A 119,734-nucleotide genomic window follows, 5' to 3' on the forward strand; every position below is an offset into this window, starting at 1 on the left:
ACACCACGGTGGCCAATTAACATCTGAAATACAGAGGGCGTTCGAAACAGAGGAAACAGTGATTTGCGCTTTCCTTGACATCGAGGGTGCCTTTGACAACACGTCTCACGAAAGCGTAAACATAGCACTGCAGAGAAGAGTAATTCAGATGCCTATCCAGAGATGGATTGACAATCTACTCCGCACAAGAATCGCTGAAGTCCATGTAGGTAACAGGCGCAGTTAAGGTTAATACCACGAGGGGGTGCCCTCAAGGAGGTGTTCTATCACCCCTTCTGTGGAGCCTAGTAGTGGATGAACTCCTGCAAAAGCTATCTGACAGTGGCATAAGATGCCAGGGATATGCTGGCGACATCGTCATAATTGCAAGGGGTAAATTCGAGAGTACGCTCTGTGACATAATACAGAGAACATTGAATATTACAAAGGGATGGTGTGCCAGTGTGGGGCTTAACATCAACCCATCTAAAACGACCATCATCCCTTTCACCAGAAGAAGGGCCCTACCAGCCCTGAGAGCAATTACAATAGATGGCGTGGCACTAGAACATGGAACCGCAGTGAAATACTTGGGGGTCATTTTTGACACCAAGCTCCTATGGAAACAGCACTTTGACTCTATGAGAGCTAGGGCCACGAAGTCCATCATGGTATGCAAACTTAGCAGGCAAATCATGGGGCTGTAGCCCGCATGTGCTAAGATGGATGTATACCATGATAGTAAAACCTATGATAACATACGGTTCGATAGCCTGGGCATCGAGAACAACTCGGGCGACGACGAGGCAAGCACTGTCAAAACTTCAGCGACTGGCATGTGTATGCATCACGGGAGCTATGCGCACATGCCCTACAGCAGCGCTGGAGGCTATCCTCGATCTGACCCCGCTGCATATATCAATAGAGCAGTCAGCCAAGCAAACCCTCCTGAATCTCGCTAAGGAGGGCTGGGGCATAGGTAAAGTCATATCGTCCCGAAACATGGAGGAATTGAGAGAGAAGATCCCAATCTCTCAACTCCCGAGGGATGATATCCTCAGGCAGATAGTCTATGAGAGAAGGTATAAAGTAGAACTGGGAGACAAGGGTACGTTGGAGGAAGGCAGAATTGAGTACATTCATCAGCTAAAAAGAATAGTATTGTATACCGATGGCTCGAAGACGCCAGAGGGGATTGGATCCGGAGTCATTGGACCCAGAGCCAAGATATCAACGCCTCTGGGAGCACACCCGAGCATTTTTCAAGCGAAAGTATTCGCTATAAACCAGTGTGCTGACCTGAACCTTCAGCGCGAATACTCCAATGAAACAGTTGCCATACTCAGTGACAGTCAGGCCGCCCTCAAGGCGATCTCGGCGTCTGAAATAAAATCAGCACTAGTCCTTGAGTGCTCTTAGAAGCTAAATAAACTAAGAGCACACAACAAACTGTTGTTGGCCTGGGTTCCTGCCCACATGGGAGTGGAAGGCTATGAGCAAGCGGACAGCCTGGCAAGAGAGGCAGCAACGACACGACCTATTGGTCCTGAGCCGTTCCTGCCAGTAGGCCCGCAGGAAATCAGAGGGCATCTACTAGTAGAAGGAAGGAAAAAGAGGGAAGAACACTGGCGCAATATGCCAGGCCTGAGGCAATCTAAGTTACTGTTAGGGGGCTACAATACAACTCGATATAGGGCATTAATAGGCCTCTCGAAAGATAACCTAAGGATCCTAACAGCTATTATTTCAGGACATTGTAGACTGAACAGCCACATGCAGAAGCTGGGCATACTATCGAACAACACATGCCGATTTTGTGATCGATCAGCGGAGACAGCGGAACATGTACTCCTGGAATGTGACGCAATCTCAAGACGTATGGCTAAGTTTTTGGGCTCTCCATGGCCAGAGCATTCTCGTATCAAATCCCTCAAGCCAGGTGAACTGCTAGGGTTCATCAGAGAAGTCGGCTTGGAAGGTGCTGTGAAGCAGTTGAGGGCACAATAGACCAATAGTCGCAGTGCGATCCTCAATTAATTATCTATCTATCTACTTAAATCATTTGCTCAATAGTGTTTTTCACACATTTTTGTAGACGATTGGTACATTGCATTACGTACATATTTAAAAAAGGTTTGCTTAACTGGATGCTCATATTTCCTCTATTAACCATTTCGACCCTCCAGGGACACTATTGTCCCGCGAAAAGTTTGTAAGCTCCTAAATCTCTTATAAGTTATTTAAAATGACGCAAAAAACTCCCAAACAGTTTATGGGGTAACTTATATTTTTACCCTTATAAACATGCAAGTTATTAGGCGTTTTTTTTTATTTTTCTCATTGATTTGTCGACAGTTCTCAAAGAAACTCTTGCTAATTGTGTTCTTGTGCTTAAAATAATTGTTCCAAATCGTTAATTCGTTACTGTTTTTTAAATCGGAACCTGCATTTAATTACGGTAAATTACAAAATATATATTTATGTTGTTTCTTTTCAAATATTTTGAATATTTATTTACTTTGGCACGCTTATGTCCCTTCAGTACTTTTTGATGGGACATTAATATATATGTTTAATGTTAATTTCTTTTAGGAACTTTAAATGGCAACAAAACTAAGTGAAAATGAAATCGCAGATATCCTGAAAGACGAACAGAACGAGCATCTTTCAGGTACTGATTTTAGTAGTGGAAGCGATAACCTTTACGATCCCTCAGAAGGTAACACTGACATTGAAGTTTACTCAAGTTGCTCAGAACAAGATGAGGATGCTAACCGGAATGACCAACATGAGACAGCAGTTGTACCTAATGTCACTGTCCCGAAGTTAGTCTCTCTCTAGTGACTCTTTCCTACCAAGAAAATTGGTCACCAATAGCCGTAATTGCAAAATCGCGGAGAGCATGTCATGCCTTGCAACCCCATAGGGTATATTTCGTAAAATATTTCCAAAAATTTTGTCACAATATATTGCACAGTGCACAAACGGAGATAGATATAATGCGTAAATTAAAGGCTAAGCGGCAAAGAATAACTTGTACAGATGCTGGTGAAGTTGATATAGTGATTGGATGCGTTTTTGAAATGGTATTTATATTGATCTAGTCAACCAATGGTGGAAGAAAGTTTTTTATCGCGTTGTAATGATCGGTGTTGAGAAAGCGTGGGTTATTCACTCGGAGGTGCATCGAAAAAAACTTCCTTTTCTAGACTTTATAGTACAACTTGCTGAGTCCTTTGTTGCAAAAGGTAGAGACCACCGCCTACAAAAGATCGCGTTGGCAGGGAAGGCGATCAAACAGCTTGAGGAATATGAAAAACGTTGGCGAACATTTGCCGATCTAAGGAACTACGAGACGCCGATTTGCCTCATGTGGCCACAGGAAATTTGAGAAAGGAACAAAAACTATTTGCAAAACTTGTAATTTGGCTTTTTGTAAAAACTGTTTCGCTTCTGCTCATTCATAAATTATTTTGTGCTCTTTGCATATAATTTTGAAATGCTATGTATGAACTTATGTACAAAATGAAATATTTTACTTTTTTATACTAAATTCAATAAAAAACAACATAAATAGTACTTTTATTGTTTAAAAAAATGTTATGCATACATGCGTAATAAATAAGTATGGGACATATATGTCCCATTATAAAACCCTAATGGGACACGTAAGTCCCGCCCTTAATTATCATTGTAGACAAAAAATACGGTGATCATCATGCTACCACATAATTGCCGTCTTTCAGTGAGTTTTACAGCTCCGGCTCACGCTCAATTCTCACGGGAATGCTTTGGATCATTGAGAGAATTGAGAAGCGTTGCCAACCTGAAAAGAAGTAATCAACAAATTATCTGGCTCACAAATTGAACCAGACTTCTATCTGGATTTATCTGGCTCAAATCGTCGTTGTTGCATTTACATGCAAAATTATTTATGTGGCTCAGAATTCTGCCACCGGATGATAGCTATTTTCTGACCTATTTCAACTTTAAATATTCAAAAATTATGTTTCCATATACATTCTACAAAATTCGGATCGAAAGGGTTAACTGGCTCAAATTGTTGGTGTTGCATTTACATGCAAAATTATTTATCTGGCTCAGGATTTGGCCACCGGATGACGGCATTGGACAAATTCCCGGTTGTTGGCAACGCTAAGCAAACCGTATGTTTTCGTCGTTCTCCGTCCCCTATATTTATTTTCATGTTTATTTGTACACATTTTCCATTTAAAAATTTTCCGAAGTTCGTGTGTGGAACCGTATTGCGATTTTGTTGTCAAAAAACGGTTAAATCTATCCAAAAAATACCTAAATCCAAGATGCCGGTAAAGAGATTAGTGTCATTTGAGCGAATTATCAACACGTTATGAGACTGGCCCTACCTATCTCAAATCCTATTGGTTTATTGAGATCGTACAAATTTTTGAAGCCGTCGCTGCCACTGTATCTAGTGTTGCAATGGGGCGTATAAGGAATAAAAAAATTTGGCTATATTTTGATAAAGTATCAGATTATGCGGCCCGTTGTAAGAATTGCAAACTACATCTTTCTTGCAAACACACATCGGCAAATTTAGTGAGACATCTGTATTATAAGTAGGTCGCTGTCACATAATAGGCTTCTCAAATACTTCACCCATTTTTGGTGTTCACTTCTCTTTCAGACACCAAGTTGACGCAAGCTTTTATGGTGCAGAGCGCACTGGATTTCTAAAACAAAAGCGAGTCTACCAGCGATCAAGTGCAGGATTAGGCGTAACTAGAACATATCCGCCCATTGTCGCATTACCGGAATCATACGAACAAATCGATGTAATGAAAGAAGAAGTTATACCCATGAAACTGGAACCATGTAACAGATCGCATGAAGACTACGAAGATAGAGTAAGTTAAGGGACCGATTTAAACTTGAACCACGGTTTTGTTTTTTGCACATGACTGCATTTATCCGAACCAGTATATGCAAAGAAAATGTCTAAAAGATAACTTTTCGTGTCGCGCAGACTCCTAAACTAATTTTTAAATATGTAATTTATATTTCTCTACTTGTACTGGAATAACTATTTACAGCTCTGGGGCCGTATAATAGCAAACATTCTGTATTTGGAACCCAATTTTTAAACCATAAAAACCTTAGCATGTCGCACACATAAATGTGAAGAGAGCTAAGTTAAAAATCAGTAACTTTGATGTTAATCCTACCAGCGGTTTTTTAAGTTCTATGCCAACTGTCCTGTATACTTGGCAGTATATTATATCCACGTAACAGGAAGAAAAGGCTTTTTAAAAATAAATATTTTATTATTTATATTTTATTAACGCAGAGAGACAGTTGGTAATTCTATACCACAGCATGAGACTCGTCCAAAATACCATGAGGCGTATGAAAGGACGCATTTTAGACCCAGAATCGGAGAACAGAAATCAAAAATATTGCGTCTGAAGAAATAATTGCTAAAGAAATTGAAACTTCTCATGGAGTTGCTGTAATGTACAAAGGAAAATATTTTTTTTGTACAAAAGGAATTTGTACTGATTTAATTTTGACCCCGGCCCATTGGTGGACCGGCCAACGCAGAAAGGTGGTTTGCTCAAAATTACTATGGATCACACCCCCCCTTTAGGAGGGACCCGGCGTCAATTTCAGTTTGTCATTAATATCATGCTGTCGTATAGAATTACCAGACAGTTTTACGTGCTTTCTGAACATAATTATTTCTTTGGATAATCGCTATTAAGATGTGATATGTAAACAAATAAGGTGCATAATTAAGTAAACATTTGTAGCGGGTTAAGTTTCGTATTGATTGTGAACCAAAAAATTGTGCTTCTTACGGAACGAGTGCCACGTTAGGTTTGGTTAGGTTGAAGTGGTCGGTCCATGAAGACCTCACATAGACTGAATGAGTCTGTAGTGTTACCAGAAGTGTATTTAACGACCAAACTGAAAACCCCTATCAAAAACCGGGACCTATGTTATAAAATAATTCCGTCCTCTTGGCAAATACTAGAAGCCTTCTAGGTGATGTGCCACTTGCTGCTTCTAGATCTGACAGGGGTTTCACTCCTAATAGCTGGAGTGTTAGCCTGGCAAGGGCAGTGCACGAGCACAAAACATCCTCGATCGTTCCGCCAACCCTCACATCACTGACCAAGTCTAATTTAAAGGCATGTGACGTCAGAAGGCAGTGTCCAGTCAGAATACCCGTCATGAGTCTACAGTCCTCTCTTTTTAATGTTAGAAGCAACTTTGTTAGTCTAAGGTGGTAAGACCAACACATAATTTTCGTCAAGTTACAGCCCGCGCTTGGACCCGCTTTCTGATCATGTGCACCTCTCGCCCTCTTAATCTCGCTTAATCTGATTGGGATGTCTACGGAGCAAGCTTCAGCCTTTTAAGCTAACTTTTCATTCCTATCTATTCCCATATGCCCTGGGACCCAGTATAGATGTTTGGCTGTCAATATAAGAGTTAACACGACTGCAGTTTAAGTTAGTCTCTTCCAGTGTTTCTACTGCTTTGGTAACGGTTAATACTTCCGCTTGGAAACGCTACAGTGATCTGACAGCTTATAGGATATGTTTATTTCCGGATCAGCACAGGATAACGCAGATCTGTTGTTGTTGTTGTAGCGATAAGGTTGCTCCACGAAGGCTTTGGGGAGTGTTATCGATGTGATGGTCCTTTGCCGGATACAGATCCGGTACGCTCCGATACCACACCACCATTAAGGTGCTAGCCCGACCATCCCGGGAACGATTTATGTGGCCACATTAAACCTTCAGGTCATCCCCTTCCTCCCCAACCCCAAGTTCCATGAGGAGCTTAGGGTCCCCAGAGCCTCGTCTGTTAGTGAAACAGGATTCGCCGCGGATAGGTGAGGTTGACAATTGGGTTTAGAGAAGCTATATATTGCGCTGGCAACCTGATGGTTTGCGCTACACAGCCCCTTGAATCTGGTATTTTAGTCGCCTCTTACGACAGGCATACCTACTGCGGGTATATTCTGCCCTCTAACCCTCTGGGGTATACCGCAGACCTTACTCCTTCCACTAGTTTGGAATCATCTGTGTACACATGTAACCAATCCACCTCTATTGTGGCTTTAAGAGCGCCCTCAAAGCGCAGATAGGGAATCAGGTAGTCTGTTCGTTCTGTAACTGATGACGCTATACTATGGCCGTATGGTTTGCGCTCAACCTGCCCCGAGGCACTGAGCTAATGAATGGCATACAGTACAGCCGTCGGGGTTGTTTTCGGGGCTCCCGTAATGCTAAGTATTGATTGCCTGCATGCACCTTCTAATTTTTTGAGGTAGGTTCTTTTTTGCGTGGATTTCCACCAAACAAGAAATCGATCTTGTCGCTGTAAATACCCAATAAGAAAGGGAGGGCGATAAACCCCACGTACATCACATCATTCTTTTACATGCATAAAGTTCATCGAGGCATTCTGCACTCTCTCGTCTACATTGAGTGTGCAAGGCTTCTCCTGTAGGGCCACCCCTCCTAACTTAGGCTGGTTCAATTTGTACCTCTTAATAAACCCATATTCGTCTTCTCTGCGTTGGCTATCAACACGACATTATATGCCCAGGTATGAATATCCTGAAGCGCCCGATCCATCGAAGAGTTAATCGTTAGAAGCCACTTGCCACTTATGACAATTGCAACGTCATCTGCATAAGCCGTAAGTTTTACGGGTCGCTCATCGAACCGCCTGAGCAGTTGGACCAGCATCCACTGCAGGGGTTAAAAAACCAATTGTGAGGTAATCTTCCTGCAATTTAACATGCAGCCGATCCATCTGGTTATGGCTGGATGTACTTTAATGTAATTAAGACCGTGCATGATCGAGCATTTAGAAACATTGCTTAAAGCAATGTCTAAGAAAACTCGTTGTTGTTGTTGTTGTAGCAATGCTTCGCCCCACCTAATAGCTGCCACCGATCACAAATTGTCATCAATATGCTCTAACGGGAGTCCAAGGAAACTTGCTGTTTCAACAGGGCTGGACCATAATGAAAGGGGTGTTAGAGGCGTTGGTCCACATTACAATTCAAGAGATCGTTGGTGTCATGTGGGGACACATTTCAAGCGGGGCATACATTTTGTATGTCGGGGTTGATTCTGGATATGTAAAAGTTTAACCTGTTACAGTATCCAGAACGAAGTTGAGCCAGAGTTACTCGCGTTTCCCTGGGGAGTATGCGTTCCTCTTCCGCAAATTTTGGGTACTGTTCCCTGAGTACTGGATTCATCGGGCAATTCCTGGCATAACGGTCCGACGCCTGTTTTAGGAGTTCACCAAGGACCTGCTTGTGTTTTTTTGCTTCATACGGCTGAGTTCTCAGGTGCCGTACTTCCTTAAAATGCTTAGGGAGATGACTCTAGTCCCTAGGCGGTGTTGGCTCATCAATCAGATGTCTGTTGGGATGCCCAGGTTTCTGGGTATTCAACCGGAACTGTTTGGTTAGCATCTCATTTCTCTCCCTGATGGGGAGTATTCTCGCTTTTTATGTTCTGGGGACATAAGAAGACAGCCCGTGGCTGTTCTGAGCGCAGTATTTTGGCAGGCCTGTAGCTTATTCCAGTGAGCTATTTTTAGGCTTGGCGACCATATAGGGGACGCGTAGCATGCAATCGCCTGGCCAATTGCTTTTTAAGTGGTAATGAGCGTTTCTTTGTCTTTTCCCCAAGTACTGCCAGCAAGGGATATGAGGATTTTATTACGGCTCTGGATTTTCGGTACGATTGCGGCTGCATGCTCACCAAAATTTAGATCCTGATCAAACGTCACACCCATGATTTTGGGGACAGTCGGTAGCGTAGTGCCATCGACGTGGATGTTCAAAATGGTCGACATTTGGGACGTCCATGTTGTAAATAAGGTCGCGGAGGATTTAGTCGGTGATAATGCTAGGTTTCGCGAGGCAAAAAGCCGGAGAGATCAGGGAGGTAGCCGTTTATTCTGTTGCAAAGCTTATCGATCCCTGTGCCTGGGCCTGTGGCCATTATTGTGCAGTCATCGGCGTAGGAAACGATAGTAACTCCTTCTGGTGGCGAAGGTAGCTTAGATATGTAGAAATTAAATAAAAGTGGGGATAGGACACCACCCTGTGGCACCCCCTGTTTAATACTTCTTGGCTTTAATGTTTCATTTCTAAATTGCACCGGTGCCTGCCGACCACCCAGATAATTTGCGGTCCACCTTTTAAGACATGGGGGAAGGGTAGACCCTTCCAGGTCTTGCAGTAACGTGCTATGGTTCACCGTATCAAAAGCTTTTGATAGGTCTAGCGCTACGAGTACTGTTCTATGGTGGGGGTTTTGATTTAAACCGCAATTTATCTGGGTGCTGATGGAATTTAGCGCGGTGGTGGTGCCATGGAGTTTTCTAAAGCCATGCTGATGACAGGCTAGCTGCAAATTTGCTTTGAAGTAGGGGAGCAAAATGGCTTCAAGCTTCTTGGCTACTGGCGATAAGAGAGATATCGGGCGATATGACTCTCCTATGTTAGCTGGTTTCCCAGGCTTTAGTATCGGGACCACCTTGGCCATTTTCCATTTTTCGGGTATGACAAAGGTGGAAAGAGACAGGTTGAAGACATAGGCTAAATATTTGAAACACTCTTTCCCTAGGCTTTTGAGCATCGGCATGGCTATGCCGTCTGGGCCCACTGCTTTGGATGGTTTAGCCTGACCGATGGCATCCTCAACCTCTTTGGCGGTGATGGTAATTGATGACGCGCTGAATTTATGTTTATCTGCGTGTCTGTTGGCCCTCCGTCTTTCTTTGCGATCGTAGAATGCATTATATATTGTCCGCAGAAAGCGCTCGCGCATTTTTTCGCATCCGACAGCACTTTATCGCCAAAGGCGATGGAAACTTTATCATTGTGCCTGGACGGGTTCGATAGGGACTTTACGGTGGACCAAAGTTTACCTACACTGGCAGAGAGGTTACAGCCGCTTATGTTCTCCTCCCATTTCGCCCGCTTGTGTTCATCCACAAGCAATCTGATGCGTTGAATCCGATGAATTTGATCCGGTGAATTTGGGGAATTCTACCGGCGGGAATGAAACGAGCCGAGGCGGATTCAATGACCTTGCGGAAAGCACGCTCCCCTTGGCGGGCATCAGTTCGGATAGGGAGGGCAGCAAAGCGGTTGTCTGTAAAGGATTTGTATTCGTTCCACTTTCCTTTTTTAAAGTTAATGAAAGTGAAGTCGGCGGAACGCTCGAGCGAAATAAGTATAGGCAGGTGGCCGGATGCCAATGTTACCATCGGCTGCCAGTTGACACAGTTTACGAGTTCTGCGCTCACGATTGAAATATCCGGCGAACTGTGACCGCTTCCTACCATACGTGTGGGGGCGTCTCCGTTTATTGCGCAGAACGTCGTTTCTTCTATTTGATCCGCCAATATCTCACCCCTACTGTCCACCCGCAAGTTTGAATGCCATAGATCGTGATGGGCATTGAAATCGCTTAAGGTAATGCGATTGTTGCCAGTGAGTACGGCGCTGATATTAGAGCGATATCCACTGGGGCAACAGGTGGTAGGAGGGATGTAACCCCAGCGGGTTAGGGGGTCAGAATATACCCGCGGTAGGTATGCCTGTCGTAAGAGGCGACTAAAATACCAGATTCAAGGGGCTGTGTAGAGCAACCCTTCAGGTTGCCAGCGCAATATATAGCTTCTCCAAACCCAATTGTCAACCTCACCTATCCGCGGCGAATCCTGTCTCACTAGCAGACGAGGCTCTGGCGACCCCAAGCTCCTCAAGGAACTTGGGGATGGGGAGGGAGGGATGGCCTGAAGGTTTAACGTGGCCACATAAATCGTTCCCAAGATGGTCGGGCTAGCACTTTAATGATGCTGTGTTACCGGAGCGTACCGGATCTGTATCCGGCAAAGGACCATCACATCGATAACACTCCCCAAAGCCTTCGGGGAGCAACCTTATCGCTACAACAACAACAACAACAGGGATGTAGATTTTGATGATTTCTAGGTTTGCATCACCCGACCGGACAGATAATCCTTGACGTTCTAAGACACTGTCCCTGCGGTCGATGTCAGGATCAAATGTATGATATTGCACAGTGTGATGTATGATAAACGCGAGGCCGCCTCTATTTCCGCTCTCGCGATCTTTTCTGTGGACATTATACCCAGAACAGGTCTGCAATGTAGATCTTGCTGTGAGTTTAGTCTCTTGAATCGCAGCAATGCGGATGTTTTGCCGCTTTATGGAATCTACTATCTCCGTGATCTTCCCAGTTATTATTATTATTATTATATATTGGAAAAGGAGTGATGATTCACTGCTTTACACTGGATAGGAGCACTAGTGTTGCCACCTTCGACTCTCTGGTTATTACATTCGGAATACTAGTTTAGATAAATTGATATATACATATGTATATATTGTTTTGTACTGTGTGTGTTATTACTGTAAAATACAATAACTTATAAACTTAAATCTAGCTAACTCTAGATTAGCTTTTTAAGCTCAGATAATGAGAGGAATTCGTTGATATTCTTGATGGATTCTATGGCTTAGCTTTTCAATGTCTCCGACGGGATGTTTCTACCAAAGATGTTGGCCCGTATAGTCGAAAAATGTTGGCAGTTGTCAAGTAGGTGGGTGACGGAGACTGCGGCAGCGTTACAGAAGTTATATTGTGGAGTTCCTGAACCCGTGAGAATTTGGCTATGTGTAGATATCGTATGGCCAATTCTTAGTCTGCAAAAATATGTGATGGCCTTACATTTTGCACCCCTTGGGAGGATTGGTTTCAGACCTCTTACATTAATGGCTGAGTAGTGGTTATGGATGTTTTTCCATTCCTCGAGCTTGGCTTTAGAAATATGTGCTTTCGCAAGTCTATACACATCTTCTTTCAACATGAAAGGTATTGTTATGAGTGGTTGGTTCACTGCTAGCTTGGCTCTTTCGTCGGCAGCTTCGTTAACTGGTATTCCAACGTGGCTTGGAACCCACATGATTTTTATTGAGTTGTTTCCTAGTGCAAAATGCTGCGAATTGAGGAGATTAGATAGTTTTTGTTAGATGTGTTGAGTATTGATCGAATGGTGGATAAGCTGTCTGTGCATATAACGTGTTTCACCCCGGAATGCAGAGCATATTGTGCTGCTTGCAGAACAGCATAGGCTACAGCCGTGTAGATGGAATAGAAGGTTAGCATGTGTCCTACTGAAATGCTTTCATCATTCGGTCTATAACAGCAAAAGCTGTGGAGTTCGTAGTTTTTGTGCCGCCCGTATATACAAATGTCCAACCTTGATATTTTAGGGTTGTACAAATTTGTTGGAAGGTTTGCTGGTAGAATACTGGAGTAGTTGTGCTTTTTTGTATGATTGCATGTCGACAATTAAGAGTTTGTGTGGTTCAAACCACGGATCGGGTCGCTTGTAGTCGAACTTCTCCGGCTTGATGGGAATTCCTAGTTCTTTGGCTGCATTTATACATCTAGCGACTGCTGATGGGCGCTGTAAGGGGGTTTTTCTTGTGATAATTGCATGGACAGCGTTCCATAGCACAGCATTCTTGCATTGTATAAGTTTTATTGTCAGCTTACATAGAGTAAGCGTTGTTCTTTCTTTAATGGAAGGAAAGCCGGTTTCGGTTAAAGTGGCTGCCGTAGGCGAGGTCGGAAACGCTCGTATGCATCTTCTGGCTGCTGTGTGATATGCGGGCAGAATTACTTTCATGTTGATCTTCGCACAGTGTCCGTAGATCGGGAGTCCATAATAATTTTCCACAGTATAAGAGCTTTGCATTGACGAGGGTTGTTTGATGAACAAGGCTATATTTTGATGATAAATATTTGATTATGTCCAATCTTCTTACAAGGGCTTTTTTCAGATATAAACAATGATCTTTGTACGTAAATTTAGAATCAAATACAATGCCTAATATTTTCAAAGTATTACAATTTACTATGTTTACATTATTAAAAGATAGATTTATAGGTGGGCAAAGCTTTTTATTACATATATGGAAATGTTTGCATTTACTGAATGATATTTTGGCTCCTGAGTCTTGGCCCCACTTTGTTAAGTCTACTAAAATTTTCATGAAGTCGTCTTGGACCACCGATAAATCTTTACATTTGGTGAAAAGCAGTAAATCGTCGGCATAGATAACATGATTGATTCTTTTGTGACTTAATATTATTTTGTTCATTTCGTTAAACGCGATTATGAAGAGGACTACTGATAATGGCGATCCCTGAGGGATGCCATTGACTAGTTTATATGTATTTGAGAACTTATTATTGACTTTTACTGTGAAGAAACGGTTGGTTTAAAAATCTTTAACAAAGTTATATATTCTTTTTCCGATTTTCCATCTCGAAAGTTGTTGAAGAATTACATGCGGGCCGATTCTATCGTATGCTTTATAGAAATCAATGCTAAGGACGGATGTGTGGTTTTTTGGTTGAAACGGCCGAAGTGGCGAAATTTTCAAATATAAGTAGGGCGTCCAATGTTCCCTGGTTTTCTTTAAATGCTACTTGGTGTGAGTCGAATAGGTTATTAGACACTACGAACCACATGATGAGTTTAGCAACGATTTTTCCAATGTCTTACTTAAGCATGGCAAAAGAGATATTGGTCTGTAACCAGCTATGGATGTCGGGGATTGATTCGCTTTTGCAATGGGGAGAACTGATGCGTTCTTCCACGCCTGCGGTAGATTGCCTTGATTGAATATATGGTTGTATAACTCGATGACCCTGGTCTTGACTTTGGTTGGTAAATTTTGAAGTAGAGAGTATAAAATACGGTCCCGCCCTGGAGTTTTTCCTGTCATTGGGCTAAGGGTTACTTCCAGCTCGAAAAGGGTAATGGGGACTCTATTTTTTGGGCTCTCGGGGAAACCGACTTAATAGAGTATTCTTCGGATATAGTTTGATTTTTTTAAGAACAAAGTCTTGATGAAAGTTACAATCTTTAGCATAATTGGACCAAGTAAAACCAAAGTGATTTGCGATGTCTACCGAAGAGTATATGGGGCCATCAGTTGAGTCAATTACTTTTTCCGATGATGGGGTGTGTGTGCCCGAAAGCCTCTTAATGTTTGACCAGATTTTTCTGGAGTGGCAATCCGGGGTTATGGAGCTAGTTAGGGTTTCCAGACTCTCACGTTTTGCTTCCTTTAGCTTCTTTTGGAAATAGGCATTTGCTTTTTTATATTCCAACAGATTGGGGGTAGACCGGTGTTTTTTGAAATTATGCCACAACAATTGTTTTTTGTCCCTAAGTGTTGCAAGCTGTTTAGACCAGTATGGTACGATGCTTTTGTGGCGTTTGTGTTGAGTTTGGGGTATGTCACGATGTGCTGCCTCCCGAATAAGTTTTGTTAAATTGCTAGTTTCTTTACTAATGTTAGGGGATTGCGGAAATTTTGTTGAAAACTCATTTGTCAACTGTTGAAATAGAGGCCAGTCCGCTCTATCTACTATAAACTTCGGTTTAGGCGTACCTGGGTTAGATGAAGCAGTGGTCAATTTTGTATATAAACAAAAGTGGTCGCTTCCATGAAGTTGTGAGGATGTCGAGCATGAAAGCTTAGGAGCTAAACCCGCCGAGCACATACACACATCTAAATGAGTTAAAGTTTGATGAGTTGTAAAGTGAGTTGGGGACAGGTCGTTTAGGACGATATAGTTGTTTAAGAGGATCAAATCCTCGAAAATTCTTCCTCTTGGGTTAACTGAATCGGATCCCCAAAATGGGCTCCACGAATTAATGTCTCCTTCTAGCAGTATATCTGTCGAAATACTGGCAGTTATGTCCATCAGATTCTTGAGGTCGAAAGGTTATTGTGGTGGAATGTAAATAGATACAATTGTAAATTTAAAACCGATATTAACTTCAATGGCAATGACGGAAATCGGAGATTGTATATTCAGCAACTTGTGCGATACTCCTTTTTTGACCATGACACATATACCTTGTTTTGACGTAGTATTATGTGGAAGGTTGTGGAAGTAGCTATGGAAAGTTTTGAAATAGGTGTAGATTTTTTGAATGGGATGTGTGTTTCCTGTAAGGAAACAATGGAGCGAGATAAATCTTTTAATAGTAATTTTAATTCGTTGATGTTACTATATAGTCCGTGGATGTTCCACTGGAGTATATTAAAAGTCATCATGTGTTATGGTATCGCATTTACAAGGGAAGCAGTAAGGAAGGCGGTCGGCATGATGTGTTGGTGCACAGTGGCTAGTCATTGTCGGCTGGGGCGGGTCCTTGCCAACCTTACTGTTCCTGCGCCATAAACAGAAAAAAATGCTATCATGCCTATCAAAACTAGCAGCTGTCAAATTCAAAAAAAACCGACAGAAGCGCAGAGACCGACTCAAAACGCTTGTCAATACAAAATAAAACAACATCCGGCCGAACCGGATGTCACGGACAGACCGTTAACATTCAAAAAAAACTGACGCAAAAAAAAAACTACCGAACCGGACATGGCCGGTTACTAACGCTGAAAATCAAATTCAATAAAAAACTGCTGAAAAATAAAATTGCAAAAAAAAGCTGAAAATTTAAATGAAAAAGAAATGGGCCGAATATACAGAGGGGCGCCGCGGGTGTTGTTGCGACGCCCGGTGCTTAGCCCACCCTCAAAAACCATGGCCACCGACGCACCTAATTTTCGGTGGCCCCTTACCTGTATGCCCTAAGTGCCTTCTAAACAAATAAGGAAGTCAGCATTCCCATTTTAAATACAATTTATTTATAATTCATTTCAATGAAGACTTAGGCAATATACATATATACTAGGTCTAACTAACTTTGTAAAAAAAAATATTTTTTTATTTTCTTTTTTTTTTTTTTATTCTCGTCTTCTAAATAGTTAAACGGAATTTTATTTCAACAGCAGTAAAATAGGTTTTACTTATCTTTTGTCAATTAAATCGAGCGAGCTTTCATTCGCTTTGTGAGTGTGCTTACGTTTTCTTTAAATAAGCGTATATGCGGATATATTTGGACATACAATATTTCATACGAATACGTATATATTAACTCACTTATTTATCAAAACCAAATACAAGATTTATAAAACATTTTAGAACGAAATTTCCTAATAAACTTCCAATTGGCAGGGCCTTATAAACCTGTTTTAATTTTTTTTTTTTTTATATTAATAAGGTGGTTAGTATACATTTTCTTTTCCCACTTTCTTTTTTTTTTTTTGTCACAACTTCCGAGACACAAGTTATTAGTAAACAAATTGACATGAATATTAAGTACTGCCGACTTGCATCGTGAGCACGTTCAATTATTTCGAAATTTTACGAAATCAAAAAAAAAGAAATGTTATATTTAGTACATTTAGTGACGGAACGGAGTTGAATTCATTGGATCGTTACGTCATATGAAAATTAGGAATCAAATCTAGATCTGATTAAATTGTCATTAATTGATTAAACATTAATGTTCTGTAATAAAGAGCGCTGATACCTTAATACGCGTGTCATATATACGGGCACATATTTATTGCCTCATTAATTCTATGTTACTATATCCTAATTATGGTTGTTTCTCCATATAGTTCAACTGGGGGTTGTGTTGGTTCTCTTATTGTTTAAAATTCATTTTATAATCTTAACAGCAAAATTGCATAATTGTTATACATTCAAATTGAGTTAGCATTGCGCATTTGGATTAAAGTGCTACGTAATGCAACATACTATTCAAATATACGTACGTCGTTTCACTTAGGACCCTAAAGCTCGTTTTTCTGTTTTCTGTTCTCAGTTAGACATATCCCATTTGATTACAGGAAAAAAATAATTTTATCTATCACTACTAGGTAGGAAAACGCAAAAGAAATGCATCTAAATAATTGAATCAACTGGAGCTGAGCTCTAGTACAGCTAGACCGTAGTGCCCTAAATGAATCAACGCGCGCCTCTGTGCGTAAACTTCACAGGTAATTACCAATTTTATATACAGGTAAACATATTCCTACCAAAGAAAACCAACTATTTAATTACAAAAATTCTTCTTTAAAGTTTAGGTACAATAGGCGGCCACCGTGGTGTGATGGTAGCGTGCTCCGCCTATCACACCGTATGCCCTGGGTTCAACTCCCGGGCAAAGCAACGTCAAAATTTTAGAAATAAGATTTTTCAATTAGAAGAAATTTTTCTAAGCGGGGTCGCCCCTCGGCAGTGTCTGGCAAGCGCTCCGATTGTATTTCTGCCATGAAAAGCTCTCAGTGAAAACTCATCTGCCTTGCAGATGCCGTTCGGAGTCGGCATAAAACATGTAGGTCCCGTCCGGCCAATTTGTAGGGAAAAATCAAGAGGAGCACGACGCAAATTGGAAGAGAAGCTCGGCCTTAGATCTCTTCGGAGGTTATCGCGCCTTACATTTATTTATTTTTTATTTTAATCCTAACTTCCCTTTTCGGGTTATTTTAATTTAAAAGAAGTACATGTAGTTATGTCAAATTGAATTGGTTAAGCAACTAATTACTTTAGTACGACTCACCCGGTAGGCTGGTACTTACTTGGCCGCCAGAGTACGTACCATGGGCCTCTGCCGACGTGGTTACAGGTGACGGTGTTGTTGCTGGTTAAGTTGTCGCGGTTGGTTAACATTTATTTGATGAGTTCCCGTATTGGTTGCTCCTACGCCACTTGCTCCTATTGTTGGTGTATTGTGGTTACCCTTGTTACTGTGAATGAAATTGTTTCTTTTCCGGAACCCGTGGTTATCCTGTCTTTTCGCTGACGCACTAATTCCTTCTGTATTTTTCTTCAAGTGTTCGAACGCGATTTAGCTAGTTTGGGTTCTAAGGCTTCCTGTGTATATATAATTCAACGCCAAGCTCAGTGGCATGCCAAACCTTCGCCTCTTACAAAAAAAATAAGTTAGCAATAAGCAAGCAATGAAGCGGTCTATAAAAAGCCAATCTCCAAACGATTTATAAGTACGAGACAATTTCATTTCCTCTGGTAGCAGGCAGTTTCACAAAGAAAGGATTCTAAGACTTTATTTCTATTATCGACGTGTGCCACGCCATTTACAATTTCCAATGCCACAATTCTTCGTGAATTCGTGATTTCTGATTGAGCATGGCTAGCTTGGTGTAGATACATCCAAATCATTTATTATATATTCATATTCGGGAAATGCGTAATTTCGGCATATTAGCCAACTAAACTTTTCTTTTTTCTACCCCTTCTCGGCCGGAAACTCGTGCTAAAAAAAACCAGAATCTTTTTTTCTTCTTGCTGGTGTGTATCGGCCAGAAACTCAATCTAAAAGGGAAAGATTTTTTTTCGTAGTGATGGCCGGTCTGTCTTTTTTCTTGTCTTCGATATTTTTTTATCGCCACTTTCGCCACATCGCTAGGTGTGTTCGCGTGAACACGCTCCCAAGTGGGTCGTAGCCGTAGACCGTAGCAGCAGACCGTAACAAACCTGCTTCGCTTTGAAGACCTGACGATGAAGCGAACAGCAAACCGGATCATCTGTGTGAAGCTATTGCCAGGGATCTCCGACGACAGCAACGTGGGGCACGACTCACCCCTGAGATAAGAGTCTCAAAGTCCTACTACGAAGCTAGCCGGGCAACATAGGTCCATCAAAAAAAAATTTAAGTCAAGCTGGGAATAATTTCTGTTTCCTAGTTATAAGGGCTTTTTGCGGCAATTAGACATTTGTTATGGAGAACTCGTCAAAACTCCGAAAGATGATTTCTAGTGGCTATCGCCCCCACAGAAAGGCAAAACAAAAAAAAAGTGTAGACATTTTGATATGGAGAACTCGTCCAAACTCCGAAAGGCTAGTGGTTATCGCCCCCACAGAAGGCCAAAAAAAATATTTGGGTAGTCAATGGGAACGCTGACATCCCATTCCCCGAAGGCACTCGGGCTAAAAAAAAGAAGAAAAAAAACACAAACTCATTCATTCTTGTCCCTAGTGCTCCCAACAGCAACGCATAAGGGGGTCTTAAGGACCTGCCTCTGGGACTGGTTGGGGCCACTAGGGTCAATGTCCTACACACACACGTTAGTCCCAACACACCCAGCCGCAACGCAGAGGCGGTCTCTGGGGACGCGCTAGTGGGAATGGCTGGGGGTGCTGAGGCCTCCCGTCCATTCACCCGGAACACCCCTCCTGCCTCCGCCGCTATGGTTGGAGCGCTTCAAAGGCCGCTCCCCAGACTGGTGGGACAGGAAGAGGTGCCGCTTGGGATCCCAGCTCAACCCGTCACAATCCAGGTGGTATTCTGTGGTACCACCTGAGACGTTGCTGAGCTGGGGTCCTACTATTCACTCACACGCTCACTCATACTGGACATCAAAAATTCGGCAGGTAAAAGAAAGAAAAAAAATTTAACATTACAAAAAAAAACCCAATTAGCGGACAAAATTATTCCAAAGCCGACTAACGGACAACATTCCGGGAAAATAAAAACCCCAACTACAAAAAAAAATAAAGTGCGTGCAGCACTGCCTCATCGGGTGAATACAAAATCCCGATAACTGACGTTAAGTCACGTGGCTCCGTCAGCCACTGCCCCCGATGACCAGCCCGGACAACCTGATCCGTCCAACCATCCCACCGCAACGCAGGTGGCGGCTCCTGCGGCTGCACACCTCGGACTGATGGGATGGTCAACTTCACAAGTTGACCAAAACGACCAGCGCGACAGCGCCTCGGGCACCAGGCCCCACGTTGGGCGCCATCTGTTATGGTATCGCATTTACAAGGGAAGCAGTAAGGAAGGCGGTCGGCATGATGTGTTGGTGCACAGTGGCTAGTCATTGTCGGCTGGGGCGGGTCCTTGCCAACCTTACTGTTCCTGCGCCATAAACAGAAAAAAATCCTATCATGCCTATCAAAACTAGCAGCTGTCAAATTCAAAAAAAACCGACAGAAGCGCAGAGACCGACTCTAAACGCTTATCAATACAAAATAAAACAACATCCGGCCGAACCGGATGTCACGGACAGACCGTTAACATTCAAAAATTTAAATTCAAATTCAAAAAAAAACTGACGCGAAAAAAAACTACCGAAGCGGACATGGCCGGTTACTAACGCTGAAAATCAAATTCAAGAAAAAACTGCTGAAAAATAAAATTGCAAAAAAAAGCTGAAAATTAAAATGAAAAAGAAATGGGCCGAATATACAGAGGGGCGCCGCGGGTGTTGTTGCGACGCCCGGTGCTTAGCCCACCCTCAAAAACCATGGCCACCGACGCACCTAATTTTCGGTGGCCCCTTACCTGTATGCCCTAAGTGCCTTCTAAACAAATAAGGAAGTCAGCATTCCCATATTAAATACAATTTGTTTATAATTCATTTCAATGAAGACTTAGGCAATATACATATATACTAGGTCTAGCTAACTTTGTAAAAAAAATTATTTTTTTATTTTCTTTTTTTTTTTTCTTTATTCTCGTCTTCTAAATAGTTAAAAGGAATTTTATTTCAACAGCAGTAAAATAGGTTTTACTTATCTTTTGTCAATTAAATCGAGCGAGCTTTCATTCGCTTTGTGAGTGTGCTTACGTTTTCTTTAAATAAGCGTATATGCGGATATATTTGGACATACAATATTTCATACGAATACGTATATATTAACTCACTTATTTATCAAAACCAAATACAAGATTTATAAAACATTTTAGAACGAAATTTCCTAATAAACTTCCAATTGGCAGGGCCTTATAAACCTGTTTTAAAATTTTTTTTTTTTATATTAATAAGGTGGTTAGTATAGATTTTCTTTTCCCACTTTCTTTTTTTTTTGTCACAACTTCCGAGACACAAGTTATTAGTAAATAAATTGACATGAATATTAAGTACTGCCGACTTGCATCGTGAGCACGTTCAATTATTTCGAAATTTTACGAAATCAAAAAAAAGAAATGTTATATTTAGTACATTTAGTGACGGAACGGAGTTGAATTCATTGGATCGTTACGTCATATGAAAATTAGGAATCAAATTTAGATCTGATCAAATTGTCATTAATTGATTAAACATTAATGTTCTGTAATAAAGAGCGCTGATACCTTAATACGCGTGTCATATATACGGGCACATATTTATTGCCTCATTAATTCTATGTTACTATATCCTAATTATGGTTGTTTCTCCATATAGTTCAACTGGGGGTTGTGTTGGTTTTCTTATTGTTTAAAATTCATTTTATAATCTTAACAGCAAAATTGCATAATTGTTATACATTCAAATTGAGTTAGCATTGCGCATTTGTATTAAAGTGCTACGTAATGCAACATACTATTAAAATATACGTACGTCGTTTCACTTAGGACCCTAAAGCTCGTTTTTCTGTTTTCTGTTCTCAGTTAGACATATCCCATTTGATTACAGGAAAAAAATAATTTTATCTATCACTACTAGGTAGGAAAACGCAAAAGAAATGCATCTAAATAATTGAATCAACTGGAGCTGAGCTCCAGTAGAGCTAGACCGTAGTGCCCTAAATGAATCAACGCGCGCCTCTGTGCGTAAACTTCACAGGTAATTACCAATTTATATACAGGTAAACATATTCCTACCAAAGAAAACCAACTATTTAATTACAAAAATTCTTCTTTAAAGTTTAGGTACAATCCATACAATTTTTGGTTGTCTAATCCTAACTTCTCTTTTCGGGTTATTTTAATTTAAAAGAAGTACATGTAGTTATGTCAAATTGAATTGGTGAAGCAACTAACTACTTTAGTACGACTCACCCGGTAGGCTGGTACTTACTTGGCCGCCAGAGTACGTACCATGGGCCTCTGCCGACGTGGTTACAGGTGACGGTGTTGTTGCTGGTTAAGTTGTCGCGGCTGGTTAACATTTATTTGATGAGTTCCCGTATTGGTTGCTCCTACGCCACTTGCTGCTATTGTTGGTGTATTGTGGTTACCCTTGTTACTGTTAAAATGACGGTGGTTGCTATTACGCTGCTGTGCACGACGCATTAGTGGCAACTGTGTTTGGCTGCGAGTAATTCTATTGCTGTTGCCACCAAGGTGGTTGCATCCATTGCTCTGGTGATGCCGCACATCATTCGATGTACCCTATTCCAATTTTTTTTTTTACGTTTATTTGCAGCTAGATTTGCGTAACCTTGTGCTGCTGCGGTTTGTTGTATCTAATGAAATTGTTCCTTTTCCGGAACCTGGTTATCCTGTCTTTTCGCTGACGCACTAATTCCTTCTGTATTTTTCTTCAAGTGTTCGAACGCGATTTAGCTAGTTTGGGTTCTAAGGCTTCCTGTGTATATATAATTCAACGCCAAGCTCAGTGGCATGCCAAACCTTCGCCTCTTGAAAAAAAAAAAATAATTTAGCAATGAAGCGGTCTATAAAAAGCCAATCTCCAAACGATTTATAAGTACGAGACAATTTCATTTCCTCTGGTAGCAGGCAGTTTCACAAAGAAAGGATTCTAAGACTATTTCTATTATCGACATGTGCGACGCCATTTACAATTTCCAATGCCACAATTCCTGGTGAATTCGTGATTTCTGATTGAGCATGGCTAGCTTGGTGTAGATACATCCAAATCATTTATTATATATTCATATTCGGGAAATACGTAATTTCGGCATATTAGCCAACTAAACTTTTCTTTTTTCTACCCCTTCTCGGCCGGAAACTCGTGCTAAAAAAAACCAGAATCTTTTTTTCTTCTTGATGGTGTGTATCGGCCGGAAACTCAATCTAAAAGGGAAAGATTTTTTTCGTAGTGATGGCCGGTCTGTCTTTTTTCTTGTCTTCGATATTTTTTTATCGCCACTTTCGCCACATCGCTAGGTGTGTTCGCGTGAACACGCTCCCAAGTGGGTCGTAGCCGTAGACCGTAACACATGAGGTAACTGATTGCTCATCGTTACATCTTCAGATCGATCAACTGCGGGATCCGAATCCGAGTCCGCGCGAGTTGGCGAGGTGAAGTGCCGATTGCTGCTTAGCAGCTCATGGGTTAAGCGCGTAATTGGCGATAGCATCGCCGAGTTTGACGTATAGTCAACTGGTTTAGAGATATTTGAGGTTTTTGGAATTTGATTGCTTGGTTTAGTAACAATAGTGTTACTTAAAGTTGTTGGTGTTTTATTGGTAGATTTTAAGGTTTCCAGAAAGTTGGGTGAACTTAGTGATAGCGCCTAATCGCTCAGGTGCGGGGTATTATTGCTTGTAGGAACATGTTCTTTTTGATTGCTAGTTGAGTTGATGGTTGTATTTAAATTGGTTACTGAAGCGGTGTTGGTAGTTTTATTGTCGGATAAGATACCAGCTAAGGAAAATGGAGACGAAGTAGCGGGAAATTGAGCAGAGTAAAACTCCCTTGCCTGTTTAAACGTACATTTACGTTGTGTTTTTATTTTAAGGATCTCTTTCTGCTGCAAAAATTTGGGCATTTGTTGAAGTTAGATGGATGTTCTTGTTGTTGTTGTTTGGGGCATTTGTTGTTGGATGTTCTTCACTGCATTTGGCACACCTGATGCGTGTGCATTCAGATGGCGCATTTGAGTGAGGGGGTAGGCTGCATATTTGACATAATGTTGCGTGCAGTGCTTCATTGTGTGGCCTAAAAGCTGGCACGATTTGCAACGCATGGGGTTTGGGAAATACTCTCTTACCTTTACCTTATACCAAGAGATATTAATGGTTTCTGGTAGTTTGAAAGCATCGAATGTAAGTAGGATAACACCGCTTGGAGTTGTTTTATTTCCTATCACTCTAGTGAACTTGAAAACGTTCACTACCCCCTCAGATGCTAGCTCTTTAACTATTTCGTCCTCTGGTAGTGACTTTAGGAATGGCGCGAATATCGTTCCTTTTACGAAGTTGAGGTTGTCATGATATTTGCAATTAATTTCGCATATACCCGGAAGTTGTTTGGCGGCGATAAACTTTTCTGCTGTAACCTTGTCTTTGACCAGAAGGAGGAGGTTACCGTCTCTAAGCTCGGAAATTTGCTCAATATCCTTGCTGATTACGTTCAGAGATCTCTGACAGCGAAACATGGGTACTTCGATAGTGGTTTTTGTTCATTTGCTGAAGCAACAACAACGAATTTCGGAATCGATACTGGGATTCTGGGTGTACGTAGCTCAGCGAACTCGTCACGGATTATTGGTGGTTTTTTTTTTTGCGTTTCGGGCTAGAGGATAGGGCTGCGAACCTATTATCCCCTGCATTGTAGCCTCTAGTAGGAATGCTAAGATAATATTAAATTTTTTACTATTAGCAAGGCACGTGGTTTGTTTGCAAAAAAACAAAAAACTATAAAGAAAAATGTGTATATATCCAACTGTAGTTGTTGGTGTATAACTGCACTGCGAAAATGGATTAACAGAGAGATCTATTGAAAATACAACCGTTCTCTATGAAAGCTAGTCGATGACTGTCTTCCCAGTTAATCCATTACAGTTTAGCTGCAGAATTCTGAAGTGCATAGGGGGAGACGTCGTCACTCTGGGAGTAAGTGACGTGTGACTACGTCTGGGTTGTGGAAAGCCAGGACGCAACTGCTGTTATGGCCCTGGGACTAGACGTCCTTGGGTAACCATTGGGGTATCCGATGTATTTGGGTATGCGGCCTGGCAACATGGCGCAATGAAACCCGTCGGGGGGTTGCCGTCGCGGAGACCAGAACATCTAAATCGCAAACGTATATATTCTGTGCTGGCAAACGGTGCAAAGGGAGGTAGGGACTAAGAGTATGTTTCCCTGACCTACATAATTGCTGCCAGAAAAAGAGGGGGGGGGGGGGGGGGGGGGGGGGGAAGACGGGGGCAGGGGCTGATGCTCGGCATTGTTCCCGACTCTACTACGGAGATTGTAGGTTTGAGTGGGAGCAGCCGTGTGAGTTGATGACGCCGTGGGGCGCGAGCAGCAGCGGGTACTTGTTGTGGCTTGCTGAGCAGCGAGGCTGCTGGAAGGTAGAGGGGGGGGGGGGGGGCTTAGACGCAGACTACGGGACGTCCTAGGGCATGAACAGCACGGAGCCACAAAAGATTTATATAAGTTACGTGGACGTCTGGTTTTGGGGTCTAGTCCAGAACAACCTGTCCGATGCAACCATCCCTTACACGAGACACACTGACAAGAGTATGACCGTCCTGCAAGGAGCTGCTAGGAGGATGACAATTTGTGGGAGGGACGCAACAAATTAAATGGGGCTACTCGCAGAACATACTCCTTATGTTCCAGGGCTTTCTCTATCTTTATTACTACCCTCTGGCGCTTAGACGCAGACTACGGGACGTCCTAGGGCGTGAACAGCAAGGAGCCACAAAAGGTTTATATAAGTTACGTGGACGTCTGGTTTTGGGGTCTAGCCCAGAACAACCTGTCCGATGCAACCATCCCTTACACGAGACACACTGACAAGAGTATGACCGTCTTGCAAGGAGCTGCTGGGAGGATGACAATTTGTGGGAGGGACGCAACAAATTAAATGGGGTTACTCGTAGAACATACTCCTTATGTTCCAGGGCTTTCTCTATCTTTATTACTACCCTATGCAGTGCAGTGTCTACCGACTTTGTTTTGCTGCACGCATGTTGTGTTTTGGAGAGCAGCCTTTCATCCACGTTGGACTTTATGTCCTCATCTATCGACCTCTCAAAGGTGTTGACCAGAAATGATGTTAAGCTAATTGGTCTGCAAAATTTGGGATACATGTGACCGATCTTCTCCGCTTTTGGTAGAAAAGCTACACGAGCAGTTCTTCAAGAGTGCGGTAAATGATTCAGTCTTATGCACCTATCGAATATTATTTAAAGCCATTCCATGACCGCTCTACTTGAAACTTGTAGCACCGTCCATTCGATTTTGGTATCGGTCACCAAGCACGGCACCACCCGCTCCGTGTTCGAAGTGTGAGTGTTGTCTGCTGGCTATTCTGAATCATCTCCCGATTAGAAATGTGTATCGAAAAGCACCTTAAGAGACTCTTCACTATTACGTGACCATTCCCGGTTCTCGTTCTTTATTAGTCCCTGGACTATGTTACCCCTTGCTAGGACCTTTTTTAACCGTGCTGTTCGGCTGGAGCACTCTTATGTCCGCACAGAAATTTTTCCATGGGATTCTCTTCGCCCTGGAAATTTTACGCTTGCACAACCTCAATAGATCCCTATACTGCTTGTTGTTGTTGTAGCAGTGCTTCGCCCCACCTTATAGCTGCGACCGATCACAAATTGTCATCAATATCCTCTAACGGGAGTCCAAGGAAACTTGCTGTTTCAACAGGGGTGGACCATAATGAAAGGGGTGTTAAAGGCGTTGGTTCCACATTACAATTAAAGAGATGGTTGGTGTCATGTGGGGACACATTGCAAGCGGGGCATACATTTTGTATGTCGGGGTGGATTTTGGATATGTAAGAGTTTAACCTGTTACAGTATCCAGAACGAAGTTGAGCCAGAGTGACTCGCGTTTCCCTGGGGAGTATGCGTTCCTCTTCCGCAAGGTTTGGGTACTGTTCTTTCAGTACTGGATTCACCAGGCAATTCCTGGCATAAAGGTCCGACGCCTGTTTGTGGAGTTCACCAAGGACCTGCTTGTTTTTATACGCAGCTGAGCAGAGCTCACAGAGTATATTAACTTTGTTCGCATAACGGTAATCCGTAACGGCATAAACTAATCGAGATAGACATAGACTTCTATATATCAAAATGATCTGGGTGAAAAAAGAAATTCATTTAGCCATCTCCGTCCGTCCGTCCGTCTGTGAACACGATAACTTAAGTAAATTTTGAGGTATCTTGATGAAATTTGGTATGTAGGTCCTGGGCGCTCATCTCAGATCGCTATTTAAAATGAACGAAATCGGAATACAACCACGTCCACTTTTTCGATATCGAAAAATTCGAAAAACCGAAAAAGTGCGATAATTCATTACCAAAGACTGATAAAGCGATGAAACTTGGTAGGTGCATTGACCTTATGACGCAAAATAGAAAGTTAGAAAAATTTTGGACAATGGGCGTTGCACCGCCCACTTTTAAAAGAAGGTAATTTAAAAGTTTTGCAAGCTGTAATTTGGCAGTCGTTGAAGATATCATGATGAAATTTGGTAGGCGCGTTAACTATATGTGTGCTAAATAAAAATTAGCGAAATCGGATGACGAACACGCCCACTTTTAAAAAAAAATTTTTTTTTAAGTCAAACTTTAACAAATAATTTAATATCTTTACAGTATAAAAGTAAATTATGTCAACATTCGACTCCAGTAATGATATGGTGCAACAAAATACAAAGATAAAAGAAAATTTCAAAATGGGCATAATTTTTTTAAAGTCAAACTTTAACAAATAATTTAATATCTTTACAGTATAAAAGTAAATTATGTCAACATTCGACTCCAGTAATGATATGGTGCAACAAAATACAAAGATAAAAGAAAATTTCAAAATGGGCATAACTCCGCCCTTTTTCATTTAATTCGTCTAGAATACTTTTAATGCCATAAGTCGAACAAAAATTTACCAATTCTTGTGAAATTTGGTAGGGACATATATTCTATGACGATAACTGTTTTCTGTGAAATTGGGCGAAATCGGTTGAAGCCACGCTCAGTTTTTATACACAGTCGACCGTATGTCCTTCCGCTCGGCTGTTAACACGATAACTTGCACAAAAAACGATATATCTTAACTAAACTTAGTTCACGTACTTATCTGAAGTCACTTTATCTTGGTATAAAATATACATACATATGGCCGAAATACGACTATGACCACGCCCACTTTTCCGATATCGAAAATTACGAAAAATGAAAAAAATGCCATAATTCTGTACCAAATTGAATAAAGAGATGAAACATGGTAATTGGATTGGTTTATTGACACAAAATATAACTTTAGAAAAAACTTTGTAAAATGGGTGTGACACCTCCCATAATAAGTAGAAGAAAATTAAAAAGTTCTGCAGGGCGAAATCAAAAGCCCTTGGAATCTTAGCAGGAATACTGTTCGTGGTATGACATATATAAATAAATTAGCGGTACCCGACAGAAGATGTTCTGGGTCATCCTGGTCCACATTTTGGTCGATCTCTCGAAAACGCCTTCACATATACAACTAATAGCTACTCCCTTTTAAAACCCTCATTAATACTTTTAATTTGATACCCATATCGTACAAACACATTCTAAAGTCACCCCTGGTACACCCTTATTGCGATATCTTCTCGAAAAGGCGTCCACCAATAGAACTAAGGCCCACTACGTTTTAAATAATCATTAACACCTTTCATTTGATACACATGTCATACAAACACATTCCAGGGTTACCCTAGGTTAATTTTGCTACATGGTGATTTTTCCTTATTTTGTCTCCAAAGCTCTCAGCTGAGTATGTAATGTTCGGTTACACCCGAACATAGCCTTCCTTACTTGTTTTTTTTTTTTTTTTTGCTTCATACGGTTGAGTTCTCAGGTGCCGTATTTCCTCAAAATGCTTACGGAGGTTACTCCTTAAGTCCCTAGGCGGTGTTGGCTCATCAATCAGATGTCTGTTGGGATGCCCAAGCTTCTGGGTATTCAACGGGAACTGTTTGGTTAGCATCTCATTTCTCTCCCTGATGGGGTGGATTCTCGCCTCATTATGTAGATGGTGTTCTGGGGACATAAGAATACAGCCCGTGGCGGTTCTGAAAGCAGTATTTTGGCAGGCCTGTAGCTTCTTCCAGTGGGTAATTTTTAGGCTTGGCGACCTTATAGGGGACGCGTAGCATGCAATCGGCTGGCCAATTGCTTTGTATGTGGTAATAAGCGTTTCTTTGTCTTTTCCCCAAGTACTGCCAGCAAGGGATTTGAGGATTTTATTACCAATAGACACGCACATAAACACAAGCTCAGCGCGTCACCAATCACCATCACCGCTAAAGAGGTTGAGGACGCCATTGGTCGTGCTAAACTATCCAAAGCAGTGGGCCCAGACGGCATAGCCATGCCGATGCTTAAAAGCCTAGGCAAAGAGGGTTTCAAATATTTAGCGCATGTCTTCAATCTGTCTCTTTCCACCTTTGTCATACCTGAGAAATGGAAAATGGCCAAGGTGGTCCCGCTACTAAAGCCTGGGAAACCAGCTAACATAGGTGAGTCGTATCGTCCGATATCTCTCCTATCACCAGTGGCAAAGACGCTTGAAGCCATTTTGCTCCCTTATTTCCAAGCAAATTTGCAGCTAGCCCCTCATCAGCATGGCTTCAGAAAACTCCATAGCACTAACCGCGCTAAATGCCATTAGCACCCAGATAAATTGCGGTTTAAATCAATACCCGCACCATAGAACAGTACTCGTAGCGCTAGACCTATCAAAAGCTTTCGATACGGTCAACCATGGCTCGTTACTGCAGGACCTGGAAGGGTCTACCCTTCCCCCATGTCTTAAAAGGTGGACCGCAAATTATCTGGGTGGTCGGCAGGCATCGGTGCAATTTAGAAACGAAGCATCAAAACCAAGGAGAATTAAACAAGGGGTGCCACAGGGTGGTGTCCTATCCACACTTTTGTTTAATTTCTACATATCTAAGCTACCTTCACCACCGGAAGGAGTCACAATCGTTTCCTACGCCGATGACTGCACAATATTGGCCACAGGCCCAGCCCAAATATCGATGCGCTATGCAATAAAATAAACCGCTACCTCCCTGATCCCTCCAGTTTTTTCGCTTCGCGAAACCTGACATTATCACCGACTAAATCTTCCGCGACCTTATTTACAACATGGACGCCCCAAATGTCGACCATTTTGAACATCCACGTCGATGGCACTACGCTACCGACTGTCCTACACCCCAAAATCTTGGGTGTGACGTTTGATCAGGGTCTAAATTTTGGTGAGCACGCAGCCGCAATTGTTCCGAGAATTCAGAGCCGCGTCGGACCTTTATGCCAGCAATTGCCCGGTGAATCCAGTACTCAAAGAACAGTACCCAAACCTTGCGGAAGAGGAATGCATACTCCCCAGGGAAACGCGAGTAGCTCCTGCTCAACTTCGTTCTGGATACTGTAACAGGTTAAACTCTTACATATCCAGAATCAACCCCGACATACAAAATGTATGCCCCGCTTGCAATGTGTCCCCACATGACACCAACCATCTCTTTAATTGTAATGTGGAACCAACGCCTCTAACAACCCCTTTCATTATGGTCCACCCCTGTCGAAACAGCAAGTTTCCTTGGACTCCCGTTAGAGGATATTGATGACAATTTGTGATCGGTCGCAGCTATTAGGTGGGGCGAAACATTGCTACAACAACAACAACAACCCTAAAAGTCACGCATATAAACATTAACACATTTATTTTTACACTTTAGCTTTCTCTTCATGAATACCAAAAGTCGAGCCGATCTTTATCATCGCCTCCTCATCATACGAATTGTACTGAAGAGACGAACGAGCAACGGTGTGTTAATGAAGATATGCGTTCAGAAAATATTACTTTACATGATGTCGAACATGCAATAAGTGGACAGATAAGTGTTGATACGTCCCAACTTGAAGAGAAACTTAAAGCCGAAACTCGTTATTACAATGAAATGGCAGAACTGGCACGCGCTAAACGAATTATGGTTGAGTTGCAAAGCAAGAAGCTAATGATGGAGATGGAAACGATGCGCAGTAGTTGACCAAAGTTTTAAGCGGAAGCCTACTTTCAATATTATATACGTTTTTGGTGAGCATTGGTTATCAAAATTTTACCTATTGGAAAATATTCGTAAATAGCAGTTATTTATTTATTTCTTTAAAATTATAGGTATAACATTTACAGACTAGAAAACCACATTCAGCTTCCTACTATTAAACTGTAAAGAAAATATAATTCTTAACTCAATATCAATGTTTACCTATTTACTCTTTGTTATTCTCAAATAAGTTGGCTGTAGAAGTGTGTGCTTCTTAAAGATCAATATTGGCATTGTAAATTGTGCCATTTAAACCTGAACTTTCTAAACGCTGCAACTCTATTTTGGCCTTCTTCGCTTGTAGTGCAATATGATATTTTTGCATACGGTAGTATCCAGCTTTTTCTCGAAAGTACTGCGTTTCCATGCGCATACGTTCCTCATTTAGAGAGCGTAGCTTATTTGAATTTACTGAAATTTTGATTGTTGGTTCTGGCGAGCCATCACGACTGGAATTGACTGATATAAGCCTTGCCTCGGGATAATCTTGCAGCCTCTGTGGTATATAGTTATATTTTATTGAAAGAAAACATTTATAATAGTGAAAATAAAAATTACTGTGGGGTCGAAGGGGTCCTCGTCACAATAGTTTTCTTCTGCATTATCTTCCTCTATGATATCCTCAAAAGTTGGTACATCACTCTTAATATTTGCAGCGCCAGAAACCATGTTGTAATGCGTTTTCTCCACTTGGCAGCTTTCGTCTTCATTATTATAATCACATTCGTCGGTGTCATCACTAGTTTCCTAGTAGTATACAAATAATTATTGTAGCAACACATTCGAACTATCAAATGCCTTGTAAATATGTGGTTACGAAGTAGTTGAGAGTTTAAATCAGCTTTACCTTCACATCCCTATTCGGCCGCCTACGCCGCTTTGCTGGAGCTTTTGTCGTAATCGCATGTGTGACTGTCAGATGTTTTCGGATTTCATCACACTGTGTTTCATCAAACGTAATGCTGCACATATTGCATTTCATTTTGTTATCTTCGGTAGATTCACAGTATTCTCGTATTAAACTGTCCTTATCTATTGTCTCGCGCTTTAACCCACTGAACATACGTCCCGCTGCAGCAATGCCATGTATACGATGTAAATGGCGCTGACAATTACTTGTACCTTGAAAAGACAAACGTTTTTGGCAAAGATTGCAACGGACCCAATCCTGGCTAACACGAGTGTAATATTGCCAAACAACGCTTCTATTTGCAGGCGAACGTCGATTTCGATGCCAAAAAGCAGTTGAAAAAGGTTCATCTCTTAAATTAACTGATCCAATACTTTCATCGTCAAAAGAAGCCTGCAGAAAAATAATATAAGTGATTATTGGATTTTAGGCAAATTATATTTACGCACTGTACTATCATGTGCAGATCCTCCTATTATGTTGTGTATGCGCTGTAAATGTGTTATTACATTTGCTGTGCCATGAAAAGACATCACTTTCTGGCAAAGTTTGCAACGTATTTCGTTCCTCGACATCCTTATACAATAACTCCAAACATAACTGCTGCCCCTACGGTCTCGACGCGATTCTGCTGAGTCCGAAAGGTTCTCAGGTTTTTGGGGTATTTCGTGTTTTAGTTTGGTAACCTTGTGTAGTTGCACTTCATCCTGTCTAACTTCTTCCTCACCACAAGTATTTATTGGCGAGACTATTTGATTGGAAGGAATAACGGTTATGAATTCCTCTGATTCGTCCATATCTTTTGGACTTTCGAGCTTGTGAATTCTTATTTTTCAAGTTTTACGTTCAATATGTTTAGATATATATCCAGTATTTCTTTTTCCAAAGTAGAGTAATTCGTCGTACAAATAATTGAAATTTACTTTTGTGAAATATTGCCATATAAACCCTATACTTCCTAGTGTTGAAAATATCTACATTATAAGTATAGAAATATTTTTTTGTCGACTTACTTCCCCTTTTGTTTGATACACTTTAGTGTTCTTCCATTAGATACTAATCTCTAATGGTGGAATAATGTTCCCATACAAAGCTTCTTTTAAGGCTTTTCAAGACTTCACAATTAATATGATCTAATGTTTTTAGTTCCAGTGGTATTTGGCAAATAATCCTCGCGTTCCAATGACACGAGAACCAGATACGGATAGAGATTTAACCTGCAAATGCAACAACAATGTGACCCATATAGTTTGGGTATTGTTCAAAAAGAACACTTTCCATTTGCTGTGTGTTGAGCTCTTACGTTCACTTTCTTCAATGTAGTTTTGAGCCACATGAGACCTGCCTAAACAGTAGTTAGCTTCCCAAATTTACAATTTACGGTTCCTGAACCACTATTATTGTGCTAATTCAGAAAATCGTTTCCCTTTTATGTATGCGTATTTGGGTCTTAAGGTAAACAATTTTTCTAGTTCGTGGATTTGTAGATAGTTGCAATTGCAGTTCCGTCAACTTCTCCAAAATAAATCATTTTGCGATTTGACAACTAGGGATGCAAGCGATGCAGCGATGTTCCTCTGGTTCAAAAGCTTTGACTATTATAGGCCCGACATATAAAATTTGTATTGCAGCATCGTGCGCTGACAGTTGAGTAGATTGCATGCCATTGCGAATGATGAATAAGTGTGTTATCTTATTTGTCAACTGCCTGACAGGTTGTTCAATATGGCTAATTTTTAGCGTTTTGACAGGCTGTTCAATATGGCGGCACCTATCTCCAGCGGGTGATAGAAGAGATACAGAATGAGACAGCGATAGTCATTTACAAATCAGGTGATCAAATCACTTTGGAATTTTGACGTCTATGCAGAAGATATCACACTTATGGCGTTATTATGTATAACCAAAGAGGATGAATACAATAAGAGCCGTCACTCGGTATTTTGTGGCGAGTACCTCGCTGGAAACTGAAAAAATTAATACCGAATGTTTTCTGAGAGGGACATTTTTAATTGTCTCGCATTTATCCATGCCGTGTAGGCCCCTTGTGCAACTGTGATTTTTAGAAAGAGAATTAAATAAATTAATTAAATACAGTCGAAAAATAAACACAAATACCCCACGAAAATGTATAGAAGACATTTATAAGCATCTCGCCCAAAAAAATGTAGCGACTACCTCTCAGTATACATCGAGTAAATGCCAAAAAAATAACGAGTGACGCCTCTTATTGTATTCATCCTCTTTGGTATAACGCAAATCGACGCGAGGAGTCACTTTCACCCAAGTGAAACCAAATTCGTATCATATAACAGCATTAATTCATTTTGGTGACTATCGGTGACTACAGGTGATTGTCTTACGTTTTTTCCTATTATATAGCGACGCAAAGTGTCACGAACACTCATTTTTGCTGTCAAAATATTCACTTGCTTCTGGGTCGCGTTTGCTTCATTCACTTCGCTTTTTAATTGTCGTTTTTTATATGTAAAAATTGAGAATCTTAACATTTCGTGAAAAAAAGGTTGAAATTTTTCATAGACAGCCGATAAAGGTTATATTTAGAGCTTCGTTCAATGTGTATGCTTATTTCGTCAAATTTTACGGGAATAAAAAAAAAGCGAAACCTATAAAAATTATAGCCAGGGACCCAAACTGTTATTCCTTTTGTAATAAAAGTCCTTCAGAAAAAATTATTGGTGGTATGGCCTAGAAGGTTCAATGTGGTCATAATAAATCGTTCCCGAGATGGTCGAGCTTGTACCTTAAAGGTGTTTGTTACCGGAACATACCGGATATATATCCGGTAAAGGACCATCAACATCGATAACATTCCCCGAACCTTCGGGGAGTTTCTTTATCGCTGCAACAACACCAACAATTGGTTATGGTTTTTCAATAACAAGTTTCTAGTGTTAGTGGAAAAAATTGTAGTGCCTACAGGTTTCAAATCCAGATATTTACGAGAATGGATTGGTAAAAAATTCATTTCATTTCGACGAACCGTATCTTAGTTATGGGGTCGCACTTTTATTATATTCTTAAAAAATAGAAGTCTGGATTTAACTTTTATTTACGGCCTTATAAAATTAATGTCCGGATTTTAGTTTTTTTTTTGTGGTTTTTTTTTTAAATGGGATGCATGATTTGTCATGAAAATGCTATGGGTATCCCCGGAATCCCATACACTTTCACCAAGGAAAAGTTTTTAAAAGAACTTTTACGAGTAAAAAAAAAAATACCATTTAAAATGAGAATGATTATAACCAATAGTTATACCATAGTTTTGTCATTGTCTTTCGTCACGATCCTTATTTTCTTATTTTTATGTCAAAAACTAATTCAGAGTAATAGGAAAATAAAATTAATAATTTTATCGTAAATTTTTTAATAACTATAATAATTATTACTCCGTGCTACTTTTTTTTAAATTTACTTATAAACAGGGACCGAAACTGTTATTCCTTTTATAATATAATTCGTTGCAAAACTATTAATTTTGGACTTTTAATATATTTGGATCAAGATAAAAATTATTTTCGGATTTTTTAATTTTTGAGTCCGATAGAACTAGTTAAACTCGGACTTTTAAAAATAAAAGTCCGGAAATAAAAGTTAAATCCGGACTTTTATTTTTTAAGGCCAAAATTAAAGTCCCGATTGATAACAAAGAAACGGCTTATCCGAAACAAACAATTTTTTTAATTCGGATAAGCCGTTTCTTAAAAAATAAAAGTCCGGATTTAACTTTTATTTCGAGACTTTTATTTTTAAAAGTCCGAGTTTAACTAGTTCTATCGGACTAAAAAAATAAAAATACAGATTTTACTTTTTTATGTGTACTTTTATGGAAAAAGTTCGAAAAATAAAAAGGATGCATAATTCGACATGATATTGCTATAGGGATACCTGGGAACTCAAACATTTTCCCCTAGGAGAATTTTTTGACCAGGACTTTTTCAACTCCGAAAAAAATAATTATTATTTTCCGTCCCTGCTTATAAATCAGTGATTCTCCAACAACGTAGTAAATTAAAAGGTGTATCGCAAATTATATGTCGGCACACATTGGTACAATTCAGGAACGCAACATCTAAGCCCATTAAACAAGTGGTACCACAGGGTGGTGTCCTATCCTCGCTTCTATTTAACTTCTACATATCGAAGCTAGCTTCACCACCAGAAGGAGTCACTATCGTTTCCTACGCCGATGACTGCACAATAAGGGCCACAGGACCATGCCCACCCATCGATGAGCTAGCTAATAAAATAAACAACAATCTCCTTATTTATAACATGGATTTATAATATGTCGACCATATTGAACATCCACGTTGATGGAATCACGCTACCGACTGTCTTACACCCAAAAATCCTAGGTGAAACGTTCGATCAGGATCTACATTTTGGAGAGCATGCAACTGCAATTATCCCTACGATCCAGAGCCGTAATAAAATCCTCAATCCTCTTGCCGGGAGCATTTGGGGTAAAGACAAAAAAACACTCATTGCCACTTACAAAGCAATTGACCGGTCGATTGCATGCTACGCGTCACTGATATGATCGCCAAGCCTAAAGGATACTCATTGGAAGAAAACAGAGGCCCAAAATACTGCCCTCAGAACCGCTACAGGCTGTTTTCTTATGTCCCCAGAACACCATCTACATAATGAGGCGAGAGTACTCCCCATTAAGAGAAATGAGATGCTAACAAACAGTTTGTGTTGAAAACCCAGAAACCTGGCCATCCCAAGCCCAGGGGCTTAAGGGGTCATCTCCGTAAGCATTATGACGAAATACGTCATCTGACAACACACCCGTATGAAGCAAAAAAGCACAAACAGGTCCTCAGTGATATCCTCAAACAGGCGTCGGACCTCTATGCCAGGACTTGTCCGGCAAATCCGGTACTCAAAGAAAAATTCCCAGAACTAGCAGAGGAGGAAATCACTCTTCATAGGGAAATACGCGTCACTCTAGCTAAACTTCGATCTGGGTACTGTATCAGGTTAAACTCTACCTATCTAGAATCAACCCCGACATACCACTTGAAAGAACATTGAGGGAATTTAATAAAATTCGAACACAAAATATTGAAAAAATAAATGAGAAATTTGGTAATACTCTAGAACAGTCGACTGCTAATACGCGTCCAAAAATATCGTGACGAAACGAAAATAAAAATATCAACTCGTTCAAAATTTATAAACGAAAAGCCGAAAAATTACCCCGGATCCCTCCGAAACCGGGGGTGGCATCCATTTTATTTTTGCGCGAACACCTTTCCGCATTGGCAGTCTTCAGGCGCGCGTGGGATCAAAATTAAATGCGTGCAAAATCCCTTTGCCCACAAAATTTTTTTTAGTGCACGACATTACAACAACCACGTGAAAATTGCCGACTAACACATTTTTATTTTCCGCCTTCGCATATTAGCAGTAGACCCCTGTTCTGTTTGTCATAAAAAATTTCAAGTTTTATATTATGAGAAAGAACAGGTTAACGTTACAAGGAGTGTAGCGTTAAAAACTGCAATGAGGCTATGCCTATGGAAGCTTGGGCGTAGCCCAAGCGGCCATAGTGGTATGAGCTTCAAGGCGCATGGTACCAAAATTGCAGCTGTAGTGCAAAGCCGCAACAAAATCCTCAAATCGATTGCCGGCAGTACTTGGAAAAAAGATAAGGAAACATACAAAATTCAACCGCAACTCGTAGCCAGTTTGACTAAGTACACACACTCGAAAAGCCTGCAAGTCTGCACAACACTACCCTCGGAATTTCCACGGAATTTTCCATGTTAAACATATTTATATACTATATATTTATATACTACACAGCTCAATATAAAAGAGCATATTGGAAAATAAACAAGCAACTGATAAAATAACATTCAAACAATATTGTAATGTTATCTTTTGTTTACCATTGTCAGCAATGTTTACAATGATTGTCAGGTGTTTCGCTGCAATATTGCCAGCTCTTTGAAACGATGTTATTCCGAAAAAATTCCACGTAGTGACTACGTAAGAGAACGAACGCGAATACGTAAGAAGTTATAAAATACGAATTCTGGGTGAATGTGAATGTGAGTGAATGCGACGCAAACATTCACGGTGACATACATAATAAGGGCCTAAGTCATCATTCACAATGTTGCATGCATTTGCATGGAGAGTGAAAATAGCTAATCATCAGTGCTGTGTGACATGCAAAAGTAGCCAACTTTCATCTATTGTAGCAAGCAAAAAATAAGAAGAAGAGTTCCACTTTTGTTTTGGCTACCCTGCAAAAATTGTTGGATTACGTGTTCCAGTTTCTTCATGTTGGAGTACTCTAACAATACTCCTTTGCAATGCGTTTGCGGACCACCATCAGCCGAGCATTGCTCGTTTTTTAACGACCGTGATCACGACACGATGACGATCAAACAGAGTTGCCAAAAGTAAAATATTGCATACAAATAAAATTTTACTATGGCAACTCTGATAAAATGCAACTGCGCACTGGTTTCATGTATACATACTATAGTATAGAGAAATATTGGTTTCTTTATTCACGCAAATGCTAAATAACATAAGAATATTCTTAGTAAAAAATATAAAAGTTGTATTGCCCCTCTCCATTTACCTTCATTTTAAATTAAATTCACTCCGATAATTATTTCCGACACAATTCCTCTTTAGTACTGTGGCATATGATCCTCTTTGCGTGCTCCATGGAGTACTACAGTGAAAGTACTTTGGAAAGTACTTTCACGTATGTACTCTATGGAATACTCACAAACAAAGCGAGAGTGGGATCACCTACTCCTCTCCTAGGACATCGCAATGTTAATTGGAGCACATTTTTTGTATGAATACAGATTAGTTTTGGAATACTCCTATACTCCCAAAGGAGTATTCCTTACATTATTTATGGAGTACTCGCGTTTTTTGAAGGGTATGAATGCTTTTGGTCCATTGTGAATTCATACAAGTGAAAAATCTTTCTATTCCTCCATTACCATACCAACTGTCAAATAATAGCTGACAGGGAGAATGGCTGTCGCGAATGGCCAGGGAATGGAAGATAGGTTTGTTTTTTGCTCACGGTTATTAAATTGAGCTGCCATGAATTGCCCATTTGTGTCTCTAATCAGCTTTTCTTTTAAATGTGTATACTGAAAATCAGATTATATATTTCTATTCACTTCTAAAATCTAGTTAACAGATTAAGGCAAGGTGCACACGAGGCTACGCATCATAGACGCGTACAAGATATTACATATAGCTACAATTTCTCTACGCCTCAAGATCTGCACGCGAAGCTACTTTCGAGCGTCGCTACAAAAAGCGAACAATTATTGAAAAAAATAACAAATTTTATTTCTTCAGGTATATCCGTCCCCGAAACCAAAGGAAAATAGGTATTAAACGTTGTTTGCATCCCCGTGCCTTAGTAAATTATGAAAGGCAATTTTAAAAACGCGGACTAGAGAAAAGGGTGATTTCTAGTTTCCAACACTTTTAGCCTTATAAAGGCTTCAACAATTTCTAACCAAGCTCTTTTTCGCTTTGCTAATATACCTTTCACGCACTTTTATTAACTAAAGTAACATTTTTTAACTAATTACACAAATTTGCCTACAAAAAAATTTAAACAAACATCTTGTTCTTCATTTTTTTCAAGCGTACGTACGCTCAGCGACCAACATTGCTATACGCTTAGCTACACGAAAATTTCATGCTTTGTCGCTTTCATGCAGCTAACGCCTCGTATGCAGCTCTCCATTCAAATACATGTGTTCGGCATCAAAGCGTACAAATTGCGCCTGCCGCGTCTATGACTAAGGCTTGGTTTCGTCGGAAAGCGGTGCCGTATTATTACGACCGCTAAAGAACGCCCGGTATACTCACCGCTTTGTTGGAAACTATGAACACTAACGGCAGATGATCCACAAAATTTTATTTTACATTTTTCCTTTTCTTTTAGTTTTTCCTCTTATTTTTTTTAACTGCACGTACAAAAATAAAACATGTTCAAAAAATTTAAATTCAAAAATATTGGTTATTTTATAAATATTTGACAAAATGTCACCGCTTTGACAATAGCGGCCGTAATATTTTATGCCCTGTCGCTATATTACGTTACGGTGAACTTCACCCTCTTCTTAGTTTACACATAATTACTTTTACAGTGCAACAGTTTTGACAACATACTCCACCGCTATGTAACGGCCGCTAAATAGCTGCACCGCTTTCGAGGAAACCAGGCCTTTAAGCGAACATTTTAAAATATGTAAGCAATGCAATGTACCAGTCGTCTACAAAAATTTTTGAAAAAGACTATTGAGCAAATGATTTAGGTAAGCGAACAGCGATTAAACAGGTGATCGAGGCTGTTTACTATTGTGAACGTTTTTATCAAACATTCGCAATTGCATGAATTCACAATGTTTCACACCTTGCAAGAGTAATTATTTTTCCCACTTTTTGGTAATTTTCCAATATATTTTACATTTTTACACACTGAAGATAGGCGGCCCTACGCGCCGCCATATTGAACATGCTGTCAAAATACCAAAAAGTAGCCATCTTGAACATCCTGTCAGACAGTTGACTGATAATATATCGCACTTGTTTTATCCCAACTAATTGTAAAGATTGAAGATTTAACTTAAATCTTTTTCGTTCCGAGATTAAATATTTGGTGAAACTTGCAAAATTTTACTTTAAATCTCGAATAAAGCTCTAAGTGAAGATATGCAATAAGTTTCAATTGCTTAATCTGAAGTTCCTTTATATTTACAAACACAACATCTTTTGTGATTGTGGCGACGTTACTATCATGCAAAAGATTGCGTTGAACGCACCCATGACGAATCTATACCAGGTGGTGGCAAAGCGAATTCAACCAATTCGCAGAGCAGTAGAATATCAAGTCAAAAGAAAATTTGCATTGATTTCGATTAACTGACATATTGTTGTACCAAGCCGTTGTATGGAAAATAATCAAGAAAAAGCAATCAGCTAATGGGATAACAACACCTGGTACTCAATTCGCCTTCAAAGCACCTATATGAAAAAGTTGATTGTCTGTCGATTCTGCTTATATTGCTGCCTATAAGCCAAATTAAACTTCCTTAACCCTAACGCCATAGTCGTAACCATACCCATATCAATAACCATCTCTATTGTGATCGATTAATGGTGCCATAACCGCAAACAGGTGACCATTGCTGTCTTGAGCTGGGAATGTTCATTGTGAATGATGACTAAGTGTGTTATCTTATCTGTCAACTGCCTGACAGGCTGTTCAATATGGCTACTTTTTAGCGTTTTGACAGGCTGTTCAATATGGCGGCACCTATCTCCAGCGGGCGATAGAAAGAGATACAGAATGAGACAGCGATAGTCATTACAAATCAGGTGATCAAATCACTTTAGAGTTTTGACGTCTATGCAGAAGATATCACATTTAGTCATCATTCACAATGGGAATGTTTTGTTTATAAAAAGTGATTGAGTGTACATATAATTGCTATCGCGCAAAATCAAATTTAACATTAAAATGTTAATAAATATATTAAACATATAAACAAATTTAATTTAAAAGAAATAAAAACACATGTAAAACTTTCGTTTTACACATATACATACATAACTTTATGATACCATCATCAAGTGCAAAAAACGGAACATGTAACGGGGTAGTGATTACCTTATATCAGGCATGCTTAAGCAACGAACCGATATCATTTCGTTACGATAATTAACGTTAATAAACGAAACAAAGTCATTTCGTTTCGTTTATTAACGTTAAGAACGTCAAATTAACGAAATGATTTCGTTTCGTTTTCTGCCATATCAAAACGAAATCAAATCGTTTATGTTGATTATTAATTTCAAACTATGCTGGCAAAGCTGACTGATGGCGGAGTCATTAAAGGTAAAAGCATTAGCCAAGCTGATGGCAACTTTTCTCATGCATTTTGACAGTACGAACATTTCTCAGAGTATTTTTGACATTACCACCAACGAACTACACAAACAAATAACATGGAGTTTGTGTGTGTATGTCCGCTCGCTGTTACCACCTTACGGCTTCACCATGGCTATAGCATTGCCAGCACAATTCAAACATAAAGTATCACGTTTTTGTTAACGTTTTTAACGTTAACGAAAGCTTTTCGTTTCGGTTAAAAACGAGATATAATTTATCTTGATAATTTCTTTATCGATAATATTTCGAAGTGTTTCAACGGAAACGGTGAAAATTTTTTGATAAACGATTAGCTTAACGTTAAGGTGCATCCCTGCCTTATATATAAATGACAAAAATACATATAACTGCACCGAGGACAAATAACGGGATAGAAAATATCCTCATATTTTAATGTACAGTCATGCACACATAACTAGAGTGAATATAAATTCTATAAAATATACAATTAAGTACGAAGGAAATCCTTTTACAAAATAATAAAACTGAAAAATATTTACCATAAATTAATGGATAATTAACAACTAAAGACAAATTGAATATAACCTGGCGTGGTGCCATGAAAGAACCGAACCAAATTGGAAAAATATTGAAAATAACCTGGCGTGGTGCCATTTTAAATACCATTTTACAAATCACGGATAGTTAAATACAAATAGCAAGCTTCTAAAAATGGTTCTGGCCAGTTGGTATTACCATTGTGTACAAGTGGTGCCAAAATTACATACACACTTTGGAAAGTTAATCCAGAAATTAATCATTTAATGCATTGGACAATAACCCGGAACTGGGACTTTCAACGATAAGAAGGTCCTCCATGCCATCAAATCTCGAAAAAAAAAAATTGGTAATTTTTAATGAAAATAAAGTAAAAGAAAACATTTTAATAGTATTTTTATTAATATTGCAACAAATTGGGTGCATATCTACATAGTGAAACAATTAGGTTGTGAATAAAGCCCCATATCTACACGTATCTCAATCTAAGCTGTTCACATATTAAAAGTTTAACAAACTAATAAGGATTTCTGTATTATTACAGATTTAATTAAATATATCACTACATATAGGCGATGATTTATATATATTTGAGTGCAAGGACGTGAATTTAACAGTAAGTATCTTCAAATAAAACACGGAAACTTCCACACAAAACCTTTTGGTGCATAGAACCGGCTGCCGTGGGAAGTGCATTAATACTCTGTGGTTATATTTGGTAGGGTCTGTTAGGGATTGACGGTTGACCATATATACCAACACTAGCAAAGCGGTTGCATATACTGAGGTGCTCTTACCGTTTGGTCTGTTGGTCGACCAATTGCTTGATATCGGCATTGAGAGCAAATATTTTCTTATCTCCTGGGCTGGGATTTCGTCTGCCGGCAATTCCTTGCTATCGCATCTATGAACCGCACTATATATAATGGATAATTAAGAAAAGAAGTAAGTAAAACATATATATTTATTCCTGTTTAAGCTAACATGAGCAGTGACGAAGAAATTGACAACTTGTTCCTCAGTATAATGGCGTTATATGCTGAAAGAAGGAAATTAAGACAAAAAAGACGATGGCATGCCCTCCCATTAACGCTAATAGGACTCAAACCGGATATCACCAAAAGACTTTCTTAAGAATTAAGGATATGGACGAAAGCGAGTTTTTTGCGCATACAAGAATGTCCCTGCCGGTTTATGACACTTTTTTAAAACTAATGGCTCCATCACTGACCAGCTTCAAACAACAAATTGGTGTGGAAAAACGTTTATCCATTACACTTCAGTAAACAATTTCCAGATATTAACATCGTATATTGTATTAATTAGTATGATTTTTAGGTACTTGTCACATGGTATTCCTTTCAAAAAAATAGCTTGGAGCCACAAAATTGGAAAGAGCACTGTGAGGATGATTGTGTTGGAGACTTGCGGGGCTATCTGGCAAACGCATTGCCCAATATATTTAAGTGAACCCACAGAGCAGCAATACAAAAATATAACAACTGACTTTTTCCCAAATGTGGAACATGCCAAATTGTGTAGGTGCTATTGATGGAATGCACGTTGCTATAAAATGCCCTCCGAAGTCAGGATCACTGTTTTTTAATTATAAAAAGTTTTTCAGAATCGTCTTGTTGACAGCATGCGATGCTAAATACCAGTTTACCGCTGTAAGCGTAGGAGCTTATGGAAGTCAAAGCGATGGAGGCATTTTTCATGCAACAAGATTTGGGGAAGATCTGTTGGAAAATCGATTACCACTTCCACCAGATACTCCTCTTCCATTATCGTCACAACCCTTTCCGCATTTCTTCGTTGGAGATTGTGCATATCCCTTAATAACAATCTAATTAAACCATATCCGGGAATGAATACGACAAGGGAACAGCGAGTTTTTAATCACAGACTGTCACGGGCCCGCCGCGTTATAGAAAACGCATTTGGGATTTTGACTGCGCGATGGAGGGTATTGAAAACCAAAATGGAGTTTTATCCTGAAAATGCAGAAAAAATCGTTCTCGTATGTTTAGTGCTGCATAATTTCATTATGTTCCACGATACTAGTCTGTGGTATTGCCCAGAAAACTACATTCACGGAGAAGGGACGAGTGCAGAATGGAGGAACGAACTAAGAACTTGTGGAGGTCCGCTGCGGACGGTACACTCATTTCGAAGAAGGGGCCGAAATAGTACATACGAGTATCGGGAATACCTTACCAACTACTTTATGACCGATGGTGCAGTAGCATTTCAAAATCACATCGAGTAATATATTTCAGGAGGTAAGAACGCAACTTATATACACTTATCTACATTTTGACTACCTCCTTATAGATCATTTCGGCGGAAGGCGGATACACAACAAAACAAAGCAACAACCATTGCTGCTGCTACAAAATCATAAGCTTTTCAAATTATTTTAACATAGAATAATATAATTTATTTCATTTTTTTCTGTATACATACAGTAAAGAACGATACTGAAACAATACTTCATATATTTTTAAAACATATTATGGTTTTTTATATATAAAGTTAGTTCAAATAATTTCACTAAATCAAAAATTGGTAAAAATTGCAATTCTGCCTCGTGTATATTAAATAGAGCATAATAAAATACCACAAAGTTTGTATTTTGCATTCTTATTCTAGTTTTGCACTTTAGTGTTTACACATACTAATATTTAGTATAAAATGGAAAGTGCAAAATGCAAATTAAATATTTTGCCGGAAAACGAAATATTGAATTCAAAATATTGAGGGAAAACGAAAAAAATGTTTAAATACATATTTTTGCACTTTCATAAATACGCAAATTTAGTTCATATAAATAACTTTAAAAATCCGTCACGAACTTTGAAACTTTTTGAGCAGAACTTTTAAAAAAATTTCTTGTATGCAACTTTGTTTCTTATTCAATTTTGTTATAATAATGTGCAAGTTAGAAAGTGTTAAAATTTTTTCCCCTAATGCATGAACAAAAATTTACGTTTGAGCTATTACTAACCAATGGGCAACAAAGCTGCATACTCAAAGATTACCTAAAAATAAATTCTGGCAATGTGTAAACTTCGAAACTTTTATATACGTATAAGATTTTTGTTACAGGTAAAATGGGAGTTGCAGGGTGTGACTCGCAAACGGTGGGTGTATTTTTGCTAACTTCAACACCTCTGTTTATATTTTGAGAGCTCTGCCGCATTCTGTTGTAATAGAAAATTTGTTCATAATCAAACATGTTAAGTAATTCCATTATACTTACGGTCGGGGTATAATGTGGACTCTTAAGAACTGAAGACTCTCTAAGAAAACCCACTGCCTTCCATCAGACGCGCCACTTACTAAAGTGTTTTTACTGCTCCTTATCTCTTTACTAAAACGCTCTCGTAAATTCCCCCATCGCCTTACTGCTACTGCCACTATTGGGAATATTCTTACCTATGTACGCACATATTATGAGATTATTCATTATTACTTACCATCCACACCTAAATTCTCTGCTATATCCTTCCAAGCGGGACTTTTTTATTTGCGTCCTTAAAATCCCTGTTTGCCTTGTCATAAAGGCATGGGAAATCGCGTACAAATTCAATTAATTTGCAGTCATCCATTATGATCTGCATAAACAATAAACGATATTAATTTGTCTTTCAAATAAACGAAACAATAGAATTTTTAATTACCAAAACAAAAAATCGGCAAACAAAAAAATTATATACACATACACAAAATGGGGAAAAATAGGCGAATAAACAATCAGCTGTTTTTGGATATGGCAGAAAACCAAAATTCAATTGGTTGGCTATGGTATGGTTATGGCGTTATCGTTATGGCATGGCACCATTAATCGATTACATTGATTTCCATAAGGTAGGTTCGATCAGCTGTTTTAACTGGTTATGGTTTTATGGTTATAAGTCACCATTAATCGGGCCTTTAACCCTAACGCCAAAGGCTTAACCATACCCATATCCATAACCATCTCCAATGTGATCGATTAACGGTGCCTTAACCTAAAAATCTTGAAAATTTCATAAAAATGAAGAAAACGCAAAAAATTGCAAACATATTCCACAAAAAAAAAAAATAAGTCTCTTAGTCAAAACGTATCCAAAACAATAAATAAAATATACAAAAAGTTAATAAATTCAGCAACTCAAATATTTTTGGGTTATGGCTATGGCGAAAAACCAAAAACCAATTGGTTGGCTATGGTATGGGGGAATATTTTGAAAAATGTGCCACGATTTTCCAACTTTTGTTGACTTGTAGGAGTAGAGGGGGTCCTAAAAATCAGAAAATTATCACCCGCAGCTCTAGAAAACTCTTAGTTTATGAAATATAAGCTTTTTAATTTCCAAATTTAGTTCAATTTCAACTTAAGTCCCGCACTTAAAATTCGGGTCGCTCATGTCGAAAGTGGCATCAAAAGACGCGTATTTGCGTCAAGATTCAGAATCCGAAAGCAGAAACTATATTTCTTATCTCGTTTAAAAGTTATTCGCGAAAACACGTCGGTACTATTATCGCTTTTTTCGTTGTTGCAATTAAACAAACGAAAAAAATGAGGGTGGTGAATAGTGTTGCCAGCTCCGCAACAATATCTTTTCATCTTGGTAGAACATTATAAGGTGGTGGCACGTCGACATAAATGCAAACAAACATACACTATCAATGTATTTTGTTTTGTAATTCTCTGAATAATTTGAAATTAATGTATTTAATTGGAACAAGTGCAAAATACATACATTTGTTAAAAAAAAAAATAAAAAACCGGACTTTATAGAGATTTTTATGCTGATTCCAACGGTAATTCTGCGTAGAACACCTTTCTGCATAGGCGACCTTCGGCCGCGCTTATAAAAAATAACCCTGGGCTACGCCACGCCAAGTCCGGGTGTGTGGTATAACCGTGGCTACCGCCACGGTGGTGTCCTACGTAGTACACCCCTCTGCGCAGCACTCCAAATAATATTAGACTACAAATTATTAAGTGTTTTACAAAAACAAAATACATTGATGGTGCATGTTTGTTTGAATTTATGTCGACGTGCCACCACCTTATAATGTTCTACCAAGATAAAAAGATATTGTTGCGGAGCTGGCAACACTATTCACCACCTTCATTTGTTTTCGTTCGTTTAATTGCAACAACGAAAAAAGTGACAATAGTACCGACGTGTTTTCCCCGAATAACTTTTAAACGAGATAAAAAATATAATTTCTGCTTTCGGATTCTGAATCTTGACGCAAATACGCGTCTTTTGATACCGCTATCGACATGTGCGACCCGAATTTTAAGTGCAGGACTTAAGTTGAAATTTTACTAAATTTGGAAATTAAAAAGCTTATATTTCATAAACTAAGAGTTTCCTAGAGCTGCGGATGATAATTTTGTGATTTTTAAGACCCCCTCTACCCCTACAAATCAACAAAAGTTGGAAAATCGTGGCACCTTATATAAAATCCAACCCGTTCGATCAACTGTTTTATCTGGTTATGGTTTTATGGTTATAAGTCATCATTAATTAGCCCTTATGCAGTATTTATTTATTGGTGGCATAGTGATGTGTCGAAATTTGTTATATTCGCCACTGTAACATCGTCGATCGTTTCGAAGATTTATATGAAACCATTATTTAGCTTGCATCTCTAAGTAAAAAAAAACAATTGTTTTTACAAGTAGATAATTTTAACTCAAGTATATTTAGAGGAACATAAACCATAGTTCTGGTTTTTGTCTACTTAAATAATATGCGATCTTTCTAAAACTTAATTTCATATACACCATATTTCAATGAGTACTAATTACGAGGATATGCCCACCAACCAGCAGGCTGATTTTAGTCAAAGCGTTAGAAAAAAAGTGAGTATAGTGTGGCGCTACTTCGAGAAATTGGATAGGTGGCGAGTGCGTTGCAACATTTGTCGTCATGAACAAAATTATCAAGGAACTACAGGAAACATTTTGCGGCATTTGAAAAATAAACATGACATTGATGTAAGCTTAAAGGCTCAAAAATCTAATCCAGGCTTGATTCAAAAACTACAAAACTCAGTTGAAGAGAACTACCGGACTGGCGACGAGGTACATATTTATCTAACATATGACCATCTTTTTATTAAGACTAACTTAATTCATATTCTGTACATTTGTAAATATAAAGCTGGATTATGGTGACAATGTGGCAACGAAGAACGAACACGGACTCGTTAGGTCCCCCCGCAAACAACCAAAATACGATAGAAATAATAGTATCAGTGGCACTGATATTGGTGACCCTTATACGGATTCCACGTTTGTAAGTATCCCTAGCAATTGAGTCGATACATATCACAGTCGCCTAAGTCCAAACCTAGCAAATCTTAAGAAATTTCTACCCCCTTCCAAGCTGTCCATTTGATATAGAAAACTGTGAAGCACAATGCAAAAAAAGAAAATAAAAAGTTAAACAAGTATACAATTCACAAGATCTCCCCGTATGTGCCATTATATAAGAATTATATATGAAATCATGTGTGCACAAATTTCGAATATCTTACAAGCTAGGTAGACATATTTAATTTCAGGTGGGTATTCCTATCACTATATATTTACTAAAGAGCTAAGCGACAAGATTCTTGTCTTACAAAAGTATTTGGCTTTTGCTTTGAAAACCGGTCAAAGCTGCGATTTCCTAGTTTTTCTGTTTTGTTATATTGGCGGCTGCAAATGCGTATTATTATTAGTACTTCCATAAATAGATGCTCTTAATTTTTTTATTGCCTTAGGGAACATCAAAAATTCCAAAAGGTAAAGAACTAACTGTATCTGATAAAAATATATTAGCCGTGTTTTTTTTTTTACAGGCGTATACGTTTCGTTTGCGCGTGAAAAAAACGCCTATCCTCGCTTAGATAACGCTTAGGAGACCCATCTAGCGGCAGTGGTTAAACAACTAGCTACAGCTACAGGGTATACCGAAAAGCGGAGACACAACCCTTTGTGGTATTTCTGTGTAAAACATATAGCTGAATCAGTTGTGATAGATAGATATATATAATACTTCTATATCAATACTTTCCTATCTTCCTAATGTGCAAATTTTCTGTCAATCATTATTTGCTGAAACTGTGCAAAGGTATGTTCTGCGCATGCGCGGGCTTTGTTAGGATTAGTGATTTGTAGTAGCTTGTGTAAAAAAAGTATTAAAGGGGTGACAACGGGTCACTATCCCCTTTACCCAACTTCTGCATACTAATTGAGGGGATGTGTGGAATAACGGTATAACTCAAAAATCAACCTTTTGAGAAAAGTGAAAAAAATTTAACAATACATGTAAAAATAATTTTGTAATAATCCTACTTGGTAAGATTTTATATAGTATGGTTCTTTGATAAGAAAAAGTAATAAATTTTATATATACATAATTTATTAGAAAATGGATGATTTCTTTTTTATTGAGTTATACCGTTATTCCATAGATCGAATATCAAATATTTTGATTGAGATTCTTTATTAAACAAAATAGTAGATACATTAATAACCATTGTTAAATGCATTATATTCTATTATTTAGAAATGCTTATTACTATATGTTATTATTGTACCCCAGCGGGTAAGGGGGTCAGAATATACCCGCGGTAGGTATGCCTGTCGTAAGAGGCGACTAAAATACCAGATTCAAGGGGTGTGTAGCGCAACCCTTCAGGTTGCCAGCGCAATATATAGCTTCTCCAAATCCAATTGTCAACCTCACCTATCAGCGGCGAATCCTGTTTCACTAACAGACGAGGCTCTGGCGACCCCAAGCTCCTCATGGATCTTGGGGGTGGGGAGGGAGGGGATGGCCTGAAGGTTTAATGTGGCCACATAAATCGTTCCCGAGATGGTCGGGCTAGCACCTTATTGGTGCTGTGGTACCGGAGCGTACCGGATCTGCATCCGGCAAAGGACCATCACATCGATAACACTCCCCAAAGCCTTCGGGGAGCAACCTTATCGCTACAACAACAACAACAACAACTATATGTTATTTCTTTTTGTTATTTTTATCAATCCTTTTTTACTACTTTTATCATTTTTAACCTTTTTTCTATTTTTAACAATGGAGTTCTCTGTCTGCTTAGTCGTTTTTGAAACAACTTCAATTCTTTTATTTTTCAGTTCTTTCTGGACTACGACATTGAATATATTTTCATACCATTTCGTCGCTTCACCACTGCAAAATTTTATTAGAGGGTTATACCGTTTTTCCATAACTGAAGCTAATATCTTTGTTTTGTAATGTACTTATATTTAATCTGTCATGTCACCCATTTTATTATACCATGCATTTCTGACAGTATTACATATATGGATAGGTAGTGGGCGCGCATAGAATACTTGGAATTAGTGCAGAGGGTGAAACATGGACACATATTTGTATTTATGTATGTATGTATTTATTTGAAAATTTGTTCCTAGCACAACAATTTTCACAAACTATTTAACAGTGCTAATCATGAATAGCATGAGCTATAAAAATTGAACATTTATAATAATAAATTAGATTAATCAATTTGAATTAAATATAACAGATAATATTTAAATATTTATGTATGCAGATGTAAATCTTAAAACTAAAGAAAAGTAGTTTTTTTTTTTTTTTTTTGAGATTTGATTGCATGGAGGAGGACCTTCTTATCTTTGAAAGTCCCAGTTCCAGGTTATTGTCCAATGTATAAAATGATTAATTTCTGGATTAACTTTCCAAAGTATGTAAGTAATTTTGGCTCCACTAGTACACAATGGTAATACCAACTGGCCAGAACCATGTGTAGCAACTTGCTATTTGTATTTAACTATCCGTGCTTTGTAAACTGGTATTTAAAATGGCACCACGCCAGTTTATTTTCAATTTATTTTCAATTTGGTTCGGTTTTTTCATGGCACCACGCCAGGTTATATTCAATTTGTCTTTAGTTGTTAATTATCCATTAAATTATGGTAATTATTTTTCATATTCATTCTAGTCATGCGTACATGACTGTACTTTAAAATATGAGGATATTTTCTATCCCATTATTTGTCCTCGGTGCAGTTATATGTATTTTTGTTATTTATTAAATTTGTATTTATGTCCAATTTAATTATTATTATTATTATTATTATATTATTATTATTATATTTATTTATTACGGTCTTTAAGACCTAGTTGATGTTAAGTAAACATTTGTTTCATTAAATATTAAGTGTTTTACAATATAAAAATAATTTTACTTTAAACTTATTAATGTTTTCAAAATCTTTTATCTCAGCAGGTAGTTCATTGTACATTTTGTACCCTGTGTATTCTAAAGTCTTATTTGCGAACTCTGTTCTTACTCTAGGCAGTCTTATATTATTGCAGTATCTAGTTCCATAACTATAGATCTCGTGATTATATAATATTTTATTGCTCAGGTAACTCGGTAGCATTCCTAATCTTACATGATGTATAAATTTCAAAGTGAAGTAACTTATTGACTGTTTTATACTAAGCCAGTTTAACCGATTCAGCATTATAGTTTTTGATGTTCTTGGGGGACATTTTAATATAAATTGCATTGCCTTGTTTTGTTGTATTTGTAGTCTTTTAATTTGCATATCTGTCATAATATAAACAATCTGGCAACCCGAAAATATAACATGAAAGATGCAATGACAAAAAAGAACGAAAAACAAGAAAAGTTCGAGGACATTCCAAGACACGACACAGATGAGAAAAGGCGCGTGAAAATACATACACGTGATTTTGTGAAATTTATTTTTATATTTGCAAAACGAATTCTATGTTAATTAAATAAAACGCTACGCTAACTTAGCAAACATTACATGGTGTCAGGTAATCGGAAGCCCACGCACCGAACAAACTAAACATGGCCGAGATGGAAGAACTAAAGAAACAAATTGCGGCACTCCGGGCTGAAGTAAAAGCAACTTCATCATCGCAGGTGATACCTGCACAAAGCGTGCTGCCACAAATTCCGCTTCCAGGACTGCCAGACATAAGGAAGGAGACATAAGCAAAAATCTCCGACACTTCAAACAACAGTGGGAAAACTATCTCACTGCAACAGGGCTAGGTAACCAGCGAGAGGAATCAAAGAAAGCTGTCCTACTAACTGCACTAGGGAACGACGTATTCAAAAGATACGCAAACGTGCCCATAATAGAAAGCAGTACAACAACCGCAAGCCTACTCCTAAACGAAATCGAAAAACACCTAACTCCGACAATCAACAAACGCTACATAAGAGCAGTATTCAATATGGCTAATCAAGGACAAAATGTATCATACGACGAATACTTCGACAAGCTGAGAGAGCTCATCAAAAACGCACAATACGGTCAATTACAAAACGATCTTTTACTCGATAAAATCATCTGCTCAATAAAAGACCACGAATTAAGAGAAACACTGTGGTTAGACAGCAACAACACGTTGGAAAAAGCCATCGAAATATGCAGATCGAAAGAAACAACAGAAAAACAGCTGAAAAGCATGGAAAACAAACCTATGGAAATAAATAAAATTCAAAAAAAGAAAAAAAAAGAACCTACAAAGAAAAAACCATGCGGGCGGAAAATTGCAGATACTGCGGTATGGAATACCACGAGAGCCTGCAACAATGCAGGGCGAGAAACTCAATTTGCAAAAATTGCAACAAAAAAGGCCACTGGGCAAAAGTATGCTTATCAAAATCAGTGAAATACAACAAAAATAGCAAAGCAGTCAAGGCAACAGACAACACCAGCGAAACATCCGAATCAGAAGACGAAGAAGAATTTGTACTACAAACATTCGAGACAAACAAAGACGAAAAAGGCTTATACGTACAAATAAACATGATCAATAGCAACAACAAAGTCCACTACACAAAATGTCAACTGGACACAGGCGCAACCTGCAACATCATCGGAATAAAAGATCTAAAAAAATCGAAGCCTCTCCAACAATAACCAAAACAAGAACAAAGCTCAAAATAGTAGAAGGACCTCAAATCGTACCAATAGGCAAAACAAAACTCAACATCAAACACAAGAACTTCGAACACAAACTATCATTCTGCGTCATAAAAAGCGACCATTGTCCGCTGCTATTACTACAAACCTGCCAGCTATTAAACCTCATTGAGGTATGCAAAAACGTAACAAAAAACACAGGCGAAACCGAAGCACACGAAACCATCGAAAACTACAAAGACGTATTTCAAGGTCTAGGCAAACTAAGAGGAAACATCTCGCTCGAGATCGACAACGCCATCCCTCCCAGAAACGAACCGCCCAGAAGAATTCCGATTGCCTTGCGCGAACAATTAAAATCAACGCTATGCGAGATGGAAACCATGGGAGTTATCGAAAAAGAACCAGACTTTACGGAATGGACCAGTAACCTAGTATTGGTAAAAAAACACAACAAGCTGAGAATATGCATCGATCCGAAACATCTTAACGAAGCACTTAAAGACGTAAAATAGCAACTACCAACCGTAGAGGAAATTTTAGCAGAATTAGCAGATGCAAAGATATTTTCGATACTGGACGCCAAGCACGGATTCTGGCAACTGCCATTGGACGAAAAAAGCAGCAAATTAACATCATTCTGGACTTCTTACGGTAAATACAAATTTAAGCGAGTTCCATTCGGTATAAAACTTGCAATGGAAATCTTCCAAATGCGATAAAACCAAATAATATCAGGTCTGAAAGGGGTTGTCTGCATCGCAGACGACATCCTTATATTTGGCAAAGGTGAGAACAAGGAAATCGCAACGAACGACCACAACAAAAACCTAGAACAACTCCTCAAACGTTTACGGCAAGAAAATCTCAAAATCAACCCAGAAAAAGCGAAAATATGTCAAAACGAAATTAAATTCTTCGGACACATACTCTCTAGCGAAGGAATAAAACCTGACCCGAACAAAATTTCAGCCATAAAACAAATGCCCAGGCCCAAAGACAAAAAAAGTACTCTAAGATTTCTGGGGCTAATAACATATTTGAGCAAATTCATAAGGAATTTATCCGAGATAACAGAGCCGCTACGAAGAGTCACACACGTGAAAAACAACTTCGTATGGGAAAACGAACAGGAAGATGCATTTTCAAAGCTCAAAACCATTATAACAAAAACACCAGTTCTGAAATACTACGACACGAACAAACCAATCGTAATACAAACAGATGCGTCCTCATTTGCGCTAGGTAGTGCGTTGCTACAAAATGGACACCCCATTATATACGCGTCAAAAACGCTAATATCAACACAACAAAACTACGCACAAATCGAAAAGGAAATGCTGAGTGTTCTGTTTGCATGTAAGAGATTCCATCAATACATCAGCGGAAGACGAAATATTACAATCGAGACCGATCACTCACCATTAATCAACATATTCAAGAAACCACTCTTAAAAACCCCCAAAAGATTACAACAAATGATTCTAGAACTATAGAAATATAACTTCACAATCAAATACAAAAAAGGGAGAGAAACGTACCTGACCGACACATTGTCCAGAGCACCGGAAGATTCCCAAAGTTGCGTCGAAATATACCAAATCGACAGAGAACTCGAACGTTTCAACAAAGTCAACGACATTGAGGGCAAACCCATCAGCGATACAACCACGAAGAAAATACAACAAGCTACAAAGGAAGACAACCTTATGCAAACCCTAATAAAGACAATAAAGGACGGTTGGAACGAAGACAAAACAAAGATAGATGGCACGATCAAACAATATTGGAAAATAAGAGACGAATTAGTCACCAACAACGGACTGGTGTTCAAAGGCAACCGACTCATAGTACCACACAAAATTAGAAGCGAAATATTGAACAAACTTCACCAACCGCATCTAGGCATCGAATCAACACTAAAGCTGGCAAGGGAAACCGTATATTGGATAGGTATCACCGACGAAATCAAACGGACAGTAGAGAGCTGCGAAGTATGCAACACATATGCAAGACAACAGCAACGAGAACCACTAAAAATTCCCGAGATCCCGCATAGCCCATTCGAAATAATTTCAATGGATGTCTTCGAGATGCCCATAAACAACAAGACAAGATACTTTTTAATAACAGTGGATCATTACTCAGACTTTTTCGAAATCGACGAGCTCACAACGGTAAACATATGCAGCAAGAATTTTAGCAGACATGGCATACTGTAGTGCCAAAGTAAAATACATTAAAATAAATTGTAGATGGCAACCCTCTTTAGAAATGTGCAAGATGCAACCATACATCAGATGCACTTGGCATCACTAAAATTGTTAGAGTCGAGCAATGTGGAGAGTTTCTGATTGGTTGAAACTGCCGTTGTTCGACGCCATGATTTTATTCTTGACGCCATCATTAATTTCGTTGCTAAGCAACGAAGAGAAAAACTGCCGAGCTACAGGTTGGCGTTAACGGCAGTTTTCAGTTTCAAGTGAACCGGCAGCTGGATAGCACAAAATAAAGAAAAACGTAGAAGTGGTAAAAAGGACTAAAATGTTAAATAAAGATGTGTGAGGAAATATAAAAGGAAAGTGCTACAAACGTTATAAAGAAGGAACTAAAGAGTGTACGTTTACAAATAAAGTTTAAATAAAGAAGAATACAGAAAATAAAAACTGTTTTTACTGAACTAAGGAAGTAAGGAAAAATTTAAGTAAGAAAAATTTAAGGGTGAGTGTGTGTGCTTGGCAGCCGGGTGAGTGCGTGCAGAACGCTTCTGCAGGATCCAAAGATGGATCCTTTATATGGCGACCGTGGGCCGAAGCCCTGTAAAGGCGACGAGTGGCCGGAAGGAGGCAAGCCTCCCAACAGGTGTGGGAAAAACCCACTTAAAATTTAAAATTTGAAATAAGAAAAAAAATTTTTTTATAATTAACAAAAAAAAAAAACCCATACATCCAAAGTTACAAAATCAAAAATTCACAAAAAAAGTTTAAAACCAAAAGAAATTTACAAAAAAGTATAAAACATTAAAAACTATTACAAAAAAAATATAAAAATTTGAAAAATCTACAAAAAAAAATACAAAACTTACAAAAACACTACAAAAAAAAAAACAAAAAACATTATATTTAAAATCTACAATCTTCAAATTAACAAAAATGGTACATGGCAGTGGCGGTGGCTTATGGCAGTGGCTAGTGGAAAAATTTAGGTGAAAAACATTTAAAGAAAATATAAATAGATATAACACAAAAACTTAATAAAAACGGAAATAATAAGAAAATTTCGGCATTATAATAAAACAAAAACTAAACCGCAGCAGAAGTAATAAAAGAAATTAGAAAGAAACTGGAAATGAAATTTTGAACTATGATTCAAAACCGAACTGTACCGAAAAAAACTAGTGGTAAAACGGAACTTTAGCCACGCCACCTTTGTAACGGCAAACCACCGTACACCATTAAATAGCGGAAAACAAGCAACGCCATCAGCAGCAGAACACCAAGCAGCAGCAGCAGAAAAGGAAGCGCAGCAGCAGAACATACAGCGGTAAATCAAGCAAGCAGCATTGGTATGGCGAAATAAAACTTTTGATACATATTTTCATATTTAATTTAATAAATACATTTAAAAATTACATTTTTCAATTTTTATATCGAAGTTAAAACATATTTCATTCATTTTCAAAATTATTATAAAAATATTTTGCATAATAGTCAAAATTAAATTGCCTACAAAAAAAAAATTTATTAAAACTCACATACTCATACATATATGTGTAAAACCATAGGTAGGCACTGTAGAACAGAGTCCGACAAAAACTGAAGAAAAAAAAAATTTTTAATCCATTCGATCTTTTCGTTATTCAAACAATGGGGGTTCAATAAATTTTCATAAAAGTTTTCATTAGTTTAATCCCACTCTGCCCTACAGTGGGCTCCATCAACACAAAAATACAAACAAATTTTTTTCTTTTTGTAAGCGGTGCGTCCGCGTAAAAATATGACATACATTTTTTAATCCCGGTGCGTCCGAGGATAATTATATTACAATTTTGAAAAGATGCGGTGCGCCCGTATCTATAAAAATAAAAACAAGACAATTTTGATAAAAGCGGTGCGTCCGTTTAAGCCTGTACAAAAATATTTGCCATTCTATAATCTTTGCATTTAAATTCAAATAAAATTATAACTTTGCCATACATTTCTGATTCAAAATTTTTTTCACATTCTGTACAATTAAAAATTCGTACATTTCAATAAATATATTCGTAAACAATCAACATCTTTTAAATTGCATGTGAATCCCAATTCCCATTCCCGTTTTACATGAAAAATTTTCAGCTAATTCCAATCATTGGATTTGGGTTTGCGGACAACAAAAGCGTAAAGTATTTCTTTAATCTTTCTTTTCATTAACTAATCACTAACTTTAGTATTTCAATAAAATTCACTAACTAAAGTTTTTTTGCTATAAGTATTCGCTAACAAATTGTATAATTATAACTATAATCTAAAAGCTTTCAACAATACATACTTTCACAAACTTCTTTTAAAATATTTTCATAAATTTCCTTTAAGAATACTTTCATAATTTTCTTTTGAGCTCAACTCAACTCGTTCCAATTTAATTTCCTTCAAATTTCTATTCAATCTTCATAAACAAATACCACATATCTTGCAACAAAATTTTTTAATATTTCATCCATTCGTTTCAACACGTATGGACCTAAGAAGCGGAAAGGTTATTTCTAAAAATTCCAATCCAGATTCAAGTCCCGAAAACTCAGAGCAAAATTTAGATTCCACAAACTTAGAGCAAGATATAGATTCCAATAATTCAGATTCTGATTCATCTTCGAGTGCATCCTCAACTGATACCTTAACAAGTGAACATAATTATAAATTATCCCTGAGTGCAGACTTTTTAGGTTTTGCTAATCAACCTGTTACTCCAAATTCAAGTTTTTCTATTATAACTCCGATTCTTAACGTTACAACCATGGCCACAATCGAGGAGAAAAAATCGTTCATTAGTACTTGCGCCTCGATTATGCGAGACAACTACAGTGGAGACCCGTTAGCACTTGGCTCATTTATAAATAAAGTTGAATTAATGGAAGTATTCTCTAACGAAAACTTAACTCCTACTTTAATTGCATTTTTAAAATCCAAGCTCGAAGGCAAAGCTCGCGAAGCACTACCAACGCATATAGAATCAGTCAGCCAAATTAAAGAAGCGCTATGTAGTGAAATTAGGCCAGACAACTCGAAAGTTGTCGCGGGAAAAATTGCAGCCTTAAGAGTAACCAATAACAACTTTTCAGAATTTTCAAAGCAGGTAGAAGAGCTTTCTGACTCGTTAGAGCGATGTCTAATGATTGAAGGTATGACGAAGGCAAAAGCCCATGAGATGGCAGTTGAACAAACCATTAGCGTTTGTAGATTGAATAGTAGGTCAGATATGGTGAAATCAATCCTTGCGTCAACAACCTTCAAAGATTCAAAGGACGTAGTAGCGAAAATGATTATAGAGCGAGAACAGGAAATTAAAGAACGGCAAGTGTTAGCGTTTCGGTCACATCCGATAAGATATAGTAATTTCCGTGGAAATTCTAGAGGTAACAGCAATTTCAGATATAACAACAATAGTAATTTTCGATTTAACGGTAATGCAAATAGGCAACACACTAATACAAATTTCCGAAATAACAACTATAACAGAGGCAATAATCACAATTATAACAGAGGCTATAATCGCAATTATAATAGAGGCAATAGCAATTCCAACAATAACAATAATAATCGGTCTGGAAATAACAGAAATTCCAATAATCAGGGTTCAAATTCTAGAAATTCAGCCAATGTTCGTTCTTTAAATGCCGAAGCCCCTCAGGCGCGAACACTGAGGGAGCAGGAGCAATTCGACTAAATACTTCTCAGTCAATATATTGTCTAAATTTAAATTTTTCCGATTTCGTCGAAGTCGCTTGTAGCGATTCACATAAAATATGTTCTTTTCTAGTAGATTCACAGGCAGACATTTCATTAATAAAAATTTCCAGTTTGGCAAACGATGTAGAAGTAGACGATAGTAACGTAATAAATATTACAGGCGTAACAACAGACACGGTAACGACAATAGGAACAGTTAATACAAGTATAATCGCATCAAATAAATTTTTTCCTCTGACTCTTCATGTTGTCAATGACAACTTTAATATTCCTTCGGACGGTATAATAGGGAAAGATTTTCTAAAAACGAACAAATGCATAATCAATTATGCTAATGACACAATTACATTCGGACAAGGGACAGAAAAGGTAAATGTTTCAATTTTGCATAGCACTTCAACAAATACTCTTGTAATTCCACCAAGATGCGAAGTTTTTCGTGTTTTTAGTTTGAAAAATTCGACAAGTCCAGTTTTTGTCGATTCTCAGGAACTTAGTAACGGTGTTTTCACAGCAAAATGTATCGTTGATACAAAAAACCCAATAATAAAAGTTATCAACACCACCGACGAGGTCAAGTACGTAAAAGATTTCAATATTCAAACTGAAGACATTAAAAACTTCAATGTCTATCGAATAAATGATACATCTATCGATGCAAAACGTATAGAAGAGCTTAAATCAATTTTGGCAAAACAAATGCCTTCTTACGCTAAAAAGAAATTACTTGATTTATGTTTGAAATATTCTGATATTTTTGCATTAAAAACCGACGTAATGACGCTTAATAATTTCTACGAACAAAAACTTAGACTAACTGACAAAACTCCTGTCTATATTAAAAATTACCGTTTGCCATACACACAACGCGAAGAAATCAATAAACAAGTCGAAAACCTACTTCATAATGATTTAATCGAACCTAGTTTTTCAAATTATAACAGTCCTTTAATTCTGGTACCGAAAAAAGATCCAACAGGCAAAAAGTCGTATCGTATGTGCGTAGATTTCAGAGCAGTCAATAAAAAGCTCATAGCCGACAAATTTCCACTAGCACGCGTTGATGACATACTCGATAATCTTGGCAGAGCCAAATACTTTTCAACTTTAGATCTTTTTTCTGGTTTTCACCAAATACCCCTTCACCCTAAATCTAGAGACGTAACTTCTTTCAGTACAGATCGAGGAGCTTTTCGGTGGAAAGTTTTACCTTTCGGGTTAAACATTGCACCAAACTCATTTTCTCGTATGATGTCAATAGCATTTTCAGGCATTTCGCCAAATCAGGCTTTTATGTATATTGACGACGTTATCGTCATTGGTTGTAGTGAGACACACCACCTTAAAAATTTGGAAAAAGTTTTCGAAACCTGTAGAAAGTTTAATTTAAAGCTGAACCCAATCAAATGCAATTTCCTTCGTTCTGAAGTAACTTTTCTAGGCCATAAATGTACGTCAAAAGGTTTGCTGCCAGACGATTCAAAAATAGACGCTATTAAAAGGTATACTAAGCCAAAAGACAAAGATGCGGTTAGGCGATTTGTCGCATTTGCAAATTATTACAGGCGATTTATACCGAGTTTTGCGTCACTGGCAGCGCCTTTAAATCGTTTAAATAGGAAAAAAGTTGAATTTGTTTGGGACGAAGCGTGCGAAAACGCTTTCGAAAAACTAAAACAAGCATTAATGTCTCCTCAACTACTACAATACCCTGACTTCACAAAAGAATTTATAATTACAGTAGATGCTTCTAAGAGTGGGTGTGGCGCTATATTAAGCCAAAAGCACGGTGATAACGATTTACCAATTTGTTTCGCGTCAAAATCTTTTAATAAAGCAGAACAGAAAAAAGCAATTATCGAATTAGAACTCCTAGCAATACATTTCGCTATAAAGCATTTTCGTCCATATGTTTACGGTACAAATTTCACAGTAAAATCTGATCATAGACCACTAGTTTATCTTTTTAACATGAAAGACCCTTCGTCTAAACTTTCTAGAATTCGAATGGAACTATCAGAATATAAATTTACGATTGAATACATAAAAGGAAAATCTAACGTTGTGGCTGATGCTCTTTCACGCATTAGTATAGACGAAATAAAAGAATCTACAAAGCATGTTTTAGCAGTCCAAACGCGATCACAAACCAAACAAAAGGATTTACAAAATAAAGACGATAATTTTACTGATACTTTTCTCGAAACGCCTAAAGTACAAGTTTATGACAAATTTTCATACAATTTTTCAAAAAAGATACCGCGAATAAAGTCGACTATACAATTTAATAAAAATAATGAGATCTCTAATATACAAATTTATGCGCATTTAAAACATAAAAAATTAAATTTACTTAATTTTGTGAATGCTAACGGAAAAACAAATTTAGATGAGTTATTTTCGAGGCTTGAAAAAGCAGCCGGCAGTCACAATATTAAGCAGTTAGAATGGCCAAAGAATGATATATTTTTCAAAGAATTTTCGATTACAAATTTTAAAATCAGCGGTAATAAAATTTTAAAATCATTGCAAATAATACTAACAGACCCTGTAGAAACTGTAACAGAAACAGAGCAAAAACAAAAACTTATGACAATTTATCATGAGGACCCTTTGTTAGGCGGTCATTGCGGTACAAAACGATTATATTCCAAATTAAGAACAAAATACTATTGGAAAAATATGACAAGAGACATTGCGAAATTTGTCAAAAATTGCAATAAATGCCTTTTAAATAAAGTAAAACCAAAAACAAAGGAAAATCTTGTTTTGACTCCAACCCCCTGCAAACCCTTTGACATAATAATTGTCGATACAATAGGTCCACTTCCGGAATCCAAATATGGTAACAAGTTCGCTGTTACTATGATTTGTGACTTTTCTAAATACCTGGTAACAGTAGCTGTACCAGATAAATCAGCAAAAACTATTGCTTGCGCTATTTTTGAAAGCTTTATATTAACATATGGTACAATGAAAGCTATTAGATCCGATTTAGGAACGGAATATAAAAACGAATTATTCTCTGAATTGACAAAACTTTTAAAGATTGATCATGATTTCTCAACAGCTTACCACCACGAAACTGTTGGTGCTGTTGAAAGAAATCATAGAGTCTTTAACGAATATTTGCGTGCATATCTAAATGAAACGTATTCAGATTGGGATACATATTTAAAATACTTTACATTTTTACATAATACTACAAGTAGTTCGGTTTTTGATAATAAATTTACTCCCTTTGAATTAATATTTGGCAGAAAAACTACAATGCCACATGAATTGCAAAAAGAGCAAATTGATCCGATCTATAACGTAGAAAATTACGCAAAAGAGCTTAAGTTTAGAATGCAAAAATCGCATAAAATGGCAAAAAATTTGATTAATAAGCATAAGATTAGAAATAAAGATTTATATGATAAAACGGCTAAGCCTTTAGATATTAAAATTAATGATAGAGTTTTAGTACAAACAGAACCTAGGAATAAACATAAAAATATATATCAAGGTCCCTACATAGTAAAGAATATTGATGGGCCAAATGTAACTATTTGTGAAATAAGTAAAGAAAACGAAAAAATTGTACACAAAAATCGAGTACAAAAAATTAATTAATCTAATAATCTATTATTAATCATATAAATATATTTTAAAACCGCCAATGAAGGCTAAAAAAAAAAAAAAAAAAAAAAAATGTAACAAACAAATATACATTTAATCAGGTAGATTTTACAATAAGAAAAAAACCGGTTTACTTCAAACATTAAATTCAATTTCAAAACTAACTTTTATATATTTCACTTTACTCAAAATTTTCTTTTCATTTTTAATCATCTTTTTAGAAGTTGCACTGCGATGAACGAATGAGTCCCGGGTTAGAGCACCCTAATGCTAGCAAACTCCTTCGTTCATAACATTACAACAACATATTAAAGCCTAAAGAAGAATGTGGCAAGATTAATTACTAATCTTACCAAATTCTTCTTTTCTAAAAGAGGAAGATGTAGTGCCAAAGTAAAATACATTAAAATAAATTGTAGATGGCAACCCTCTTTAGAAATGTGCAAGATGCAACCATACATCAGATGCACTTGGCATCACTAAAATTGTTAGAGTCGAGCAATGTGGAGAGTTTCTGATTGGTTGAAACTGCCGTTGTTCGACGCCATGATTTTATTCTTGACGCCATCATTAATTTCGTTGCTAAGCAACGAAGAGAAAAACTGCCGAGCTACAGGTTGGCGTTAGCGGCAGTTTTCAGTTTCAAGTGAACCGGCAGCTGGATAGCACAAAATAAAGAAAAACGTAGAAGTGGTAAAAAGGACTAAAATGTTAAATAAAGATGTGTGAGGAAATATAAAAGGAAAGTGCTACAAACGTTATAAAGAAGGAACTAAAGAGTGTACGTTTACAAATAAAGTTTAAATAAAGAAGAATACAGAAAATAAAAACTGTTTTTACTGAACTAAGGAAGTAAGGAAAAATTTAAGTAAGAAAAATTTAAGGGTGAGTGTGTGTGCTTGGCAGCCGGGTGAGTGCGTGCAGAACGCTTCTGCAGGATCCAAAGATGGATCCTTTATAATACCATCCAAAGTCATCACAGATAACGACACCAACTTCGCCAGCTCAGAATTCAAGAAATTCGCAGAAAAGTGGGAATTCAATCATCATACTTCCAGTCCACATCACCAACAAGCGAACGGAAAAGCAGAAGCAGCCGTAAAAATTGCAAAACATCTATTGAAAAAAGCCTTGACATCAAATTCAGACTTTTACAAATCGTTACTAATCTGGAGAAACACACCAAACAAAATCGGCTCCAGTCCAGCAAAACGCCTATTCTGCAGATGGCTAAAATGCGACATTCCCACAGCAAACCTAAACCAGGAAGTAATACCGGACGTACCGAATCAAATAAAACACCAACGCATTAAGAACAAAAAATACTTCGACAGAGAAACACAAGAAGAAAAAGATCTAAAAACAGGGGATGAAGTATACATAAAGATAAATCCAAAAGAAAATTGGGTAAAAGGCAAAATTGAACAAAAGGTATCGGAGCGATCCTTCATCATAAAAGCAAAAAAAAACAATACAGACGGAACACTATCCACATAAGGAAACCAAATACAAACAAACAGAAAAGGAAAGAATACCATCATGTCATTCAGACGCCAAATAACAAACCGATCGATTCACCGCATCAAGAAAATCAAGAGACGCAATCACCGTCGCAAACACCGAACGAAGACCCTGCAAAGTATCGCAAGAAACAGAACAAACTAACCAACCGCCGATACAAACAAGCCAACCAACAGAACCACAACCAAGCCAGGAAAATAGCACACGAAACATTCAAGCTAAAGAAAGTGACATCCGCCAGCAAACAATATCCGCAAATCGTCACCAAGATAACCAACCAAATCAGAGACCACGTAGAGAACGTAAAGTGCCAACAAAACTAAAGGACTACGTAATCGACTGAAAAAAAAAAATTTTATTAAAACCACAACTTTTTTATCTGATATACCTTCTTTCCATTCTGCAATAACCATGTTAATTGCTGTTTAACATGAATGGCTCTTCCTGAATCCAGACTGTTCTGGTATAATAACTTTGTGCTTTTCTAGGTATGCCACCAATTGATTATTCACCACCATTTCCATAATTTTCTCATCTGAGGGTAACGTATTGATTGACCGTAGCTCCTCCGCAGGTACTACTATTGAAACTTTCCAGCAGTTTGGAACAATGCCATTATTTAGGGACTCATTTATTATATCTTTGTAAAAGTTACCAATGTACATCATGGAATCCTTGAAGACACCCTCAGATAAAAGCTTTGTTTATTTTAAAAGCTTTTGTGATATTCATTATATCATCTAACTCAATGTCAGTGAAAAGAAATGGTTCTATTGCGATCGAGCGATCAACGTTTAGTTCGGATGCAGTAGGCATTTCTTCGATACTATCACTAATTTCGCCTATGCTCTGTACAAACAAATTGTTTAGGGCAAAAAAATTGTTAGGGTACATATGATACTCATTATCGAGGCATTCGTCATGTATTACTTACTTACTTACTTACTTAATTGGCGCTTAACCGTCTAAACGGTTATGGCCGTCCAACAAGGCGCGCCAGTCGCTCCTTCGCTCCGCCAACCGGCGCCAATTGGTCACACCAAGGGAGTTTAAATCGTTTTCCACCTGGTCCTTCCAACGGAGTGGGGGCCGCCCTCTACCTCTGCTTCCATAGGCGGGTTCCGATAGAAACACTTTCTTGGCCGGGGCATCATCTTTCATTCGCATAACATGGCCTAGCCAGCGCAGCCGCTGCGTCATGTATTACTATCTTAGTGATATGTTTTTTGTTATCTGTAAGCTCTGCGAGGTCTTTCAGATGCGGCAGTTACCCACCGACGTGTGCCGTACGTACGGACGTTTGTCGTACGAAACACGTTTGACCGAACTCTCAAGCCCGTAGGAATCAATGTGTGCGTCTGTGTACATGTACATAACATATTTGTGTGTGTATTGTTTACAGATAAGCACTGTTGCCATTGACCATTTTGCATGCATGCTTATGGAAACATCAACTTTTTCCAATTTAATTGTTGATGTTGTAAAAGGCTGGAATTAATATTAAATAAATATAAATAGATTACATATTTATAATCTGCTTTTTTACATAATTATTTCGAATTATTTTCACAATTTTTCAAACTTTAATTAGGTGTTTTGCATAAAACTGCACACGGTCAAAAATTAGCGCACAAAAGTTTACTAGGCAACTCTGACTAGTGAGAGAGCGATCAGCTGACACGTTCTTACGGAAAAAATCAAAATTGTTTTGATTTCTACGTTCCAGGCTACGTACGTACGGGCGTTGCACGTCGGTGAGTTTTCGTTTACATTGCGCACTCATAAGATAGGTCGTGTCAGCTGACACGTTTTTGGTACGTACGTTCGTGAGTAATGCGGCAGTTACCCACCGACGTGTGCCGTACGTAAGGACGTTTGTCGTACGAAGCACGTTTGACCGAACTCTCAAGCCCGTTGACCATTGCCATTGACCATTTAGCATGTATGCTTATGGAAACATCAACTTTTTCCAATTTAATTTTTGATATTGTAAAAGGCCGGAATACATATTAAATAAGTATAAATAAATTAAATATTTATAATCAGCACTTTTACATAATTATAGGTCGTGTTAGGTGTTTCGAGTATGTTGACGATACATTCATATTGATGTTAAAATCTCCGATTATATTATTGTCTGATTCCTTGAGGTATTCAGTCAGGATTTCATCTAAAAACGTAATAAAGTCGGCGTCACTGCTACTCGGTGAGTGATAAAGTACACCAATTTGCCATTTTAATTTGGTAAAGGTCTTTAATTTGTTGATATTTTTTCAAATTTTCAAAATCACAATAGTTTCAATTTTTGTTTATTTTCAATTTAAGTTATTTATATTTTTCCAATCTCCAAAATCACTTTATGGTTGTATGATTCAGTATTATATGTACATTTATGTAGAAGTCCCGTTTTTTGTTCAGTTGACCCACGGTGGCGTTATGTATAATCCAGTAATTTGTCTTATCCAAGAATTATGGTCAAATTTGGTATATATAATTATTTAACTAGTCCAATCCTTTTAGCTCACACCTTTAGTTTTTATGTTGTTTTATTTTAGTACAGATGTACATCGTAATTGGTTTTATATTGTAGCCAGATTAAGTGAAATATGATTAGATGCACACGACTGTACATTTATGTATTAAGTTAAATTTGTATATGTTCCGTTTGTCCTCGGGGGCATTATGTATCATGTATTCTATTTCCCACAACGGTAGATAGATAGATAATTAATTGAGGATCGCACTGTGACCATTGGTTGTTGTTGTTGTTGTAGCAATGCTCGCCCCACCTAATAGCCGCGACCGATCACAAATTGTCATCAATATCCTCTAACGGGAGTCCAAGGAAACTTGCCGTTTCAACAGGGGTGGACCATAAGGAAAGGGGTGTTAGAGGCGTTGGTTCCACATTACAATTAAAGAGATGGTTGGTGTCATGTGGGGACACATTGCAAGCAGGGCATACATTTTGTATGTCGGGGTTGATTCTGGATAGGTAAGAGTTTAACCTGTTACAGTATCCAGAACGAAGTTGAGCAAGAGTGACACGCGTTTCCCTGGGGAGTATGCGTTCCTCTTCTGCGAGTTCTGGATATTTTTCTTCAAGTACTGGATTCACCGGGCAATTCCCGACATAAAGGTCCGACGCCTGTCTATGGAGTTCACCAAGGACCTGCTTGTGTCTTTCCGCTTCATACGGCTGGGTTCTCAGGTGCCGTATTTCCTCAAAATGCTTACGGAGATGACTCCTTAGGCCCCTAGGCGGTGCTGGTTCGTCAATCAGATGTCTGTTGGGATGCCCAGGTTTCTGGGTATTCAACAGAAACTGTTTGGTCAGCATCTCATTTCTCTCCCTGATGGGGAGTATTCTCGCCTCATTATGCAGATGGTGTTCTGGGGACATAAGAAGACAGCCCGTGGCGATTCTGAGAGCAGTATTTTGGCAGGCCTGTAGTTTCTTCCAGTGGGTGGTTTTTAGGCTTGGCGACCATATGGGTGGCGCGTAGCACATAATCGGCTGGCTAATTGCTTTGTATGTGGTCAAGAGCGTTTCTTTATCTTTTCCCCAGGTACTGCCAGCAAGGGATTTGAGGATTTTATTACGGCTCTGAATTCTTGGAACAATTGCGGTTGCGTGCGCACCAAAATGTAGATCCTGATCAAACGTCACACCGCGGAAGATTTAGTCGGTGACAATGCCAGGTTTCGCGAGGCGAAAAAACTGGAGAGGTCAGGGAGATAGCCGTTTATTTTATTGCATAGCTCATCGATCTTTGGGCCTGGGCCTGTGGCCATTATTGTGCAGTCATCGGCGTAGGAAACGATTGTGACTCCTTCCGGTGGTGAAGGTAGCTTAGATATGTAGAAATTAAACAAAAGCGGGGATAGGACACCACCCTGTGGCACCCCTTGCTTAATTCTCCTTTGTTTTGATGTTTCGTTTCTGAATTGCACCGATGCCTGCCGACCACCCAGATAATTTGCGGTCCACCTTTTAAGACATGGGGGAAGGGTAGACCCTTCCAGGTCTTGCAGTAACGAGCCATGGTTGACCGTATCAAAAGCTTTTGATAGGTCTAACGCTACGAGTACTGTTCTATGGTGGGGATATTGATTCAAACCGCAATTTATCTGGGTGCTAATGACATTTAGCGCGGAGGTAGTGCTATGGAGTTTTCTGAAGCCATGCTGATGAGGGGCTAGCTGCAAATGTGCTTGGAAATAAGGGAGCAAAATGGCTTCAAGCGTCTTTGCCACTGGCGATAGGAGAGATATCGGACGATATGACTCACCTACGTTAGCTGGTTTCCCAGGCTTTAGTAGCGGGACCACCTTGGCCATTTTCCATTTCTCGGGTATGACAAAGGTGGAAAGAGACAGGTTGAAGACATGCGCTAAATATTTGAAACCCTCTTTCCCTAGGTTTTTAAGCATCGGCATGGCTATGCCGTCTGGGCCCACTGCTTTGGATGGTTTAGCGCGACCAATGGCGTCCTCAACCTCTCTAGCGGTGATGGTAATTGGTGACGCGCTGAGTTTGTGTTTATGTGCGTGTCTATTGGCTCTCCGTCTATCTTTGTCGACCGTAGGATGCATTATATATTGTCGGCAGAAAGCGCTCGCGCATTTTTTCGCATCCGACAGCACCTTATCGCCAAAGGCGATGGAAACTTTGTCTTTGTGCTTAGTCGGATTCGATAGGGACTTTACGGTGGACCAAAGTTTACCTACACCGGTAGAGAGGTTACAACCTCTTATGTGCTCTTCCCATTTCGCCCGCTTGTGTTCGTCCACAAGCAATCTGATGCGTTGGTTTATATCCCTTATTTGGGGGTCGCCTGGATCATGCTGTCTTATAAGGTCGCGTTCCCTCGCTAAGCTCGCGGCCTCCGCCGGGAAGTGGGGCCGGATTTCGGGAATTCTCCCGGCGGGAATGAAATGTGCCGAGGCGGATTCAATGACCTTACGGAAGGCACGCTCCCCTTGGCGGGCATCAGTCGGGATAGGGAGGGCAGCAAAGCTGCTGTCTGTTGCAGATTTATATTCTTCCCACTTACCTTTTTTGAAGTTTATGAAAGTGCGTTTTTCGGTGACGATGAAGTCGGCGGTACGCTCGAAAGGAATAAGTATGGGCAGGTGGTCGGATGCCAATGTTACCATCGGCTGCCAGTTGACGCAGTTTACGAGTTCTGCGCTCACGATTGATATATCTGGCGAGCTATGACAGCTTCCTACCATACGTGTGGGGGCGTCTCCGTTTATTGTGCAGAACGTCGTTTCGTCTATTTGATCCGCCAACATCTCACCCCTACTGTCCGCCCGCAAGTTTGAATGCCATAGGCCGTGATGGGCATTGAAATCGCCTAAGATAATGCGATTGTTGCCAGTGAGTAAGGCCTCGATATAAGGGCGGTATCCACTGGGGCAACAGGTGACAGGAGGGATGTAGATGTTGATGATTTCTAGATTTGCATCGCCTGACCGGACAGATAGGCCTTGACGTTCTAAGACATTGTCACTGCGGTCGATGCCAGGATCAAATATATGATATTGCACAGAGTGGTGTATAATAAACGCGAGGCCGCCTCCATTTCCGCTCTCGCGGTCTTTCCTGTGGACATTATAACCAGAGCAGGTCTGCAATGCAGATCTTGCTGTGAGTTTAGTCTCTTGAATCGCAGCAATGCGGATGTTGTGCCGCTTCATGAAATCGACTATCTCCGTAATCTTCCCAGTTAGTCCATTACAGTTGAACTGCAGAATTCTGAAGTGCATGAGGGGTGACGCCGCCACTCTAGGGGTAAGTGAGGGGTGACTACGCCTAGGTTGTGGAAGGCCAGGACGCAATTGCTGTTGTGGCCTTGGGACTGGGCGCCCTTGGGCAAGCATTGGGGTACCCGGATGATTTGGGTTTGCGACCTGGCAACATGGCGCGATGAAACCCGTCGGGGGGTTGCCGTCGCGGAGACCAGAACATCTAGGAAAGTGGCACCACCCAAGGCAGGAGCTGCATTGAGCGGATGTCGCAAACCTATATATTCTGTGCTGGCAGACGGTGCAAACGGAGGCAGGGACTAAGAGTCTGTTTCCCTGACCTGCACGATTGCTGCCAGAAAAGAGGGGGGGGGAGAAGAAGACGGGGGCAGGGGCTGATGCTCAGCATTGCAACCAGCTCTACTACGAAGGTAGTAGTTATGAGTGGTATCAGCTGTTTGAGTTGTTGGCGCCGTGGGGCGCGAGCAGCAGCGGGTACTTGTTGTGGCTTGCTGAACAGCGAAGCTGCTGGAAGGTAGTGGGGATACGCTTAGGCGTAGACTACGGGACGCCCTTGGGCGTGAGCAGCAAGGAGCCACAAAAGATTTATAAAAGTTACGTGGACGTCGGGTTTTGGGATCAAGCCCAGAACAACCTGTCCGATGCAACCATCCCTTGCACGAGACACACTGAACAGAGTATGACCGTCCTAAAAAGATTCTTTCTGGCAAATGCAGCAAAACCATTTCTCATGACCGGGGTTAGGAGACGGACCCGGATTGGGTTCGATACCTTCCCGGAGTAAGAGAATATGTAGCAGTCCTGCTGCAAGGAGCTGCTGGGAGGATGACAATTTGTGGGAGGGACGAAACAAATTAAATGGGGTCACACTGAAATGACACTCCTTGGTCGGGAAAAATCCCGAGTCGTGCCCTCATCTGCTTCACAACACCTCATCCAAGCCGACATCTCTAATGAACCCTAGCAGTTCACCTGGCTTGAGGGATTTGATGTGAGAATGCTCTGGCCATGGTGAGCCCATAAACTTAGCTCTACGTCTTGAGATTGCATCACACTCCAGGAGGATATGGTCCGCCGTCTCCGCTGATCGATCGCAAAATCGGCATGTGTTGTTCGATATTATACCCAGCTTTTGCATGTGGCTGTTCAGTCTACAGTGTCCTGTAAGAATAGCTGTTAGAATTCTTAGGTTATTTTTCGAGAGGCCTATAAATGCCCTGTATCGAGTTGTGCAGTAACCCCATAACAGTAGCTTAGATTGTCTTAGGCCTGGCATATTACGCCAGTGTTCTTCCCTCTTTTCCTTTTCTTCTGCTAATAGATGCCCCCTAATTTCCTGTGGGCCTACTGGCAGGAATGTCTCAGGACCAATAGGTCGTATCGTTGCTGCTTCCCTGGCCAGGTTGTCCGCCTGCTCGTTTCCCTCGACTCCCCTGTGGCCAGGAACCCAGGCCAACAGTAGTTCATTGTGTGCTCCTAGTTGATTCAGCTTTTCCACGCACTCAAGGACTAGTGCTGATTTTATTTCAAATGCCGAGATGGCCTTGAGGGCGGCCTGGCTGTCACTGAGTATGGCAGTTTTCTCATTGGAGTATTTCCGCTGAAGGTTCAGGTCCGCGCACTGGCTTATGGCGAACACCTCCGCTTGAAAAATGCTCGGGTATGCTCCCAGGGGTATTGATATCATGGGTCTGGGTCCAACGACTCCAGACCCAATCCCCTTTGGGGTCTTCGAGCCATCGGTATACCATACTATACTGATTAGCTGCTGAATGCTCCCAATTCTGTTTTCTTCCCACGTACCCTTGTCTCCCAGTTCTACTTTATATCTTTTCTCATATACTATCTGCCTGAGGATGTCATCCCTCGGGGGTTGAGAGATTGGGATATTCTCTCTCAATTCCTCCATGTTCCGGGACGATATGACTTTACCTTTGCCCGAGACCTCCTTGACTATATTTAGGAGGGCTCGCTTGGCTGACTGCTCTATCGATATATACAGCGGGGTTAGATCGAGGATAGCTTCCAGCGTTGTTGTGGGGCATGTGCGCATGGCTCCCGTGATGTACACACATGCTAGTCGCTGAAGTTTTATTATACCATGCATTTCTGACAGTATTACATATATGGATAGATAGTGGGCGCGCATAGAATACATGGAATTAGTGCAGAGGGTGAAACATGGACACATATTTGTATTTATGTATGTATGTATTTATTTGAAAATTTGTTCCTAGCACAACAATTTTCACACACTATTTAACAGTGCTAATCATGAATAGCATGAGCTATAAAAATTGAACATTTATTATAATAAATTAGATTAATCAATTTGAATTAAATATAACAGATACTATTTAAATATTTATGTATGCAGATGTAAATCTTAAAACTAAAGAAAAGTATTTTTTTTTTTTTTTTGAGATTTGATTGCATGGAGGAGGGCCTTCTTATCTTTGAAAGTCCCAGTTCCAGGTTATTGTCCAATGTATAAAATGATTAATTTCTGGATTAACTTTCCAAAGTATGTAAGTAATTTTGGCTCCACTAGTACACAATGGTAATACCAACTGGCCAGAACCATGTGTAGCAACTTGCTATTTGTATTTAACTATCCGTGCTTTGTAAACTGGTATTTAAAATGGCACCACGCCAGTTTATTTTCAATTTATTTTCAATTTGGTTCGGTTTTTTCATGGCACCACGCCAGGTTATATTCAATTTGTCTTTAGTTGTGAATTATCCATTAAATTATGGTAATTATTTTTCATATTCATTCTAGTCATGCGTACATGACTGTACATTAAAATATGAGGATATTTTCTATCCCATTATTTGTCCTCGGTGCAGTTATATGTATTTTTGTTATTTATTAAATTTGTATTTATGTCCAATTTAATTATTATTATTATTATTATTATATTATTATTATTATATTTATTTATTACGGTCTTTAAGACCTAGTTGATGTTAAGTAAACATTTGTTTCATTAAATATTAAGTGTTTTACAATATAAAAATAATTTTACTTTAAACTTATTAATGTTTTCAAAATCTTTTATCTCAGCAGGTAGTTCATTGTACATTTTGTACCCTGTGTATTCTAAAGTCTTATTTGCGAACTCTGTTCTTACTCTAGGCAGTCTTATATTATTGCAGTATCTAGTTCCATAACTATGGAACTCGTGATTATATAATATTTTATTGCTCAGGTAACTCGGTAGCATTCCTAATCTTACATGATGTATAAATTTCAAAGTGAAGTAACTTATTGACTGTTTTATACTAAGCCAGTTTAACCGATTCAGCATTATAGTTTTTGATGTTCTTGGGGGACATTTTAATATAAATTGCATTGCCTTGTTTTGTTGTATTTGTAGTCTTTTAATTTGCATATCTGTCATAATATAAACAATCTGGCAACCCGAAAATATAACATGAAAGATGCAATGACAAAAAAGAACGAAAAACAAGAAAAGTTCGAGGACATTCCAAGACACGACACAGATGAGAAAAGGCGCGTGAAAATACATACACGTGATTTTGTGAAATTTATTTTTATATTTGCAAAACGAATTCTATATTAATTAAATAAAACGCTACGCTAACTTAGCAAACATTACATGGTGTCAGGTAATCGGAAGCCCACGCACCGAACAAACTAAACATGGCCGAGATGGAAGAACTAAAGAAACAAATTGCGGCACTCCGGGCTGAAGTAAAAGCAACTTCATCATCGCAGGTGATACCTGCACAAAGCGTGCTGCCACAAATTCCGCTTCCAGGACCGCCAGACATAAAGGAAGGAGACATAAGCAAAAATCTCCGACACTTCAAACAACAGTGGGAAAACTATCTCACTGCAACAGGGCTAGGTAACCAGCGAGAGGAATCAAAGAAAGCTGTCCTACTAACTGCACTAGGGAACGACGTATTCAAAAGATACGCAAACGTGCCCATAATAGAAAGCAGTACAACAACCGCAAGCCTACTCCTAAACGAAATCGAAAAACACCTAACTCCGACAATCAACAAACGCTACATAAGAGCAGTATTCAATATGGCTAATCAAGGACAAAATGAATCATACGACGAATACTTCGACAAGCTGAGAGAGCTCATCAAAAACGCACAATACGGTCAATTACAAAACGATCTTTTACTCGATAAAATCATCTGCTCAATAAAAGACCACGAATTAAGAGAAAAACTGTGGTTAGACAGCAACAACACGTTGGAAAAAGCTATCGAAATATGCAGATCGAAAGAAACAACAGAAAAACAGCTGAAAAGCATGGAAAACAAACCTATGGAAATAAATAAAATTCAAAAAAAGGAAAAAAAAAGAACCTACAAAGAAAAAACCATGCGGGCGGAAAATTGCAGATACTGCGGTATGGAATACCACGAGAGCCTGCAACAATGCAGGGCGAGAAACTCAATTTGCAAAAATTGCAACAAAAAAGGCCACTGGGCAAAAGTATGCTTATCAAAATCAGTGAAATACAACAAAAATAGCAAAGCAGTCAAGGCAACAGACAACACCAGCGAAACATCCGAATCAGAAGACGAAGAAGAATTTGTACTACAAACATTCGAGACAAACAAAGACGAAAAAGGCTTATACGTACAAATAAACATGATCAATAGCAACAACAAAGTCCACTACACAAAATGTCAACTGGACACAGGCGCAAGCTGCAACATCATCGGAATAAAAGATCTAAAAAAATCGAAGCGTCCCCAACAATAACCAAAACAAGAACAAAGCTCAAAATAGTAGAAGGACCTCAAATCGTACCAATAGGCAAAACAAAACTCAACATCAAACACAAGAACTTCGAACACAAACTATCATTCTGCGTCATAAAAAGCGACCATTGTCCGCTGCTATTACTACAAACCTGCCAGCTATTAAACCTCATTGAGGTATGCAAAAACGTAACAAAAAACACAGGCGAAACCGAAGCACACGAAACCATCGAAAACTACAAAGACGTATTTCAAGGTCTAGGCAAACTAAGAGGAAACATCTCGCTCGAGATCGACAACGCCATCCCTCCCAGAAACGAACCGCCCAGAAGAATTGCGATTGCCTTGCGCGAACAATTAAAATCAACGCTATGCGAGATGGAAACCATGGGAGTTATCGAAAAAGAACCAGACTTTACGGAATGGACCAGTAACCTAGTATTGGTAAAAAAACACAACAAGCTGAGAATATGCATCGATCCGAAACATCTTAACGAAGCACTTAAAGACGTAAAAGAGCAACTACCAACCGTAGAGGAAATTTTAGCAGAATTAGCAGATGCAAAGATATTTTCGATACTGGACGCCAAGCACGGATTCTGGCAACTGCCATTGGACGAAAAAAGCAGCAAATTAACATCATTCTGGACTTCTTACGGTAAATACCAATTTAAGCGAGTTCCATTCGGTATAAAACCTGCAATGGAAATCTTCCAAATGCGATAAAACCAAATAATATCAGGTCTGAAAGGGGTTGTCTGCATCGCAGACGACATCCTTATATTTGGCAAAGGTGAGAACAAGGAAATCGCAACGAACGACCACAACAAAAACCTAGAACAACTCCTCAAACGTTTACGGCAAGAAAATCTCAAAATCAACCCAGAAAAAGCGAAAATATGTCAAAACGAAATTAAATTCTTCGGACACATACTCTCTAGCGAAGGAATAAAACCTGACCCGAACAAAATTTCAGCCATAAAACAAATGCCCAGGCCCAAAGACAAAAAAAGTACTCTAAGATTTCTGGGGCTAATAACATATTTGAGCAAATTCATAAGGAATTTATCCGAGATAACAGAGCCGCTACGAAGAGTCACACACGTGAAAAACAACTTCGTATGGGAAAACGAACAGGAAGATGCATTTTCAAAGCTCAAAACCATTATAACAAAAACACCAGTTCTGAAATACTACGACACGAACAAACCAATCGTAATACAAACAGATGCGTCCTCATTTGCGCTAGGTAGTGCGTTGCTACAAAATGGACACCCCATTATATACGCGTCAAAAACGCTAACATCAACACAACAAAACTACGCACAAATCGAAAAGGAAATGCTGAGTGTTCTGTTTGCATGTAAGAGATTCCATCAATACATCAGCGGAAGACGAAATATTACAATCGAGACCGATCACTCACCATTAATCAACATATTCAAGAAACCACTCTTAAAAACCCCCAAAAGATTACAACAAATGATTCTAGAACTATAGAAATATAACTTCACAATCAAATACAAAAAAGGGAGAGAAACGTACCTGACCGACACATTGTCCAGAGCACCGGAAGATTCCCAAAGTTGCGTCGAAATATACCAAATCGACAGAGAAATCGAACGTTTCAACAAAGTCAACGACATTGAGGACAAACCCATCAGCGATACAACCACGAAGAAAATACAACAAGCTACAAAGGAAGACAACCTTATGCAAACCCTAATAAAGACAATAAAGGACGGTTGGAACGAAGACAAAACAAAGATAGATGGCACGATCAAACAATATTGGAAAATAAGAGACGAATTAGTCACCAACAACGGACTGGTGTTCAAAGGCAACCGACTCATAGTACCACACAAAATTAGAAGCGAAATATTGAACAAACTTCACCAACCGCATCTAGGCATCGAATCAACACTAAAGCTGGCAAGGGAAACCGTATATTGGATAGGTATCACCGACGAAATCAAACGGACAGTAGAGAGCTGCGAAGTATGCAACACATATGCAAGACAACAGCAACGAGAACCACTAAAAATTCCCGAGATCCCGCATAGCCCATTCGAAATAATTTCAATGGATGTCTTCGAGATGCCCATAAACAACAAGACAAGATACTTTTTAATAACAGTGGATCATTACTCAGACTTTTTCGAAATCGACGAGCTCACAACGGTAAACATATGCAGCAAGAATTTTAGCAGACATGGCATACCATCCAAAGTCATCACAGATAACGACACCAACTTCGCCAGCTCAGAATTCAAGAAATTCGCAGAAAAGTGGGAATTCAATCATCATACTTCCAGTCCACATCACCAACAAGCGAACGGAAAAGCAGAAGCAGCCGTAAAAATTGCAAAATTGAAAATTCAGACTTTTACAAATCGTTACTAATCTGGAGAAACACACCAAACAAAATCGGCTCCAGTCCAGCAAAACGCCTATTCTGCAGATGGCTAAAATGCGACATTCCCACAGCAAACCTAAACCAGGAAGTAATACCGGACGTACCGAATCAAATAAAACACCAACGCATAAAGAACAAAAAATACTTCGACAGAGAAACACAAGAAGAAAAAGATCTAAAAACAGGGGATGAAGTATACATAAAGATAAATCCAAAAGAAAATTGGGTAAAAGGCAAAATTGAACAAAAGGTATCGGAGCGATCCTTCATCATAAAAGCAAAAAAAAACAATACAGACGGAACACTATCCACATAAGGAAACCAAATACAAACAAACAGAAAAGGAAAGAATACCATCATGTCATTCAGACGCCAAATAACAAACCGATCGATTCACCGCATCAAGAAAATCAAGAGACGCAATCACCGTCGCAAACACCGAACGAAGACCCTGCAAAGTATCGCAAGAAACAGAACAAACTAACCAACCGCCGATACAAACAAGCCAACCAACAGAACCACAACCAAGCCAGGAAAATAGCACACGAAACATTCAAGCTAAAGAAAGTGACATCCGCCAGCAAACAATATCCGCAAATCGTCACCAAGATAACCAACCAAATCAGAGACCACGTAGAGAACGTAAAGTGCCAACAAAACTAAAGGACTACGTAATCGACTGAAAAAAAAAATTTAATTAAAACAAAGGGGATGTCATAATATAAACAATCTGGCAACCCGAAAATATAACATGAAAGATGCAATGACAAAAAAGAACGAAAAACAAGAAAAGTTCGAGGACATTCCAAGACACGACACAGATGAGAAAAGGTGCGTGAAAATACATACACGTGATTTTGTGAAATTTATTTTTATATTTGCAAAACGAATTCTATGTTAATTAAATAAAACGCTACGCTAACTTAGCAAACATTACAATATCACTCGCTATCAGCAGAATTGTAGGACAGTATATAAAGTGCGGCTCAATAATTGAACGATGCACCATTATTTTATGACGTTGACTAATATGTTTACATGTTCTGTACATGAATCCTATTTTCTGCGCAACTTTTCTTTCAAGATAATTTATATGTTCTCCAAAATTCAGGTTTTCATCAATTAAAACTCCTAAGTACTTCATTTCATTTACTCTTTGAATTAAGTTGTTTTTTATCTTCAGGGTTATATTGTTTAAATCGTTATTACGTATGATGTTCTGGTTTTTGCAAAATAACATGAACTTAGTCTTATCTATATTAAACTTCAACTTTTAAAGGCACAACCAGTTGTATAGAGAGTCAAGATCTTCTTGTGCTTTCTGCATTGCACAGTCGGCATATTTCTTACTGATGGTGAGCAGTGCATCATCCGCAAATAGACGTATATTGCAATATTTTAAGCATTTTTTTTATATCATTTATGTACAATGTAAATAGTATCGGTGCAAGTACTGAACCTTGTGGCAATCCGATATCTACATCCACAACCGATGAGACTGCGTTTCCAATTACCGTCCTTTGCTTTCTGTCACTGAGATAACTTCGGAACCATTCCAAAGGCTTACCTCTGACATCAGTTTTGAACAAAACATTCAACAATTCCCGTCTATCAACTGTTTCAAAGGCCCGTTTCAAGTCTAAGAAGACAGACACCACAACTTTTTTATCTGATATACCTTCTTTCCATTCTGCAATAACCATGTTAATTGCTGTTTAACATGAATGGCTCTTCCTGAATCCAGACTGTTCTGGTATAATAACTTTGTGCTTTTCTAGGTATGCCACCAATTGATTATTCACCACCATTTCCATAATTTTATCATCTGAGGGTAACGTATTGATTGACCGTAGCTCCTCCGCAGGTACTACTGTTGAAACTTTCCAGCAGTTTGGAACAATGCCATTATTTAGGGACTCATTTATTATATCTTTGTAAAAGTTACCAATGTACATCATGGAATCCTTGAAGACACCCTCAGATAAAAGCTTTGTTTATTTTAAAAGCTTTTGTGATATTCATTATATCATCTAACTCAATGTCAGTGAAAAGAAATGGTTCTATTGCGATCGAGCGATCAACGTTTAGTTCGGATGCAGTAGGCATTTCTTCGATACTATCACTAATTTCGCCTATGCTCTGTACAAACAAATTGTTTAGGGCAAAAAAATTGTTAGGGTACATATGATACTCATTATCGAGGCATTCGTCATGTATTACTATCTTAGTGATATGTTTTTTGTTATCTGTAAGCTCTGCGAGGTCTTTCAGATGCGGCAGTTATCCACCGACGTGTGCCGTACGTACGGACGTTTGTCGTACGAAACACGTTTGACCGAACTCTCAAGCCCGTAGGAATCAATGTGTGCGTCTGTGTACATGTACATAACATATTTGTGTGTGTATTGTTTACAGATAAGCACTGTTGCCATTGACCATTTTGCATGCATGCTTATGGAAACATCAACTTTTTCCAATTTAATTGTTGATGTTGTAAAAGGCTGGAATTAATATTAAATAAATATAAATAGATTACATATTTATAATCTGCTTTTTTACATAATTATTTCGAATTATTTTCACAATTTTTCAAACTTTAATTAGGTGTTTTGCATAAAACTGCACACGGTCAAAAATTAGCGCACAAAAGTTTACTAGGCAACTCTGACTAGTGAGAGAGCGATCAGCTGACACGTTCTTACGGAAAAAATCAAAATTGTTTTGATTTCTACGTTCCAGGCTACGTACGTACGGGCGTTGCACGTCGGTGAGTTTTCGTTTACATTGCGCACTCATAAGATAGGTCGTGTCAGCTGACACGTTTTTGGTACGTACGTTCGTGAGTAATGCGGCAGTTACCCACCGACGTGTGCCGTACGTAAGGACGTTTGTCGTACGAAGCACGTTTGACCGAACTCTCAAGCCCGTAGAAATCAATGTGTGCGTCTGTGTACATGTACATAACATATTTGTGTGTGTATTGTTTACAGATAAGCACTGTTGCCATTGACCATTTAGCATGTATGCTTATGGAAACATCAACTTTTTCCAATTTAATTTTTGATATTGTAAAAGGCCGGAATACATAATAGGGGGACTCATGTAACCGTATAAATGCCTTATAAAGTGTGTAAACGTATAAATTTATCTAGTTTACGCACGAGCTGTCAAATTTTGTATGAAAAATCATTTACACAATTTGTATAAATTTACGCGCACATTTCATTGTGTAAACGCGGTAAACTCAAAGAAATGCAACCTTGCAGACATTACAGCAGGCATTTTCATCAAAAATCTCCAACATCAGCAAGTAAAGGCGTTTTAGTTTTGATTTTTCACTTAGTCTTGGCATTTTTTAATTTGTATAACAATCAAAAAATGTTGTTCGGCAATAATACAGCTGATAAACAATCAAGTTTATCAAGAGTATTACTAGGTGCGTTCATATAACAGCGTGTGTAAATGGATATAATTTTACACCTTATAAGTTTATATGCTATCATGAGTCCCCCTATTAAATAAGTATAAATAGATTAAATATTTATAATCAGCACTTTTACATAATTATTTCGAATTATTTCCACAATTTTTCAAACTTTAATTAGGCGTTTTTGCATAAAACTGCAAACGGTCAAAAATTAGCGCACAAAAGTTTACTAGGCAACTCTGTCTAGTGAGGGAGCGATCAGCTGACACGTTCATACGGAAAAAATCAAAATTGTTTTGATTTCTACGTTCCGGGCTACGTACGTACGGGCGTTGCACGTCGGTGAGTTTTCGTTTACTGTTCAGGGCTGTAGTTTTATTTTCTACTCCCCCATTACGCATAAAGCTAAAATCGCATGTTCTTAGCTTATTTAAAAGGTTTTCGGAACTATAGTATTCCCATGAGGTAAAAGTAGAGTAGCTTCTCATTTTGCAAAACTTTGTTGTTGGCACTTTGAAATCAATTGTTTCATGATCCGAAATTCTATTTTCCGACCTAACTTGATCATTATTACTAAAGAGCAAGTAAATTTTGGTAGACGAGTTCTCTGTTGTTCTCGTATTGATATTAATTCTTTGAATCATTGCCCTTTGTGCGAATAAACTTAATAGGTGTTTCGAGTATGTTGACGATACATTCATATTGATGTTAAAATCTCCGATTATATTATTGTCTGATTCCTTGAGGTATTCAGTCAGGATTTCATCTAAAAACGTAATAAAGTCGGCGTCACTGCTACTCGGTGAGTGATAAAGTACACCAATTTGCCATTTTAATTTGGTAAAGGTCTTTAATTTGTTGATATTTTTTCAAATTTTCAAAATCACAATAGTTTCAATTTTTGTTTATTTTCAATTTAAGTTATTTATATTTTTCCAATCTCCAAAATCACTTTATGGTTGTATGATTCAGTATTATATGTACATTTATGTAGAAGTCCCGTTTTTTGTTCAGTTGACCCACGGTGGCGTTATGTATAATCCGGTAATTTGTCTTATCCAAGAATTATGGTCAAATTTGGTATATATAATTATTTAACTAGTCCAATCCTTTTAGCTCACACCTTTAGTTTTTATGTTGTTTTATTTTAGTACAGATGTACATCGTAATTGGTTTTATTTTGTAGCCAGATTAAGTGAAATATGATTAGATGCACACGACTGTACATTTATGTATTAAGTTAAATTTGTATATGTTCCGTTTGTCCTCGGGGGCATTATGTATCATGTATTCTATTTCCCACAACGGTAGATAGATAGATAATTAATTGAGGATCGCACTGTGACCATTGGTTGTTGTTGTTGTTGTAGCAATGCTCGCCCCACCTAATAGCCGCGACCGATCACAAATTGTCATCAATATTCTCTAACGGGAGTCCAAGGAAACTTGCCGTTTCAACAGGGGTGGACCATAAGGAAAGGGGTGTTAGAGGCGTTGGTTCCACATTACAATTAAAGAGATGGTTGGTGTCATGTGGGGACACATTGCAAGCAGGGCATACATTTTGTATGTCGGGGTTGATTCTGGATAGGTAAGAGTTTAACCTGTTACAGTATCCAGAACGAAGTTGAGCAAGAGTGACACGCGTTTCCCTGGTGAGTATGCGTTCCTCTTCTGCGAGTTCTGGATATTTTTCTTCAAGTACTGGATTCACCGGGCAATTCCCGACATAAAGGTCCGACGTCTGTCTATGGAGTTCACCAAGGACCTGCTTGTGTCTTTCCGCTTCATACGACTGGGTTCTCAGGTGCCGTATTTCCTCAAAATGCTTACGGAGATGACTCCTTAGGCCCCTAGGCGGTGCTGGTTCGTCAATCAGATGTCTGTTGGGATGCCCAGGTTTCTGGGTATTCAACAGAAACTGTTTGGTCAGCATCTCATTTCTCTCCCTGATGGGGAGTATTCTCGCCTCATTATGCAGATGGTGTTCTGGGGACATAAGAAGACAGCCCGTGGCGATTCTGAGAGCAGTATTTTGGCAAGCCTGTAGTTTCTTCCAGTGGGTGGTTTTTAGGCTTGGCGACCATATGGGTGACGCGTAGCACGTAATCGGCTGGCTAATTGCTTTGTATGTGGTCAAGAGCGTTTCTTTATCTTTTCCCCAGGTACTGCCAGCAAAGGATTTGAGGATTTTATTACGGCTCTGAATTCTTGGAACAATTGCGGTTGCGTGCGCACCAAAATGTAGATCCTGATCAAACGTCACACCCAAGATTTTGGGGTGTAGGACAGTCGGTAGCGTAGTGCCATCGACGTGGATGTTCAATATGGTCGACATTTGGGGCGTCCATGTTGTAAATAAGGTCGCGGAAGATTTAGTCGGTGACAATGCCAGGTTTCGCGAGGCGAAAAAACTGGAGAGATCAGGGAGATAGCCGTTTATTTTATTGCATAGCTCATCGATCTTTGGGCCTGGGCCTGTGGCCATTATTGTGCAGTCATCGGCGTAGGAAACGATTGTGACTCCTTCCGGTGGTGAAGGTAGCTTAGATATGTAGAAATTAAACAAAAGCGGGGATAGGACACCACCCTGTGGCACCCCTTGTTTAATTCTCCTTTGTTTTGATGTTTCGTTTCTGAATTGCACCGATGCCTGCCGACCACCCAGATAATTTGCGGTCCACCTTTTAAGACATGGGGGAAGGGTAGACCCTTCCAGGTCTTACAGTAACGAGCCATGGTTGACCGTATCAAAAGCTTTTGATAGGTCTAACGCTACGAGTACTGTTCTATGGTGGGGATATTGATTCAAACCGCAATTTATCTGGGTGCTAATGACATTTAGCGCGGAGGTAGTGCTATGGAGTTTTCTGAAGCCATGCTGATGAGGGGCTAGCTGCAAATGTGCTTGGAAATAAGGGAGCAAAATGGCTTCAAGCGTCTTTGCCACTGGCGATAGGAGAGATATCGGACGATATGACTCACCTACGTTAGCTGGTTTCCCAGGCTTTAGTAGCGGGACCACCTTGGCCATTTTCCATTTCTCGGGTATGACAAAGGTGGAAAGAGACAGGTTGAAGACATGCGCTAAATATTTGAAACCCTCTTTCCCTAGGTTTTTAAGCATCGGCATGGCTATGCCGTCTGGGCCCACTGCTTTGGATGGTTTAGCGCGACCAATGGCGTCCTCAACCTCTCTAGCGGTGATGGTAATTGGTGACGCGCTGAGTTTGTGTTTATGTGCGTGTCTATTGGCTCTCCGTCTATCTTTGTCGACCGTAGGATGCATTATATATTGTCGGCAGAAAGCGCTCGCGCATTTTTTCGCATCCGACAGCACCTTATCGCCAAAGGCGATGGAAACTTTGTCTTTGTGCTTAGTCGGATTCGATAGGGACTTTACGGTGGACCAAAGTTTACCTACACCGGTAGAGAGGTTACAACCTCTTATGTGCTCTTCCCATTTCGCCCGCTTGTGTTCGTCCACAAGCAATCTGATGCGTTGGTTTATATCCCTTATTTGGGGGTCGCCTGGATCATGCTGTCTTATAAGGTCGCGTTCCCTCGCTAAGCTCGCGGCCTCCGCCGGGAAGTGGGGCCGGATTTCGGGAATTCTCCCGGCGGGAATGAAATGTGCCGAGGCGGATTCAATGACCTTACGGAAGGCACGCTCCCCTTGGCGGGCATCAGTCGGGATAGGGAGGGCAGCAAAGCTGCTGTCTGTTGCAGATTTATATTCTTCCCACTTACCTTTTTTGAAGTTTATGAAAGTGCGTTTTTCGGTGACGATGAAGTCGGCGGTACGCTCGAACGAAATAAGTATGGGCAGGTGGTCGGATGCCAATGTTACCATCGGCTGCCAGTTGACGCAGTTTACGAGTTCTGCGCTCACGATTGATATATCTGGCGAGCTATGACAGCTTCCTACCATACGTGTGGGGGCGTCTCCGTTTATTGTGCAGAACGTCGTTTCGTCTATTTGATCCGCCAACATCTAACCCCTACTGTCCGCCCGCAAGTTTGAATGCCATAGGCCGTGATGGGCATTGAAATCGCCTAAGATAATGCGATTGTTGCCAGTGAGTAAGGCCTCGATATAAGGGCGGTATCCACTGAGGCAACAGGTGACAGGAGGGATGTAGATGTTGATGATTTCTAGATTTGCATCGCCTGACCGGACAGATAGGCCTTGACGTTCTAAGACATTGTCACTGCGGTCGATGCCAGGATCAAATATATGATATTGCACAGAGTGGTGTATAATAAACGCGAGGCCGCCTCCATTTCCGCTCTCGCGGTCTTTCCTGTGGACATTATAACCAGAGCAGGTCTGCAATGCAGATCTTGCTGTGAGTTTAGTCTCTTGAATCGCAGCAATGCGGATGTTGTGCCGCTTCATGAAATCGACTATCTCCGTAATCTTCCCAGTTAGTCCATTACAGTTGAACTGCAGAATTCTGAAGTGCATGAGGGGTGACGCCGCCACTCTAGGGGTAAGTGAGGGGTGACTACGCCTAGGTTGTGGAAGGCCAGGACGCAATTGCTGTTGTGGCCTTGGGACTGGGCGCCCTTGGGCAAGCATTGGGGTACCCGGATGATTTGGGTTTGCGACCTGGCAACATGGCGCGATGAAACCCGTCGGGGGGTTGCCGTCGCGGAGACCAGAACATCTAGGAAAGTGGCACCACCCAAGGCAGGAGCTGCATTGAGCGGATGTCGCAAACCTATATATTCTGTGCTGGCAGACGGTGCAAACGGAGGCAGGGACTAAGAGTCTGTTTCCCTGACCTGCACGATTGCTGCCAGAAAAGAGGGGGGGAGAAGAAGACGGGGGCAGGGGCTGATGCTCAGCATTGCAACCAGCTCTACTACGAAGGTAGTAGTTATGAGTGGTATCAGCTGTTTGAGTTGTTGGCGCCGTGGGGCGCGAGCAGCAGCGGGTACTTGTTGTGGCTTGCTGAGCAGCGAAGCTGCTGGAAGGTAGTGGGGATACGCTTAGGCGTAGACTACGGGACGCCCTTGGGCGTGAGCAGCAAGGAGCCACAAAAGATTTATAAAAGTTACGTGGACGTCGGGTTTTGGGATCAAGCCCAGAACAACCTGTCCGATGCAACCATCCCTTGCACGAGACACACTGAACAGAGTATGACCGTCCTAAAAAAATTCTTTTCTGGCAAATGCAGCAAAACCATTTCTCATGACCGGGGTTAGGAGACGGACCCGGATTGGGTTCGATACCTTCCCGGAGTAAGAGAATATGTAGCAGTCCTGCTGCAAGGAGCTGCTGGGAGGATGACAATTTGTGGGAGGGACGAAACAAATTAAATGGGGTCACACTGAAATGACACTCCTTGGTCGGGAAAAATCCCGAGTCGTGCCCTCATCTGCTTCACAACACCTCATCCAAGCCGACATCTCTAATGAACCCTAGCAGTTCACCTGGCTTGAGGGATTTGATGTGAGAATGCTCTGGCCATGGTGAGCCCATAAACTTAGCTCTACGTCTTGAGATTGCATCACACTCCAGGAGGATATGGTCCGCCGTCTCCGCTGATCGATGGCAAAATCGGCATATGTTGTTCGATATTATACCCAGCTTTTGCATGTGGCTGTTCAGTCTACAGTGTCCTGTAAGAATAGCTGTTAGAATCCTTAGGTTATTTTCCGAGAGGCCTATAAATGCCCTGTATCGAGTTGTGCAGTAACCCCATAACAGTAGCTTAGATTGTCTTAGGCCTGGCATATTACGCCAGTGTTCTTCCCTCTTTTCCTTTTCTTCTGCTAATAGATGCCCCCTAATTTCCTGTGGGCCTACTGGCAGGAATGTCTCAGGACCAATAGGTCGTATCGTTGCTGCTTCCCTGGCCAGGTTGTCCGCCTGCTCGTTTCCCTCGACTCCCCTGTGGCCAGGAACCCAGGCCAACAGTAGTTCATTGTGTGTTCCTAGTTGATTCAGCTTTTCCACGCACTCAAGGACTAGTGCTGATTTTATTTCAAATGCCGAGATGGCCTTGAGGGCGGCCTGGCTGTCACTGAGTATGGCAGTTTTCTCATTGGAGTATTTCCGCTGAAGGTTCAGGTCCGCGCACTGGCTTATGGCGAACACCTCCGCTTGAAAAATGCTCGGGTATGCTCCCAGGGGTATTGATATCATGGGTCTGGGTCCAACGACTCCAGACCCAATCCCCTTTGGGGTCTTCGAGCCATCGGTATACCATACTATACTGATTAGCTGCTGAATGCTCTCAATTCTGTTTTCTTCCCACGTACCCTTGTCTCCCAGTTCTACTTTATATCTTTTCTCATATACTATCTGCCTGAGGATGTCATCCCTCGGGAGTTGAGAGATTGGGATCTTCTCTCTCAATTCCTCCATGTTCCGGGACGATATGACTTTACCTTTGCCCGAGACCTCCTTGACTATATTTAGGAGGGCTCGCTTGGCTGACTGCTCTATCGATATATACAGCGGGGTTAGATCGAGGATAGCTTCCAGCGTTGTTGTGGGGCATGTGCGCATGGCTCCCGTGATGTACACACATGCCAGTCGCTGAAGTTTTGACAGTGCTTGCCTCGTCGTCGCCCGAGTTGTTCTCGTCGCCCAGGCTATTGAGCCATATGTTATCATAGGTTTTACTATCATGGTATACATCCATCTTAGCACGTGTGGGCTACAGCCCCATGATTTGCCTGCTAGACGTTTGCATACCATGACGGACCTCGTGGCCCTAGTCTTCATGGAGTCGAAGTGTTGTTTCCATAAGAGCTTGGTGTCAAAAGTGATCCCCAAGTATTTCACTGCGGTTCCATATTCTAGTTCCACGCCATCTATTGTTATTGCTCTCAGGGCTGGTAGGACCCTTCTTCTGGTGAAGGGGATGATGGTTGTCTTAGATGGGTTGATGTTAAGACCCACATTGGCGCACAATTCCCTTGTAATGTTCAATGCTCTTTGTATTATGTCACAGAGCGTACTCTCGAATTTACCCCTTGCAATTATGACTATGTCGTCAGCATATCCTTGGCATTTTATGCCACTGTCTGATAGCTTTTGCAGGAGTTCATCCACTACTAGGCTCCACAAAAGGGGTGACAGGACACCTCCCTGGGGGCACCATCTCGTTGTAATAACCTTAACTGCGCTGCTGCCTACTTGAGCTTCAGCGATTCTTGTGCGGAGTAGATTGTCAATCCATCTCTGGATTGGCACCTGAACTCCTCTTCTCTGCAGTGCTATGTTTACGCTTTCGTGAGATGTGTTGTCAAAGGCACCCTCAATATCAAGGAAAGCGCAAAGCACTGTCCCCCCACAACGGAACGTATGTATATACATAAAACGATAGCTTTATGTATGTTTAATTTTACACATTTTTGTAAATTATTTTTTTTTTCTTTTAAACATTATAGTAATGTTAGAAATTCATTTTTTCGGTTATTGGCCCGATAGCACTTGTATGTTTTTGCAACTGAAATGGCGTATAAAACGCAAGTTTTATACATATATTTTAACACTTCCCGTGAGTGGTTTATTTATTATTTGTAGAAAATGTTGATTTTTTTTTTTTATTTATTTGACGCGAAACATGTTTTACTTACGTGTAACGCTGTGAAATTCCTTGCAGTCTGGATTTGTACTCAACCACATGTTATAAAGTCCAATTTTTCATATGGTTGAGCTGCAAGGAATTTCAGCGAACCGTTCACGACGAGTTTGGAAACGCGATTGAAGAAAAGTAATTAATAAATATTAAAAGACAGCAGTAGTGATGATAACCTTTGGCTGATTATAGATGGAATAGTATTTAGCAAATAAAGAAAGAAGACAGAGAAAGGAAAAGGGACTTAAAAATGAACATTTTAACAACAACAATTTGAGATGCAGTTTAAAAGTCGTTAAAAAATGATGTTAGCTCTTTTTTGAAGTTCAGAGCATTACTTAAGAGTCGAAGATTTGTAGGTAGGGAGTTCCAAAGACGTAGGTATTGCAGTTACAAAGAATTGGCGTTCAGAGGTTAGCATGCGGTATCTAATGTGCGTAAGAAGAAGCACCGATCTTGATGATTGCAGAAAAATCAGCTTACGATATAGATAGTCAGGTTCCTTCGTGTGTATCAATTTATGGAGGAAGGACAGTGTTTTGACTTTTAAAAGATTTTCGAAAGAAATGTTTAGCAACCTTTCAGCATGTAGTGATACGTAATCAAGTCTTTTCAAACCATAAACATATCTAGCAATGTTGTTGTAAACAACATTTAGTTTGTTCTTGCACACATAGTCACAGTTTGAGTAAATCACACAACCATGGAGTAGCGTAGGTATTAAGTACGCTTTAGCCAGAAGTAGTCTCATGTGCAAAGGCGTGAAATACTGTGTTAACCATAGTGTACGAAGCATTCCATACACTTTTCCAACCGTTCTAAAAATATGGTCTTTCCATGTCAATGTTTTGTTGAAAATTACACCTAAGTTTTTCGCCGTATCTACGTATTCTATAACGGAATTGTCAAACACTACATTCTCTAAATCATTAAAGGGAAAAGACCTTCTATGAATAACAATACATTTTGACTTATTCGGATTTATACATAAGCCATTCATAGTAGCCCATGAAAATATTTGATTCAAATCGTGGTTTAAGTTACTTATGCACAAGCTAGTTTGATCACGAGGACAACATGTAAACAACTGCACATCATCAGAGTAGATATGAACATTACAATACTTACGGACATCGGGTAAGTCATTGATATACAGAACAAATAACAGAGGACCCAGGATAGAGCCTTGAGGGACGCCTCTTAAGACATGTAGGAAGTCAGACTTTTTACCATCTATACATACTGCTTGAGTCCTATCGCCAAGATATGATCTTATAAGGGCAACTGCATGACCAGAGAAGTTAAATAAGTTTTCCAGCTTCCTACAGAGCAGAGTGTGGTCTACAGGATCAAAAGCTTTAGTGGTCAAGAAGTGTTAAGAAGGCAATGTAACTTTCATCCACTCGCTCACGAATTTCTTCTGTCACAGATTATAGTGCCGTTGTACAGCTCCGCTTTGACCTGGAACCGGACTGACTGTCTGACAGGAGCTTGTATTCATGTACATGTGATCAGATTTGCCCATGTAGAATATGTTCAACGACCTTAGAGAGGAAAGGGAGTATGGCTATTGGTCGATACTCATTATTTTGTTTACGGATTGGAATAACTTCTGCAGCTCTCCAGTATATTGGGAAGACACCGGTCGTCAGAATTGAGTTGACCAAGTAAGTAATGTGGGGAAGGATTTTGGGAAGAATGACTTTTAAAAACTTTGAACATATACCATCAAGCCCCATTGCGTTAGGCTTCACAGAAAGTATGGCTTGTAAAACATCACAATTATCGACACAAACAAACTCAAAAGGGCTAGTGTCAACATTAACACGCACAGAGTAGTTATCAATACACACGTTGTCGGCAGAGTTTGGTAGTCTTACAAAGGTATTATTTATTTCGTTGATGTCGACATTAGGGGGATGAGACAGGTCACTTTTTGGCTTACCAATTCCTATTTGTTTGATTTTGTTTCACTTTTCTTTTGTATTCAAAGGAGAACTAAACTTATACTTAAAATAATTTGCCTTGGCCAGCCTTATGGCTTTGTTTGCAGTAAGCCGAGCTGTTTTAAAGCAGCTATGCGCTTCGACTGTTTTGTACCTTTTCCACCGTGAGTAGGCTTGGTTACGAAGGTGGATAAGGTGTTTTAATGTAGCATTGAACCAAGGGCTATTATTGTATTTAGGTGTTTTTATTTTTAGTGGAACGTGATCATCGATTAACTTATTTATGTTATCCTGCAGAAACTTCGTCTGGTCATCAACCGATGTTAACGTACGAATCAAGCTCCATTCAACCGACTAAACGGACTCAGCAAGATAATAATAATCTATACTTCTGTAATCGCGATACGTGAACGAACTTGGCCTACATGATGTTTGGAAGTTGTAGTTTAGGAATATCAGGTCGTGTTTTGTGAAGCTGGAGGCGGATTGTTGCGTGTAGTGAATCATTTTATGAAGATCATTGACAAAAAATAAATCTAATAGAAAATAGTTAGTATTTGTGAAATGCGTTGGTATAGCACAGTTTGTGGGAAAAAGTCCCAGAGATTCCATGCTTTGTTTTAAACTGGCATCCACCAGTAGGTTACTATTAAAATCTCCAGCGATGATAATATTGTCGTAGTCTATTAGTAACGATTGAAGAAATTCAATAAACGTGGAAAAATATACTAGTCGATTCGGTCTGTATGCACAGCCGATAAGAAGCTACTATTATTCTCAGAAAACACATGAACAAACACATATTCCACTGGATCACCTGGACTAGAACAACAACACAATTTACAGGACATACTACTTTTTACATATATAGCAACACCACCACCATGACCACTTCTATCAACTCTGAAAAGTTGGTATCCATTTATCTTCACCATATCATTTTTATGACAGAAACCTCAACTCGTCAAGATTTTTATAAAGTTTAGCGTGAAGCAGAGGTGGTGGAAGATCTTTTGTAAGCTTTCCCCTTCCTCGAAGGGAATCCCATGAACTCGGACGTCGCATGCAGCAATTTGGAATTCTTGCTTAGATATAAAGTTTGCCTGCTACATACTCTCTGTTTTAGTGTGGCTATTTCATTTTCGAGGTGCCCAATCCTCTCAAACATACCCTCCATGCGATTAATTCTGCCACTTAACTCGTTTAACTCCTTCTTCAGGCCTTCAGATTTATCATCCAGTTTTCTGCATGTGAACTCCATCATACGTTTTTCTGCTTCCATTATTTTATTGGACAACGAGTAATTGTACTTTATCAGTCGTTGGTCGATTGTACGGATGAGGTTAGGAGATGAATCTCTTAGACGAGGAGCCTTTTTAATTATTTCAGTTTCATTGCCCAAAGTCTCGCCACGACGCTGTCCAGAATTTTGAGACATGGTGTTCCAAAAAAATACTTTCTCAACTATATACGTTTACGCTTAAACTTTATATGGACTGCTAAGCAACAAACTTTAAAGACACCTCTGAAATTGCTACGCATAAAATTAGTACTACTAAATTTCAATACGCATTATACTCAGATGTAACTGAAATATGTGTCTATGTTTCACCCTCTGAACTAATTCTATGTATTCAATGCGCGTCCACTATTTATCACAACAGCTATATGTTATACACAGAAATACAACAGAGGGAGACACGCTTTTCGGTACACCCTGTGCTAGTTGCTAGTTGTTTAACCACTGCCGCTAGATGAGTCTCCTAAGCATTATCTAAGCGAGGATAGGCGTTTTTTTTTCACGCGCAAACGAAACTTATACCGAATTAAAACACGGCTATTATTAAGATGAATTTTTGCGTTTCAAAGTTTTTGTTTTACTACATCATACAAAATCTAAAATAAAATAAATAAAAACAAGTAAGGAAGGCTAAGTTCGGGTGTAACCGAACATTTCATTATCAGCTGAGAGCTATGGAGATAAAATAAGGGAAAATCACCATGTATTTTAGGAGGGAGGGAGTTGTATAAAAGTGGACCAGGGGTGTCTCTAGAATGCGTTTGTATGATATGGGTATCAAACGAAAGGTGTTAATGAGTATTTTAAAAAGGAGTCGGCCTTAGTTCTATAGGTGGTCGCCTTTTCGAGATATCGACATAAAAGTAGACCAGGTGTGACTCTGGAATGCGTTTGTACGATATGGGTATCAAATGAAAAGTGTTAATGATTATTTAAAAGGGAGTAGGCATTAGTTCTATAGATGGACGCCTTTTCGAGATATCGCCATAAAGATGGACCAGGGGTGAGTATAGAATTTGTTTGTACGATATGGATATCAAATGAAAGGTGTTAATGAGTATTTTAAAAGGGAGTGAGCCTTAGTTCTATAGGTGGTCGCCTTTTCGAGATATCGACATAAAAGTAGACCAGGGGTGACTCTAGAATGCGTTTGTACGATATGGGTATCAAATGAAAGGTGTTAATGAGTATTTTAAAAGGGAGTGGGACCAGGGGTGACTTTAGAATTTGTTTCTACGGTATGGGTATCAAATGAAAGGTGTTAATGAGTATTTTAAAAGGGAGTGGGCCTTAGTTCTATAGGTGGTCGCCTTTTCGAGATATCGACATAAAAGTAGACCAGGGGTGACTCTATAACGTGTTTGTACGATATGGGTATCAAATTAAAGGTACTGATGAGGTTTTTAAAAGGTAGTGGCCCGTAGTTGTATATGTGAAGGAGTTTTCGAGATATCGACCAAAATGTGGACCAGGGTGACCCAGAACATCATCTGTCGGGTACCGCTAATTTATTTTTATATATAATACCCCGATACTGTTCCTGCCAAGATTCCAAGGGCTTTTGATTTCGCCCGGCAGAATTTTTTTCATTTTCTTCTACTTAATATGGTAGGTGTGACACCCAGTTTACAAAGTTTTTCCAAAATTATATTTTGCGTCAAAAAACCAATCCAATCACCATTTTTCATCCCTTTTTATACTCAGTTGAGCAGAGCTCACAGAGTATATTAACTTTGATTGGATAAAGGTTGGTTGTACAGGTATAAAGGAATCGAGATAGATATAGACTTCCATATATCAAAATCATCAGTATCGAAAAAAAATTGATTGAGCCATGTCCGTCCGTCCGTCCGTTAACACGATAACTTGAGTAAATTTTGAGGTATCTTGACGAAATTTGGTATGTAGGTTCCTGGGCACTCATCTCAGATCGCTATTTAAAATGAACGATATCGGACTATAACCACGCCCACTTTTTCGATATCGAAAATTTCGAAAAATCGAAAAAGTGCGATAATTCATTACCAAAGACGGATAAAGCGATGAAACTTGGTAGGTGGGTTGAACTTATGACGCAGAATAGAAAATAAGTAAAATTTTGGACAATGGGCGTGGCACCGCCCACTTTTAAAAGAAGGTAATTTAGAAGTTTTGCAAGCTGTAATTTGGCAGTCGTTGAACATATCATGATGAAATTTGGCAGGAACTTTACTTGTATTACTATATGTATGCTTTATAAAAATTAACAAAATCGGAGAACGACCACGCCCACTTTAAAAAAAAATTTTTTTAAAGTGAAATTTTTACAAAAAATTTAATATCTTTACAGTATATAAGTAAATTGTGTCAACATTCAACTCCAGTAATGATATGGTGCAACAAAATACAAAAACAAAAGAAAATTTCAAAATGGGCGTGGCTCCGCCCTTTTTCATTTGATTTGTCTAGGATACATTTAATGCCATAAGTCGAACAAATATTTACCAATCCTTGTGAAATTTGGTAGGCGCTTAGATTCTAGGACGATAACTGTTTTCCGCGAAAAAGGGCGAAATCGGTTGAAGCCACGCCCAGTTTTTATACACAGTAGATCGTGTGTCCTTCCGATCGGCCGTTAACACGATAACTTGAGCAAAAATCGATATATCTTTACTAAACTCAGTTCATATAATTATCTGAACACACTTTGTATTGGTATAAAAAATGGCCGAAATCCGACTATGAGCACGCCCACTTTTTCGATTTCGAAAATTACGAAAAATGAAAAAAATGCCATAATTCTATACCAAATACGAAAAAAGGGATGAAACATGGTAATTTCATTGGTTTATTGACGCAAAATATAACTTTAGAAAAAAACTTTGTAAATTGGGTATGACACCTACCATATGAAGTGGAAGAAAATGAAAAAGTTCTGCAGGGCGAAATTGAAAGCCCTTGGAATCATGGCAGGAATACTGTTCGTGGTATTACATATATAAATAAATTAGCGGTACCCGACATGATGTTCTGGGTCACCCTGGTCCACATATAAAACTACCACCACTCCCTTTTAAAATCGTCATTAATACCTTTAATTTGACACCCATATTGTACAAACACATTATAGAGTCTCCCCTGGTCCACCTTTTTGGCGATATATTAACTTTGATTGGATAAAGGTTGGTTGTACAGGTATAAAGGAATCGAGATAGATATAGACTTCCATATATCAAAATCATCAGTATCGAAAAAAAATTGATTGAGCCATGTCCGTCCGTCCGTCCGTTAACACGATAACTTGAGTAAATTTTGAGGTATCTTGACGAAATTTGGTATGTAGGTTCCTGGGCACTCATCTCAGATCGCTATTTAAATTGAACGATATCGGACTATAACCACGCCCACTTTTTCGATATCGAAAATTTCGAAAAATCGAAAAAGTGCGATAATTCATTACCAAAGACGGATAAAGCGATGAAACTTGGTACGTGGGTTGAACTTATGACGCAGAATAGAAAATAAGTAAAATTTTGGACAATGGGCGTGGCACCGCCCACTTTTAAAAGAAGGTAATTTAGAAGTTTTGCAAGCTGTAATTTGGCAGTCGTTGAACATATCATGATGAAATTTGGCAGGAACGTTACTTGTATTACTATATGTATGCTTTATAAAAATTAACAAAATCGGAGAACGACCACGCCCACTTTAAAAAAATTTTTTTTTTAAAGTGAAATTTTTACAAAAAATTTAATATCTTTACAGTATATAGGTAAATTATGTCAACATTCAACTCCAGTAATGATATGGTGCAACAAAATACAAAAACAAAAGAAAATTTCAAAATGGGCGTGGCTCCGCCCTTTTCATTTGATTTGTCTAGGATACATTTAATGCCATAAGTCGAACAAATATTTACCAATCCTTGTGAAATTTGGTAGGCGCTTAGATTCTAGGACGATAACTGTTTTCCGTGAAAGAGGGCGAAATCGGTTGAAGCCACGCCCAGTTTTTATACACAGTAGATCGTCTGTCCTTCCGATCGGCCGTTAACACGATAACTTGAGCAAAAATAGATATATCTTTACTAAACTCAGTTCATATAATTATCTGAACACACTTTGTATTGGTATAAAAAATGGCCGAAATCCGACTATGACCACGCCCACTTTTTCGATTTCGAAAATTACGAAAAGTGAAAAAAATGCCATAATTCTATACCAAATACGAAAAAAGGGATGAAACATGGTAATTTCATTGGTTTATTGACGCAAAATATAACTTTAGAAAAAAACTTTGTAAAATGGGTATGACACCTACCATATGAAGTGGAAGAAAATGAAAAAGTTCTGCAGGGCGAAATTGAAAGCCCTTGGAATCATGGCAGGAATACTGTTCGTGGTATTACATATATAAATAAATTAGCGGTACCCGACATGATGTTCTGGGTCACCCTGGTCCACATTTTGGTCGAAATCTCGAAAACGCCTTCACATATACACCACTCCCTTTTAAAATCGTCATTAATACCTTTAATTTGACACCCATATTGTACAAACACATTATAGAGTCTCCCCTGGTCCACCTTTATGGCGATATATCGAAAAGGCGTCCACCTATAGAACTAAGGCCCACTCCCTTTTAAAATACTCATTATCACCTTTCGTTTGATACTCATAATGTACAAACGCATTCTAGAGTCAACCCTGGTCCACCTTTATAACGATATCCCGAACAGGCGTCCACCTATAGAACTAAGGCCCACTCCCTTTTAAAATCCTCATTAACACCTTTCGTTTGATACCCATATTGTATAGACGCATTCTAGAGTCATCCCTGTTCCACCTTTATGGCGATATCTCGAAAAGGCGTCCACCTATAAAACTAAGGCCCACTCCCTTTTAAAATACTCATTAACACCTTTCATTTGATTCCCATATCGTACAAACAAATTCTAGAGTCACCCCTGGTCCACCTTTATGGTGATATCTCGAAAAGGCGTCCACCCATAGAACTAAGGCCCACTCCCTTTTAAAATACTCATTAACACCTTTCGTTTGACACCCATATTGTACAAACGCATTCTAGAGTCACCCCTGGCCCACCTTTATAACGATATCCCGAAAAGGCGTCCACCTATAGAGCTAAGGCCCACTCCCTTATAAAATACTCATTAACACCTTTCATTTGATACCCATATCGTACAAACAAATTCTAGTGTGACCCCTTGTCCACCTTTATGGCGATATCTCGAAAAGGCGTCCACCTATAGAACTAAGGCCCACTCCCTTTTAAAATACTCATTAACACCTTTCATTTGATACCCATGTCGTACAAACAAATTCTAGAGCCACCCCTGGTCCACCTTTATGGCGATATCTCGAAAAAGCGTCCACCTATAGAACTAAGGCCCACTCCCTTTTAAAATACTCATTAACACCTTTCATTTGATACCCATATCGTACAAACAAATTCTAGAGTCACCCCTGGTCCACCTTTATGGCGATATCTCGAAAAGGCGTCCACCTATAGAACTAAGGCCCACGCCCTTTTAAAATATTCATTAACATCTTTCATTTGATACCCATATCGTACAAACAACACATTACAGGGTTACCCTAGGTTCATTTTCCTACATGGTGATTTTCCCTTATTTGGTCTCCATAGCTCTCAACTGAGTATGTAATGTTCGGTTACACCCGAACTTAGCCTTCCTTACTTGTTTCATATTTGGTATAGAATTATGGCGTTTTTTTAATTTTTCGTAATTTTCGATATGGAAAAAGTGGGCGTGGTCATAGTCGGATTTCGGCCATTTTGTATACCAAGATAAAGTGAGTTCAGATAAGCACCCCTGCTAGACAGCTGTCAGTAATTTGAGGCATCAATTGACAGATGTGGCTGATGGAGATTTACATAAGGGCGTAAAGCAAAGTTCCTATCAGGTTGTTAGAGGCGAATGACAAACCTGACCTTCTGTATACGTGTATGCATACACATACATACCATGGTTTTCCATACGAATAAAAGGAAAAATGTATGCGAGTGTATTAGTGATGTCAAAAATTCTGTTAATGTGTTGGAGTTTCCGTCAGCTCTGTTTAGCACGGACGTGAACTAAGTTTAGTAAAGATATATCGATTTTTGCTCAAGTTATCGTGTTAACGGCCGAGCGGAAGGACAGACGGTCGGCTGTGTTTAAAAACTGGGCGTGGCTTCAACCGATTTCGACCATTTTCACAGAAAACAGTTATCGTTATAGAATCTACGCCCATACCAGGTTTCATAAGGGTTGGTAAATTTTTGTTCGATTTATGGCATTAAAAGTATTCTAGACAAAATAAAAGAAAAAGGGCGGAGCCACGCCCATTTTGAAATTTTCTTTTATTTTTGTATTTTGTTGCTCCATATCATTACTGGAGTTGAATGTTGACATAATTTACTTATATACTGTGAAGATATTCAATTTTTTGTTAAAATTTGACTTTTAAAATTTTTTTTTAAAAAAGTGGGCGTGATCGTTCTCCGATTTTGTTAATTTTTATTAAGCATACATATAGTAATAGGAGTAACGTTCCTGCCAAATTTCATCATGATATCTTCAACGACTGCCAAATTACAGCTTGCAAAACTTTGAAACTACCTTCTTTTAAAAGTGGGCGGTGCCACTCCCATTGTCCAAAATTTTACTAATTTGCTATTCTGCGTCATAAGGTCAACCCACCTACCAAGTTTCATCGCTTTAGCCGTAGTTGGTAATGAAATATCGCACTTTTTCTGTTTTTCGAAATTTTCGATATCGAAAAAGTGGGCGTGGTTATGGTCCGATTTCGTTCATTTTAAACAGCGATCTGAGATGAGTGCCCAGGAACCTACATACCAAATTTCATCAAGATACCTCAAAATTTACTTAAGTTATCGTGTTTGCGGACGGACGGACGGACGGGCATGGCTAAATGAATTTCTTTTTTTCGCCCAGATCATTTTCATATATAGAAGCCTATATCTATCTCGATTATTTATAGTTACGGATTACCGTTATGCGAACAAAATTAATATACTCTGTGAGCTCTGCTCAGCTGAGTATAAAAAACTAAGTTAAACGGTTTTATTGAAAACAACACCTACATGAAGTAATAATAATACTAAAAGCTAGAAAATAATTAGGTAGGTCCTAGGTACTAGTCATCACACTCCTCATCAATCTAGGGCGTTGATCAGACAATTAAATAAAAGCGTTGGACGCGTAGAATTTTCGCTTCCCAAGGCCGTCGGTTCTACGTACCGGAGCGACTCGGGATTTTTCCCGACCAAGGACTGCCATTTCAGTGTAACCCCGTTTAATTTGTTGCGTCCCTCCCACAAATTGGCATCCTCCAGCAGCTCCTTGCAGCGGGACTGCTCCATATTCTCTTGTTCCGGGAAGGTATCGAACCCAATCCGGGTCCGTCTCCTGACTCCGGTCCTGAGAAATGGTTTTGCTGCATCTGCCGGAAAAGAATCTTTTTAGGACTTGCCAGTGAATCTCGTGTAGGGGGGGTAGCATCGGACAAGTTGTTCTTGGCTAGACCCCAAACCAGTCGCCCACGTAACTTCTATAAATCTTTTGTGGGTCCTTGCTGTTCACGTCCTAGGACGTCCCGTAGTCTGCGCCTTAGCTCCCCCCGCTACCTTCCAGCAGCCCCGCTGCTCAGCAAGCCACAACAAGTTCCCGCTGTTGCTCGCGCCCCACGGCGCCACCAACTCACACGGCTGCTCCCACTCATACCTAAAATCTCCGTAGTGGAGTCGGGAGCAATGTCGAGCATCAGGCCCTACCCCCGTCTTCTTCCCCCCTCTTTTCCGGCAGCAATTGTGCAGGTCAGGGAAACAGACTCTTAGTCCCTACCTCCCTTTGCACAGTTTGCCAGCACAGAATATATACGTTTGCGACATCCGCCCAATGCAGCTCCTGCCATGGACGGTGCCACTTTCCTAGATGTTCTGGTCTCCGCGACGGGAACCCCCCGACGGGTTTCATTGCGCCATGTTGCCAAGCCGCATACCCAAATACACCGGGTACCCCAATGCCTACCCAAGGACGTCTAGTCCCAGGGTCTCAACAGAAATCGCGTTCTGGGCTTCCACAACCCAGGCGTAGTCACCCGTCACTTAGTCCCAGGGTGACGACGTCTCCCCCTATGCACTTCAGAATTCTGCAGTTAAACTGTAATGGATTAACTGGGAAGATCACGGAGATAGTCGACTTCATGAAGCGGCACAACATCCGCATTGCTGCGATTCAAGATACTAAATTCACAGCAAGATCTGCATTGCAGACCTGTTCTGGGTATAATGTCCACAGAAAAGATCGCGAGAGCGGAAATGGAGGCGGCCTCGCGTTTATCATACACCACACTGCGCAATATCATATATTTGATCCCGACATCGACCGCAGGGACAGTGTCTTAGAACGTCAAGGATTATCTGTCCGGTCGGGCGATGCAAATCTAGAAATCATCAACATCTACATCCCTCCTGTCACCTGTTGCCCTAGTGGATACCGCCCTGATATCAGCGGCGTACTCACTGGAAACAATCGCATTATCTTAGGCGATTTCAATGCCCATCACGATCTATGGCATTCAAACTTGCGGGTGGACAGTAGGGGTGAGATGTTAGCGTATCAAGTAGAAGAAACGACGTTCTGCACTATAAACGGAGACGCCCCCATACGTATGGTAGGAAGCTGTCACAGTTCGCCGGATATTTCAATCGTGAGCGCAGAACTCGTAAACTGCGTCAACTGTCAGCCGACGGTAACATTGGCATCCGACCACCTGCCTATACTTATTTCGCTCGAGCGTCCCGCCGACTTCATCGTCGCAGAAAAACGCACTTTCATTAACTTTAAAAAAGGAAAGTGGCACGAATACAAATCCTTTACAGACAACCGCTTTGCTGCCCTCCCTATCCCAACTGATGCCGCCAAGAGGAGCGTGCTTTCCGCAAGGTCATTGAATCCGCCTCGGCTCGTTTCATTCCCGCCGGTAGAATTCCCGAAATTCGGCCCCACTTCCCGGCAGAGGCCGCAAGTTTATCGAGAGAACGTGACCTTATAAGACAGCTCGATCCCGGCGACCCCCAAATAAGAGATATAAGCCAACGCATCAGATTGCTTGTGGATGAACACAAGCGGGCGAAATGGGAGGAGCACCTAAGCGGTTGTAACCTCTGCCGGTGTAGGTAAAGTTTGGTCCACTGTAAAGTCCCTATCGAATCCGTCTAGGCACAATGACAAAGTTTCCATCGCCTTTGGCGACAAAGTGCTGTCGGATGCGAAAAAATGCGTGAGCGCTTTCTGCCGACAATACATAATGCATTCTACGGTCGACAAAAATAGACGGAGGGCCAACAGACACGCACGTAAACATAAGTTCAGCGCGTCACCAATTACCATCACCGCCAAAGAGGTTGAGGATGCCATCGATCATGCTAAACCATCCAAAGCAGTGGGCCCAGACGGCATAGCCATGCCGATGCTCAAAAGCCTAGGGAAAGAGGGTTTCTAATATTTAGCACATGTCTCCAACCTGTCTTTCCACCTTTGTCATACCCGAAAAATGGAAAATGGCCAAGGTGGTCCCGCTACTAAAGGCTGGGAAACCAGCTAACATAGGAGAGTCATATCGTCCGATATCTCTCCTATCGCCAGTAGCCAAGACGCTTGAAGCCATTTTGCTCCCCTACTTCACAGCAAATTAGCAGCTAGCCTGTCATCAGCATGGCTTTAGAAAACTCCATGGCACCACCACCGCGCTAAATGCCATTGGCACCCAGATAAATTGTGGTTTAAATCAGAAGCCCCACCATAGAACAGTACTCGTAGCGCTAGACCTATCAAAAGCTTTTGATACGGTCAATCATGGCACGTTACTGCAAGACTTGGAAGGGTCTACCCTTCCCCCATGTCTTAAAAGGTGGACCGCGAATTATCTGGGTGGTCGGCAGGCATCGGTGCAATTCAGAAACGAAATATCAAAGCCAAGAAGAATTAAACAAGGGGTGCCACAGGGTGGTGTCCTATCCCCACTTTTGTTTAACTTTTACTCATCAAAACTCCTTCGCCACCGGAAGGAGTTACTATCGTTTCTTACGCCGATGATGCTTCGATGAGCTTTCCAACAGAATAAACGGCTACCTCCCTGATCTCTCCAGTTTTTCCGCCTCGCGGAACCTGGCATTATCACCGAATAAATCATCCGCGACCTTATTTACAACTTGGACGTCCCAAATGTCGACCATTTTGAACATCCACGTCGATGGCACTACGCTACCGACTGTCCTATACCCCAACATCTTGGGTGTGACGTTTGATCAGGATCTACATTTTGGTGAGCGCACAACCACTATTGCTCCGAAAATCTAGAGCCGTAATAAAATCCTCAAATCCCTTGCTGGCAGTACTTTAGGAAAAGACAAAGAAACGCTGATTACCACATACAAAGCAATTGGCCAGCCGTTTGCGTGCTACGCGTCCCCTATATGGTCGCCAAGCCTAAAAACTACCCACTGGAAGAAGCTACAGGCCTGCCAAAATACTGTGCTCAGGACCGCAACGGGCTGTCTTCTTATGTCCCCAGAACACCATCTACATAATGAGGCGAGAATACTCCACATCAGGGAGAGAAATTAGATGCTAACCAAACAGTTCCTGTTGAATACTCAGAAACCTGGGCATCCCAACAGACATCTGATTATGAGCCAGCACCGCCTAGGGACTTAAGGAGTCATCTCCGTAAGCATTTTGAGGAAATACGGCACCTGAGAACTCAGCCGTATGAAGCAAAAAAACACAAGCAGGTCCTTGGTGAACTCCACAAACAGGCGTCGGATCTTTATGCCGGGAATTGCTCGGTGAATCCTGTACTCAGGGATCAGTACCCAAAACTTGCGGAAGAGGAACGCATACTCCCCAGGGAAACGCGAGTCACTCTGGTTCAACTTCGTTCAGGATACTGTAACAGGTTAAACTCTTACATATCCAGAATCAACCCCGACATACAAAATGTATGCCCCGCTTGCAATGTGTCCCCACATGACACCAACCATCTCTTTAATTGTAATGTGGAACCAACGCCTCTAACACCCTTTTCATTATGGTCCACCCCTGTCGAAACAGCAAGTTTCCTTGTACTCCCGTTAGAGGATATTGATGACATTTTGTGATCGGTCGCAGCTATTAGGTTGGGCGAAACATTGCTACAACAACAACAACAACGCGTAAAATTTTTATTGATAGTCATAAGTAAGACCAACTGAACCTTAATAAGGTTATGATACGCCTCACATTTGTTATACATTTCACGCGCCCAACGCTTTTATTTAATTTTCTGATCAACGTCCTAGATTGATGAGGAGTGTGATGACGAGTACCTAGGACCTACCTAATTATGTTCTAGCTTTTAGTATTATTATTACTTAATGTAAGTATTGTTTTCAATAAAACCGTTTAACTTAAAATTTTTGCCACACCTAGCGGGTTTTTTATGAAGTGATTTCTATTTCTTTATGTAATATGTGTTCCAAATATGAGCCTAATCGGACCACAAATACGATTTTTTTTAATATCTCGTTCCTTGTGCCACCTGGCGGTAATTTTTTTCATGTGTCGCTTTCTATTCATGTATGTGATTTGTGTTCCAAATATGAGCCTAATCAGACCACAAATACGATTTTTTTTGAATATCTCGATCCTTGGGCCATCTGGTGGCGATTTTTTTCATGTGCCGCTTTCTATTCATATATGTAATATGTGTTCCAAATATGAGACTGATCGGACCACAAATACGATTTTTTTGAATATCTCGATCCTTGCGCCACCTGGCGGCGATTGTTTTCATATGTCGCATTCTATTCTTGTATGTATTTTGTGTTCCAAATATGAGCCAAATCGGACCACGAAAACGATTTTTTGAAATATTTCGATCCATGCGCCACCTATCGGAGTTTTTTTTATATTATTGCATTGTTGTTGTAGCAGTGCTTCGCCCCATCCAATAGGTGCGACCAATCACAAATTTTCATCAATGTCCTCTAACGGGAGTCGGAGGAAACTTGCTGTTTCCACAGGGGTGGACCATAATGAGAGGGGTGTTAGAGGCGTTGGTTCCACACTACAATTAAGGAGATGGTTGGTGTCATGTGGGGACACATTGCAAGCAGGGCATACATTTTGTATGTAGGGGTTGATTCTGGATAGGTAAGAGTTTAACCTGTTACAGTATCCAGATAGAAGTTGAGCTAGAGTGACTCGCGTTTCCCTGGGGAGTGTGCGTTCCTCTACCGCAAGTTTTGGTTTATTGCATTGTCATCGGGTTCTGAACTATATTCCAAGTTTCAAGCTTGTAGCTTATCGGGAAGTTACTTAAATTTTAATTACAAAACACGTTCGCAGCATGTCAAGTCAAGCTAAAAAAAACGTTTACAAATGCCTTTCATGAACTTAGGGACCTTTGATATGTATCAACTTATATAAAGTCATTGTACTAATTCAATATATGTATTAATAATTTACATACAGCAACTTTATAATAATTACTCAGAAGAACAATCATACAAAAATACCAACAAAAATTTAATGGACAAACAAAAATATTCTCCCGAGGAGGAACGAATATTGGCTGAAATAGAATATTTTCGTGAAAAGGCGGGGTACTATCGAATGCAGAAGAATCTTGTGGCATTACAAGCAAAAAAAGTCAAATACGAACTCGACCATTTATAGCAACATTGAACCCTTTTGTTGCAATGCGATATTTACAATGTTTATATGGATATGTAGGTATAGTTCTAAATTAGAATAAGTTAATACAATTAGTTTTGATATAAAGATAATAGGTTATACTTACACAATTAAGAAGGCATATCTCTGCAGCTACTTTATTCAATAACATTTGAAGAAGGAGGTGTAGATGGCACAAAATGATTGAGGTGGCAAATTTAGTTGCAGTAATTATAAAAAAATTTACTTCATTATTCTAATATTTTTTACTGTCGAGTTAAACTGACCTGCTGCGTTAGTAAATTTGTCGACTGAACTTTTTTGGTCGATCATCAGTTTAAAGCTATTTTTCAGTCTTTGGAGTGTTGGAATTGAAAAATGCAAAAATAAGAAATTAACAAAAAAAAGTTTTAAAACCAACATCTTAGACCTAGTTTTGTTGAATTAATCAAAGGATTTCCAATGTCGCATAAATTAATTTAGCCAAATAAGAATTGCAGTATTAATTCGCTTTTATTAGAAAAGAAAAAAGAGTGCTTTACAAAAGACCGATATATACATAACTGGATCAACTAACTGAACTAACTTACAGCGCAAAAACCTGCTGTGTCATATATATGTATGTATAAAAAAAGGGTTGCCATAAATGTTGAAATGGTATTTGACAGTGATATCTCAACACTTCCACTTATTGTCTAATACAATTTCAGCTATATTTTAAAACTTCTTGTTAATCAAATGTTAAATTCATATATTGGCATAAAAGTATGTGCCGATTCTTTTTCAATGGCTTTGCAAATATATCTGCAATTTGTTCTTCGGTACAAAGATTTTCCAAGTCGAAATAGCCTTCTTCAAATTTTTCCCTTATGAAGTGATATTGGACATCAATATGCTTCGTTCGTTTGTGGAATACCGGGTTTTTGATTAGTCGGATCGCGCTTATATTATCCACGTATAGCTTGTCCTTGAAATCGTTTTTCCCCCACAGCTCGGCCACAAGTAAATTTAACCAAACTAGCTCTTTGACTGCTTGACAGGCGGCTACATACTCCGATTCTGTTGAAGAAGTTGATACTGACTGTTGCCTGATTGACGCCCAACTAATAACACCCGAACCAATATGGAAGACATAACCGCTCGTTGACTTTCTAGTATCTGTGTCTCCAACGTAGTCTGCATCGCTATAACCAACAAAATCAAATTTACTGTCGCTTTTGTAAAGGATACCTGTACTTAATGTGCCCCTTATGTACTTCATGATTCGTTTTACAGCATTAATATGTGCTGCAGTTGGTCGCTCCAAATATCGGCTCACGACACCTATGGCATAACTGATATCTGGCCTTGTTCCAATTGCCAAATACATCAGACTGCCAACGGCTTCTCGATATGGAAATGATTTTTCGTGCTCGTCGTTTACAAAATCACTAAGCTTTTGATTGCAGTCCATCGGAGCTGATACTGCTTTAGAATCCACCATGTTGAAACGATTTAAAACTTTCATGGCATATGCTTTTTGGTGTATATGGATTGAATTATCGATAACTTTGAACACCCAACGGTTGTCAATTACCTTTTGATCTTTCGGAGCATCAACTAGTTTCCAAGTGCCATTAAGCATGAGGGATTCATATTCTTCGTCCATCGCATGCTTCCACCGTTGCACTTCTTTTGAATTAATTGCCTCCTCATATGATATTGGTTCACACATTAACGCCGACTAACCTGATTCGATCAGTCGACTTGGTGTATTAACTTTCGGTCGAAAATTATATCGCTCGTTTTGTCGCGATTCATGATCATCACACGTCTTCTCATCATTTGTCAAAACATTTTCTTCTTGGGAAGTGATTTCATCTTTATGTTCAGACTCTTGCTCACAATTGTTGCTGACCTCGCTATCTTCAATTTCTGATTCTTCGTGAATCACATACTTGACAGGTTGCTTCTCGTTGAATCGAATGTTGCAACTCATAAAAACCTTTTCGCTACATGGATCATACAACCAGAAATTTTTATTTGTGGACTAGAAACCAATTAAATAAACCTTTTTTGCTTTTGGGTCCCATTTCTTATGACCCGTTTGTTTCGGAATCTGTACAAAGCATTCGGTTCCGAAAATTTTTATATGACCCAAATGTGGTTTGCGATTAAACCATTTTTCATATGGGATGCTTCCAACACAATTACTGTTTGTTGTGCGATTCAATTATGTCGAACTGAATCAACTTCATTTAGTGACTCGCTGCCAAAGCCAAAATAAATCGAACCGACGTATATTTCACTACTGGACTAAAAGTTTCTTCATAATCGACACCATAATGTTGTGAAACCACGAACATCTAAACGCGCTTTGAATCGTTCTATCGTGCCAACTTTGAACACCCAACGGTTTTCAATTACCTTTTGATCTTTCGGAGCATCAACTAGTTTCCAAGTGCCATTAAGCATGAGGGATTCATATTCTTCATCCATCGCATGCTTCCACCATTGCACTTCTTTTGAATTAATTGCCTCCTCATATGATATTGGTTCACACATTACGTTCATGCAACCACGTTCGATGCGACCATTTTGTTCGGGAGTGTACGGCGCGATGCCTTCAAGCTGAATACCTTCATTTCTTAATAAGTTTGTCAATACGATTGATACATTCTTTTCCATTATCGAATCGAAAATTTTTAATCATATTTTTAACAAGTGGTACTAACGACTTCAAGTGACTATAAGCCTCATCTTTTGACTTTAGTAAAAACACAAAACGAAAACTAGTGGCTTCATCTTTCACTAACATAAAGTAGCGAATACTACCTACTCCATTAATTTCACTCGGGCCGCACAAGTCTACATGCATATATTCGCCTCTTGTTGATGCTCGTTTAACAGACGTTTTGTGTGTTGCTCTGGTCATTTTACCATATACGCAATCTTCGCAAAAAAAACGTTCATTATCAGACAAACTGACACCAGTAACTAGACCATTCTTATGCGGCAGTTACGAACGTACGTACCAAAAACGTGTCAGCTGACGCGACCTATCTTATGAGTGTGCAATGTAAACGAAAACTCACCGACGTGCAACGCCCGTACGTACGTAGCCCGGAACGTAGAAATCAAAACAATTTTACACTTATTAAAACGACCATAAAAGCTCTACCCAGGAAACCAAAACAATTTTGATTTTTTCTGTAAGAACGTGTCAGCTGATCGCTCTCTCACTAGACAGAGTTGCCTAGAAAACTTTGTGCACTTACTTTTGACCGTTTGCAGTTTTATACAAAAATACCTAATTAAAGTTTGAAAAATTGTGAAAATAATTCGAAATAATTATGTAAAAGTGCAGATTATAAATATGTGATCTATTTATATTTATTTAATATTAATTCCAGCCTTTTACAACATCAAGAATTAAATTGGAAAAAGGTGATGTTTCCATAAGCATGCATGCAAAATGGGCAATGGCAACAGTGCTTATCTGTAAACAATACAAACACAAATATGTTATGTACATGTACACAGACGCACACGGTGATTCCTACGGGCTTGAGGGTTCGCTCAAAGGTTTTTCGTACGACAAACGTCCGTACGTACGGCACACGTCGGTGGGTAATTGCCGCTTTACACATTTGCTTGATAGCGTCAGCATACACATGTTCCAAGCGACGATGCCAAGGCTGCAATGAAACAGCGGCAACGTTTGCATATTCATCAATATGTAACCGAAAACTCATTTTAATTTGATTCAGTTCATTGCCTTTTCCTACGGCTACAACTTTGTCAACTGGTCGACAAATTTGCAACCTTCTTTGTCGATTATCACTGTGATACCTTTATCTGTTATCATGCTTGTTGATAGCAGATTTTCGCTGAGTTCCGGAACGTACAGTACATTTTCTAGACGAACTGGCTTCCACTGATTGTCTACTGTTACATCAATTAGAATTGTTCCTATTCCTTCGATTTGTAAGCAACTATAAGTTGCGACCTTAACTTTGCTACCGTTTGTGTTCTTTCGTAGCGTAGAAAACCATTCTCGATGAAATGTTATATGTTTTGTTGCTGCAGAATCGACGTACCAACTATCAGATTCCTTACCTGGTAATTCCATTGTTTGCTGTACGGAACACCATACCATTTCACCACCTTCTTTGCTGGTTTTGCCTGTAGATTTTACTTTCATATTTTGGACAGCCTTTATCTCTAGCCCAATGGCCTTTCTGCCCGCACGCATTGCACCTCGTTTTTTGATTCAAATTATCAATTTTTGATTTCGGATTTGAATCTATTCGATTATATAGTTTCGGCTTAGTTTTTGCTGAAAACGTTGCGCTAACACCAGCTGTTTCTTCTCCATTTAGTCGATTTAGATTTTCTTCTTCCAACTGTAAAGACGACATCAATGCATTAATCGTTCGATTTCATTTAGTGTTGTACCACACTGTTTTATAATTATTAAAATTTGACGTTAAACCAGTAATGAAACGTGCCATCTTTAATCTATCGGATATTTCATTTTGCTGTTCGATTTCTGACGCTAGTTGATTAACTCGAGCTACATAACCTGCTACCGATTCATCATCTCGCATTTTCACTGTAAAATATTCTTCGTATAAAGTCATTACTCGGATATCGTAATTCTTTCCATAAATGCTTCCGAGCTTTTCCATCATTTCTTTTGAAGTTTTACATGTTAAAACAAGATTTCCATGCTCAGCATCCAACGACTGGATAATAGCATTCATGGCTTTTCCCTCGTTTCGCTCAAAAGCATTCTTCATTTCTTGAGTTGCAGTTGTGGCTGGCGCTCTGCCTTCTATATTATCAGTTAATGCACGTGCTTTCATGTAGGCTGCAACTTGAAATTTCCATAAACGATATTTAGAGGAATTTCTTAAAATGTAGCCTGTGAAATTGTTCTCGTCTTTTCTGTCGCCGAATGAATCCATTTTGAATGCTTGACCAATACGCTATGACAAGACGACTGTGGTTGTTGCAATTTATTCTTGAGGTGGCTAAATTTCTTTTTTATTGTTGAAGCTTATTGGACAAATTGTCTGGGCCCATAACCTGTTGCATTAATCCAATGATTTCCAATGTCGCATAAATTAATTTAGCCAAATAAGAATTGCAGTATTCATTCGCTTTTATTAGAAAAGAAAAAAGAGTACTTTTCAAAAGACCGATATATACATAACAAGATCAACTAATTGAACTAACTTACAGCGCAAAAACCTGCTGTGTTATATATATGTATGTATAAAAAGGGGTTGCAATATAATATGAGATTGTATTTGACAGTGATATCTCAACACAATCCATCATGTTAAAACGATTTAAAACTTTCATGGCATATGCTTTTTGATGTATATGGATTGAATTATGGGATAACTTTTCAATTTCAAACCCGAGAAAATATTTGGCTTCAAATACTTTTACTTCAAAATGTTGTCGTAAATATGAAATTATCACAATTTCGCTCTCTTCGTTTGTTGCTAACAATCCATCATCCATATAGATGGCGATAATGGTTATTCCATTTTCCTTCGTACGAACAAACACACATGGATCTGAACTGCTAGGCCTGAAATCGGATTTACGAATGAAAAACGTGAATTTTTGGTTCCAACATCGCGAATCTTGCTTAAGTCCGTATAAGCTTTTGATTAATTTGCATACGCGCCCACTCTTGTCTTCATAACCAACTGGTTGTTACATATAAACATTTTCCTTCAGTTCACCGTACAAAAAAGCTGTTTTAATGTCGAACTGAATTAGCTTCATTTTGTGACTCGCTGCCAAAGCCAAAATTAATCGAACCGACGTATATTTCAGTACTGGACTAAAAGTTTCTTCCTTATCGACACCATACTGTTGTGTGAAACCACGAACAGCCAAACGCGCTTTGAATCGTTCTATCGTGCCATATGGGTTTTGCTTCACTTTGAACACCCAACGGCAGGCATGCTCAACCAACGAACCGATATCATTTCGTTACGATAATATTAACCAACGAACCGATATCATTTCGTTACGATAACTAACGTTAATTTGACGTTCTTAACGTTAATAAACGAAACCAAATGACTTTGTTTCGTTTATTAACGATAATTATCGTAAAGAAATGATATCGGTTCGTTGGGTAAGCATGCCTGCCCAATGGTTGTCAATTACCTTTTGATCTTACAGCGCATCAACTAGTTTCCAAGTGCCATTAAGCATGAGGGATTCATATCGCATGCTTCCACTGTTGCAGCACTTCTTTTGAATTAATTGCCTCCTCATATGATATTGGTTCACACATTAACGCCGAATAACCTGATTCGATCAGTCGACTTGGTGTATTAACTTTCGGTCGAAAATTATATCGCTCGTTTTGTCACGATTCATGATCATCACACGTCTTCTCATCATTTGTCAAAACATTTTCTTCTTGGGAAGTGATTTCATCTTTATGTTCAGACTCTTGCTCACAATTGTTGCTGACCTCGCTATCTTCAATTTCTGATTCCTCGTGAATCACATACTTGACAGGTTGCTTCTCGTTGAATCGAATGTTGCAACTCATAAAAACCTTTTCGCTACATGGATCATACAACCAGAAATTTTTATTTGTGGACTCGAAACCAATTAAATAAACCTTTTTTGCTTTTGGGTCCCATTTCTTATGACCCGTTTGTTTCGGAATCTGTACAAAGCATTCGGTTCCGAAAATTTTTACATGACCCAAATGTGGTTTGCGATTAAGCCATTTTTCATATGGGCTGCTTCCAACGCAATTGCTGTTTGTTGTGCGATTCAATAATGTCGAACTGAATCAACTTCATTTAGTGACTCGCAGCCAAAGCCAAAATTAATCGAACCGACGTATATTTCACTACTGGACTAAAAGCTTCTTTATAATCGACACCATAATGTTGTGTGAAACCACGAACAACTAAACGCGCTTTGAATCGTTCTATCGTGCCAACTTTGAACACCCAACGGTTTTCAATTACCTTTTGATCTTTCGGAGCATCAACTAGTTTCCAAGTGCCATTAAGCATGAGGGATTCATATTCTTCATCCATCGCATGCTTCCACCGTTGCACTTCTTTTGAATTAATTGCCTCCTCATATGATATTGGTTCACACACTAACGCCGAATAACCTGATTCGATCAGCCGACTTGGTGTATTAACTTTCGGTCGAAAATAAATCGCTCGTTTTGTCGCGATTCATGATCATCACACGTCTTCTCATCATTTGTCAAAACATTTTCTTCTTGGGAAGTGATTTCATCTTTATGTTCAGACTCTTGCTCACAATTGTTGCCGACCTCGCTATCTTCAATTTCTGATTCCTCGTGAATCACATACTTGACAGGTTGCTTCTCGTTGAATCGAATGTTGCAACTCATAAAAACCTTTTCGCTACATGGATCATACAATCAGAAATTTTTATTTGTGGACTCGAAACCAATTAAATAAACCTTTTTTGCTTTTGGGTCTCATTTCTTACGACCCGTTTATTTCGGAATCTGTACAAAGCATTCGGTTCCGAAAATTTTTACATGACCCAAATGTGGTTTGCGATCAAACCATTTTTCATATGGCGTGCTTCCAACGCAATTGCTGTTTGTTGTGCGAATCAATAAATATGTTGCTGTGCGTACTGCTTCCGGCCATAGTGATTTTGGCAAACCACTTGCAATGAGCGTCGTTCTCGCACTTTCTTGGACAGTACGATTGTCACGTTCGATGCAACCATTTTGTTCGGGAGTGTACGGCGCGATTCCTTCAAGCTGAATACCTTCATTTCTTAATAAGTTTGTCAATACTTTTCGATTGATAAATTCTTTTCCATTATCGAATCGAAAATGCTTGATTTGTGCACCATTCATATTTTTAACAAGTGGTACTAATGACTTCAAGTGACTATAAGCCTCATCTTTTGACTGTAGTAAAAACACAAAACGAAAACTAGTGGCTTCATCTTTCACTAACATAAAGTAGCGAAAACTACCTACTCCATTAATTTCACTCGGGCCGCACAAGTCTACATGCATATATTCGCCTCTTGTTGATGCTCGTTTAACAGACGTTTTGTGTGTTGCTCTGGTCATTTTACCATATACGCAATCTTTGCAAAATACAACTTTCATTATCAGCCAAACTGACACCAGTAACTAGACCATTCTTACACATTTGCTTGATAGCGTCAGCATGCACATGTCCCAAACGACGATGCCAATGCTGCAATGAAACAGCGGCAACGTTTGCATATTCATCAATATGTAATCGAAAAATCATTTTAATTTGATTCAGCTCGTTGCGTTTTTCTACGGCAACAACTTTGTTCAACTGTTCGACAAATTTGCAACCTTTTTTGTCGATTATCACTGTGATACCTTTATCTGTTATCATGCGGCAGATTTTCGCTGAATTCCGGAACGTACAGTACATTTTCTAGGCGAACTGGCTTCCACTGATTGTCTACTTTTACATCAATTAGAATTGTTCCTATTCCTTCGATTTGTAAGCAACTATTATTTGCGACATTAACTTTGCTACCGTTTGTGTGCTTTCGTGGCGTAGAAAACCATTCTCGATGAAATGTTATATGTTTTGTTGCTGCAGAATCGACGTACCAACTATCAGATTCCTTACCTGGTAATTCCATTGTTTGCTGTACGGAACACCATACCATGTCACCACCTTCTTTGCTGGTTTTGCCTGTAGATTTTCTTTCATATTTTGGACAGCCTTTATCTCTAGCCCAATGGCGTTTCTGCCCGCATGCATTACACCTCGTTTTTTGCTTCAAATTATCAATTTTTGATTTCGGATTTGAATCTTTACGATGGTATAGTTTCGGCTTAGTTTTTGCTGGAAACGCTGCGCTAACACCACCTGTTTCTTCTCCATTTAGTCGATTTAGATTTTCTTCTTCCAACTGTACAGATGATATCAATGCATTAATCGTTCGATTTTATTTACTGTTGTACCACACTCTTTTATAATTATTAAAATTTTACGTTAAGCCAGTAATGATACATGCCATCTTTAATCTGTCGAATAGTTTTTCATTTTGCTGTTCGATTTCTGACGCTAGTTGATTAACTCGAGCTACATAACCTGCTACCGATTCATCATCTCGCATTTTCACTATAAAAAATTCTTCGTTTAAAGTCATTGCTCGGATATCGGAATTCTTTTCATTAATGCTTCCGAGCTTTTCCATCATTTCTTTTGAAGTTTTACATAAGATTTCCATGCTCAGCATCCAACGACTGGATAATAGCATTCATGACTTTTCCCTCGTTTCGCTCAAAATTATTCTTCACTTCTTGAGTTGCAGTTGTGGCTGGCGCTCTGCTTTCTATAAATAAAAAATAAATGTAAGGCGCGATAACCTCCGAAGAGATCTAAGGCCGAGCTTCTCTTCCAATTTGCGTCGTGCTCCTATTGATTGTTGTTGTTGCAATTTATTCTTGAGGTGGCTAAATTTCTTTTTTATTGTTGAAGCTTATTGGACAAATTTTCTGGCCAAATATCCTGGGCCCATAACCTGTTTAATTAATCCAAGGATTTCCAATGTCGCATAAATTAATTTAGCCAAATAAGAATTTCAGTATTCATTCGCTTTTATTAGAAAATAAAAAAGAGTGCTTTACAAAAGACCGATATATACATAACTGGATCAACTAACCATTGTAAACTTTACCAAGTAGCGCAACTAACAGCTGATCGCTCAAAATTTGCACATACACACAAACATCACTAATGGCCATATTACGGAAATCTTAGGGAAATTGAAGTTAAATTTTTAAACAGACATAAAATGTTATAATTTTGGAATATATAGCATCTAGGACACCTTAATTGCAGAAATTGAAAGAAAATGTTTACTTTTACTCAAGTATTTAATTATTTTTTCTAAATTTGTCTTTAATATTGATACAATGATTGATCCAATGCAACTCTGGTCTTCCTACTGTTCTTCATTCCACTCCATTCGAGCGCCTATTTTCACGGCCTGCGAGTGCCTTCCACTCTATTCGCAACATAACCTCGAATTAAGCTGCCAAACTATATAGTAAACAATGCAACTAACTGAACTAACAGCGCAAAAACCTGCTTTGTCATATATATGTATGTATAAAAAAAAGGGTTGCAATAAATGTTGAAATTGTATTTGACAGTGATACTCAACAAGTTTACATATAAAGAGATTTTCTTAATTTTCGTTCTTAAAGCGGAGTCATTGGTGCCGTCTGTCGTATCGGTGTAGTCGTATCCCTAACGTAACCCTATACAATACATTAGTTACTTAAACTTTATATGGATTGCTAAGCGACAAACTTTAAATACACCTATGAAATTACTACGTATAAAATTAGTACTACTAAATTTCGCTACGCATTATTCTCAGATGTAACTTAAATATGTTTCTATGTTTCACCCTCTGAACTAATTCTATGTATTCTATGCGCGTCCACTATTTATCACAACTGATTCAGCTATATGTTATAAACAGAAATACAACAGAGGGTTGTGTCTCCGCTTTTCGGTAAACCTTGTTGATGTAGCTAGTTGTTCAACCACAGCCGCTAGATGGGTCTCCTAAGCATTATCTAAGCGAGGATAGGCGTTTTTTTCACTCGTAAACGAAACGTATACACGTGTAAAAAAACATGGCTATTGTTATCGATTAATGGTACCTTAACCTAAAAATCGTGAAAATGTCATAAAAATGAAGAAAACGCAAAAAATTACAAACATATTCCACAAAAATAAGTCCTAGTCATAACGTATCCAAAACAATGAATAAAATCTACAAAAAGGTATTAGATTCGCCAACTCAAATATTTTTAGGTTATGGATATGGCGAAAAACAAAAAACCCATTGGTTGGCTATGATATGGCACCAATAATCAATTACATTGATTCCCACCCTACAAGACAGGTACCCGTTACCTAATCGATTACTTAATCGTTACCAATAACTTGGTCACCAATTATCGTCTTAATGACTTTTACATTGCTGTCGTGAAAAAGGTAACGCATGCGCTCTCTCAAAATAGTGTACGTGTGACTCGCTTTCTCGCTCTTACCTATTGTGTTTTCGACATTCCTTCTCGCTCGATGTTATTTACATTTTTAAGTTACTTCATCAGTTATGTTTTCGTTATCGCTAACCAAAACATATGCAACAACAACAACACGGCTAACTAGCCTATCGGTTACCCGTATCGGTTACCTTCTGTCAAATCGTTTTTTCCATGAATGAAACGCGTCCTTTATGTCCAGATAATATTTAATTATAAATAATTCATATATACAATGTTTTTTACAATTTAAATTATTCCCTTATTACTCTAGTGTACTTTACATATGTGTATATTGATATGTACAAGCTAATTAAGTACAATAACGTCTATTAATAGCTGTGCCCTCTCTGAAACTTTCGAAGCTCAGTGATGACGCCCAATTTTTCCTGCGCTGGTGGTGTTGTTCAACATCAGTTTGCAGAGCCATATGAGTTTTGTAGGGATAATACCGGAAGCCCCAATTCGTACTATCAAAGTCGATTTATAGGTGATATTGATCCTTTGGTCTTGACCCTTTCCCATAGTATGCTTGTTAGCGCCTTATCTGGGGTACTAAAAAGGCGGGGGGATAGTTGTCGAAGTTTTCTTATAATTTGAGCAACTTTATGTTCTTCCTTCAGCTACAGCTGGAATATTTGGAATATTGCTATGCGCACATCGTCAAAATCAAATTACCTAGAATGAGAAAGAAACTAAATATCAGTAAAGATAGATTAAAGTTTTTAATATATTTAACCCGAAAAGTGTTCTATAAATAGGGCTCCACAATTAGCTCTTTTCTGAGGCCAAAGGCACAAGGGACTCAAGGAGATTTCAGATAACTAGAATCAGGTGTACGCGAGGATACTTCGCTGTTGCATTCATAGAGAACACAACATTATAACAAGGGATAATTGATTGATGTTACGATGGAAATTAGACGTGCTACAAAAACAAACAAATGCAGATGACTGTTTAATTCAACAACAACAACAACAACAACTGTTTAATTCATTATCCGAAGTTCTTGTATGGACGTGCAGTATGAAAAGTGCAAAGCACTGCTAAAATTGATTTCCCCGAGTAACCCGGGAACGAATGGATATGACTACGCCTATCCTTATTTAGCAGCAGGGTCTAGAACCAGTTCCCTGTTGGACAGGAAAGTAAACGTTTGGTTATCTCCAAGTTGATCATATGCTATTACAGAATATACTCGTTTGCTGCATCCGACCAGTACATCCAACTTTCCCAGATTTTCTGGGCTCAGCAAGGGTATCCTCCTGAATGGTGCATTTGTTGCACGCTGCTGCCTGGCCGCTCACCCAACAACACAAGACACGACGGAACTTTCCTTGGGACACCCAAGGTCACTAACGCTTCTCATGGCTCCAGCGGGTTAGGGGGCTTAGAGTATACCCGCGGTAGGCATGCCTGCGTAAGAGGCGATTAAAATGACAACAACAGGCGATTAAAATACCAAATTGGTTCAGGGGGCTGTGTAGCGCAACCGGTTCAATGGGTTGGCAGCGCAATATATAGCTTCTCCAACCCAATTGTGAACCTCACCTACCCGTGGCGAATCCTGTTTCTTTAACAGCCGAGGCTCTGGCGATCCCACGTTCCTTATGGATCTACATTTGAAGGCGCTTAGTTAGCTGACATCGCTTACTTAAACGGTTGATTCTAAAGTAAAAACCAAAACAAAATATAGGTTAGGTTGAACTGGCGGGTTCATGGCGACCTCGCATAGACTGAATGAGTCCGTAGTGTTACCAGAAGTTTGTTTTAACGACCAAGCTAAAAACCCTATCAACAACCAGGACATGTTATAAAATAAATCCGTCCTCTTGACAAATACCAGAAGCTTCCTAGAACTAAAGCCACTTGCTTCTTCTAGATCTGACAGCTGTCAGCTGGAGTCTTAGCCTGGCAAGCGCAGGGCACGAGCACAGAACGTAATCGATCGTTTCCTCCTCCAACCCGCACTTCCTACATCTGCTATCACTGACCAAGCCTAATTTAAAGGCATGTGACGCCAGAAGGCAGTGTCCAGTAAGAATACCCGTCATGAGTCTACAGTCTACAGTTTAATGATGAAAATATAAGAATCAGTGTTTATGAATAACATATTTTAATTAATCTCTTACAACAACGTGATCGGTGGCTAAATCGCCATGTAGATAGTTTGGTGTTCCACCTTGTATAAACGTAGGTACTGTATGTGCTCAACCGTGCAAATGGACATAAGCAGTAACATTATTCACATAAACATAGCTTGCTATTTGTGCAGGCATCAATATAGCATACATTGGTCCAGTTCGGTGTGCACCAGCCACTGGTACAAACACTTTTGAATGCATAGCTTTCATATAGATTGGATTTCCAGTAGTGCTCCGGTTGTGCCAAAATGTAATGGGCTGCTCAGTCCCTTGGTACGGCTGTATAGGTATGGGCGGGTGCAATGTATTACTAGTCTGCTCAAGATCGTATGGTACATAGATGGCTCGAAGACGCCAGAGGGGATTGGAGCCAGAGTTTTCGGACCCAGAGCCAAAATATCAGTAACTCTAAAAGCACATCCGAGCATTTTCAAGCGGAAGTATTCGCCATAAGTTAGTGCGCTAAGCTGAACCTTCAGCGCTGATACCCCAATGAAACAATTGCCATACTCAGTCAGGCAGTCAGGCCCCACTAAAGGCATTTGCGGCGTTCGAAATAAAGTCAGCACCTGTCCTTCAGTGCGTAGAAAAGCTAAATCAATTAGGAGCACACAACGTAGTACTGTTGCCCTGGGTCCTAGGCCACAGGGGAGTACAGGGTAATGAGCAGGCGGACTTAGTGTTTAAGTTATTGCGTCCCTCCCACAAATTGTCATCCTCCCAGCAGATCCTTGCAGCGGGTGTGCGCCATACTCTCCTATTCCGGGAAGGTATCCGGGTCCTTCTCCTGACCACGGTCCTGAGAAATGAGTTTGCTGCGTTTGCTGGAAAAGAATCTTTTTAGGACGGTCATATATATAAGGGCCTGAAATATTTCAATGAACTTCCTAATCACATAAAAAGTAGTAATAACTTCAATACTTTTAAAAAAAGTTTATTGGAGCATTGTAAAACCCTTCCAATAAGATAACGTTTTTCTCCTCTTATTTTTTACATGATATATCCGATACTGGAGCGCGAAAAGGGAATGGTAATATTGGAAGCAGCAAAATACAATGCATCCGGCCCTAAGGAAAAGAAAATCGGTCGCCACCTGAACTACAGACATTTCCAACAACCAATTTCGCTGGAATTCGGTATTTCCAGCTGGTATTTACTGTTGCTGATCGGAATCACTCGCATTCCGACAGCATTAATATAACAATAAAATTATATAATGTGTAACAAAAATAACGAAAATAAGGCCAAATAAAAGGGAATGGTAATATTGGAAGCAGCAAAATACAATGCATCAGGCCCTAAGGAAAAGAAAATCGGTCGCCAGCTGTAACTCCAGACATTTCCAACAACTAATTTCGCTAGAATTCGGTATTTCCAGCTGGTATTTACTGTTGCTGATCGGAATCACTCGCATTCCGACAGCATTAATATAACAATAAAATTATATAATGTGTAACAAAAATAACGAAAATAAGGCCAAATAAAAGTTGAAGCAGGGGGGATTGGAAACATGTCCTTTTCAACCTCCCATTATATGTTGAGCTGTGCTAATCGGAATCTTCATGCATTCCGACAGCATATTTACTAAACAAAGTTGAGGTGTGATTGGATACACGTTATTATCAATTTCCAACATCCAAAGACATGTTTAGCTGTGTTGATCGGAGACTAATACATTCCGACAGCTTAAAATACACATATAATTGAAAAATATAAGTTCCAAATTTTGTTGCCTTAAGCTGGGAGCACTGGAGGATTGGAAACGCGTCCAACCTTCCTAAAATGAGTGGCTCCCAGACTCGTCCCTTTGTCACGCTAGTAAATATTCTGAACGGAATCACATGGCATTCCATAAGGTTCTGCATTTCGACTTGGATTGGAATTTTTTCGATTTGGTAATTTTGGTATTGTGTTCCAATCTCTTTCGATCCAACTTCGAATCGTTCGATTTTGTGTATTCTGCATTTCGATCGTAGTTCCGTTTTTCTAAGTTGCAAATTAGTTGGCGGAAAAATATTTTCTTTTTAGTTTTTTATTAATTTATAACAGAATTTTAACAAAAATGTAAGTAAAACTGGTTAAGAAACGTAGAAAGCTTGATGATGATTGTTTTTTATGTTTCCAGGTCAAAAACAACATGTCGATGTCGAAGTCCTTGGACGTATTTGCCCCGCAAAAGTATCTAACACATACTTGAAAGCATCCTTGTAAAGTCGAAAGTTTTTTTTGAACCTAAATAAGAAAATAAGTCATTAAACTTTACCACTTTTAAGTTCAATTTCTTACAATTCGTCACTCATCTCAAATGGATTACACAAATCTCGCAATATTTGCCTTTCCATTCTCGCCTGGCAATTTTCGTATGCGTTGCTTTACAACTCTAT

The 119,734-nt window shown here is 39.3% G+C and overlaps 3 protein-coding genes and 2 long non-coding RNA genes across 10 annotated transcripts; 3 read left to right on the forward strand and 2 right to left on the reverse strand.

The window, feature by feature from the left end:
• Window positions 1–4,166: 4,166 nt before the first annotated feature.
• Window positions 4,167–30,866, forward strand: LOC137237150 (uncharacterized). Of its 2 annotated transcripts, none has more exons than XM_067760469.1 (4): window positions 4,167–4,577; window positions 4,646–4,865; window positions 30,347–30,705; window positions 30,759–30,866. In XM_067760469.1, exons 1-3 carry the CDS (start codon window positions 4,441–4,443, stop codon window positions 30,656–30,658), a joined length of 669 nt encoding a protein of 222 aa, XP_067616570.1. In that variant the 5' UTR covers window positions 4,167–4,440; the 3' UTR covers window positions 30,659–30,705; window positions 30,759–30,866. The 2 variants fall into 2 exon arrangements, with proteins under 2 accessions (XP_067616570.1, XP_067616569.1); XM_067760468.1 differs by having other exon boundaries at window positions 4,168–4,577; window positions 30,787–30,866.
• Window positions 30,740–33,213, reverse strand: LOC137237149 (uncharacterized). Its single transcript, XM_067760467.1, has 5 exons — window positions 32,639–33,213; window positions 32,075–32,583; window positions 31,563–32,018; window positions 31,274–31,462; window positions 30,740–31,211 (listed from the first exon to the last, which is right to left on the reverse strand). Exons 2-5 carry the CDS (start codon window positions 32,420–32,422, stop codon window positions 30,930–30,932), a joined length of 1,275 nt encoding a protein of 424 aa, XP_067616568.1. The 5' UTR covers window positions 32,423–32,583; window positions 32,639–33,213; the 3' UTR covers window positions 30,740–30,929.
• Window positions 33,214–43,060: 9,847 nt separating this feature from the next.
• Window positions 43,061–44,726, forward strand: LOC137237153 (uncharacterized). The gene is made up of 3 exons (XR_010948841.1): window positions 43,061–43,387; window positions 43,444–44,387; window positions 44,440–44,726. It is a non-coding gene; the product is annotated as an uncharacterized lncRNA (long non-coding RNA).
• LOC137237152 (uncharacterized) lies at window positions 44,544–45,898 on the reverse strand. The gene is made up of 4 exons (XR_010948840.1): window positions 45,789–45,898; window positions 45,585–45,722; window positions 45,368–45,524; window positions 44,544–45,308 (listed from the first exon to the last, which is right to left on the reverse strand). It is a non-coding gene; the product is annotated as an uncharacterized lncRNA (long non-coding RNA).
• Window positions 45,899–47,744: 1,846 nt separating this feature from the next.
• Window positions 47,745–118,497, forward strand: LOC137237155 (uncharacterized). 5 transcript variants are annotated; one of them, XR_010948843.1, is made up of 4 exons: window positions 47,745–48,193; window positions 48,273–48,407; window positions 103,917–104,173; window positions 118,366–118,497. XR_010948843.1 is itself a non-coding variant. In XM_067760471.1 (3 exons), the coding sequence occupies exons 1-3, from the start codon at window positions 47,903–47,905 to the stop codon at window positions 104,118–104,120; spliced, it is 630 nt and encodes a 209-aa protein (XP_067616572.1). In that variant the 5' UTR covers window positions 47,746–47,902; the 3' UTR covers window positions 104,121–104,300. The 5 variants fall into 5 exon arrangements, 1 of the variants encoding a protein (XP_067616572.1); XR_010948842.1 differs by having other exon boundaries at window positions 118,317–118,446; XR_010948845.1 differs by having other exon boundaries at window positions 118,375–118,391.
• The last annotated feature ends 1,237 nt before the right edge of the window (window positions 118,498–119,734 follow it).

Source organism: Eurosta solidaginis, chromosome 1 (genome assembly GCF_040869045.1).
Source record: "Eurosta solidaginis isolate ZX-2024a chromosome 1, ASM4086904v1, whole genome shotgun sequence".
Classification (NCBI taxonomy): domain Eukaryota; kingdom Metazoa; phylum Arthropoda; class Insecta; order Diptera; family Tephritidae; genus Eurosta; species Eurosta solidaginis.

What these genes read in the sequence shown, in the direction of transcription:
- LOC137237150 (XM_067760469.1), top strand. Translation starts at nt 4,441, where the DNA reads ATGGGGCGTATAAGGAATAAAAAAATTTGGCTATATTTTGATAAAGTA. An exon ending in GTGAGACATCTGTATTATAA is followed by an intron (nt 4,578 to 4,645) that starts GTAGGTCGCTGT and finishes CTTCTCTTTCAG; the next exon opens with ACACCAAGTTGACGCAAGCT. An exon ending in ATGAAGACTACGAAGATAGA is followed by an intron (nt 4,866 to 30,346) that starts GTAAGTTAAGGG and finishes TTTACACTTTAG; the next exon opens with CTTTCTCTTCATGAATACCA.
- LOC137237149 (XM_067760467.1), bottom strand. Translation starts at nt 32,422, where the DNA reads ATGGACGAATCAGAGGAATTCATAACCGTTATTCCTTCCAATCAAATA. An exon ending in GATCTGCACATGATAGTACA is followed by an intron (nt 32,019 to 32,074) that starts GTGCGTAAATAT and finishes ATTTTTCTGCAG; the next exon opens with GCTTCTTTTGACGATGAAAG. An exon ending in AGGACCCCTTCGACCCCACA is followed by an intron (nt 31,212 to 31,273) that starts GTAATTTTTATT and finishes TATATACCACAG; the next exon opens with AGGCTGCAAGATTATCCCGA.
- LOC137237155 (XM_067760471.1), top strand. Translation starts at nt 47,903, where the DNA reads ATGAGTACTAATTACGAGGATATGCCCACCAACCAGCAGGCTGATTTT. An exon ending in ACTACCGGACTGGCGACGAG is followed by an intron (nt 48,194 to 48,272) that starts GTACATATTTAT and finishes GTAAATATAAAG; the next exon opens with CTGGATTATGGTGACAATGT. An exon ending in CTTATACGGATTCCACGTTT is followed by an intron (nt 48,408 to 103,916) that starts GTAAGTATCCCT and finishes ATTTACATACAG; the next exon opens with CAACTTTATAATAATTACTC.